This window comes from Sander lucioperca, chromosome 5, assembly GCF_008315115.2.
Source record: "Sander lucioperca isolate FBNREF2018 chromosome 5, SLUC_FBN_1.2, whole genome shotgun sequence".
In the NCBI taxonomy this organism is placed as follows: domain Eukaryota; kingdom Metazoa; phylum Chordata; class Actinopteri; order Perciformes; family Percidae; genus Sander; species Sander lucioperca.
In genome coordinates, this window is record NC_050177.1 from 43935578 (window position 1) to 44062945 (window position 127368).

Genomic DNA, 127368 nt, shown 5'->3' on the forward strand with positions numbered 1-127368 from the left:
TCTGCTGTTGTGATCTGGGACAGAGTTTGTGTTTTACTCTTTAAATTCTTCATGAGGCTTGTGTTTCATTTGGGATCATGCTTTTTGGGGTTCAAAAGCAAGAGGATGTGTCAAATGAAAGTGGGTTCATTTATGTTTGAATACGATGTTTTGTAGGCTGATGCTAATACCAGTAGATTTGTTTTTTGACACTAGTGCTGCACAATAACTTTTCATCGTCATTGTGATATCAACTTGAGCAATAAACACATCGTGAAAGACACTCAGGGATTTTTTGATTTAGTTGAAAGAGAGTATCAGTAGAAAACAGCACTTCAAAATGAAACTATCATTCTTTTTTTAAAGGTGCCTTTTGTGTTCCCTTGAATTTTTAGTTGATCAGTGAAATAATGTTTGAAATAATTTCCTTTCAGTTTTTTTAATTCAACAAGCAAATTGTTGTGTTTAAGCATTGTACTGAAAGCAGCAGAAAGCTATAACTGGGTACACTTATATGTTTTATTTATCGCAAGTAATATCGGTATTGCGATATTTAACAATGTTATCGCATATTGCATATTTTGTTAAGTTAGGTACTTAAGTTAGGTACGTAAGTTATGGAACGTAATTTAGTTACATAAGTTAGGTACGTGATGTAGGTCAATGTCAACGTTGACTTTTGATTTCACACGGGACATAGCTGAAAATCCTAGCTGAAAGTTGTGTTTGTTTGACCCATCTATCTACCACGACTTCATCCCTGTGCTGACTTTCGTGGACTTTGATTTGTCAAACACAAATACGTTTCCCTCGAAACATAATTGAGAATGTAGTTTTGTTGTATGGGAACGAGGAGACAGGGCTGTCCATACCACCTGCTATCACATGACTGAAATTCCATACTTAGATCATGTGATAATAACTGAACCATCTCCATGACAATTGAGCAAACCTCATTCGCTGATGAAGGCTACAACATGTGGCTTTGATTCTGTCTGTGAGCACATGTTTCTACAGTATGGGCTGTATGTGTCTATTGTCATCTACGCCAGCTCCCATCTGCATTCACACTGCGCGCATCTGTGGGTAGATTTAAGACACCCGTGTTGTCACATATCATATTTAGCTCTTAAACACTCTGGTTCTGTGCATCACTACTCTTCCTCCATCCGATTCTGTTCTGGCTATGTTTGGACATGATGAAAGGCAACTAGAACAGCTTTATCTATGGCGGGGACAGAGTCTGTGAAATGTGGCAGTGGTTTTGGACCCACAGGAAGGCTGAATAGATGAGAACTAAAACCAGACATGCTTATGAGAGAAACCGGGGAGGGAACTGGATTCTGCTCTCTGAGAGGAATGCACATTTAAAAAAAAACATCAGCTCTGTTTTGCTTTTGCTGCATTAAGACCTGCTGCTTTGGCATGGCACACAGACACCCACACACACCACACATGCTCCAACTTTCTCCCCGGTGTCTCTGCAGTGCGTATGGTTTGCATTGGTTCTGCTGCTGGCTTTTGTAAACAGCGCTAACTGCTTGTGTATGTCTGAGTCCTGCAAGTTCTCAGACTTCTGAATGAAAGGCTACCTCTATCTCTCTGTGTCTCTCTCTTTTTCTCCCTCTGTCTCTATGTCGCTCTCTGTCTCTTTGTTGGCCTCTGACCTGTTTTACCCTATGGGCTGTCACAAGCGTGTGCTCTTGTCACGCATGTTTAGGTAAGTCTGTGACATGTGATCCCTGCAGGCCAAGGGTTACACACATTCAATACCGTCCACTACTGTTGATTGTAAGTTGGTTGGGGATGTGTGTGTGTGTGTGTGTGTGTGTGTGTATGTGTGTCTGTCTGTGTGTCTGTGTGTGTGTGGTGTTTGTGTGTGTGCCCATTAAGTTTGGCCTTGCTTTCCTGCATTACATGTAAGTCCCTATCTTATAAATGCATCACTTTGTGGAATTTTGTGATTGAAAGCTCAATCTTGTTCTTGAATTGAATCGTGTCCAATGAGACAGAGACATGTATTAATAACAATATGAGCTCCTACTTTTTAAAAAGGAAAACTCAGGTCTTATTCTCATATTTTTGTCCATTCTGACTTTTGGTCATGATAACATTTTATTGACTATCTTACTATTTGGAAAACGCAAACACACGGCATGTGATCTTTCTTCAAATTTCCAAAAAGAACATTTGAACATTGTCTTTAACAGGCCATTATTCACACAGACTCAAACATTGAGAGATCAATGGGGTGCTATTCATTGTAAATGGGACTGGTGCTTAAATGTGGTGCTGCCCACTGAGCTACAAAAATTGAAAAGGCGCCCAACGGCACAGTAACTACCCAATCTGTACTGGAATCCCGATTTGTTCAGGTCCTATCCCCTGACCAATGGTCTATACTGAGCACAGTCAGGTAGGGCAAACAACCAACCATTCAGATATGTTGTGGCCTGTTAGTAGCAGGTACAGCCAAAAGGCTCAGTGGTAATTAAATCCCAGAGACGTAAAAACAAGTGATTTTACTATTAGCCTACTACCGGTGCTGAGACAATAACCAATATTCATGAAGGACAAAAATATATGAATAAGATCCAGGTTGACAAATACTATCCTTCTGTAAATGAGAGACCGATAAACAACACTCACATTTTTTGTTTGTTGCTTCCAAACAACTACTAAACACTTCCAGATTTGCTATTAATATTCAGTGTAGAGTTGGAGTTGGGAGGGAAGGCAGTTATATGATATTTAGAGGGTTTCAGTGTTTCTATTCTTTGATTTTTAGCCCTCTAATTTTGTGAGTTTGTTTTGCTTTGTTTTGATATATGTAGCTGTCACCCAAGTTTCCCTCATAGGGACAGAAAAGATGGAATAACTGGAAGACACACACAAAGAAAAGGGAAAACAGATCCATAAAATGCTGAGGATTTGTTCCAAATTCGTTGAAAGTGCTGTTTTTGATTATGAAAATGAAATGATGTGAATTGAACTGAAGTTTCAAAAGTTGCAGAAGACAGACACTCTCAGACCCCAATGCGGATAGCCTACACAAACACACCCATCTTGTCCACATTAAGACAGAAACTCTACCCAAGTCTACCCCTCATCTCCAGTCACAGGAAGTGAGGTCAGCAGAGAGACTGTGTGTGTGTGTGTGTGTGTGTGTGTGTGTTTTGATGTGTCCCCCCTGGTGTTTCCTTTCTCTGGAAGATTGGGTTGCAGCCATGACTGAGGCTTGCTAATTAATGTCACAACCTGCTAGCCGTGTCAGGACCAATTTACTACACAGACACACTCAGAGACTCAGGTCTATACACACCTTTGCACTTATATACACACACACACACATACTTTCTCCCCTCACCTGTCACAATTAGTTTTGCTTCTGACTTTTGGGCTTTTCCCTCTCTCCATGCCACTCTATCCGCACAGTTTGCTTCCTCCCCTCCAACATATCACCCTCTTTCATTCTGCAGTTTCTCCACCCCTGTCCTTTTTCACCTCGCTGTCACTACCAATTCTCCACCTCTTTCTTTCCCTCCCTATACCTCGTTCCCTCTCTCCTTATCTTTCCTTGTCAGTCCCTTCTACCTTTGCTCTCTTTAGTCCCCCCCCCCATATCCTGTTAGAACTAATGCACTCCATCTCCCTTCCATTACTCTTACCGTCTTCATTACTTCTCTTTACCTTTATTTGTCACCATCACTTGTTGATGCATTCTTATCTCAGCACATGAAACAGGATACAGCCTACAACAATTCTACAATTTAAAGGGGTAGTCCACAGATTTTACACATCAAATGCAGGTCACTTGTCAAAGGGAGTGCAACTAGCCTGGAAAATACAGTTGTGTTATGTCTTGTGCGACTCTGGAGGAACTAAAGTCTTGTGTTGATGTCACAGTGATGTCATCAGGGCTATCTCAGCTTTAAGCGTTTGAAAGACATAGGTGTTTACAAAGCTGAGGACGTCTAAAGAAAGCTGTTGTCAAGTTGCATTATGGAGGGTGGGGGACCCATTGTTGGTTCTTGACACCTTACTAAAGTCACTATAGTCAAGTTTCCATCTAATTTTACCTGCAATGTTTAGCAGAATTCTCTAGAAATTTGGCAAAAGAAAATGTGAATTAATGCTTTTAATTCCAGTCAGATGGCAGTAAACTATCGCAGAAGAAGATGCATAACATAATGAAAAGAGTTCCATTCAAGCCTCAAACTCAGGAAAACGTGATGGAAATATGACGTTTGTTTAAAAATGTGAAGAACATTACACCCTACTCTTCTCTCTACACAGACCCGATGTTTTGGAAACTTGAGTGAAAATAAGTCACATACTTCATAAAGGTCAAGATTTGTTCACTTTTCCACTTCAGCCAAGCTTAAAAAACTTTTTTGTGATATTTCACCTTTTTTTGGGAAAATGTTTAAACAGGCGAAAACACAACTACAGTAATATATCAGCTGTTTTGATTTCGACGATTTATTTTATCAGTACTTAGCAATTGCAATACTAAATCACTGGAATCTGACACATGCATTTATTGAAAGGATAGCCCATTGAGATGTAGCATCTCATTTTTGAGGGGGTCCTATCAATAATCAATACAACCAAGCCAAGGATAACATCAAAATGTATTCAAAATTTCAAATATTCTACCATTGATTACTTTGGTTTTTCATTTACATGAGATTGCCTGGAGTCTATTTTTAGATTAGCTAAGATAAGGTTCATCATGAGAAAATTAGGGATTTGCAGCTGTAAAAGTAATGATTGTGCAGAGAACAATTTAAGAAGGTATAAGTGTGCAAGTGATTGAAAAACACAAGTAAAAATGCATGCAATACTGTATGAATACAGGGTATCCATAATGAGAGATATTTTAATTAAATGTGTGTGTAATGTCTGTGTGTGTACATTTATCTATTTTTAGTATTTATAAATATATAAATATAAAATGTTTCTTTTTACATTGTTCCATCAACTCAATCAATTAAATTATTTAGTTGAAACCAATTGATTGACAATCAAGTCATAAAATGTTTACTTTACAAACACAATTTTTGAAACCAGTTAACAGTTGGATGGAAACATACTGTAGCTCGTGTTAGCTACATGAACCCCCACCCCAGGATGGGATTAGCTTTCCAATACAGTCATGTTTAGATGTGACCTCGGGTTTAACCACATTATTCTCTCCTACTGGCAATCAATAATTTGTCCAGCCAATCGGACAACCTCTGATGTCTGTGTAGGTTATGTCTCATGTGTGTTCATGTCATGATGTAAAAGTATGTTAATGTGTGCCCGTGTCTGTGTGTGCGAGTGTTTGCCCCTATCATTAGCCCTAATGATTGACAATGTCCTCTCATTTCCACCTACCCCTCCCTCCCCCTTCCTTCCCTTATTGACCCTCCTGTCAGCGGCCTGTCACCGGGACTTCCTCATGTCATCAATAGAAGGACTTTATCTAGATGGACAGTCACCCCCTCTCATGTACCTTATGGCTTATCTGGGATACTGTGTCTGACAGGGAGGTAAATTGAGTGTGTGTCTGTGTGAGTGCATTCTTGTTTTTTTCTTAAGGGCTAAATGTCCTCACAGGAGCAGAAAGGAGAGGAAAGTACATTTTGCTTCTCATTTGGATTTCAGGCATGTTGGGGGGTTAGGTTTCAGAGAAAAGTTCACTCACATTCTTTTACAGCTAAACTAACTGATTAAGTTTGTATGCCTTCATAAACCAAGTTGCATAAAGGACAAACAATTACACAATTATATAACAATCAGGTTATCCCAGTCAGCATGCTTGTTTTAAAGATGAAAACTTGCAATGCAGAATTTGAATCCAAAATTCTAGTATCTCCATCTGTTCCTCCTCACATCTTGTTTCTGGTGTTCAACATGATGTATTGAGGCCACCTTTACCCAGATATATCAAAATGACTAACGCTGCTATGTTGCTCACTCTTTCAAGTGTTTGCCTTTCAATGGCAGTAGGAGGAGAGCTTCTTAAGTAATGGTGATAGGCCTATTTTAACATGGTAAGTGGCTCAAAGTTGTCTTATGCCCTTACTGTAAAAGCAGTAAGGGCCCTTGAGCATCAAACCCTCAACTCAGCGTCAGAGCGTCGATTATGTGGCTGCTCTTTTGATCTGACATTTATCCACTCGAGAGAAATAAAAATCCCAATCATGGACATTAAATGTATGCCAGTAGATTATAGTTTCTCCATCAGGTGTCTGGGTGAGTGTTACCTTGGATACAATCTTGCACATGTAAAAGTGCTGTGGTTTTAGTTTATGGTTTGTTTGGAAAAAAATAGGAACTGTTTAGTTTGAGCAGCAATCCACTGTGACTAAAGAGACAAAGAGCAACACCTCCAAAAACTCAGGTTTTGTTTTCGAAAAATGAAACAGAAATAGCCTTGCAGTACTGTCCAGACTTTATTTTAACTACTCATGATGTGCAGTCAGTGCAACAGCAAAATCAAAGGACGCTTTATAGCGATATAGGGCATAATGCAGTTAGTTCCTCACAAGCGCAGTATTCCAACTGAGTGTGTATGAGGGCGTCTATGTGTCTGATGTCAAGGGTGTCAAGATTTGGGGTTTCTTTCCGACAGTAGTTCTGAATCTCATTGTTTGACATGAGCTCTGAGACTCTCTATCGCTCCCCCTCTCTCCCTCTCTCCTCATGTCTCTTTTATCTGAGTTTGGGATTTTTACTTCAGTCAAAGGAGAGCAAGGAAAAAGATGATGATAGAGAAAAAGAAAGAAATAGAAAGGCTATACAAGGAATACAAGGAGAAGGGAGAGCGAAGAAGGGAGAGGGAGAAAGTGAGAAGGAGAGATAGGGGAGAATGACAGATGGGCCCAAAGAAGAGAGGGCTGCTGGGTTCAGCACTGCGGCAGAGCTGAGCATATGACAGCTTTACAGTGGGCTCTGTGTGTGTGTGTGTGTGTGTGTGTGTGTGTGTGTGTGTGTGTGTGTGTGTGTGTGTGTGTGTGTGTGTGTGTGGGTGTGTGTGTGTATCCTGGCTCTCCTATACAAGTGTGTTTGTCTGTGTTGGACTCTGTGTGTGCATGACAGTATGCATCCTGGCCTTTTGCACAAGCATGTGTATTGGGAGTGTGTGTGTTCATGCACGTGCTCATGTTCGTGCCTTGGCATGGTGCCAGTGTTTACCTAGGGCATTTTCTCTGTGTTGAATGTAGCCAGAGGGACCGATCCTCCACCTGTTATCCTTCCATCCTTCTCTTTTTTTCTCACCAGCTCCATGTCATCCATCTGTATATTGACTTAACCAGTGATAAATCAGAACCAATGTGTGTGTGTGTGTGTGTGTGTGTGTGTGTGTGTGTGTGTGTGTGTGTGTGTGTTTGTGTGGGAGTTGTACAGTATGTTTGCTTTAGCTGAGGCACATGTTGGCTTAGGGCTCAGGGAGGATTTCTCACCCATCTTAAATGCATTGAATTTGTTTACAAGTGTTGCTGTACTCATTTGATTATCGCAGCTTGTTTTCCGATACATCACCCCTCTCGGTATGTGGAGGTTTCTAGAAATAGGCCATACTTTGGCAAACATTACACAATAAAGTACAGTGTGTGTGTGTGTGTGTGTGTGTGTGTGTGTGTGTGTGTGTGTGTGTGTGTGTGTGTGTGCGCCGATGTGGTTGACATCGTTTGCAATGTTTTTCTTCTTTATGCTTGCTCTTTTTTATGCTCCGCATCAAACCCACATTCTGCTACTCCCTTCTTCTCGGCAGTCTGATCATCCTTCTCCTGCCAGTTGTAATTTCTGCGCTTCCTGTTCCTCCTCTAGCTTTGGCTGTGATGTCTGGAGCCGAGGTGTAAGGTCACAAGGACCAGGTGTGCTGAAGCTGGCGTTGACTGGTTTCAGCTGCTCCGCTACCTTTGTCCCTCCCTGCTGTTAATCTTGCACGGCGTGAGCACATTTTGTTCTATTGTTCTCTCCATGAATTAGGTGTTATACTGAGCTGCTTTGTCTGGCAGCCACAGATTTATTAAAATTATGTTATGATGGCATTTAGCAGTATTTGGTTTATTACAGATATTATCTATATCCACGACGTTCCTTTTCCGGGATTGCTCTGTTGGTGCCGGAAATTCCGCCGGATTTCACTCATTTAGGCCGGATGTCTGTTAACTTCCGCTTTCTTTGTGTTGGAATTTTATACTCCGGTGGATTTCTGAGGACTATGGTTAACTGCTCTTCAGATCACTGCAGGGTAAATCCAGACAGCTAGCTAGACTATCTGTCCAATCTGAGTTTTCTGTTGCACGACTAAAACAATCTTTGAACGTACACATGTTCCACCAAAACAAGTTCCTTCCTGAGACTATTTTGTACTCCATAAAATAACTAATAGTTTGTAATAATTGTTAACTCGGCCAGTCCAACGTCAAGCATTATCAAACTTTTCTATGCAATTCACCACATCTAAGTTTTTATATTGCACAATGTTTCTATTTTAGGGCAAGGATTTCTGTCAGAAGCATGTGACTGACTTCTATTTACGAATGTGTCCTGCTCGGATAAAGGATAGAACATTATTAACTGTGATAATTCCCTTGATAAAAGGACAGGCATCATTTAAGACTCCTCTGTGAGATATAATATCCCATCCTTTGTGCACGTATCTTCAGTCTTGGCTACAGTCTTTTGTGCCTGAACCTTGCCACATAAAATGTTGGTAACAGAGCCATGGGCGCGCTGTAACAGATGTCAGTGGTGTTTTTTTATTGCTGTAAGGTCAGAACTGTGTCTGTACTTTGGGATGAGCCAGGGAGGGGAGACAGAGGCCCGAGCTGAGGCGTCGCGGTTTGCCTAAAAACGGAAGACGTGAGATCCTGACTGTCACACACCATTGATTGTGAGTCAACGGTGAAGTTTACTTTTAAAAGAATGCGCCGCACAGTGAGCTCATACGCATTCAGGACACACATTCATAAACACGCAAATCATTTGATTGCAACCTTGTTTCCAGGGCAATAACCCAAATATACTTAATCAACAGCTGATTTGGCTATGAAAAAGTACCAGAGCATTTAGGGTCTCTGTCTTGTCTTTACCGTAAGCTGCTGAGGTGGATCACAATGGGGCACAGGGTGTAATGAGAGGCCAAGCAGAAGGGCCCTGTAAAGCCAGCCAGGGATTTAACAAGGGCTGTGGAAACGCTGGGGAAACATTGGATCAATGTCAGAGGAAAGTTGATCTAACGTTACAGGGTGATGTGAGCAGGGGACGTGTTGCTTTTGTATGAAAGGTTTTACAGGGTTTAAAGAGGGTCAGGGAGGTTGAGAAAGAGGTGGAGGAAGATCAGGGAGCAAAGAGGAGGACAGAAACCAAAACAGAACCAGAGACGGATGAAAGCAGACATAAAGAAGAGAGAAATAAAAAGAAAGAAATGAAGAGAGACTGCCAGACATTTGGGAATGGGAAGGGAAGTCTGCATGTGCTAACTTGTGGCTTGTGACATACCATTTGTCATGAGTCAAGAATGACAGAGAGGGAGCAACAGAGGAAACCGCAATGTGATCTCTTTTCTCCTTCATTCACACTGGGCTGTCATTCTGCTTCTCTACCTTCTGCTTTCAGTTTGTCTGTTTAGGCTGTGTGCGTGCATGTTGTGTGCGCATCAGCAGATGTGCATGGGCTCATTTCCCCGGATGTATCGTATGGTAGCATACTTGAATGTGTGTGCTGTGGCAGATGTGGAAGCTTTTATTTCCCTTGATAAATATACTTTGGCATGTTTGCTAGTGTGTGTGTGTGTGTGTGTGTGTGTGTGTGTGTGTGTGTGTATTTCTGTACCTAGGACTGTGTCCCAGAACCCATGCTGAACAGTATGTAAATGCCAGGTCATGCTGAGCCTAAGGACAAACAGGCCACATAGGGGAGAGTAGAGTCTAGAATAACTGTCTAGGCTGACTCTCGAGGTACACACACACTAACATACAAAGCATTTATTCCTCTCCCACAACCCAACCCCCGAACACACACACACATCATGTGACAGGCATCTGACATTTTTACATGACAGATCTCCAATTAGGCCCTATAAACCACCATTGAAGAGGTTGCCCCACTGGACCCCCATTGGTTGTTTTTTATTTTGTTATTGAGTTGTAGTAGCTTACTACACCTAAAGAGTAAGTCTGGTGATATTTTATATATATTTTTTTATTTTCAACAAATCCTATAGAAAAAGCCAAAACCAATAATAAATTGATTCCACTACACATCAATGAGCCACACTGTTGCACTGGGTTATGTGTCCTTTCAGCTCCATGAACATGGCCACTGTAGTTTACTTTCAGTCAGTCCCATATACACCATCCTGCTGCCAAAAAATAGAGGTCTTCATTAGAGGTCAAATTAGTTCTGAGACACGAGCTCCGACCCAGGGCCCAAGTCGGGCCAGATCCCAATAATTAAGTTCAGCTAGGAAGACTATCTAATGTTACACACTGATTCTCATTCACCTAACTCTCCCTCTCCCCTTATCAGCTGATTAGGGGCATTTACTCTTTTAGTTAAACCAACCAGATTTAGCCACAATCTCTATCAGCCAATCACATCATTGCTGTCAATATGTAAATGTTCTCTCCGTTGCTATCAGCTCTCATTTCAGCGTGAATTATCGCAAATGGAAAATGTTCACATTACCTTTTTCCAGTTTCTGTTAGCAGTAGCAAGTCGATATCCGATTCCTCAAGAAGAAGTAAAAAATGTCTTCTCCCACTCGTTCCTGCTCAGGCAGCCTCATCTGCTACTCCAGGACATTCCGTGCAGGGTAGCATGGGAAGCCGGTATGCGGGAATACCCACTTTTGGTCAATTTATTGTTTATTTCAATGCTTTGAGAAGCTTGTGGACATAGTGGTGGTTTGATTTTACAAGTACAGTTTTAAAAACTCCAAGGTTCTACAGTTGGGAGGCAGCCCCCTCCCTTGCCCCCCTGTAGGTCCACCCCTGCCGCTGGCACATAACTCCATACAGATCCCTTACAGCAAGAACCGGCACGGTTCAAATCATCTTAAAAATTAAGTGTGTCACTGCTGTCTAGGCTGAGTTTCGAGGTACACACACACTAACATACAAAGCATTTACTCCTCTCCCACAACCCAACCCCCTAACACACACACATCATGTGACAGGCATCTGACAGTTTTACATGACAGATCCCCAATTAGGCCCTATAAACCACCTTGTGAAGAGGTTGTCCCACTGGACCCCAATTGTTTGTTTTTTATTTCATGCTGAGCTACCTAAAGGCAAACAGGCCACATAGGGGAGAGGAGAGTCTAGAATAACTTTTCCGCACGCTATTTCAGAACACACTCCCCTTCCGCTGCTGCTGCTGTCTAGGCTGACTCTCGAGGTACACACACACTAACATACAAAGCATTGACTCCTCTCCCAAAACCCAACACCCTAACACACACACACACACACACACACACACACACACACATCATGTGACAGGCATTTGACATTTTTACCTGACAGATCTCCAATTATAGGCCCTATAAACCACCATTGAAGAGGTTGCTCCACTGGCCCCCATTAATTGTTTTTGATTTATTATTGATTTATAGTAACTCACTACACTTAAAGGGTAAGTCTTGTGGATGACCCTGTAGTTTACTTTCAGTCAATCCCACATATACCGTCCTGCTGCCACAAATTAGAGGTCTTCAAGGGCCCAACTAGTTCCAACCCAGGGCCCAATTGGTTAGAAAGATTTTTTAAATGAATTAAATAATTAATTATTTTTGGAATTACTTTATATTCGTTCTTAGGACGTTAATATGTAATGGCTGCTTATTAACACCGAGCTAGTGCAGCTGGTGACGCTTTCTCTTTATTACCATAGGGTCTGTTTGGGTAGACCAGGTCTAATTTTCCCAGGGTCCCCTTTGGATCTGGTCTCATAAATCTGCAATTTGAAATAGTCCTCTTTCCTCCTGTTTGAGAAAGCTTTGCTAAAAACTACAGTTCATGGCTGTTTTAGGATATTATTTAGCCTTTAAAAATGTAAGTAGACTACATATTTGTGACTGTGTTTCCTTCTGAAGATTCGTGTCTTCAGAAGGAATGCATACATTTGCTGCTGAGAGCCACCAACAGGCAGTGAAGGTGAAGATAGTGTAAGGGGACCTATTATTACAACAGTTATTTTAGTAATTGAATACCAAAATATAATACTAATTACATTTAAATCAAATCAAAACATATAACAAAACTGTTCCTTGTCCTGGAAGCCCTTCAAGGATTCCTCTGTGAGAACTGCTGAAACATGACATCTCCTTCCCTCTACATAAACCACATGCTCTTGTATCAGCACCATCCTCTAACTCTGCAATCTTCAACTCCCTGCAATGTTTCGCTCACCTGTTCCACTTAACCGGTCTCAATTAATCCAGGAAGTCCCTCTGAGATAAAAGATCTGCCCCATCTGGGCAGCCAATTGTCACTTTCCTGACGAATCCACTCACCTGGTTGGCTAGATTGCAATCAGTGGGGGTTGATTGAAAGGCAAGGACACAAAAGGACAAAGACAAAATCACTTAGGCAGCCTATTAGGCCTGGGACGGTGTGCACATTCGCAACAATACAGTAGACACTGATAATCTACTGCTGATAAGGAGAAGAGTTTGCAGACCTCAAGGGGGCTGTCATGAGGTGTGTGTATGTGTGGTGCTGTGCCATAGATAATATGCATGTGTATAGAAGTATGGAATACCTAATTGTACGACGTCATATTAGGGGCCAATGTTGTTAAAAACAAATGTTAAAGATTCTAGGTAAGGGGGTCGTATTCAGAGAAAAACTCAGAATTTAGGAGAAAAAAAACTTGGATATTCCCTGTGTTAAAAATGTTTAATTTACAGAAAAATTGAGGTTATATAAAAGATTGGGGTTATAAAGTCATAAATTTGCCAGAAAAAAACGGAAGGTTTTTCTTTATTTTAACAAACCGAATTGCTTCACTTTGCAAGGTTGGATCAACTTCATCACACCACAGACATACATACACTCGCGTGTATTAGGCTACAGCATTTAATCAACATTCAGGTAAATAAAGTGTGTGTGTGTGTGTGTGTGTGTGTGTGTGTGTGTGTGTGTGTGTGTGTGTGTGTGTGTGTGTATGTGTATGTGTATGTGTGTGTGTGTGTGTGTGTGTGTGTGTGTGTGTGTGTGTGTGTGTGTGTGTGTGTGTGGGTGTGTGTGTGTGTGTGTGTGTGTGTGCATGCCCACGCTCTTAATTGTGGTCTTGGCCCTTGTCTCATAATCAGTTTTGCACTTGGATTAACATAATACACTTCCCACCACCAGATTCTCATACAGTACAATACAGTCAGTTTAGCCAAAACCTCAGTGAGCTTAAAGCTTAGAGGGCCTGAGTAGAAACCCTGTAGAGGATTATGGTCCAGCCCCGAGGTCCCTTATTTTAGAATAGAGGCCAGGAATGTTCTACATCACTAACGCCCTTCTAATCCTACACTGTACCAAAACAATGTGTGTGTGTGTGTATGTGTGTGTGTGTGTGTGTGTGTGTGTGTGTGTGTGTGTGTGTGTGTGTGTGTGTGTGTGTGTGAGGAAGAGGGCACAGTCAGTGGCTTGAGAATCTCTGTGCTTGTGTATGCATCAACAGTCAGGTGGAGGTCAACAGGGTCTGTTAACAGATTGATTGACACAGGGATCAAAGGGTCGCTGTGTGCATATGTGTCTGAGTGTGTGTGTGTGTGTGTGTGTGTGCATAGAGGAGGGTGTGTGAGATGTCCAGTGGCTTTAAACAAATGCTTTGCGACTAATTTCTGGGTGAAGGTTAGAGAAATAATATCTGTTCCTGTAGCTTCACAGTGCTGAGTGCTGCTTGTTTGTTGAGAATCAAGTATCCACTTTATGATTTGCTTCATAGCTTTTGAAGCAAATTAGATTTTAAACCCAGTTTAAGCACTGCACATATGAGTTTACCCAGTTTCCCAGTGTGGATTTTTGTTTTAAGGGTGACAAGAGGAGACAGCATGTAAGCGGATAGAGGAGGCATCTTTTCCATTACCACAGGTACAAAAGTGTGTGGCATTCACATCTGCTGGCATTGATTTGTGTTTGTGGATATGCCTTTTGTGAGAGGTTAAATCCACCGCTGCCTAATGATGCTTTCATGTTGTCTGTCTCTTCATCTCCCTCCCTGTCTCTGGCTCCATCCCACTCTCATCTAATAAAGAGAATGGGGCAATATGCACCAGGCATCAAACGACATCAAAGCCCAAATACTGTTTACCTCTGATGCTTTCTCTCCTTTATGCTCTCGCTCTCCTTTTTTTAGTGTTTTTCTGCACACACATTACCTGTCTCCAGACGATGTTTGATGTGGAGCATCAGCAAACAGCGTGTGCGTGTGTTTGCGTCTATACACTAAGGCATTGTCCTTGTCTAAAAGGCAAATCAATCCACAAGTCACCATTGTAAGCAGAATTTTCACAATTGTGTGCCTTACTTGAGTTACATTTACAAGAATCAGAGTAGAGGATTGTCATAGGAATGCAAAGTATATGGGAACATGCTTTCATGGCTACATGCTCAACTTGGTAGGCTGAACACCTTGGTATATACTTTAAGGGATTTTATAATATGTTTTTACTGTGTGTCAGCATCAGTGCTACCAAAAAAACAGGGACAGAGGGCTTTCTCCGTGAACCAGTCAACCTGTTGGCAAGCTACACCACATTTATAAAGATGTCTAATGCCATTTGATAGTGCATTAGACTTCCTTTTTTTTAACATGGCAATAGCCATTGCATGGGTTTTATGTCTAAATGTAAGTTTCCTTTTGAATATTTAATACCATGACAGAGCAATTGTAACATGGTATGATGCTTTCATATTGACCAAAATGTTTTGTCAATACCATAGTTTTCTGAAGGCTATGTAAATGTGGACAGAGGTTAACCTGCGGTCAGTCAGTAAACTGAAATGTATGGCCATGGATGGCTTTGGCTGAACAATGAGTGAGTTTTGAGGTGTCTGTGTGGGATCAAAGAGTGCCAAGGGTGTTCTCAGGAGTTCGGCACTGACAGACGTGTGTGTGTGTGTGTGTGTGTGTGTGTGTGTGTGTGTGTGTGTGTGTGTGTGTGTGTGTGTGTGTGTGTGTGCGTGTGCGTGTGATTGTGATGTGGTGTCCTGTCCTTCTCCAAGGCCTTTAACTCAGGTTTTTCATCAATCACTTGCTCCCCTTTCTCTCTTTGCTATCCTCTCACTCCTTTAATTCTCTCTCACCCTGCTTCTGCCACATTCCTCAATCAAACTAGCTGGCCATTGTTTTTTTGTAGGCGTCTCTTCTCCCCTGTATACTCCCTACCACTGTTTTTTATATGTTTCTGACTGTCCTCCATTGTCCTCGTCTTGCTTTTATCTTTGCCCATGTATTTCATTCCTCTCTCTCTTTATCTTTTCCTTCCCTGTCACTGCTGTCACACTTGTCCTCATCACCTTATACTTTAACTCCAAGTGAGTCCCATTGTGCCTTTTTAGTGTGTACAGTGCTTTGCCAAGGCCCACATCACCGTAGACATGATTTATGAGTGCATTTACAGGAGGTATGTTTGCCTAACAGTCACCTATGAAGGATAAATCCCTCCTCCCAGCTCTTCATTTCCTTATGGAATTTTTACAGACCACAACCGTCAACTCCAATGACCCCCTTTTTAAAAGAACAGTCCAAATAAGAGCTTGTACACCACCCACACAAACACTGAGCGCCAAGAGCTTACAAATTCATTTATGTGACTGATATAGGACACTTGGGGTTTTCTTTGGTGTGTTGCCCTGTTTAAAAAGTTCCTGTCAACCTTCCTATTTCTGTTCACCAGGGTGCTGATATTGCCCTCCTATGCACAAATGCCTTGTGATATGTGAGTAATGGCTCGACACATGCACCTTTTTTTATACACAGCTGAGATGATGGCTGCTGATGAACGGTTCTGTGAAGCTGATATAGACGCAAAATCAAACATAAATGTTCTGTGTTCGAGTGCATGACATTATTGTAATTGGCTTTCCTCAGTATGTTATTTGCATTTCTTCCTCAGTTTGAACCGTGCACAAACACAACTACACTTGGCAAAAAAAACAATAAAATAAACTACATTAGTATTCCCCAAACCCTCAGCATGAGCTAACTACTGAGGATTAGTAAGAAAAGTTGTCCTGCTGAGTTCCCGTGCCAGCCTGGAACAAAACGCCGGCAGGGGAGGTTGAAAGAACTTCAGTGTAACGTTAGAACCAATGTCGGGGCGAGAACTGTTTTTCATTTGCATCCCTGAGTAAAGTGCGAGGCATGGGAGAGGATGGAAAAGGAAGGGAAAGAAGGGATGGAGAAGGATGATAAGTTGTTTTGAAGGATGTTATTTGGAGGGAAAGAGATGTGAGGATATGGAGTTATCCTCCAGAGGGGTGTTTGCTAGCTTCGAGGCCTTGGCTCTTGAAGCGCTGACAGACATGCACTATAGCACATTTAGCAGTGTGTTGATACAAGTCCAGCAGCATACACAAGCTCCCAAACAGGTGGGGAGAGAAGGAGAAGGTGATGCTCATATAAGACTGTGAGATTTGTTTAAATATCAGGTTTTGAATCTGGGTCTGATTTGCTATTTGCATGTGCAAATGTATGTTATGTGCATTCTGTCGGTGTGTCCATCCCATGTGTTTTGAAATGTACGCTGAAGCCGTGTTCACACTGCAGGCCTTCATGTTCATTTCCACATGCTGCTCGTATCAGTTTCTGATAACTGTTTGTATCCCATTTCGGTGCAAACTGGCAGTGCGGAAAAGACACGCTTGAGCAACAAGAACAAAAGATGTCACATCTGTTCTTAAGCTATTACTGCTGCTTGTTTCCAACACAATTTAAATGTGGCAAGAGCCTTTGAAATGGAGCTAATCTAATCTTATTGCCATTCTTCCATTTTTTGGTAAAAAAAAAAAAAAGGCAAAAGTCCAATAACTTTTTTTGCTATTCACACTGATTATAAAACATCATCTCTGTGTCACATGTGAGGGAAAATGAGATAGAATCAGATGCAGTCTGAAATAGAGCTGCAACTAACTTTTCGAAATCGATTATTTCCTCATTTAATCATTTTGTGTATAAAAGAAGCTCTTCTTTTCTGACCAAGAGTCTAAAACCCAAAGATGTTTAATTTTTACAATGACATAAAACACATTTAAAAAAAAGAAATACTTAACTCTCCTATTACTGTATGTTGAACAAAATAATACCTTTATTGTTAGGGGTCAACGAACAGGCAAATAATCAATTAAAATCAGTAAAACTTTATCATGGCTTGGAAGAAAATTAACAACATTCAATAAATGTGCTATATTTAACAATGATTTAATAAACATTTGCTTTTTCACATTTATGACATTTTGGTAACACCTAATAAAAGTAATGAAGGGATTTTCACCTTCTGTAAATAGTCCTAAATATAATGTTTATATATTTTGTAAAGGTAGGTCCACATACATACACACTTGATATGATTCCATATTTTTTGTCAGCATATGTTCACCTCACTTTTACATTGTTCTCCACATGATGAGGGCAATGTAAGTGATAGCTTCCCACACATGTATTTCCTGTACTAAACACACATTATGCTGTTTTCTTTGTCTTGTTGAGGAGAGCAGACCTAGCAGCTTTTTTACTTTCTTGCCATCATCTGAATCCAATTGGTCGATTGCTTGCTGGTTGACTGCAGGTCTGGAGTAACCTCACGAGCCAGATGGTTTGTTACTCAGAACCATCTGAGAAGCCATCATTGGAAACTTTGGAAAAGGGCAGGCACTTTCAAAAGATACCTGGCAGGTGATTGGATGATCCATCGGTCCATCACATTTGCCATTGTTATTTTGAACGAACAGTCGTGGGACTCGAGAATTAAGTCTTCCTTGCAAGGTAAGGTCTGGATATTCCAGCTTGAACTTTATGGACAAGCTGGGACATCACCCCCAAACATTATCATTGTAGACATTCCACAACACATTCCACATTTCACATCAAAGGTCACAAACTTAAACCCTCTCAGGTCTAAGCCATTTCTTTTCTTCCAATATTTGGTTTGCCTGGTCTCCTTGTGTAATAATGCTTTTATTACCTCAACCCTGTGATGCACAACCAAGTTATACACATAATTTCTTTCAGGAGAACCTGGGCTATCAGGATATGCATGCTGCAGGGATGTCACATAAATGCATAAATTGTTATATGACTATAAAGACAAAAGAAAAGACTAAAGGGAAATGAAATCTCACAGAAATGTATTGCAATCACATAGAACAATAATAACTATTCCTTTTGGCTTTTGAAAATTGTTCTCCCAAGCCTTGGCAATCAGGGGAAACAAAAATAAACTCTGTAACTAACAAAAATATAAAACTATTTAGGTTTTTCCCCCCCATAAAAGTCCATATGCTTTTATCCAAAAAGGTTAGTTTTCTCATCTCATTTCATTTTGTATCTGCTATTAGACATCAGCAGGCCAAATCACACTCATTTGAGCCCTCAGGCTTTATTCTGGCCTTCGCACACACTCAAAGAACTGGGTTTACATCCAGTAACCACTATTTTCCAATACACATACACACACACTGGATACAAGACCCACCCCGCGGATTTCCTATTGGCTGACTAAACACCCTTTTAATTGACAACACTACATGTGATTGGTCGATGCACCAATCAGTCAGCGCCATCTTGAAACCTGGACGAACCAGGGAGGATTATTATTGTTTTGATACAGAACGATAGCCGTTCAGATGGATTTATCGCTCTGGAATTAGCTGCTCATCAGAGTCACCGAAAAGTCACTGTATGCCCGGTACTATGCTTCTGGAAGGGCTACAAAGACACCAAATATATTCCTGGAAAGCTGGAGCTAATGGCTATCGAAGCTACAAACAGACTTGTTGATTTTTGGATTGATAATTATTTATTTATTGTAAAAAGACACTGTAATTCCACGATGGATTAAAAAGCTTCTGGATGGCCTACAATTGTTAGTGGACCTCGTTAAAACAAAAAAAAAGTATGTCTGTACACTGTATTCATCTGGAGATATTAAATATTACATTATACCACGTTGTTTTATGTCGTATACGACCACGTCGGTTTTAAATGAGGAAGGATATCTGGGAGGAAAGAAAAACAAGGTAACCAGTATTTCAGGCAACTCAAAAGTTGACCGTTCATTGAATTAACTAATCTTCTCAGCGCTACCGTAAACACAGCGTCATTGTCAGCATGTGGAGTGTGTGTGTGTGGGTGTTTATGTGTCTACATGCATGAGTGGACTGAAGTCCGTGAGCATGTGTGACCCCTCATGTGTGGTCGATATCTATAGGACTTAGGGATCTATAGGGATCTTTCTCTCCCACTTCGCAGTGTCACCTGAGATGCTCTTTGTCCCCGCCCACTTGCCCTGAGGCTTCAGGTGTATGAGGCCATTCATTACCTGTCATTAGCTGCCAATCACATCACTCTGCCCCGCCACTATCTCCACCTTTCTCCACCTTTTTGTTTCTCCTTTCTTTGCCTTTCAACAGGCCCCCTTTTGTCATAGCTTTTTATGTTCTCTGATTACTGTTGTTTTTCAATTTCATGGCCATTTCTTCCCCATAATCAATTTGCACAACATGCCCATTACTTATTACTGTTTGCCTCAGTTGCAATTGTCTTGGTATTCAATAATCATTTTCTTTCTTTTCTGCTTGGTAATTGAGGCAGTGAAGTGTGTGAGTGTGTTTTTCTTCTAGGTCTAGTCAACTCTATCTGTCAGTCTCCCATTCTCTCTTTACATTTTGTGTGTATGTGTGTGCGTATTGTGTGACCGCAGTGGCGAAACTGTGCACAGCTTGAGCATGGTAGCCAATAGAACGCCACATTAATTACACAAAAACACACCAAAGAGAACACACATACATGGAAGATGCGCACGTACAGAAACACACAAGGACACACTGTCTCCATCTCCAGCATTTTAATTAAAAGCCAGAACTCCCAAATGTCGTGAAAATGACACACACAGGCAGCTGCAGTATTTACAGTCCGATGAATTTTCATGCTGAAAACATAACACTAATAAATCACACTCTTCACATTTAATGCAGGATCCGGTGACAAAATATGACAAGGTTTTACACTGGGTTTTCATTTCCTAATGGTTTAGGCCTTACCTCTCTCATTCATCCCTTTTTTTTCTTCCTTGTCAGCTTCCATCACTGTCCTCATCTATCCTGGGCTCCTTTCTCCTGCCTCCACCTCCTGACTTTCCTGCCAACATTACTTCTTCTACCTCTTTTCCCTACTCTTTTGTCCTCTGTTTTCTTCTTTCTTTCTTTATTTCTCCTGCACCCCCACACACTACTCTTTCTCCCCTCATTGGGAATAGGAGGTAATTTAGAGCGATGTAGGTTAATGACAGCAGAGACTTGCATCGGCCACAGTGGCCTGCTGTCTGGGAACACGCCTAGAATCCAGACTAGGACATCTGACATCCTCTTACAGTATGCACTGATGAGCTCTGAGCAACTTTATCCTCATATGATCCTGTTTTAAGCTGGACAAACCTGGAAAAAAAGTGCTCCTAAGTGTCCTATTTTCTTTGTGACTTTGAAACGCCATGGCTAATAGAGCTAGATGAAGGCTGTGTGAGTTCACATACCTTTGCCTGCTGCTCACCTGATACCAAAACAGAACACGGTCTCAAGCCTGAAATATTCAGACTTTCTATAGGTGACTTCTATCCAAACCCTTCTCAGCAGGCTACCCGGCCCATCTGTCAGTACTGTATACAAGAAGGCATTAATCAGGCAGCTCTTGACCATGGCAGACCCCGTCTCAGCACCCCCAACCATCCCTCAGTTCTCACACAGTTTGTTATAATGTCCAGCCCGCTCTGGAGATACAACACAAAAACCTCCTTTGTCTAATTGGCTATTTAAGACGCGCCGGCGATTAAAAATCTCCCTGGTGGCAGCAGAGAAGCAGTGTCTATATAGCATATCCCGCTGAGCTGTGACAGGCTACTGTTTACCAAAACTCTCCCTCTGTTCTCCCCTCTCCGTCGTCTTTGCTTTCTTTCTCTGTGACTCTCCTGCACAAAGGGAGGCTGCTCGGAGTAAGGGGGAAGCCCTAAGGCAAACAGAGGCCCCGGCAGGAGGACAGAGGGCCATTGATGGCCAGCATATTGACAGGGATCCTGAAAGACACCTCTGATGGACGGGGAAAAAAAAGAAACAGCGAGAGTAAAGAAATGGATGCTGCATGGGCATTAATTCACTAAACACTAAGCCAAGGCAAATTGCTTGCAGTGGCGTCACCAAAACTTCTGAACACATTTACATACAGACTTAAGTTTATGGGAATAAAGTGATTATCAGTTTAGGGGAACACTTGTGCTAAATTTGGCCTCGCAGAGCAAATCTAAACCTCCTATGCTCAGTTTCCTTGACAAGATATTAGTCTGGGAAAAAAGAAAAACATCCAGAAGAGAGAATGGATTGAAGGTATGGGGAGGAGTTTAGATGGCTCATGTTTTGCCACCTGTATAACACCCAATTCATGTGAATCATTTAAAGAAAATAGAATTAAGCATGGACAGGGCTGCGTTGTTGTAGAGTTGTTGCTACAGTTACAGTGAAAAGATGAAATACAGTACAAACAAAAGAGTAACAAAAGCTTATAAGATGCTACAGTGCAGCAGTGATTTTCTCCATTGTCTTGACTGTGTTTTCACTAGTGCTAATGTTTGTCTGAACACTGCCATATGTCAGAAATTGATGTTGATGGATTGTTAAGACATTTGACGACATTCACAAAGATGCTGCCAGTTTTTGTACATTGAACATAGGGATGCAAAGACCAGTGGGCAACACAGTCATTTCCATGTTTATCCATTCAGGTGTAATGTTGGTGGTTGTTTGAAGGCAAAGGGGTAATCTACAGCAAAAAATCTGGGCATGTTTTTCTTGATAGTTTTCAGAACGTGCATATCTGCTATTTCACTGTTTTTGCCTAAGGCAAATTTGAGGCTTATTATCTGTTCAGCAATTAGCAGGCAATCTGCTCATTATCTAGCCAATTATCCTGGACTAATAGCATGCTTAATCAATCTCATTTCATCAATTATTACCGTTTAAGGAGGTGAATGCTAGATAATGACGCAGTAATTTGAAGTCAGAAAGAGTTGAAGAGATAAGAACTAAGTTGTTTAGACTGTAAAGATGTGTGTGTTCTGTGATAGAGTGCACATGTGCGTTTGTGCATCTGTTGCATTGTGTACTCATAATACTTGTGTACTCATAATACTACTATGTGAATGAGTGTGCACTTTTCTGTGTGTGTGTGTGTGTGTGTGTGTGTGTGTGTGTGTGTGTGTCTGCATGTCTGTGTGAAGTTGAGCATGTGGAGATGAATGGAAGCCTGTGAAGCGGCAGGAGTGTGTGAGGTGGTGTGTGTTGTGCCGGTGGTGGCAGCTGCTCTGAGTGCAACATTGTCCTCTGGAGATAAGAGGACGGGGCCGCGGTCACACTGTAAGACTTATCAAAAGGGACTACGCACCATTACACAGCTATTCTGACAGCCTAAAACCTACCATTACACACACACACACACACACTCGCACACACACACACACACACACACACACACACACACACACACACACACACACACACACACACACACACACACAGCATATAGACTTACACACAGCCCATATGGACGCATGCTTGAAATGATTTGCTTGAGCATACAAAGACAAATTCTATACGCATACACAACTCATATGGATGCATGCATGAATAGACACAAATGCACACACACACACACACACACACACACACACACACACACACACACACACAGTCATTTCTACAATAACCCCTTCATGCAAGTGATCTTTCAGTTTTTTACTTGCACAAACACAACACTAAGTACACACTCATACACACACATACACACATTGTTTCCTCGCCATTGCCCATGGATGCCCAAGCGAGATGCCCTGAAGGGGGCATGGAGGACAGGGTATCATTTTCAGAAGGGACCCACTGGCCCGTGTAGACCTCGCCCTCCAGGGCAGGGTATGTGTGTGTGTCATGATGAGGAGAAGAGGGTGGGGTTGGGGGCATTAATTACCTGTGTGCTTCTCCTGCTGAGGGAGGCACAAAGGTCGCCCCTGCCGTGGGGCTAATTATTAGGATAAGAGCTTTTTAATTTACAGCTGTCTGCTGCCATTCCAGGGAGGAAGAGAACCATGTCATTCAGTGCCGCTGCATGTGCTCGTGTGTGTCGGGGCAAAGCACTAAAATGGCACACCCAGCCTGCACAGGTGGCCCTCGATCTGACCCTGTGACCCCTAAGGACATACACAGTTTATTTGGAGCCCTATCGTTTCCAAGATGCTCACAGCTGTCAATCACCTGAGGTAACAGGTTCTGCTGTCAGGAAGTGATGATGTAATACTACTGTGGAGGAAGGAACTGGTGGAAAGACAAACAAAAACTAGAATTATATGTAAAGAGAGACATCAATACAGCGTAACATATTACATTGTAGCCCATTACAATAATGTGATTATATTTCTCAGTAATGAGTAGGGTAAGGGATTATCATTTAAAATTCAGTAATCACATTACAATTACTAACACTCTGTACATGTTTTGTGCTGTTAGCTGGCTTGCTGGCTAGCTAGGTTTAGTTGCCAGCAGTCACCAGGACTAACGTTAAAGGTCCCATATTGTAAAAAAGTGAGATTTCCATGTATTTTTTTATTATAAAGCAAGACTGTGTTTTTTTTCGGGAGGTGGGCTTAAAGAGACAGGCGCTAAAATGAAGCGTTTCAAACAGGAGAAGGAATACAGGTATATTCAGACAGACTCTATGGGAAAAAAGTGTTTTTGAACATTAAAGCATCAAATCAAATGAAAAGAACTTTATTTTTATCATGAGGAAACTTAATTTGGGGCCAGGCACATTTAGACACAACATTCAACAATACATAGTCAATAATCATACACGAGAATAAATAAATACTTAAAAATACTAACAAATAAAAACCCTGTGGGTAGGAGTAGAGGGGTGGATAGGGAGAATAGGTCGAAGTCTAGAGAGATGGGGGAGGTTATTGTTTGTTCAACAGTCTAATGGATGCTGGCACGAAGCTGGACATGGCTCGTTTGAATCTTAGGGGCAGGGAACGAAATCTCCTCCCTGAAGGTAACAGATGGTACTGGTTTTTGATGACTTTACTTTTCCTAATGGCCTGTTTGTCAAATATGGTTGTGAGAGTTGTCTGGTGGCTGTCCAATGATCTTCCCACTCATCTTTATGTTTCTGTTGAGAGGACATTTGTTCACCTCAGTCAAGGAACCAAACCATGCCAGTAAGCTGAAGGTGAGGGTGGATTAAATTAAGCAGCTTGTTGACCTGCAGTCGTTGTTGCTTTCGAAGAAAGTACAGGTGTTATTGACATTTCTTGAAAATACAAGTATGAAGCGAAAAAATGAGCTCATGGGACCTTTTAAGATAGATTTCATAGTCTTAATTAACTCCAAACTGGTATGTAATTACTTTTTCAACAGTATAAGTAAGTAATATGCAATGAGTAGTTGATCTTGCACAACACTGATTATAACATAGTATAAAGAAGTTAATTCAGCTTATTCCTGACATTTTGGGCCAGAGCTGCAAATGTTTGGTCACCTTTAGTTTGCAGTGTAGTTTAGGGGAAGGCTAAAAGGTTGCTGTCAGTTGACTGGAGACACTTTGAAGTAGAGTAGAAGAACCAGTAAGGGCAGGACTGTATGGTGGGGCACTGCCATGTCAACAGATTCTCACTCCCATCTCGTAAAATACAGACGCTTGGTCAGGTGCCTTTGTTGTTGTTATTGACGCTAAAAGTCTCCTTTAGCGTCATATGACGCACTTTAACTAAACACGCTTGGTTGGGTCTATTGGGGTCCCTTTTGACGCAGTTATGTTAAGGAAAAGGTCGTGGGTGGGCTTACGTTTCCGTGACACGCGGGAATAATGGGACGGTTAAAGAAAAAAGTGACTTTAGGAAACATGCCACCTGGGACACGAATCCCGGTCTCCTGGGTGAAAGTCCTGTGTTTGACCCATCCGCCACCCCAACCAACCTCCCTATTAGGAATTTCAGCCTAACGTACTACTCGCTAAACCCCGTGTAGCTGCTGCTCTCCCCGGTACGTTATACAAACACGCTGAAGGGCGCTTTTTTCGTCGCTTCAGATGCTGACAGCCACTGACAGCCACTGTCCAAACGTCCGTATTTTACGGTTTACAGTGAGAACGGGTTGGCCATGTAGTGCTTTGTGAGTAATTAAAAGTATTTTAAAATCTGTTCTAAACATTGGGTGGGCCTATTTTGTCATATCTTGTTATAAGTGATAATAAAGTCATGTATTGTTTAATATAAACAATATATGGCTACATAAAGGCAATGTTGGAAACCATCAGCAACAGTGTAAACCAGTGATTAAAATGTCATTCCTCTCGCTGTTCCCAGGAAGGACAAATGTTTCTCACACATATGGTATGAATCTAAAACTAATGTAATTTCTGAAAAAAATAATTGTCTGCTGCACTACTTCTTTTTAAAGGAACTGTGAGCTCATGCACACACACACACACACACACACACACACACACACACATTCACACACACACACACACACACACACACACACACACACACACACACACACACACACACACACACACACACTTATCTCACATTCCCTTTGACACCTAAATTCATCCCATCCCACCCCATTCGTCCCCAGTCTTTTAACATGCACCACCACAGCGGTACCCACACAGCAGGGGGGTGGGGGTCTGTGGATTTTTCAATCAGCACCGACTCTATGAGCTTCTCCTCTGTTTGAGCTATTGTGTCAGGTTGCTCCCATCTAGCTCTGTCTTCCTGCAGTCTGTCAGATCCTGCTCCTTCTGTATCCCTGCTCAGTCTGCAAATCAGTGAACCTAACCACTCGCCCGCACCCCAACCCTTAATGCACCCCCTGGCGCGAAAGCCAGCATGGGGTCCCAGTTTCCAGACACAAAATGATCTCTCAATTTGAGGGGAAGTAATCCATTTAGCTTGTGCATGCGGCCTCCATTTTAGTGCTTTTATCACAACGCACCCCTCCTGCTTGCCCTCGTTGCAGTGTCTCATGATTTTGCAGCCGTGGGTTTAAGAGGCGTCAGGGCTGAACTGATCAGCGCACAGCTGGTTTAGCCTTTTCAGTCAGGCTTGTGAATAAGCCAGGTCGATCTCTGTTACATGCTCCGACATCTGCTGGATTGGATTGTTATTCTTGGAATGTGTCTATTATGCTCCAAATATGGTATTCAAATTAGGAGTTGTTGCAGCATGATCACAGTACATATTTTTTTATTTGGTTTCTACTCTCGATGTCTCTGTTTTGAGATATCTGTATGTCTTGTTTTCGACATATGTCTTCGTAATTTTTTTCAGGGTTGTTTATTTTCATTAGATTGACGACAGGAAAAAGAATATTACAGTAGAGCTTTTACATTTGCTTGTTGAACCACTGGGTGTCTTACTGGGTTTAAAATAAATGACATGTTATTCAATTTTCTTTTATTGCAAATGAACAAGTGTGCAACTTCCTAACCTTGTCACACATACATATACACAAACAACTTCATTCAGTATTAATTCCATATACAGTAGTTGATACGTGTTAGTAAATACTTTAAAAAAGTACATCTTTCATCATCCATCCATGTATGATACACATGTGCCTTTGTTCACTGTCTAGCTATCCAGCAGTATTCACACTTGTCAATTCTAACCCGTGGTCTGATACCAGATGAAAATCCCATGTATTTTTCAGGTATAGTAAAAATTGAGAGCAGTATGAACTTTCTCTAACTGCAGTATAGTAAGTACTTGAGAGAAGACCTCAGAGCTCAGCAGAGTAGAAGTAACGTTTAATGTTGGAGAAGAGAGCAACACAAAATCTCCTCTGAAATGAGAGCGACTGGTCGGCCCCAGCCTCAGCAGCGAAACTAACCGGCTAAAGGTGTCAAGCTAAGAGGTCACGACTCACACACACATACAATAAGACCAACACAAGCACACACCACACAATCCGAAGATGGGCTTCTGTTGTCATGGGAACAACCTGCCAAATCCTGTGAGTGAGACGTATTTAAAAAGAAATCTATCTGCACCCCCCCCACACACACACTAATCCAGATTCATTTCAGACACCCCTGTTAGTCTCTCATCACCCCCCTCTCCCTTGTCTTGAAGCATTTGGCTATGGCTGGTCGCACTGCAAAGACAGCACAGCGCAGAGGTTTTTAAGAAGATTATCAAACCCGCGGCAAAACCGGTGGAGGCGGGGGTGTGCGGAAAGTAATAAACACTGAGGAAAAAGCCAACAAAGACATTTGAGGAAAGGGAGTGAGAATGGGAGGAGGTTTGTCGATGATTTAATTCAAATTGTCATGTTCCTGCTTGAAACGGAGACAGACTAATTATAGCTCTAATATGGATTTACAAAATGATATTGAGCCATTAGGGAAGGGAGCTGGGAGTGGACCCAAGTGCAAGGGGAAGAAAAAGTTGAGACTGAGAAGGATTTGGCTGAGGATATGTGACTAAATCTAAATGGCAAATTAAGGCTGACGTTTTTCCTCTCCATTTCTTCTGTTAAAGCCAGTGTGGTATAGAGATGTTGGGTCTGATGTTGAGGAAAAAGAAACCCTGAAGAAAAAAAATGGGACAGCACAGGAAAAAGGAAGAGGAGAGTGAACAAAATGGTTTTCTCCTTCAGGATGTTCTTCCTTGTTGTAAACAGGCACATTGCAGCTTTGCCTACCAAAATTGCATACTGAGATCCAATAATTGCTTATTAATACCAGGTGTTTTCTTGCGGGTTTAACCAGCCCTGCATCTGCTCCAGGGATTTGAACCAACAATGTTCCAGCCCCCTGTCAAAACTCAAGAATCTCACTGCCCCAGAAGTGTGTCACTGGTATGTTGCTGATGTGTACTGTGTGTATGTATTCACTACATGTACAGAAAGGTAATGCATGCCTCTTAACATCCTCAGTAGTAGCAGTGTAATCCTTGAGTAGACACTGATAACTTGGTCCATTAATGTTAGCCTCGACCAAATTCCTCAGGGAGTACATAGTATGGAGGATGATTCTTCTTGTTCTACCAGCCCTGCGGCCCACAACCTCACTCTTTAGTGTTTACCTATATATTTTACTCTGACGGAAGGAACAAATTAATCAGCAAGTGCCCTCTGTAGCACAGTGCAAATGTGCTGTTTGTGACTAATGATAGTTTGAGGTTAATTTGTACACCTCCAAATGTCTCTCTGTGGAATGAGAATGTGTGTGTGTACGTGCTGATGTGGGTGTGCGTACACACACTTGCTTATGTTACATTTACTGCAGTCCCCTGGGTTAACAAAGTGCCCTTCCTATGGAGGTATTAATGAATCACTTAGCTTGCAGTTACAGCTGCTTTAGCCCATATAAATATATACTGCAGCCTGTTTTACATTGTAATATGCATCATTTAGCCTTCTTTTACCTAACCTACAGTGACATGAAAGCACATAAGAACCCTTACCCCCCCTATTAGGTGCAAAGTATTGGGGATCAGACATTGTTTTACCTTTATGACTCAGCATGTGTTTCACAAAAAGTGGCTTGCATGTAGTGTGAATGGATGTGTGGAATTTTCACTCACTTAAATTATTTCACATAAATCAGACAAAGAAAGATGGGTAACACCTTACATGAAGGTATCAACATAAGAGTGACATGACACTGTCATGAACATATGACACTGTCATGACACATGAACCCTAACCATAACCATAACCCTAACCATAGCTTGTCATGACAAAACTGAATGACACTTAGTAAAAGAAGCGTTATGTCATGAACGTTTATGACTTGTTTATGACAGTGTCATGTCACTCTTATGTAGATACCATCAAGTAAAGTGTAACCGAAAGATGAATACAGACAAAATAGTCAAGAAGAGAAATACATGTATTCAATTTTTTGCAGAGAGTTAGATGAGAAGATAGACGCACTCCTATATTTGTACGGTAAATATGAAGCAGCTGGTTAGCTTAGCTAAGCATACAGACTGGAAAAAGCTAGCCTGGCTCTGCCCAAAGTTTACATAATCTGCCTACCAGCATCTCTAAAGCTCAATTATTTACTTACTAACACATATCTCATTTATTTAACCTGTACAAACATGGAATTGTAAAACCAACAATTTACTGTTTTACAGGGGATTATGTGCTACTATTATTTTAGTACTATTTATTGTGTGATGGTAAGCTAACTGGCTGCTAATAGAGTGTTCCATTTACCTCAGAACTCTGAAGCCGATGCTGGGAGTGACATCGGATTTTCATTGATCAACGCATTATGCTGTTTTTTGTGCATACAAACAGCGTAACAACATGTCCACAGATAGAAGATGGACAGCACTACGTGTACGACTGATTTAGTGAGACTCAAATAAGACATAAGTGCTTATAACTGTATGTTACTACAGCTTTCACTACTGTTGATGCATGGATCAGCCATGTTGGATTTTGAGCTCAGGGTACTGCAAGGTTGTCCGAGTTCCGAACTCGGAAATCTGAGGTCAGGGGGCGTTTTTCCGACTTTGATCTCGGAAAATCTGACTTACGAGTACAAATGGAACGCACTATAACTTCAGCTATGTTTACGATACAGACATGAGAGTGCTATCTTCTCATTGCCAAGTAGGCTAAGTGAATAAGGTTATTTCATAAAATGTCAAACAACTCCTTTAAAATTGTTATCTGTATGTGTGTTTGTATTTTAGGATGCCAGGTGGGGTTCATAGCCTAGCATTAGATCATCATCTCTCCTTGAAAGCGACAGTGGTTTGCATTTTAGAGCGGCACTAGATTTACGACAGCAAATTCCGGCACCCAGGATGACGCACCACTGAGCTCATTATGTAGGCAAACCTCCACGTAATAAGCATAAATCTGCATACGAGTTAAAGGAAACTTTACTTGTATGACCTCATCATATATCACCTTTCCAGGAGCATCTGGCTGGATTTAGTCATCTAAATGTCATTATGTGTGCCTCTGTAATTGTCATTGCAACATGGTCATCATTATTTTATATGATCTTGAATGGTACAGTGGGACGGTGTTAAACGTCTGTAGGAGTTTTATTGCAGGCCAATGACGTAGCGCTACTGTACCAAAATGTCATGCTGAGTCCATCTGTTGCAAACTTTAACTGGATCTAGGGGAATGACTGAGAAGGAGAGACAAGTAAACATCTGAGCCATTTATTTTCACAAAGGAAAGACATTTGAGAAATAATACGTTATGAATGATTAGATTTTTTCCCCCTGAACAATTCCATCCCAGATTGCTGAAACTAACCAGAAGAAAATAAAGTGGTCTCGCGCTTGTCTCAGAAACATTTCCCACAGCTTTGTTGTCTTTCCAGACATTTTCCCCCAAAATGATTTTCCCCATTATAATGCACCCCTGGGTTCTGCTGTGGATTCATGTGTCCCCTGCCAAACGCTCGCTCTCCGCTGAGCATGTTAACGACCACCCCAGATGGACCACATCACTTCCTCTGAGAGCCGCCTGCGACTGCTCAAAGTGAGAGAGAAAGACGGAAAAACAGACAGAAAAGCAAGAGAGAGCCGTGCATGCCAAGGGAAGGAAGAGAGAAGATCGCTGGATAGTTTACCATTTTACATCACAACCCTGCAAGATTATGACAAACAGTGACGTGCAGGAGGTGGCCAAGTTCAAAACAAACCCTCAAAAAAGTAGATTTTCACAACATGACATTATGGCATCAACACATAGTTGCCAAACACTGCAAACATCATAAGAAACATTCAAACACAAATTGATATCAGAAGGTGTTGGTTTCTTATAATTAAAATAGGCAGAAGTATACAACAATAATGGACATTATGGTAATTCCAGTTTATTATAACTTGGGTCTTATTTGCATTTCGTGCACCATTCCTAATAACGCTATAGACTATACTTTCAGGGATCATTACTATAGTTTCTAATACCACTTAAAAAAGAGAGAGCTTGGGTTGTCTCCAGGAATTTAACTGGTTTAGAGCGGCGAGGTGTGGGGTTGGTGTTCCCGCTAAAGAACACGGATACAGATGTCCTGTTTTGGTTGATTTATTTGGCTGTGGTCTGTAATAATACAGAGTAACAATCAGTACAGCAAACACCATACATAAACACATATACACAAACATAATAAGGTAACTAAGGTAGCAAAGGACTGTATTCGGTACTCAAGTATATCACAGGAATCATATAACGTACACAAATCACCTCACACGATGTATACAGACAGCGTAACTTAACTTATTAGCTTTAACAATGCCAATAACAACAACAGAGATAGCATTAACTTATGCAAATCTAAACAGTACACAATGTCAGCATCCAGTCAGACAGTATAGTGTCGTTAATCTCACCTTATGTCATTTACACACAGCAATAAACCAGGGAGGTAGAGGTAAAGGTGAAAAGGCAAAGGAGATTACAATATATCCACCGGAGAACTAGCATAACAGCACGGCGTTTTCCACACGTGTGGTGCATTCAATAGCATCGGAATGGCTATGGTACGTTCAAGAGCGTGGGACATATAGAAACTTACAGAGAACTGGCTATTACTGAATGGAACTTAGCTAAATAAACAATTTAACAATACATTAACAATGTGGGCTTTCTAACACAGCCGCCCCCGACTGTCTGCACAGACAGTCGAATCCAAGGTTGAAAGACCACTCAGGTAGGTGGATCTTCAGCAGTGTCTCCAAACTTTGGGAGCTGGACCAGACGAGCTACTGTTCGAATGTATGTCCGTTCCTTGACCTTTATGGCAGCAGTCCGGACGCGTCCATCAGCTCCAGGATAAGTAGCTGTTACCTTCCCAATAGGCCATAAAGCTCGTGGAAGCTGAGGATCCACAATGAGCACCACTTGGTTTGGTTCGAGGCGTTTCCCATCTTTCTGCCACTTTCGTCTCTCCTGTAGGCTGGGCAGGTAGTGACTGATGAATCTGGACCAGAAATGATCAACGAGGACTTGGCTGTGCCGCCATCGACGATTCCAAAGGGTGTTACTAGAGTCATAAATGACCTGAGGAAGTGATGCATCATAGCGTCCCATCAGTAGGATACTAGGTGTGATGGGATCCGGGTCAGCTATGTCTGAAGAGACGTAGCCAAGGGGCTTCGCATTCAGGATGCCCTCCACCTCCACGAGAACTGTGCGGATCACTGTTTCAGGCACTGACTGCTCCTTAAGTATGACCTTGAGAGCAGTCTTCACGGACCTCACTTCTCTCTCCCACGTTCCACCAAAGTGGGGAGCGCTGGGGGGATTAAAACAGAACGCAATCTGCTGTTTGGCCAACTGTTCCTTCAGGTGAGGAGCCATGGCCTCAAAGGCCTCACGTAGCTCTCGGGCTCCACCGACAAAATTTGTTCCATTATCGGACAGGAGCTCAAAGGGTTTGCCTCTTCTGGCTATGAATCGTCGCAGAGACATCAGAAAGGCATCAACGTCGAGGCTCTCCAGGAGATCTAGGTGTACACAGCGAGTTGTCATGCACTTGAAGATAATGCCCCAACGCTTCTCTGTTCGACGTCCGATCTTCACTGTGAAGGGGCCGAAACAATCAACTCCAGTCGAATAGAAGGGTGGCTTATAGAGGCGCAGGCGAGCAGGTGGCAAATCCGCCATTTTAGGGACAGAAGGATTGGCGCGCCATGTCTGGCATTGCATACAACGACTCTGATACCTCTTGACTGCTTCCCTCCCCCGCAGGATCCAAAACCGACGACGCAGCTCACTCAGCACTCTTTCCGGTCCAGGATGCAGGAGGGTCTCGTCAAAATCCTGGATGATAAGGTTGGTCAGCGGATGCCTTTGGTCTAGCAAGATCGGGTGAATGGTGTCCAGTTCGAGCTGCTCCATTCTCCGTAACCTCCCCCCGACTCTGAGGAGTCCTGTATCCTTGTCATACTCGGGAGATAAGGAGCCCAAACGGCTGGAGGTTGGTAGGGGTCGGTCAGAGATGAGAGCTTTTACCTCTTCTGGGAATGACTCCAACTGCGCCTGTTTTAGGAGCAGATTCTCAGCTTTGATGTAGTCAGCTGCTTCACTGAGTGAGGCAGAGTTCGGATTGGCCGCCCCGTGAAGGGACTGTGCCGTTGTCCGCATGAGGTCCTTCCATGTGGAGAACTGGCTGACATCAGGGAGTTCAGGGCAGGTGTCGACAGTCACATGTCCGCAGAAGGAGGATTTCTTCAACTCGCTATCATCTGTCGCTGGATGGGATGATGGGTTAGTCGGCCATTGATCCTCTGCGTGTCTTAGGAAATCAGGGCCTTGATGCCAACGATGTGGCAGGGTCTTGCCCCTCGTGATGTCATCAGCAGGGTTGTTTGCACTATCCACGTACCTCCAGTTATTCACCTCTGTAAGACTCTGGATCTCTGCCACACGTGTACCCACGAAGACCTTGTAGTGACAAGATTCTGACCTGATCCAGTGTAGAACCGTAGTGGAGTCGGACCAGAGTGTGATCTTCCTGATGGGTAAGGTGAGCTCGGTGTGGAGGACACTGGCTAGTTGAGCACCGGTAAGTGCAGCACTCAGTTCTAGCCGTGGCATGGACAGCTGCTTCTTTGGCGCCACACGGGACCTGGCCAGGACGAAGGAGACATGGACTTCCTTCTGAGCGTCTTCTGTCCGTAAGTAGGAACAGACCCGTAAGCCCTCTCCGAAGCGTCGCAGAAGATGTGCAGATCTCTGCTGGATGTCGGTGAGTCTGTAGACGCTGGTGCATAACATCTGGGGATTTCCATCTGGATGAGGTCTGGAATCTCCCGTTCCCAGGCAAGCCATCTGTCACGGAGGCTCTGTGGCTGGATCGGGTCATCCCAGCCGATTTGTTCCCTCCAAAGATCCTGAACCAGAATCTTGGCTCTGGTGGTAAATGGTACGATATAACCTAGCGGGTCATATTGGCAGGCAAGTACCTTGTAGATGTTCCTCAACGTTGGTTCAATTCTCTCCACTGGTCTATGTTTGTACTTCAAGCTGTCACGGAGGCAATCCCATCGTAGCCCAAGAGTTGGCTCCTGAAGGTCCGTGCTGGATTGGGACAGCCATAACTCACTGCTCTCAGATCTGATGTCGGATGGAAGGTGTTCAATGACAGCTGGGACGTTGCTAGCCCACTGGCGTATCTCGAGGCCCCCAGTGTGGAGTTGCTGGCACAGACCATCAACAAGATCCTTTGCTTCCTCCTTTGAGTGGGTGCTGTGGAGACAGTTATCCACGTAGAATGACTGCTCGACGCAATCAACAAGATAGCTGTTGGACTCACTTGTGTCTTGGACGTGTCGCTGCAGGGCATAGATGGCACAGCAAGGGCTGCACTTAGTGCCGAATGGCAGGACTTGCCATCATAGACTTTTGGCTCTTCGGCCCTCTTCATATCCCGCCAGATGAAGCACAGAACTGGTTGGTCGGCTGGCAGAAGACGTATCTGGTGGAACATACCTTTGATATCACCACTCACTGCAACTGGGTACTGCCGAAACCGAATGAGGACTCCTAGCAGGGATGGGCCTAGGGCAGGTCCAGGGAGGAGAAGGTCATTGAGAGACTTTCCTTCAACAATACATTAACAATGTGGGCTTTCTAACACCACTGTTGTCACCAAGTTACGTACTGAAATGTAGAATTACTGTGACATTGTTAAAGAAAAAAGCTGATGGGACAAGGAGCACTAACAAGATCAGTGGTAGAATGGAAAGTAAGTACATTTACTCAAGTACTGCAGTACTTAAGTACAATTTTAAGGTATTTCCATTTTATGCTACTTTATACTACACTACAATTTTACAATACAATATTACAGAGAGTAATATTGTATTTTTTACTGCACTACATTTACCTAAGCGCTAATTGTTACTAGTTACTTTTCAAATAAAGGTTTTACATGCAAAACATATGAGTCATATTTTGGCCTGTCAGACTCCATTCTGATGTATCAGTGTCCCTGATGTCAGCAAATATTTTGGTGAGTAACATTTTATCATATTTAATTGGAATGATGCCTAGAACTACATACATGTATGGAAACAATACCAAAGTTATAATACACCATAAGTATAACTTTCATTTTGGCATTACATAATGTATATTGAACATCAAGAAAATGTGCTGGGAAAGTCCAAATACAAGTGTTCACACACTTGATGCGTGTGCACACACACACACACACACACACACACACACACACACACACACACACACACACACACACACAACCAAACGTCTCACTATCTTTGTGGGGACCTGTGATTGACATAATGCATTCCCTAGCCCCTTACCCTAACCTTAACCATCACAACTAAATGCCTAACCTTAACCCTTACCTTCACCCTAACCATAACCTAATTCCAACCCTAATCCTAAAACCAAGTCTTAACCCTCAAACAGCCCTTTAAAGTTGTGGGGTCCAGCATTTTGGCCCCACAAAGCTGTCCGGACCCCACAAGTATACTGTATTCCAGGTTTTTGGACCCCACAAATGTAGTTAAACAAGAACACACACACACACACACACACACACACACACACACACACACACACACACACACACACCTATACATATGTATGAACACACACTTGCCAATTGTTCTCCCTCCCCAGAAAGTAAAAGTTAACAATGCAAGACATGGACCCTCCACAAACTATCGTCACCTCACCTTATTTACCTCCACCTCCAGACACCCCCATTTTTTTTCCAGCTGTCAGGCCCAGAGGGGCAGACCCAACATTGGCCATGCTTACTTAGGCCTAGTCCTTGCCTGTGGGCCTCCGACCTCACTTTTCACTCTGATCTCCAAGCCAGGATGCAGTTGGATGTATGTCAAGGTGGAGGAAGGCCAGCCTCGAACTCCCTGCTCCTCTCTCCTGTCCCAGGAACTCACTGGATGGATATCAGCTCCCAAACAACTCCCTCTTCCTCATCCTCCCTTTCTCTTCCTCCTTCGCTCTGTCCTCGTATTTCACTTCACACATGTGGGAAATCCCTCCATCTCCCACCCAGAACCCTCATCTTTGTAGGACCTGCTTTCTCCTGTTAGCGTTGTGGTGTTTGTGGTCCATTTTGTCTCAATTTCTATGTGCAAAATGTAGAGGACGTTGGATCATTTTGACATTTGGATCCGTATAATATTTGCGTCTGTTTTTTTCGGATGGCTCTCCAGAAGGTCAGAGAGAGCTGTGGTTTCATGTTTAGTTTGGATCCACTCTGACAGTGATTTTCTCGGCTTCTGCTCAATCTCACATTGTTGTATTGTAATGAGATGTGAGTCACAAGGTCAGTTTGTAAGGGCATGTGTGTGTGTTTTTTTTCTTCTTATCTGTGTATCTTATGTGTTTGTTTTTACATGTTTGCATTGTTTTCCCACTTTGTGTCCCTATCCCTGTGTGTAGGTTTCTGTGTTAGAGCACTTGTGTTTGTGTGTGGTTAGTTGAGGTTGATGAGAAACCCAGTGTTTGGCAGGGGAGCCATTGTGGCCGCTGCTCTGTTTATACAAATTTCTGGCATGGTCTTCGTGTAAAGCATACCGTCCTCCTCTGGCCTTACAAACAGCAGCATACAGTACACATACACACTCCTCTGTAGCTTTCATTTTCACATTGTTCACCATTGTCAGAATCTGCTGTAAACCCTGAGTTAAAAGCTAGTCGGATCAGGGTGAAGGAATTAGAATCAATCAATCTTGTATATAACTGCTTATGCTTCATACAGCTGCAGGCTTTAGTCAGCGATTGAGTCACTCCATTGTTTGTTTGATTCCACGTAAGCTTTACTGAAAGGCTGAAGCTGGAAAACAATACATCTGCTGCATAATAAATTACAGTATTGTGCCTAATTAATTAAGTAATGGTCAAGTTGTTTTTTATTGTCAGTACTAGTCCACGTACTAGTGAACAGCAAAATACTGTTCAGGGCACTCATCACTCACTCACATACATCATAATGCATCTCCATTATTGAGCATGGGGTTGTCCAAACAAGTAGCCTAATTACACACTGTTGCTTTTAGGCAACTAATGGAAAATCACAGTTTAGGAATATATAGGCCTATTGATGCCTTTAAACCATCAATTATGTTTCTTTATAGATTGGAGCACATGCTTGCTTTTTGTGTGTTAAATATGGGCATATTATACTAACACATTATCAACTTTAAATCAAAATATGGATTCAATATTAATTTCACAGAAAAACATGCAGAGGTTGACTAAGTTTTTTTTCAGGACTATGAATACATCAAACTGAAAAAAGTAAGTGTGGGGGACACAGACAAGATTTTCAAAAGTGATTGGGTCGTGTCGCCCCATCCCGTGTGGAAATAACGCCCTTGCTTATAGAACTACACTGTTCCCTGTCTCTATTATGGATCTTAAACTTTAAAACAATGCCTTCATATATGTGTACTGACTGAACTCTAGCTCCTGACTCAAAACACGTTAGGTTCCTTCCTGAGAAGTGGCCCCCTCTCTATCTGGCGTGAACACACATCTTGTACTGTATCTGGACAGTGTCTAGTTAAGCTGCATTACACTTTCACTTGACATTCAAATCTGCCTCCAACATAGTCAAATTTGAGTTTTCCTTCCTTCGCCAAAACACAGATTGCTCTTTATGTCTTTCCCTCTCCTAATATTTACATGCTGTAAAAGTGCCAGTAAACACCTTGTCTTGATTGTTGAATTATCCCAACAATCATTTACTGACTATGATGTTTTGATTACTAAGCTGCCTGTCACCTGGTTGGATCCACATGATAAAAAGCTTATTTCTATTTACATGACACCAAATGCATCAGTGTTCTCTTCAACAGCTGCTTTGGTTGATGATATGTTGGGTGCATCTTGAGTATTTACATCTGGATTTCATGCCATGTTTGTCTTAAAGTCTGCAGTCCAAATCCAAAATAAACAGTTTTTCCATTATTAAGCAGTAAATGTCTCATTGTTTAAAATGAACACACTGTACATCATTTTGGCAGCCTAATGCCACAATTTGTCCATCACAATAAAATAATTCCAGATTAGACAACGATAGTGCTATTTTGGACCGGTTGCAGTGGACATTTTAAAGCACTAATTTTGTCAAGATAATGCAACCAATGAAAATACAGCTTGACAAGGAAAACGTGAAGAGGGAGACATGTTTGTTTTTAAAGATTAGTGTTTTGTTTGGTTGGTGTCTTTATTTTATTGACATTTGAATCCTTATAGAGAATTATCTTCCGACTTGTTTACAGAGGGCCAATTTGTCTTGTATGGAGCACTAAACAGGGAACACATCTTTATGGATAGTGGGATACTTCAACTTACACCTGTTAGTTTGTGTAAGTTTTAAACATTGATGTTGTCAACCCCTGTTTTCGAGCCAAATATTTAGATGCGATCCTTTAAGGACCAATTATTTTGTTAAATTGTCAAATCGTTACTTTGTTATTCAATCTTGATTTTCTTTTTATTGGTAACATTTTTAAATGTCACAAACTACAAGAAAGATATTCTGAAGTGAAATATACTGGATACGCCTTTGTCTTCACAGATCTCTAATTGCATTAGACACAAAAGTTGAAATGTTGAAATGTTTTCATGAATTAAAGAAAAAAAGCATATCTGAAATGCTACTGATTTTATCAGCTGACAGGAGTGATCAGTCAACTGTTGTTGTTTTAAATGATCTTTATAAATACATTTGGATTGGATTGCTCATGTATAATGTTGAGTTACTCAGTCTCGCTCAGCCACCTTAAATCTGTCCCGACCATACTGGAACTGGCGTCCACCCAAACCCGCTTTGTAAAATGGAAATAGGCAGAACTTATTAAAACAATTCAGTTCGCTTCATGAAGCACCCCCTCGTGTGTTCAGTCGTGTAACGGTTCCCCTGCCTCAGAAGCTGCTTCTCCCTTTTGTAGAAAGTCACCTTTCCTGCCTGCGCTGCTGACACACCTGTTTGTAATTGGCTCTTATTAGGGAAGTAATGTTTTGCACCTGTGTTACTCGGCGACACTCACTCATCCAGCCAATAAGGAGCAAACGTTGTAAAAGTCAGCCTATGAGGGAAGGGACTTGTAAAAGTCGATTAGACATGAAAGAGGAACTGGGATTGATGCCGGCCCTTCAGGGTAGGATTTTGGGAAAGGTTCTTAGAGCAGAACAGCTTGGATTTATTCTAGTGGTGAAAAAGATACGCGAGATGGGATAGATAAGTGTTTTGTCAGATGGATGTAGCTGAAAACATGATACTTGGCTGATATAATATTTCATATCAGAAAGTTCATGTTTATTTCTCTCTTTTTCGGCATATAACTTTCAGATACTTCAGTGTCTATCCTTTCTTTTGTGTGTGTGTCATGGTTTTAAGGAATGGCAGCTTGGTGACAACATTCAGTTTGACTCATCTAACTTGCACTGTGATCAGTACAGTATAAAATACATACAGAGATCAGATACTTAATCATCATACTTCAATTGACCTTCACCCACATAGATAAAAAGGGAATGTCTCCCCACACACACACAAACACACACTCCCTCTCTTGATACAAATGAAACAATCTGACCATGCAGAGTTATGGCTCCTTCCCTCCCCCTCTTTTCTTTTCTTTCCTCCCTCTCCCATTCCTCCCTCATTCCCTGTCTTGCCCCCTCAGGACAGGTTCAGGGTAAGGGCAGCTGAAAGAGGGAGAGATGAAGGAAGTGAAGGTATGGAAGGAGGTGCAGCAGCAGCAGCTGTCCACTAATGAAGTGCCTGGCTTCCACTATAAACCACTACGGACAGATATAGCCAGAGGACGGCTGCGCTGTGTGAGTGGGATTGTGTCTTTGTTAGTCGGTTTGCATTGTTGCGTGTTTGCATGTGCATGATACATCGGCAGAAAGGGAGGGAAATAGAAAATTGTACAGTAACAGTATGGTTGAATATTATGAGTTAAAGGAACATATGCGTTGTTATACAAGTATTTCCCCCAAAATATCATTGTTGAGCCTGAAAGTCCATTCTTGACCTTGGCAATAGTAGTCACTTAATAATAGTCACTTATTTGCTTTTCCAGAACTTTCAGCCATGTTTCACAATCTTTATCATCTATGATGTATAAGTCATGACATGCTGTTAACAGACTGATTAACAATAATATTTTAGCGCTAACTGATAATTCAAGGATTACATTTATATGTGACTGTGTTCTTTGGAATTTCTATTTATTTGTGTAAAACCTGCCAATTTCCTAGATAGTTGGATAGGAACAACATTGGCTAAGAATTTTAGCATAAAGCAGAGGAATACTGAAATCATTATCTTCCTAACAGTGAACAGATGCAGAGCAGGAGGATAGAGGATAGAGGGCAGAGAGCAGAGGCACTGTACTTACATTCGTGATTTCACTTCTTATCATATTCTGGCAAAATTGCAGCTAATAAAATATGGCTTGGAACAAAACATTTGGACCACTTGAAGTGCGTTTGATGTGACTTGCCAGATGCCTGAATGGCCTTTAAAGTGGACCCTTAGTTGTTTTTTTTCATTGTGTGGGTTAGAATTAAATAGATTCATGTTCATAGGCATACTCTGATCAGAGAAGATGGGGAAAATGTCTCATTAATACAGAAAGAGAAAATGTAATCTTCTCTTCTTCTTTACATGGATATGTTTTCAAAAGTGGTCCAAAGAAGAAAAGGTCAAAAAGAGAGTCAAAGATTACAAAAAAATAAATAACAAACAAATCTGCTCCTGTGTAAATGAAGAGAAACACAGGAGCTGATTCTGCATATTTCACCCTCTAAAAAGTGAAGGAAAAGACCCAGAAGGGAGGTGATGGAAGGCAGAGCCAGGCAGATGGAGAAAAGGGAGTCGCATAGTAGTGATGGGGTATATCTCACAGCACTAGGTGCATTTTTTTTTTTACAGCGTCTCTTGCTCTAATCGCAGATATTAAAATCATTACCGCTGTGTGTTAGCATAAGCTTTCCTTTCCCAGAGCCAAAGGTCTGTGTTTTATGGCTCTTTTATTTAGTAATCTACAGTGGTTTCTATGAGGCACAGTTTCCCCTCTCAGCCTCTTGTTCTGACTGCGTTTCTCTCATCAAAGAAGGCCATTGTGTACTTATTATTGAGCCTCTAATCCAGTTATCAATCTTGGCACCAGGGGAAAACTTTGTACATACAGTTAGTTCACAGCCTAATTGACTTAGACACAATAGCATACAGAAAGACAAAGATAAAGATAAACATTGAAACACATAATTCCAGAGAAGGAAGCAGAAAGTACAGGCATATACAGTACTATATGTACAGTGCAATAACACTCCCATATGTACACACACATGCTCAGACACCTTGTCCTTAATTTTACAGCCTTGTAAAGATAATAAGTAAAATGTGATGAATTTAAAAGCTCTTATTGCTGTGTGTGTGTGTGTGTGTGTGTGTGTGTGTGTGTGTTGGTGTGAGATGGCAGTCATCCGATATAAGCAGCGGCACAGACTCAGGGAGAGAGCGGCTCCATGTATCTGGCATTTCACTGCAGGGTAAACACTGAGTCAGTGCTATGTTTTATGTCAGGCCAGAGAAATTCATTACGTCTTATCACACATTCAGGTTTCAGGGTCAGTAGCCGAGCATAAACCCACACATGTACTCAATGTTTATTATTGTGCACTTACATTTATTACCCTCCTACATTTTCATAACTCGCGTGCGGGGCAAAGGCCGAGGCTGAAATTCAGTGTTTATTAAATGGGCTGCTATGCAGGAGTCTGCATGGAAAACTCATTGCTAAAATGCTCAGCGCATAAACAGAAGTAAAGCAGAGCAGAGAGAGAAAAGCAGGACAAAAGTAGTAGTAAAAATGAAAAGTGTCTTTTCAACCAAACTACACAAAAAAAAACCCTGCATATTGTCTCTTTCCATTAGTGGTAACTAGGGCTCAGTATCGTAAATATTTGATACCGGTATCGATACCAATTCCGTGACTTTGATAGCGGTTCCTAACTGATACTTTTTTTTAAAAGGCAAAAAGAAACTACAACAATACACATTATGGCACAAATATTTTAATTTATTATTCAGCTCCTACTACGTGAGCCCATGCAGTCTCTGTGTAACATAGCCTGCCTCTGCGACGTGTAACGTTAGACAGCCAATCACAAACATTATTAGATCTTGGTAGAAGCAGGCTGCATGCTTATTAGCTCACTGACGCTGATGAGATTTACTCCTTAGGTATTGAAATTGGGTATTGAATGACGAGGCATTTTTCGCTCTGGCTTGTTTATTTCTTCAAATTTGCAAACTCTTGCAAACTAGATGGCGACGATAGCAGAGAGGGAGGGAGGTCAGGTGCATGAGAGACACCCTGCATGTCAGACTTTGTCCCAGCACTCTGTATCCGGTAAGCCAGACTACTCCCTCATAAAAACATAGCTATGTAGCACTACCATAGACAGTTAAAGAAATGGACAAAGTGACGCTGTTGTTTTCTACAGAGACCAGTGAAGTGTATTAGAAGCACTTTTCTGGTGATGGCTGAGCGTTACTGCGCATCCTCTAACTGAGCCTCCAACTGAGCTTGACTGCATAGATGTGACGTGAGTATTCTGGTAACTGTGCCAAGAGAAATCTCAATCATTCCGAATCTTGCAGAGACGGAGAGCCTATGTAAGGAGATAACATAGGCACAGGCTAATTATTGCTAACTAAAATGCTAGTTAACATTAGTAATTAAACTTAAACAGCTAATGTAAGTCGAAACTGCCTGCGAGCTTCTCCTGTACTGTACGGTAATTCCTCTACTATGCAACAGTAAGTCGCGTGGTTACGACACAATCGTTAGCCTATTTTTACAAAAACGTCTGCTACGGAGCCATAACATGATACAAGGTAATGGAGCCTTTTATACATTGTCATGTTTCTTTAGAAATAAACAATGGACAAATAGAGTCTTTAAACGCTTCAGATGTAAAGTTATTCGCTGTCAAAGTGGCACCAAAATGAATGGCAGTCAATGGGATGCTAACGGCGGGTGATGGCTTGATAGCAACAAAATGGCGCCATAGGAGGTACGCTTTGTGGACACTCGCTTACCCCCTTGAGCACTTCTAGTGGTTGGGTTTAGCTACAAAAACGTTAACAATGTCACGCTACTTTCTGCGTGGTTCCAGACTAACAAGAGTTATAAGTTCTACTGCCGCTAGAGGTCTTTGTCAAGATAAAATGTCTTTTTTGGGGATTTGATGGAACAACTGGTTCCGTGTTTTACTTGGGAGTAACAGTCTCCTGGTACTGCTAATTTGGGAAACAAATCTCACCCAAGACTGGAGGTTTATTTCATCCATTACTGTTCATTAGCTTGCCAGGCTAATGCAACACATTGTCCATGTTCTCTGTTGATTTTCCTCTTCTCACTGGGCATTGTGTATCAACTTGCTACCTTGACAACATGACATAAGATAAAGACAAATTTCTTCATGAATGTTGTTTGAAACTGAATAATCCCACACAAAACATCCCAACTTGAACCAAAACCTGACACTTTGATGTGACCTTTCAGGGCAGAGTTGGAGGTGCTGGGTTTGAAGCTTAAAGTATTTTTTTTTTCAATGCTGTGGACAACACAAGTTAAGTTCCATTCACTCATATTGCACTGCAGTAGATGCAAAACCTCTATCTTAAAACCTGTGGAAGTAAATCCAAAACTATCTGCATGAGTGGACTCCAGTCGAATTAAGTAAAATAATGGTTTTGTAATTTGGGTTACCTGAGCCTGAAGGGGAAGTAAAAGAATTAGGAATGAAGAGATTCCTACTCATGAGGAGATGTTGAGAATGAACAAGGTAGAGACAGTTTACAGAGAGTTTATTTTCCAGAGCATTCCAGACATACCTGTACCATTTACTCTGCTTCTCTTTTGTTATTTTGTTGTCTATTGTTGCCTGTATGGTATGCTTTTTATAGAGTCAGGCATTTAAGGCCACCAAAAGACAAAAAAATCCTCAAATTACATCTCCCCCTTCCACACGGCCTTAGCATTTTTACCTTAATGATCAAAGGATGCCTCCAAGCTCTTTGACCAGTTAGTTCAGCACAGCCTTGAAATAGATTTGAGATATCTTGCACTCATGTAATGGATTCAGGCCTTGGAAGTTTGAAGGCCAAAGAGAAGTATTGTACATTCAGATATAATGCATTATTTGTTTTGACTGTTGCATGAGGTAATTACTCCTCAAACCACATATTACGACCTTCCCACCCTCACATATACACTCACTTTATTGATTTGAAATACCTTATCTCATCCCTCTTGCACGCTAAAGCTTTCTCTGTTTCAATTTCCCTTGCACACACGGATAACATTCTTGGCCTAGAAATTATTTTGCTCTTCTGTGGATAGGCTCCCTTGTGTACAGGATGGCTTTTCATTTGACTGTAGCAGATACCCTTGGCCCAGTTCATATGCAGCTCATCACATGCACGTCAACATGGCAGCCTTGTAGGCCGTTTCACGTTCTGTCGAACATTACTGACTACATCATTAACTCGGTAGCAGGATAATAGCCGAACGTTTCAGACTGTTAAATCACATCGTAGTAGTGCTGGAAGAAAAGGTTTATAACGTGTAGTTCAATGCTAGTGACCTCCTAGATGTATTCGTTAGCTGCTAATTAGTCGTTATGCATTTTACTCTGCTGTGCATCAGTTACTGGAAGAGCTGAGTGTTAGGGGGAGTGGAATTGGCAGAGATCTGAACTGCAGAGAAAGACAGAACAGGAAGGGAGTATTTGTGTGTGAGCGTGCATGTGTGTACATGCTCCTCGAAGTGTGTAACTGTGCGTTCAGAGTTCAGCGTGCTGCATTCTGCGGTTTGCAGCTCCGGTGACTAATGTCCCGTCCTTCCTGTCTGCCGGTGTGGATTGATGTGCCCAAGTGCACCACACTCAAGGCCGTCAATGCTCTGCCCACTCCCCTCCCTGACCCTCCCTTAGCCTGACTCAGCTCTCATTAGCCAGACCTCAACCCTCTCCTACCCTGGTTGACCCTTGCCTGCCTGGCCTGGCCTGGCTTGGCTTGGCTTGGCTGTCCTCAGCCGAACCCGACCCCATCATCCTGGCCTGGCACAACGCAGCTTGTGTTGACCCAGCGGCTCTTACCGGGGGAAGAGGGGAAGACTGAACCTTGGGGCCAGCAGATATACGAGCCCTAACTGCATTTTCATTAAGCTGACTGTCAGTATGAAAAAGGCCTTTCTTTTACCTTGTTTTCCTTCTACTGCCTTCTCTCTCCTCCTCCTCCTCCTCCTTCTCCTTCTCCTCCTGCACCTTGTCTGTCTGCCTAATATTTTTACGTTCAAGGACGGAGCAGTCATTTGGTGCTTTATTGTGGAGAGGAGCCGGGCTGAAAGAAAGGTTTGTACTAGTGTGTGTGTGGTGTGTGTGTGTGTGTGTGTGTGTGTGTGTGAGAGAGAAAGTGCACTTCGTGGCGATGACTCAGTAGTGTGGAGATTTAGAGAAGTGTATAAGGGCAACACGCTCTTTTAACAAATGGAGCGCAGTGCATTTCAAGTCATTAGACAGCACCTATTCCACCACTACATTGGAAAACAGAGTGTGTATTGTGTTGAAAGAAGAGTCCTCGGTTCATACTTTGCTCTTTTCCAAAATGCACAAGCAACCTCACTTTTGAATATCTCCATCCTCTGTGTTCCCTTATCCAGTAAAGTTGTTGATGATTTTCAGAGATTCAGAGTTGTGTGCATGTGCAGCATTTGATTGATTTATTTGTTGATCTAATTGGATGTAATGATGGTTTGATAAAAAAACACACACATGCAACACCATCCACTGCAAACGCACACCACCTCATCCCCGGTCAGTCCCCTCTAAATTCACCACACATGCGAGGCAGACAATCCTCCTTGGCATCTCTGACATGTTGGGGCTGTATAGAATTTTTATTTTTCTTCTGTTCCAAACAAAGCCCATAACTCAGGCACCCTTTCCACTCCAGTCGTAACTTTAGGCGGCGTGGAAGGAATGAAAGGCGAGTGGCTGTTTTACGGCGGGACACAGGATGTAAATCCTTTTGAGTCGTCAAAGCGCGGGCGGCTGGGCTGAATAAAAGCCTTGACTCGAGCCACGACTCTGGGGTCCAACCCTAAACAAAAGAAGTCTAGAAATCATTAAGAACCCCCTGCAGGTATTAAAGGGCAGATCACGTGGTGCATATGGTGCACGAGCACTGAATCTGAATGTATACAAGCTAGTGGAGACAGAGGAAGAATATTATATCATCCTAATCTTTGCTTCAAGTACATCCTCTCTTCCTCTTCATCCCAGCATTTCCCCACTTCCTCTGCTAGCTAGCAGTGTTGGGTGACGGTAAGTGCTGAGAGTGTGCTATGCTGTTGAGCACAGTGACTGTATTTATGGCTCTTTCATAGGTTCAGCATGAATTATGCATGAGGTTTCATTGTGGCGCCCAGAGGAGCGCTGGATGTAAATCGATAGGTGTTCACTTCGACTGACACAAATGATATCTCCCCTAAGCAGCTCTCTCGTCTCTCTCTTTCTTTTCGCTGTCATTTTACACCTCGTCCCGGGATAATATTGTTTACCAATGCAACATCACTCGCGCTTACAAAAACACATGTGAGCAAAACACAGGATTAGGGTGGCTTTGATGAATTCAGTGATGTGTCGCTCGAAACGGATAAACAGAAGAATAACTAAATTCTATTCATTGCCTGAAAGGGAAAAAGAAGGGAACACACATTGACTGGAGCTCTTTTTTTTCCTTCCTCTCAGTATGAAAGTGGAGTATCTCTTTTGAAAGGGGAGAAACTGATGTAATGGCATGTAACAACAGAACAATCTCTGGATGGCAACAAAGGCTGAAAATTGTGCGTTAGAAGCTAATCTAATCATAATCCAAGATAAACTGTAAAAAGCACACACACATAATTTCTAGAATAATATTTAAATAGTAATTTCTTTTAGTTATTGACCTCTGTTATTCTTGATCAGCCTACGGCTCTCAGTGACACTTGAAAGTTCTCTCTGATCCACAGTATTCGCCTCATACATGTTTACACTTGCTTGAATCTCTTAGAACACTTAACGCCATGTGTCAATTGTTGATGTAATTTTATGTGGCATCTTTAAAAGTATTCTGATGGGTTTTGTCTGCCATTGTGTATTTTAGACTATCCACTTTTATATAACAGTTAAATACTGCACTTTTGTGGAACAGTTTACATTGTATTAATTGGCAGACAGGGCTGATGTTACACATACGTCTCTTGAGTAAACTGTGTTAACCTACTGTCTGGTTAGCCACTGAACTAACTAGCTGTGTAAGTGGCAAGCTTGGCTAGTGAGCGTAAATTTCGCCGGATATCTTTCATTTCGGCAGGATGTCCGTTACCTTCCGCGTTCTTTGTGTTGGCATTTTAAACTCTGGCAGATTTATGAGGACTATGGTTCACTGCTCTTCAGATCTCTGCAGGGTAAATCGAGACAGCTAGTTGTCGAATCTGAGTTTTCTGTTGCACGACCAAAACAACCTTTAAACGTACACATGTTCCACCCAAACAAGTTCCTACCCGAGGCTTTTTTGCAGAGGCATAGCGCCGCCCAAGACGATTGTGATTGGTTTAAAGAAATGCCAATAAACCATAGCACGTTTTTTTCTCCCATCCCAGAATGCTGTGTGGACTAGCCAGACCCTCCTCCGCAGCGCTTTGGAGGAAGGTCTGGCAATGCGAGACTAGCTCTTCAGCAACACTAGCTTGCAAACTAGCCCCACAAGTCATTATTTTACCAAGTTTCAAGCACCACCCATATCGAGTGGACATAGGGCTTTTAGCTATATAAGTAATTTGAATGTATCCTTCAAAGATCACAGAAACATTTGCTCAGTCTACTGTATGTGGTTTTGACTTGGACATTGACCCCTATACTCTTTCCTAAATTAGCATGGAATGTATTAAACTAGTGCACTAATTCAATTGCTGAATAAGAATAAGGGTCTGTACAAGGGGCCGGTTGGAATTTAAATGGATATTGTTGGATTTTATCAACCATGTTTGCAGCAAAGAATTTCCGATTTTGACTGAAATTGCAGACACAGTTTTAGATAAGGAGACAACAGGAAATGTTCACTTAGCAAGTCTATATTTCATTGGTTAACATTAAATATCCATCAAAACATTTCAATCTGAAAGTAATGTTCTTCACTCTGCTGAATGTGTCTTCCTCCTGGAATGTTCTGAGGTCAATCTTTCTTCAGTTCAGTCAACAGAAAATTCTTTTCCACTCCACCGCCATAAGACTCCTGTCCCCCTTTTAGAGATTGAAGGAGTGTTTATAAGTATCATTTGTTTCCACCACACAAAGGGACTCTGTAAAGTCTTGCTGACACACCTGTTTTGGAAGTCAGAAGGGTCATGACCTGCAAGTGAAGGGCCAGAGGAAGTGTGCATCTGTGAGTGAAGTGCTTCGAAGCAAGCCTCAGCCCATGCAGCCACTGTTTAGTTTGTCTGGGTCAGATTTTCTCAGTATGATTAAGTCACATTTTATTTTTTTCATGTTTTATTTTCCGCTCAGTGCCGTGGTTTGCCTTCTTTACTTTCCTTTCTTTTGTTTAAGGCGGCGTTTCTATGTCTCTGCTTCTGCTGGCATTTCTGTTCTCTTACACATGCACACACACACACACACACACACACACACACACACACACACACACACACACACACACACACACACACTCCTACTTCCTTAAACCCTTTTTGAGCATTCTCACAGAGGCAAGTTGTCCTAATCCACCTGGCTTTGGCTCTCAACTTTCCAAATGTCGACATGAGAGCTGGTCATAACTCATCTCACATACACACACTCCCTCTCTCTCTCTCTCTCTCACACACACACACACACACACACACATACCCAGAGTCACACAACGGCCGGTACTCAAGAGGCTTTCGTCGGTGAGCCATGGGCGCCGTATTACATTAAAGGTCAGTTACTGAGTTTCCATTTTAGCTTTGCCTTCCGCCGGTAGCACGCTGTGAGCCAAATAAATTGGAGGATTGTCTGTCAGGCCGCCTGTTTGATTTCCTCAGATGGCTGGGAGTCTTTGGCTTGGATGTAGCCATCTCTGCCGCCACCCGCACCCCTCTCATACTGAAGTTACATTTTAACGCCTGACATGGGGAAAGTGTCATTATGTACGGCAGCTTAGCTCTTAAGTGTGATCGTGTCAATGAGTATGTGAGGAGTGAAATCTGATTATCCTGATGTGATAGTTGAATGTGTGTCTACTATGTGTGTGTTTTGTAGACCAGTTTAATAATCAATGCTGGTTACAAACAATATTCATCCACGAGGAATAATGCTTAAAATTGGCTTCCTGTTGATTGTTTCTGCTGATTTCTGTCCTCCCAGGTCCAAAGTGTCTGGTTTGATTGTTTATAAAGCATTTGGTGTATATTATATAGTATACACTTTACAGATAGTGTAGGTCTAGACCACACTCGTGAAATTTTGACCTGATGATGGCACTACATCAAACATTAAGCAGTCAGCAAGTTATTACAGTTAATTCTGTGGGGACCATGAATGTCTGATATTTTAGCAATGCAAGAAATTTGGTACAGTTTCGGGCTGTTGGTCAGACACAAAAAGCAATCTGAAGATGACATTTATTTAATTTTATAGACTACATAATTAACCAATGAATCAAGAAACGCAACAGAATATTCTATAAATAATATTAGGACAAACATTATCAATTGACAGTTTCATTGTTAGGATACAGTACTACTTCTTAAATTACCCTGGCTGTTGTTCCCCTCAACTAAAAATGCTGAGAGAAAAGCCAGAGGTCTATTTTTAAGTGAACTGAATTCCACACTTCCTCTCTTCTTCTCTTTCTCCCTCTTCTCACTGTTGTCCCCCATGGACATGTTAATGTCCACTGTTTCAGGGACTGAGTTACCCCTACATACACTTTATTTAGACGAGAGAGAGAGGGGGGGGAGGGGGGGGGGAGAGGGAGAGAGAAAACAGGCGGATGAGAGCATTGTGGATGGGGGAGGTGAATACAAGGTGGTAAAAAAACAAAAATTCATCCCGTATTCCTGGATGAAGTACATGCTGGTTTTAATTAAGTGTATCCAACGTGCATTTTCTGTGTGTGTGTGTGTGTGTGTGTGTGTGTGTGTGTGTGTGTGTGTGTGTGTGTGTGTGAGAGAGAGAGAGAAAAAGGTATGTGGCTGGGTAAAATTCTAATTTGTACTTTTTCCTCCATGTTTCTTTCATCTCTTGAACTTTAAGAAGTTGACTCTTTTTTTTTAGAATATCACAAATACCCATGAGACAGAGTGTGGCCGTTGTTATTGGACCTCCATGTTTTTTTTGTTAAAACAGGTTATTTGACCTAGTTTAATTGGCAATTAATAAGAGGCAATTCTTTGGTTTCCATGGTGATAGTCTAGCCATAAGTTCCCTAGATAGGTCCATCCAGTAATGATGGTAGGGATACGGCAATAATAGTTATTAATAGGTACAGAGCCCCGGGCTAACGAGGACCGAATAACAGAGCTGAGCTGCAGATAAAGGATTCCCCAATAATCAAACTTTAAGTCTTGAAGAGAATGGTGGACGTTGTGGTATTTCATGAATGCCTCTTGGAATGATTTGTCTTCTTATATTTGCAGGTAAAGCTCTTGTGTAACCCATGCCATGTTTGCTATTGGCCTTTTATAGCTACTTAATGGACTGTACAATTAGTGTCAGGAGTTCAAAAAGCGTTAGCAAGCTGACCGGTGAACCAAAGCACGAATCACTTCATTCAATTAGCCTAACTGTAACCTTATTATGACCAAGCCCTGACTGCATGCTGTGTGGTCCCAATCAATTTAAGTCAACCAGTCAAATGTGTACACACACACACACACACACACACACACACACACACACACACACACACACACACACACACACACACACACACACACACACACACACACACACACACACACACACACACACACACACACACATATTCCCACACCAAAGAGGCTCATGATTGTAATGTACAAGTACTGTCTGGATTTCATAGCAGACATGAAATTGAAAAAGCAACGCTGTGTTAAGCCTTACACAAACACACGCTCACTAGAAACACACACTCCCCCAATATATACAGTACACCTCAACTACTCAAAAGGCTTGCTATTTTAAACTTTTATACCCGCAAGCACATTTTCTCACAAACATACACATTCTGCCTCATTCCTGCACACATATTTTTACTAAGTCTCCTGGGTTGATTATACATGCATACACACACAAATACACACACACATGCTGCAGTCGACTGGCCAGTGAGCCTTAGTTTTTTTGGACTCAGGAGTCTAGTTAGCAAAGGCGAGTATCAATCATTTAGCCAGTGGAGAGCAGCTCAGTCGATGGGGTCGTGTATGGGTGAGGAACCCGGCCCAGCCCCAGAATCCTTCACTCCGAGGGGGGTTGAGGAGCCAAGGCGGTGGGCGGCTGGAGTTCAGAGATTGAATGATGTCTTATATAGCATGTAAGGCGGCAAGCTGAACGAGGCTGGACGAAAGGGCTGCAAATAAATATGCAGGCAAATAAGATAAGATAAGATAAGATAAGATAGACTTTATTAATCCCACACTTGGGAAATACCAGCTCTGCCTATTACACAGTTTTATCACAGTAACTACTCAATTTTCACTATCCAAAGAACTCATTCTGAGCTTTGTTATTGCTGAAAAACACACTACTGCTACACATTGAATTATATCACCCTGTGTGATCACTACTTCACTGTTTTTTGTTGATTGCTAATCAGCAGCAAATGGTCAGAAACATGGCAGGAAATGTCAATTTATTAAGCCCTTCCTTTTCAATCCTTTCTTATGCTTATTTAGAATCAGTAAGGAGCTGGAGCCAATCCCAGCATGCGTCATGCAGCAGGAATGGAAAGACTCCTGAGAGGTCAGCAGTTCATCACTAAGACGGACACTCATGATCTCTAGTTATTGTAACCTGTATTTTGGGATTTCCGGAGGATGCTGGAGTGCATGAAGGAAACCAAACAGCAGCAGAATCCAAACTCCAGTAAAATGGATTGGTACCCATATCTTAAATTAAAATATAGGCTTTATTGGTAATGATTTAACCAAGACGTGGTCTCCCTCAGGCAAAACCTTTGCTTCAGGGTGACCAGCAGTTTCAAAGCCAACACTCAGCATCGCCTAATATAAGGGGAGATAAAATGATTGATCTAAATAAGGCCCCTAATTAACATGTGGGACGGCTCAACCTGATATGGAAAGGCAACACAAGCTTATTAAGTATATAGTACATTTCATACACAGGCAAAAAAAGCTTTATGTGCTTAATCTGCAGTTAAAAACAATGGAAAACATTGTCTTTTTACATTTTAATATCTGATAGAAAATGATAACAACATATATTAATGTGCACTAGTAATGTACAAATATAGCACGTTAGTATAAGTATATATGTATAAATATAAAATAATAAAAGTAAGTGAACGTCTGTAAGTAATAGGCGTGTGTTTATAAGCATGTGTGTCCTGCTGCCTTTAGATGGCTGCAGGGGTTTAATGAACTAAAGAAGAAGCTTTACATACACTATAATAACTGTGAGAATAAATAATATTGATTCATATGTAAATGCAGTGTGATTTACCGGCATTCCTGGATAATCCACATTTTTTGAGGTTGTGTCAGAAAGAGATGTGCTTCTGGACGTATTCTCAGTGCAAAGTCTAAAAAACATTTCCCACCAAAATACCAACGACTCGCTTTAAACTGCCTCATTTGAATGAACTTCCCACCTGTGCACCTTGCACTCTGCAGTGGGCATCAACATACCACAGGCAAAGCAAATTTCAAGTTCAGGAAATTAGCAATCTCGTATCCCTTCGGCTTTCGGTCTTACAACAATTTAGCCTCTGGGGACAACAGCCCATATTGCTGGGGTAGCCAGCGGATATCCAGGCCAAGAGGTCCTCTTCTGCGCGCCCGACATTGTTTACAGTACGACTAGCAACTTGAGACACAAGAATAGAGTTGGAGTTGGAAGACGACTTTTCTAAAACAGTTTTAAAAAACTAAATCGTCCTTAGATGATAGCCCATTGGTTCTGAGATTGTATTTTGGCCAATGCATTCCACCTAGGAAAATACTAAACTGTTGGAGTGCTGCTTCTGCTGGTCGTTGCGCTGCCACAAAATCAGACCCCTTTGTAGGAGTAGGAGTCATAGTAGTAATCTCAGGACCACTATACATTTTCACCTTTTTTAGTGTTTTTATTATTTGTCATGCTTCAAAGTTAGGCATATATTTTGTTTGTTCTATGCTATTTTAGTTTATTTTATTTATTTTATTTTTGTCATCATTTATCAATGATCCATAGTCTATTGAATTAGTTTTTCTTCTTAGAGTTATTTTTATTTATTTATTTTTTTTTAGAAAGTGTGTTATGTGTATATTGTTTTATGACCAAACATAACCAAAAATAGTCTTGGAATTTCTATTAGTATTATTGTTGTAGTTGTAATACATTTTGATTATGAAATGCAAGATCCCATAATCTTGTATCACCCAAACACACATATCCCTTGTTAAGAAAAACGTGCCAGCATGAAAGAAATCCCCCGTTCAGACGAGCCAGGCTGTTTCATACTGTATTTCTGTATTCATGATCTTATCACAAAATGTTGTACCACGATCCCCTGGCATGGGTGCTATTTTAATTCCATTCTCCAACTTGCTGAAAACCGGGGATAAAGGCTATGTGGATAGTGTGTGTGTGTGTGTGTGTGTGTGTACATGTCCACATGTTTTTTTGTGTGTGTGTGTGTGTGTGTGTGTGTGTACGTGTTTGCGTGCTGGCTTTCATGTGTTGGGGCCCAAATGTGAGCAGTGATAGGAATCTTATTGCTGTCAACAGTCCAAAGGCCAACGCTGCGCTGAACAGAGAAAATCCCGAGCCCGACCCTCTCCGCAGCGTTACCGAGCTCTCTGTCTCCTTTAATCTATTCTCCTTTTTCTCACCGTTGGGCTCATACCAGCAGATGATGGATGGCCGTTGTGTCACAGGGTGCCTTTACCTTATTTCTTTCACTCAATCATTCCCTCTTTTTTACTCTTTTGTTCCAACTTTTTAAATAAAATAAGTTTGAAAAAAGGGGTTTGGGGGCAATTGCACTGAGTTTGAATTGAATCACCTAACTTCTTTCATCAGGTTTTTTTTTTCGTTTCTCTTTTCTACTTTTCTCCCTCTGTCTTTCTATATATACATAGCTGTCCGTCCATCTCAGTCCATCGGGCAGTTATCAAGGGGATTTTGAACTTTGCTTTCAGTGTGATAATCAGTTTCTGCTTGAACTGATAGACGGCTGGACCTTCATCAGGCTGCCGTCCAGACACAGAGGGGGAGGCTGAAGAAGAAGGTGGGGGTTGACTTGATTAACCTTCATCTTGCTGGCAGAGATGGAAGCCAAATCCCCATCACCCACTCGCACATGCACTTTCACTCCTTAACCTTCCAGTTTGTGAGCAGAGGAGTCCAAGACCAGAGACCTAGTGGCTAGGGAAAGTGGGTTTGCTCTAGAGATTAGCATTTGTTTGTGTATGTGGATTTGGCTCTGGTGTGCATGTGTGTGTTCAGTGAGGTCAAAGGTCAGCCTATCAGGTGGGGCCAGCAGTGTGGCCAGTGGATCTGGATAAGGAGCGACTGAGTGGTCAAGTAGGTGACCTCCCTTCGCCTTCATTTGGAAATAGGCCACCCGCCGGCACCCTTTGGCCCGGAGGTGAGATTAGTCTGGTGGGGCTGATAAAGCTCCATGTTCTCCCAACAGACCAACAATCACTGAGGATTATGCTCCTGGAGAGGGAAGGTTTCCCACACAAAGCAGGTGGGGAGAGATGCAAAGGCAGCTTACTTAAATGTCTTCTTCTTGTTGGTTTGGTGACTGTAGCCTTGAGCGTAAAACATACCAATTTAGGTTTGCTGCAGTCGTCACTGTCAAACAATGGTTTTCCCAGAAAAGCAGCTGCAGTATGCATTGTGTGTTCAACCAGCACATAGTTTTGCTTTGCCGCAAATGTCATTCAGTTTTGTCCTCCTCGCCTTTATGTTCAGGACCATGGCATGTTTGAAAACAGCCGTGTTTTATGAGGTGCCGAATAGTGAGTTCATAAACAGAGGAAACCTCTCTTTCACTTCATCCAGGTCTCCCACGGAATCTCTTTATCATCCCTTAAATGTCCAACTTCCATTACAAAATAATAGTCTACCATCAGCTATGTAAGTCTGTACCTAGGTTGTGTTTTGAGAAATATGTTCATAATGAAAGTATTGGGCAAATAAAAAATTGGACCTGATGCTGACACTAGACGAAAGGTCAGAGGATCATAACGTTTTTAAAATCCATCCTTTGGGGACCATGCATTTCTGTACCAAATTTCCCAAATCCATCAAATAGTTGATGATCTTTCAATACAAAAATAACCTTCTTGGCACCAGAGGAAAACTCAAGGGATCACCAACATCATTAGCATTTATCTTGTGAGTAAAGTGAATGTCTGTACTAAATTTCATGACAGATCATCCCATAATCGTCGAGATGTTTCACTCAGCACCAAAATGGCAACCTGCTGGTGGCTTATGTGGAAAATCTAGAGGATCACTAAAGTTATTATAGGACACATTGTCTGGGAACCATGAACATCTTTACATATTTTTTTTGATGATGATGAGGAATCATTTTATTTTGGTTAACATACATGAAAGAAACAATTATTTCCCACAATTTGCCACCAAAGCTAACCGAAAAAGGAATAGGCTGAAGCCAAAGCTTATTTTTGCCTATTCTATCCCATATATAAGTACCAGAAAAAAAACTCTAAGGGAACATTTTTTGCTGGTGTCTTTAATTTCTTTAAGCCCTTGCAAAAGAAAGCAGAACACTCCTCTGCATTCTTTGAAAATCTTCACTGAAGATTCTCATATAGACATCTGTTAGGTATGTATTTTTATTACTTTTAAGCATCCTTGAGTAAATGTTCTCAAATCTGCTACCAATTACTTGTAAAGAATCTCGGCTCAAACATATTCTCCGCTTTGTCTTTTGTTCTCTGATGCTCATTCGTCTCCTGTTTATTCCAATTACTCACAGGAGACTCTGGTAGTAAAAAAAAAAAGTTGCCTTTAGGCTGCAAGAGAGGGTGCTTCAGTAGTAAGTGCTTTTTCATGTTGTCAGGTGTTTGTCTGCGATAGTTTCTGCATCTGGTCTTTGCTGAACCAAAGCTGCGTTTGACGGCTACACAGACTGCGTTTGACTGTAAACTGAGAGAATTCAAACAGCTAAATTAAGAGACTTTCTGTCATGCTGCCAGAATTTGCTATTGTTTTGTTACTACTGTACATAGACATTTTATAGGCCCTTTATGGGTATCGCTATGTGTTGTCCATCAAAAGTCCTCAGAAGTAATACCTTGCAGACCAGACACAAGGTCGACTCTCTGCTCGAAGCCTCTCGATCAATATGCTCATGACGTTTGAGAGGCTCTGCCCAGCTATTTTCCCACTGAAGCTTTTAGCTCTCGTTGTTTTCTTCCCCTAGCTTTTCTCTTTTTTTCCTCCGTCCCCATAAGTCATAACAGCACTCTGTTTCCCTCTTAAATCGTCCTTCACCACAAGAAAAATGCTAACCAATCACCTGGAGAGTTAAGAAAATAAAACTCTAGTCTGAGAATTGGTTGAAGCATCTGGGGATTAAGACTGAAGCGTTTGGATTATAGATTATCATATTGTGTGGATTTGAGGACGTACTTAAGAACAACGACACAAAGGACAGAGTAATCATAATGTCAGTGTGAGGGGTGGCGCCCCATTGTGATTGGCTTAGAAGAGGACGGGCGAGGAAGGGTTCTATCTTTCGAATCAGGAAATTGAATTATGAAACAAAGTGACCCAATCAAAAGGGTTGCGGTGACAGTATGGAGCAGCGGGGGTTAAGCCAGTTTGAAAGGCTGGCACTTCATCTGAAGGTTTTCTTTATTAGATTGGTTGACAAAAGCATTGTGGCTGTGTGTGTGTGTGTGTGTGTGTGTGTGTGTGTGTGTGTGTGTGTGTGTGTGTGTGTGTGTGTGTGTGTGTGTGTGTGTGTGTGTGTGTGTGTGTAAAAAGGGTCTAAAGTGGTAGGATTGTTGTCTCTTGACTTGGTCTTCACCTTAGTCCCTTTATGTGAGAGGGTTCACTGAATTAAGTTGTATGGTTAGCTTAAGGAGCCCACAAATCGCAAAGTTTGTTAACTTGTATGAATAATACATGCACAAAACAAAATATTGGATGATTCTGCAAAACACTCATGCCAATCTTTTTCAAATTCACGCTTTCTAGTTATACTTGGCCACTATGGAATAGTTAAGGCTAGGGAAAGATTGTGGCCATGAACTCAATGAACTTTGGTTGAGTTGTGGTTAGTTTGGCAAGGTTTTTTGGTCCTGATCTCGACACGAGTCCTATAATATTATAATATAAAATTGTCTGCCAATACAGAGTCCAATCAATCGATACTAGTATTTACCAAAATTATACAGCTGCCCAATGCACACTCAAGCTACAACCTTAAAATTATCTCTATCTATTATATCTATGCATGGTAAATTGAGACAGCTAGCTAAACTATCTGTCCAATCTGAGGTTTAAACGACTAAAACAACTTTTGAACGTACACGTTTCACCAAAACAAGTTCCTTCCTGAGGCTATTTTGCAGCGGCACCATTGCTCCGTGCGGAGCTTAGTGCCTCCCATGACGATTGTGATTGGTTAAAAGAAATGCCAATAAACAAGAGCACGTTTTTCTCCCATTCCGGAATGCTGTGTGAACTAGCCAGACCCTCCTCCGCAACGCTGTGAAAGAAGGTCTGGCAAAGCGAGACTACTTTCAGCATTGATCCTGAATTGTCCAATATGAATGTAAAACCTACACTGCCATGCTAGCATAAGCCACATTACAAATATTTCTTTGTAATTTATTGTAGATCTGAAAGTTCACATTAGTGCTACATAAACTCAGCAATTATCCAAATATTGGATGGTCTTTTTTTTCCACCAACTATGCTGTATTTCTACCTGTTAAAAGGATCATGGGCTGAAATGCCTGGGAGATATTCTTGCGCCATCTCCCTTCGAAGTCGGAGTTTAAAGAAAGGCTTTACTGACAGAGGTGTTGAATTGTGCTGGTTAAGAGAGAGAGGTAGCATTCCAGCCGAGTCATGGACACTACGTGAACTTTGAACAAGACTCCGCTTACTTTGGTTAGCCAAGTGTAGCAGACAGCCAGCTTTTCCTTATGTGACCTGCACTTTCAATCTCCTCGTCTGGGTTTCCTCTCACTTTGTTTTTTCTGTCCTTTTTGTTTGCAGTCAGGACTGCATTTAGCACTTTTTCTACTACCCATTCTTTTCTTTCAGCAACACTCCATCTTCTTCGTTTTAGCCACGTTAGCAGCGTCCACAGATGATGAATCCTAACAACTTTGATGATCCCCTAACTTTCCTTTTAGAACCACCGTGAGAATGGCATTCGTAATCCAGAGTGAAATATCTTGAAAACCAATTGGTTGTTTCCCAGAACAAGATTGAACATGCATGCTTAAATAACCCTTGCTTTGTAAATGTATTCTTTTTTTCATTTATTTTTCATTCATTTATTTATGACATTCTTTTGAACATTAAAACACCATGCCAAGTTGTCAAAAATCTAAAAAAAACAAATCTTCCCAGTTTGGAGCAGATTTATCAAAGTCAGCCCCACTAATCTTTTTTCATCTTCTGCTCTAAGCTTGCCAACAATCTGCGAAGGGGGCACACTTTCCCTTCGCGGCCGATAAAAATCTCCCACTGCAAACTTCAGAGCTTTAATGCATGCATGCCTTGTGCTGGTGATTTCTCAGGAAATGTGTAAAACACCATTTGGCTGAACGTTGGCTCGAGCCCCGTTTCTAAAACCGTCCTCTCATTCTCCCTTCTCTCCCGGGCCCTTATCAAAGACACAGGATAATCAGTGGTTTATCGCTGCTGGAAGTAAGTCCAGGAAGCAGATGTTGTTCTGATTAAACACACACACAAACGCACCACGCCAAGTGAGTGGCGCTCACTGCTGCTCCAAGGTCTGAGAGGAGTTGAAGGCCAAGTCTTGGAGTCCAGAGTCATGATATCCGCTGAGCATGTGCTGCAGAAGAGACACACTGCCAACAGACTGGCCCTTGTTTTTTAAAATTCTGTGTGTTTAGGTTACAAAGAGTGAAAGTGAAAATTATAAAGCAAAAACAAGGCCAAGAAACTGCTCGATGTGCTACCTTGGCCTCTTCCTTCTGTTACGTAACCCCTCCGTTATGTGTAATCATATGAAGCAGTAATCAATGCATGATAGTTAGGTCATCAGCTACAGAAATAATGACTGCAATCACTGATGACAATGCTGATGGCCTCTGCATCAGACGCTCCTGTGTGTGTGCGCGTGTGTGTGTGTGAATGAATGAGAGGCAGGAAGAGCGTCATATGGTTTCTACTTTATTAAGAATGCACTTTGGCACCCCTTTATTTTCTTCACTTTAGGCTATTATTTTACAAACTAGATATAAAAGGACATAAATAAATGACATAAGTTACATGTACCTAGAGCTCCTTGACAAAAACAAAATAAAACAAACAAGGCCAAAAAAAACAAAAAAACAAACATGATCATGTAAAAAAAAAAGTACAAAAAAGATTGAGAGAATGTTAGATCTACATGGCTAGATCATATGGCATCAGAAGGCATACAATGACAAACATTAACTCTTGCGTTTTGTTAATTTTTTTTTCTTCTTCTTTTCAAATTGTCCAACATTTAGGTAAAGGAAAAAACAATTACAGTACATTCTGGTTTCCTTCTCCTTCCCAACATGTCTTGCATATTTCCAAACAGGTCCTTTTTCAACAGATAAAACCCAAAAGAACAACGCATTGCCAAAAAAAGGAAAGAGCAGTAGAGCTGTATTAAGGACGGAGGTGTTGTTGTATTATATGAAGCGTCATTTACGAGTTCAAAAACATTCGAATAAGTATAGTTTAAAGATATAAAGGATCAAAAAGAATATTGTCCATTGGGTTAAACCTGTAGCTGTATGATGTGCTCTGGAAAAAATTAAAAATAGTCAACAATTTTCCCTTGTTAAACGCCTTTTCCTCACTTATCTGATCCTTTGTTGTGTACAGGTGCCTCGTTTTAAACTGCTACCATTTCCACAGAGGGCGAAGTTTCCGACATTTTCTCCTCATGAATCTTGGAGAGGTTAAATTCTCGTCTGTGTTCGGTGTGTTTCTATGCGAGGGAGGCTTTTAGTCCGTGTCTCTGTGTGTCCATTTGCAAGCCGCTGTTACTGCCAAGCAGAAATGGGTTGCAGTCCAGAAAGCTGTTTAATAAATGCTGTTGCTGAGTTTGCACGACAGGAGCAACACACCTTACATAATCTTTTTTAGATGACACAAAAGCAAAAGAAAATATATTTTCATGTCAAAAACAATACATCTCTGTTATCTTCTCTTCCTCCACAGTGGCATGAAAATTACTGATGGTACTTCAAAGACGACACTCATACGGCTGGACACACAAACACACACACACACACACACACACACACACACACACATCCGTGCACATATGTCATCACATTCGCACGCTCAAATCAAACGTTTGTTACTTTACATGCAAACAGAACAAAACAAAAAAAAAACTATAAAAAAGCAACAGCAACAACAACAACAACAACAAAAAAACCACAAAATAAAATGAAACTTTCAAAATAAAAGTACATTATCCGCTGGAGCAGGGCTTCTCGATTATATTACATTCTTCATATTGTCTCTTTTTTTAAGCTGTTAAATCATTCATAGTAATTTCCAGTACATGGCTGGATGGCCACAAGAGAGTGGTGGCTAGTTTTTAAAGTTGACGGTGGAAGTCCCAGACGCTCGGGGATGGATTTGTCATCTCGGTGTCGGAGGACACTCCAAGGAGAGGAGGGGAAAGCAGGAGAAGGAAGACAAAGAGGAAGAATTATGGTCGGGGCGATCAGGACCGGGATCCTGTCTGTGATGGACGGCAGCAGCTGTGGAGAAAGAAAAGGGGGAGGAAAAGAGAGGCTGCATCAGTCATGGTGGTTTTGAATATAAACAATTTCTGCTTGGCATCCAGTCCTGACCAACAATACTGCTCTCCAGCTCCAGCTCTATGGAACATTCGACTCATCTGCTAAACAAAGTCGAATGCCAAAGCCAGAGCATCCTAAGATTGTGGGCGGCCGCCCCACAGGGGGAAAATATGGATTTTGTGGCAACGATGTATTAACTTGTGTGCACCACATGCTGCTGTGTGTACATAATATATGAAACATGCCCTTGACTTATTGGCACACATCTAACGCATACCAATAGACATTTAACTAACTTGTGTATTAGAGGAATTGTCTATGTATAGATTCAACAGCCATTGCAACCGCAGAATGCTTTTTTGTAAAGCCAACTGAAACAAATCCTTTGTAAAGCCTTCAAAATGTATAGCATTATTTATTACAACTATTGTTTTATGTTCAAAGAAAGCCTTGTGCAGCACTTTTTTGTATACATGGATTTTTTAATACATGAAACATGTACTGCTTTATACTGCTTTTATACTGTTGTTTATACTTTTTAATACTAAACATGTTTAGTATAAATAGGATGGACAAAATATCAGAAACATCTCTCAGTATAATTAAATACTATTCAACTGTAGAGCTCAAACTATTAGTCGATTATTCAATTAGCTGATCGATATAAAATTATTCTGGAACTATTTTTATAATTGATTAATCCTGTCAGTAATTTTTCAAGCAAAGAAAATACCAAACGTTTGCATGTTTTAGCTTCTTAAAATGAGGATTTTATGCTTTTCTTTATCATGTGTGAAGGTTCATTGATTATCTTTTGGTTTGGGATTGCTGGTCAGATAAAACAAGCTATTTGAAAACATCCCCATGGCTCTGCAAAATTATAATTGGGATTTCTCACAGTGTATGGACAAAACAATTAAGTGAGAACGTAATTAATAAGGCAAATTATAATAAGGAAAATTGTTAGTTGCAGTACTATTCAACACCATCCCAAATGACATCCTCCAAAATGACCATAAAATTGAATTTGAAATAAAAACAGAACATTATTTAACTAACATAGTTTTAGCTAGTTTTACAGAACCTAATTAGCTGCGACTACGTGTATTAAATAAATCAAATCAATGCCGCCACATAAATAAAACTAAGTGAGTGAGATCAATCTTCAACTTGCTTAGTAAGTTAAAGTCATGCTTCATTAACTTTTGTGCATGTGATCATTTGTGTGCATCAATTATGATCTTCTACTCAGAAAATCCAAAAATATCCACCTGGCCATGAATTGACCATGAAGAGAGAACAATATGTGGTATCTGATACATTCAAATCAATCAAAATGAGCGTGACTTAAGACCTTCCTGGTACCATGGCAGAAAGTACCTTCTCTTCTTTCCTGGAAATGTGTTCTGGAGCTCTGGTGGGCCCTGTTTGGCTGATTGGGAGTCAGCCGCTGATTAATTCTTCTCATTACCGTGACAGCAGCATCAGGGCCGCAGACTGATCACAGACCAGTGGCTATTGATCTGCTCTGGCTGCCTGAGGTGGCGCGACCCACTTATTAATTAACACCGCTTGAGGAGCTGAGGGGCCAGTGATGAGGGGGGGTCTAATGAATCTTTTAGGCACTCCGTTGCTAGACATAGGAAGCATACTGCAATAATAAAGGGAGGTGTAATCCAATATCTTTGTTTTATTTTAATAGGGATTTTTGAGCTGAGTCTAAGTAAGGGAGAAAAAAAAATTGATCCTCACCTTGATGACGATTTGAGTAATCCTCTGTGTATTTTCTTGTTTATTTTCTTGGCAGCGATGATGATGCTGATGATTCTGATTCATTCTGCATCCATATTGCCTCTGTTGCATTCTTTTGTCTAAAATAAATCTTGCCGATGCTTTCCTTCATTCTCGTGTCCAATTTAGAAAGCCAATTCAACTGGTCCAAACAGCTGTCCATCAAAAGTGGTGAGGAAGAGTTGGTGGGTCCTGCAGAAGCGGGAGGCTGGGGCTTTAAATCAGATCAGGAGATGAATGAAAGAATCCAAATTGTGTGTTTATCTGAGGTGTAGGGGGGCATTTTTGGGAAGACAGGGGAGTGGAAAGGCTCCTCTAGAAGATCAAAGACATTCTCAGCAACGTCCTGAGGGCAACAAAATACAGCGTTCTGGGAGAAAAACAAGGCCAGAACAGAGCAAAAAAACAAAACACAAAAAGCTCTGTAAAATAAGCCCTCCCCTGCACTGCCATCTCCCCTCGGAATCCAACCCTCAACCTCTCAGAGATTCACTGTTTATATATGACGGTCAAGATCCTCCATTTTGTTTGCAAGATATCAAACAGATCCAGCTGAGAGAGAACAATGGCGGCTGGGGCAGCCTGCGAGTCCCACAGAAACAATTCATGTACAATAAACACAGTCACAGGAAATGAAAAAAATCTGCTCGGTGGATTATTCCAGAAAAAAGTTCCAGAAACAACACTCTGCCAAAGAGAAGGAAGAAAGGTACAATTCCTCTCTCCCTTGCTTTTCCTTCCAGACCATTAAAGGCACTCCAGATTGGCCTTTCGGAAGCACTTTTCCAGCCGTCCCTCCATCTATACATAAATGCTGCAGAAAGAAGTGTCCCATTCTCCAAAACAACAAAAAAAGGGCAAGGAAAAGGTCTGATTTAAAAAGAAAAAAGTGCCATTTTCACCACTTTTCTTTTTTCTTCATCAACAGTTTCTTTTCGTTTAAATCCAATTTTAAAGTGCATGGATGAGGTAAACTATTACTTCATAGTTTATTTGTCTCTTTTTTTATATTTCGTCTTTTTTGTTATTTATTTATTTTTTTCATGAGAAACGAAGTCGCTTTGCTTCCTTTTCCTTTTTCTTTGTTTAAACCTCTCAGACGGGAACCATTCTGCCTTGCATCTGTTGCATTTGGGACAGCATTCCCTGGACACTGGTCAGGATCTTGTTCTGGTGTGCTGCCGAGGTGATGCCTATGCGAGCCATGTCCCTGCAAAGGATGGGGAAAAGAACCTTTTAGGACCGGGGGCAACAATAACAAACACACGTAGGCCCGATCCACATGATGAATTTTACAGCCTTCCGGTGGAAACTGGTCTGACAGTTTAACTGCTGTATGAGGAATGTAACTTGCCAACTCAGCAATCCTAGTTCTGTAATCTTATAAGCTGAAAAATGAAAATATTACAGACAGATAGTGACAGAGACTGAGAAACATTTAACACATATAGACTTTGCAATATACTGTATGTCACAGATTGATTCTACTCTAATCACAAAGAAGTGTAATAATAGTTTGGCATTTTGGGAGATACATTTAGTATCTTTCTTACTGAGAGTTAGATGACAACATTGATACAACTCTCATTTATGTACTCTAAATATGAAGCTACAGCTAGCTGGCTAACAGCTTAGTCTGGCAAAAGATTTGAAGCAGACGGCTAGCTACATGCCGAAACTATATAGCACTTTTTTACACAACATAACACAGTTTTTATGCTAAGCTAAGCTAACTGACTGTTGGCTTTATATTTATCGTACAGACATGACAGTGGTATTGATCAGCAAGAAAGTAAGTATTAAGTGTGTTTCCCAAAATATTAAATTATTCCTTTGATAAATTTAACTCTGTTTCAAGAGTGAATTACATTTTTCATGTACTTCGAAATCTGACAGAAAATAAGAAGCTCTTCACAAAAGTCTTAAAGATTTATTTCTTAGTTCACAATTATTTCTTGAAAAAAGCCACAGTCATTTGCCAAGTACTAAGCACAGCTAGTTTTAAATATGTAAGGCAGAGTCATGTTCTTGCAAATTGTTCTTCACTGTTAGAATAACTTTTGAGGCTAACTATTGAGTCTTATTTTTCATCTCTTCTTCTTCAATAACTGAACAATTCAGCCCATAATTTGTGACATATGACTTAAACCTGTAGATACTGTCATTCATGTTCTCATATAGAGAATTAGAGCCTAATTAATTCTTTTACTGACACTTCTAAAAGTGAAGAAAATGTCCTACTCTATTTAAAGCATTCACTTGCTATAACAACAGTTTTTTTTATGTGTGTGACTAGCTTGCACCTTCTTCTCTTTCCTTTTTTCTGTTTACTTCTTCCCTTCCTCTCTCATATTCTCCCCTCCATACTCACTCTTGTGTCATGTGGACCACAGCCTCTGGAGTGGTGTAGCCGGCGGCGGTGAAGTTGTCACTGTATCTCTCCATGCCAATGGCCTGCAGCCAGTCCTCCACTGTGCCCACGGCCGATGACACCTCGGGGCTCCCTGGCTCCAGCAGGGTGGTGTTAGGCCTAGTGGGTGGAGAAGAGAAAAGTAGAGAATTAACTTCATGAACTTAAGTTTCTTAGGATCTACAGACGTTTAGTTCTGTTTTTACAGTCAATGTTCGATGCTTCTGTACTTCGGTCCAGCACGTAAGCTGTATCCCAAAACCATGATATATGCAACTGTCTGTGCAAATAGACAATAAAATTTACATATCAGATTTAAGTGCTTTTGACTCGAAAGGTAATGATCCACTTTCGTACACAGTATGGAACACCATTGATTTATGACAGCAGAAACGGCAGCATTACAGGAAGAGTTTCCTCCTTCCTGACTATGATGCTATACTGTAGTTTTAGAAGCGTGTGACGCATACACCTTCTGCGATGACAGATAGCTACCCACAAGCTGTAAAATGCACCATGCTACATTTTTCTCTAGCTATTCCTCCTTGATGGACTCAGCAGCTCTATCGGGTTAAGCTCTCTTTTGTGTCCCTATTTTGTGGGTCTTACCGGAAGCCGAGCCAAGCCAAACACAGTTCCTCCTGGTTGTGACTGACACAGTTAGTTAATATTTATTTTACAGAAAACACACAACCCAAGCACACCTCTGTGAATGTTACCACACGGCGTTCCTCCTTACGTTCAGATATTCATCGGCAGAGTTACCTCCCACTTTTTTCACTTCTTACTTCCTCTTTTTTCCTATCTTTCCTTTCTGTTGAGCATTGCAACAGAGGCATCGGCCATGAAACATTTACATTGGGCCAGTGAGTCTGAGTCCGTGGCAGTCTCGTCCTGCTCTGGTAACTCTCTCACTCTCACACACACTCTATCTGTCTCTATCGTTCTCTCTTCTTTACGAAGGATGTTGAGTTGAAGTGTGAGAACAGGATGTCGGACTCTTTAATACGTCATCTCTACTCAGTAGGTGGAAAAGATTATGCATAAGGATCCATTTTCACACACACACACACACACGCACGCACACACGCACACACACACACACACACACACACACACACACACACACACACTCTACTTTCCCCTTCCCTCTTGTTACTGTAAAAGCTGCATTTATAGGATTCAGTTCTGCTAATTACTCTACAAGGACTCTCGCTCTCACTGTGTCCCGTTAGGCGAGTGTGTGTGTGTGTGTGTGTGTGTGTGTGTGTATATGTGTGTGTGCGTGTGTGTGTGTGTGGGGATTGCTTGCATGCGCTCACACACTCGTTAAACTCAAACAGACTCCCACTGGCCTGCGTCGAGTCTGTAAACACATGTAGGTCATTCGTAACACATTTAGCCGCTCAAGAGTAATGGTGTCGGAGCTGTAGGGTCATGTTTGTTTTTAACTCAGCGTTACATCGTAATCCCCCCCTGTTAGAGTACCTACATTCCTGAGTGTACAGCACCATTAAAGCTAGTTTGCAGATAAATCCATTATGGAGGGTGTTTGTGCTGAAAAGTGCCACACGTTGCTGGTAGATAATGTTTAATGGGGAATGTAAATACCAGCGAGAGAATAGGAGTGTGTGATTGTGTTGGGGTGAGAGGTAGACCATTGCATACGTAATGCATTGTGCAGTAAACAAGCTGCATATGTGCGTTTATGCACATTAGCTTCATAACACAATATATTCGCTGGCTGCCTCTGTTTAGCTTATTTTTTAATTCTACAACTTTTCTATACATCTATGCAGCTAATTTTTTTGGTTTGAAAGTGTTAATTTTTAGCTTAGTTTACAGTAGTTCAGTCAGGCTAAAATCACACTAATTAATGCAAATAATGTGTGAGATAAACTTATATAATAACCATATTCCTAAATAATGTAACCCCTCTACAAAAGTATGTGACAATTTATCATATTTCAAAAGTTTGTCAGATTTACAACATAACTGTAGTAATATCTTGTAGTATAGCCATGAGGTTAACAGTTTTATAGGGACTATTTATTTCTGTATGGCTAGATGGTAAGAGTTACTGTAAGTGAGAAAATATGTTTCTGTGATTTGTGTGAACTGACCCTTTAACACCACATCTATTTAGCATCTGTCTGTGACCTGTCCTCTCACCTGACAGTGGCCTCTCCCCCAGTCCTCTTCAGAGTGTTTGGGTTGCGTATCAGCTTGTCCAGCATGTTGACGATCTGTCCAAACTTTGGCCGGTCGGCCCTCTCTCGCTGCCAGCAGTCCAGCATGAGCTGATGGAGCGCCACAGGACAGTCCATGGGCGGGGGCAGCCGATAGCCCTCATCAATAGCCTTGATCACCTAGACAGTAGATCAGTGCTGCTGTAAGTCACTTTGTTTCTGAGTTTTTGTGTGGAGTGTTATACTGAAAAAGTCACCTCACTTTAGGCACCTACGCAAGACATTTAATGAGAATATATAGAATATATACTGATGTTTTTATCACCCCTGCAGGTAATTTGATTACATAACCAAGTTAAAATGATGAAGTATCTTTTAAAAATGTTTGACAGTACACATGCAACTGGGAATGATTTGCTCAAGCTCCAATATCCCAAACATATTCAAGCTGTTTATTATTTACGTATGTTTGCCTGCAGGTAAATTACATTTCTCTAGACTTACGTCTTGGTTACTCATGTCCCAGTATGGTCGCTCGCCATATGACATCACCTCCCACATGACAATGCCGTAGCTCCACACGTCGCTGGCCGAGGTGAACTTCCTGTAAGCGATGGCCTCCGGGGCCGTCCAGCGGATGGGGATCTTCCCTCCCTGTAATTGAAAGATGGGCTGATAAATGAAAGCTGAAAAGCTGACAAGCAAGGTGACACGCACACAGACCACTGAGTCACTGGACACATGTTTGCCTACACACACACGCACACATGCACGCACGCACGCACGCACGCACGCACGCACACACACACTCACCCGGGTGGTGTACGCAGCCTCGGGATCGTCCTCCAGCACTCGGGACATGCCAAAGTCGGACACCTTGCACACCAAGTTGCTGTTGACCAGGATGTTGCGAGCTGCTAGATCGCGGTGAACGTAGCTCATGTCTGACAGGTACTTCATGCCCGATGCAATTCCACGCAGGATGCCCACCAGCTGAATCACTGTGAAACGGCCATCGTTCTTCTGCAGAAAAGAAAAGCTAAATGTTTAAACACCGTGTACCATATCATTTTACTGCCATCTTAAATGTTTTGGAATGTGTTCAACATGTAACTGCAAAAAATAATTCTTATTTCAATTTTATTCCAGTCGCAATAAGAATGTTTTTCTGTTAAATTAAGGTGACTAATACTGTTCAGTTATACATGAGTGAATTCTGTCTCAGTTTTAATAAATGGTTTATAACACACAATAAGACACTACAATGTAGCTGTAATGAAATATGGGGACATTTGTTAACTTATATTACAGCTTAGATTGTTTTGTTACGTACGTTTAAGTGCTTATTTATGTATTTTTCAATAGTTACTGCTCCCCCTATATGCATTTATTTAAAAGTAAAAATCCTTAACATTCATAGGCTGTATATAAAATGTAGTAAATAGTATCTTATACACATTATAATGTAGCCTTAAGCAAATGTAGTTATGGTTGTTGACAGAAATATTACTATACAAACGTCCCTATATATTTTTCAACAACCTTAACTCCATTTGCTTACAACTACCATTGTGAATCAGGTTTTCAAGTGCTGCATATTCCTTTTTTAAACACTATGTGTATAATAACTGGATAAAGTAGCTAAGCATCATCTAAAACCCAAAGTGTAGTGAACCCTGGAATCACAGAGGTGAAACCTGCGCAACTTACAATCTAATCGACATTACAGCGATTAGATTGGATCAGCATGCTACAGTCGTATCGCACGCTCACACACATGTACGCAGACAGAAACGCATGACTGACCCTCAGGAATGCATCCAGCGATCCGTTTTCCATGTACTCTGTGATAATCATCACTGGCTTACCTAGAGAGAGAGAGAGAGAGAGAGAGAGAGAGAGAGAGAGAGAGAGAGAGAGAGAGAGAGTGAATGAGAGGCAGATGATTATAGAGGTAAACGATGCACATCACAGCCCAACACAGCAGGGGGGTTCTCGGGGGAATGTGTGTGCGTGTGTGTGTGTGTGTGTGAGTGTGTGTTAGGCCATCCATCTCTGTCCCGTAGTGATTTAATTAGCTCAGTGTTACGGTTGCCCTGACATCCCCGTTCTTTCCCTGCACATGCAGAGGCATCTCCACTGAAACACACCACTACACACACACACACATACACGCACATACACACACACCATCTTGTGTTTATGCAAATATGAACCGACGTTGGACTCCTTATAATAAGTCTCATCACAGTCACCCAGAATCCCTCTGACTCGCTATTTATGTCACTCACTGTCCCTTTGCCCTCTTTCTCCTCTGCCAACTTTTAGCGCATCTGTCACTCCCTCTCTATTGCTTCCTCCACCCCACCCCCCCCACACACACACACACACCAATCCCCGCCACTCCTCTCTGGCCTTTTTCACCTCATCCCTCTGTCTTCCCCTCTCCGTCTCTCTTGGGGGAGCGCCTGTGTCTTTATCTGAGCCGGGGCAGGCGGTGGGGACGGGGGACAATCCCTGGTGGGTCTCTGTCTGTCTTTGTCTCTTAGGATGAGGGGGGATAGCGATCATGAGGAGGAGAGAGAAAGAGATAGGGAAAAAAGGAAAGGAAGAGAGGGTGGCTTGTTTTTGTCCCAAAATGGCAGCAAGCTGGTGCCTAACCAGCCATGCCAACAACACATGCTGAAAAGTGCTGCCACAAATTCCCCCTAGAACAGCGCTGCTCTTTGCGTTCCATTTCAAGTGGCACAGTTAAGGTGGACTAAAAAGCGTATTGTGTTAAAGAGAAGTGCTGACTTAAACCTAATACCTAGAGGGGAGGATGTGTTGAAACTCTCGTGAACTCCAGCAGAATGCCTAAAGCAGCAGAAAGCCAGCCGAGCGGTGGCAGCTGAGGTCTTGAAGGTGAAGTTCCTCCACTCCACAGCAGGCCTCTCGCCATGCCAAGAGGCTGTCAGTCACCGCCTTACCCGCTGCGTGATTGGCACCCCATTAATTACGGGGCGCTCCGGCGATGTCCCAAAAAGAGGAAGTAGAGTTAAAGTTGGGGGAAAGCAGGGGCCCTCTTTGTCAGCCATCTTTGTTCCCTTTGTTGCTCGCCTCTGCCCCGGGGCTGCCGGTGATTGACAGCTCCCCAATCAAGTCTGAGGAGCGTCTGACCTGCGACCTTAAACTCTCGCCTTCCCAGCCCCGCCCTCTTCCTCCCTTCCCATTTGCATGCTAATTCCTTGTTTACTGAATACGCCCTGCTGCCTTTGGCAATGAACTCTGGGCAAGGGCCCCACCAGTGGGCAGATTATCACCTGCCAACAAAACAGGCAAAGGGGAAAAACGCAACAGGGGGACAATACTGGGGGAACGTTGGGCAAACGCTCTCCAGAGGCTCTGGCGTTTGCAGCGAACAAAGATCTGGCTTTTAAATGCAGATCTTTTTTAAATTAGCACACTGTTACTTTATGTAAATCAGCTGTTAAACATATCAAGTCTCATTTCAAGCTCCAACAGAGGCTGGATTTTAATTACACACTAGCATGATAGAAACATTAAGTCTATACAGGCTTCAAGATGCTGGACTACAGCCAGCAGTCCTCGGTGAGAGATTTTTGCAGATTTATGTATTTTAGTGTCTATTTGGAGTTCTTCCATAATTAATAAGGCTTAATTGGCTCTGTTGGACATGCCAGCAAACTGAGACCAGATTGAGAATTCCTTTTAACTTGATTGTAATGGAGAGGGGAGTGCAATTCAAATAATGGATTTTTAATAGATTCCACTGACACACTCAAGTGTAAAGGACTAATTTGCCCAAACCTTGTGTCAAGCTCTAAAAAGTAAGAGTGGATGGAGGTAGAGTGGTAGTTTTCGTGTTGATCTTCTTGCTTTGGCTCACCATCCTTCCATGTCGGCTCCTGTCACTGCTGTGTAGCTCATCTGCTTCTCCTTCATCTCTCTCTCTCCGTCTCGCTCCGTCTCTTTCTTTTTCAGCCTCCGGTTCAGTAGTTCTACCACCCTCTGCTTTCTCTCTCTGTCGTTGCCACTGTTGTTCTCTGTCTTTCCTTTAATCCATCAGCTCCTAACCGCCTTCCTGTCTTTTTCTCTCTGCATCTCTATTTGTACCTTCACTGTCTGCTACTTGTCTCAGATTTATTTTCCTTCCTCCTGTCCATCTGTCCGCCTTTTTTCTGTCTTTTTCACTCCGTCTCTGTGAGGTCTGAGAGGTCATCCCCCCGTGGTGAGAGGTGTGATAGGTGATAAGCAATTCTGCCTGTGCTGCTGTTCACTTTCAGCTCTGGCAGTGTGTGTGTGTGTGTGTGTGTGTGTGTACAGTGTATACAGTGTGTACAACAGTGGGAGAGACGGTGTTATCTAGCACAGATAGGGCCAGGCTGTTGTGTCACGACACATTAAGGCACTTCATCCATCTAACCCGAGCTGAGGCTGGCCATCAGCTATGGTAACACTCACGCTCAGACGCGTGCAATCAAGGGTGCACAGATGCCGACATGTGCTGACAAGAACACACACACACACACACACACACACATACACCTCAAGCCTAACAAAAAGCAATGGGGGAAGGTGTAAAAGGTAGGGAGAAACAGAGAGAGTGCCAAGGGCAGAGGGAGGGAGATTTGGCTGGTGTGTTGTGGCCATGCAGCAGCAGATAGAGAAGGGATAGGGTATCACTCCCTAACCCCAAACACATTTACAGCTGACACCATGATTAATGAGCTTGGTGCAGTGCTACAGGGCCTGTTCCTGGACCCATTACACCCCCTCCCAACTGCCCAGCTACCTCTGACTCCACCTCTCCCTCCCCACCAATGCTGGACCCCTTCAATCTGGACAAAGCCCACCTGGGGATACCCACGGATGAGATGTTCGGACAACACACATATATGTGTGAATACAGATCTTGTAGAACATGTGCAACATTAATGCTTGTATGTCTTTGGATATGCCAGCATTAACACAACACCACACAAACACACACTTTTGGCTAGTCAAGATTGGTTTGTCCCTACACTCACCCTTTTCCAAAGTCACCCAAAACCGCATACGTAGTTTGTAAGGATTTAGTGTTAGGTTATTTTTTAAGGGAGAACAGGGACAGCAAAAATGAATGTCCTTCCTGTGTCATTATAAAAGTCTTTGTGTGCGTAAATGTGTCTGCTGAGTATTATTGCAATTTCCTGTAGCAATTTAATTTCTCCAAAAAAGATTAAGCTTACTCGAAAAGCAATAGAATGATGATCAAATTATGTTCTTCGCATCATTTCGAAATGGAACAATTCTAATGCTACTGTACGTAAAAAGTAAAGAAAATAACATGCTTGACATACATTTGGTGACCACGCCCTCAAGGTGAATGATGTTGGGGTGGTCAAACTGGCCCATGATGCTGGCCTCGGACAGGAAGTCCCTCCTCTGCTTGTCGGTGTAGCCGGCCTTTAGCGTCTTGATGGCCACGCAGATCTCCCTCTTGCCTGGCATCTTCAGGCGGCCGCTGCAGACCTCGCCGAACTCCCCTGAAAACACACGCTCGGGTTAAAAATGTGGAAATGATGATACACAAGCACTTCGATACTACAGTGCGAGGACTATAAATCACATTGAGAAGGGAGTGGGTGATGGTGCGTGCCTATGTGTGTGTTTTTGTGTGTGTGCAGGTTAGAAGGGGTCCACTTTAAACATTGATCAGGGTCTCTAATCCCTTACTCCCCTCCATCCCATCACCCACTGGAGCAGAGAGAGAGAGAGCGAGAGAGAGAGAGAGAGAGAGAGAGAGGGGAAATGGGTATTGATTCTTTATCTTTATTATTTTGTCATTGGTTGACTTTTCTCTGGCCACAGGAATAGAACAGACAACATATTTAGCCTCCTCTGAGTTTTTATTTTTTTACTCATTGAACTCTCTAGAGGCAGACCAAATAATATTGTCTAAGAAAACAATGATTTTTTTATTCACAAGGAGTGCATATGAGACCATACACAGACAAGCAACGACATGAATCACTGAGAAAGATATGCTGGCTACAGAATATTTGCATGAAACGAATACCAAATATACTATTATCACATTAGGTGGATGCTTTTATGCAAAGTGGGTTACAATATTACCGTTACTGCAAAGGCTCTCCATAACAATGCGTTTATAATAATTAATGAAAAATGGCAGAATGTACTGAAGTTGCTGGATTAAAAACAAAACTCCTCACCAATGCCAATAACTTTTTCAATCTTGATACAGGAGGCGTCAATCTCTTTGGCGAACTCGCGGACGGCTTGGTTTGGGTCCTCATAGGTAAAGGGGTCAACGTAGATCCTCACTCCTGAGGAAAGAAGTTTGCAAAGAAAAATAAAGAAGGGAGTGAAAAATGAAGGTTAATTCATTCTGGCAAGTACACTCCATCTGTTCTTTATTTCCATCATGCTGCAGGCTATACACCGCCTTCCTCTCTGGAACCTCCTCCTCCTTTCTTCTCTCCATACCTCGCTTCACACTCTGACTCCCTTGCTTTTCATGTCACTATGGCTGACTCCAATGAAGATGGAGCTCATTAGCTTGAAATGTTAGTTGGATGCAAAAAAACAATGCTGACGACTTGGTAATGAGGTGTTTGGAGCATGTTAGGATGCAAGTACATTAAATTCAAAAATAGTTTGTTTTTTTCCCCCATTTCATGGGCTTCATTTGCGGTTTAGAGTGCATGTACATGAAAACACCTGACAGCGCTAATGTTTTATTTTAATTATAGAGTGTGTAGGTGGAGTGTTAACTCTGATTTACCTTGATGTAAGTGCTTCTCTTCGTCAGAGTCCTGCTTGGCCTTGCTGTACTTACTCCTTCTGGGGGAAAAAACAGCAGGACGGTCAGTCACGGTGACAGCTAAGGTTTCAAATGTCAGGGAGAATGTGTCACAATAAAAAGCAGAGCATCTCACTTAAAAACAAAAAATAATAAAAAAAATAATAATAATAATGGAACACAAGTGTCAATTCGGTAAACACTTAAACCGAGACTCCAAACCCACTTACCCCCCTAACCCACACATACAGTAAATTAAGTGCGACACAATCCCTGATTGCTGATCAGACATTGATATTCTTGTTATTCATTAAAGGGAGCTCATTAGACAGAAAGGCAGAAACTGCTTTTGATTGCTAGCCTAAGTGATTTTTAGAGTTGGTTTGTCTCAGTTAATAATTGCTCTTAGTTATGAGGATGTTGGATGAAAAACCTTTGATACGATTTTATCTCTGTCTGTTAAATATGAAGATACAACCGGGGGAGGGTTAGCTTTGCTTAGCATACAGTAGCTCGGTAAGGATCACATCAGCTAGCTAGCTGTTTCTCTAATTTCAGTTAGTACAAGGCAGGATTAGCCTGGAGACTTCTTCTAAACGAGGGCGCACTTCCAACTTTGCGTGGAATACCTGCAGAATAGGGACATGTAAGTAGTTCTTTTGTAGATTATGGTGAACTCGTGTGTGTTGTAGCAGTGTTTTGCCATTGAGAACGAGGGGGCTAACCGTTTCGGCTAGTGACGTAGAAAGACCTGCAGATTTTGAACATCTCACCTGGAGACTGAAGGCAGGTTACATACAGAAACCCGTATCTCACTCAAAACAGCATGGATGTTTTTTTTTTCCCAAGTTTGTATGTGTGTGGAAGCACCAGAGACACAAAATAACACCCCAAATCCCAGAAAACGTGATTTTTTCATAATATGGGGACTTTAAGCATTTGTTGAACTATTCCCTTAAGATCAAATATACTGTATATAATAAATGTATTAATTTAAATTAGCTCCTCCTTTACCATCATTTCTCTAAAAACAGTCCGCAGTATTCATTTTGCTATATTTTTAGGAATAAAATGGTATATAAATCCAGCTATGAGTGATATATGAACAAACCCCTCAGTACAAACCTTCAGAATATCAGAATAAAACTGGAAGGTTTGGTGTATGTAAGTAGGGCTGTCACGATAACAAAATATTGTCCCAGAAATTATTGCAATAAACGATAATATTGTCGTTCTGAGACCATTTTCATCTAATTTAATGATAATGGCATAATAATGCAGGTACACCTTTTCAAAGATCTATAAACTTTTATTTCTAAAGAATATTTAACACTAGAACTGGAAGACATTTTAAATATCCACAATAAATGAACAAAACAACCAAAAACAATAAATAAAATGGACTCTCAGTCTCTGTTAACAAAAAATGCAGTGGAATGAAAACCAAACACAATCAAAAACAATAAATAAAATGGAAATTTCTAATTTAATTTAATTAATTTCTATTTAAAAATTATCAAGCTCATTTTTATTTATCACGCGATTAATTGATTTATTGCATATTGCGACAGGCCTATATGTAAGTGCTACTGAAGTGGGGGATTCTGGCTCAGGGTGTGAGAAAAGTCTGATAAAAAAATGATTCTGTCTTTCTGCCTGCCGTGTCTGGCTTTAAGTATATTTTGCTAGTAATAATTCAGTACTTACATTAAAGTAAACTTTAAACACATTTTACTCGTAATCGACTATTTTCACATTGTGCTATTGCTACTTTAAATCAAAAGTATCCTGCTGCACTGATGGTTTCTGAAGGGCATTGAGCATATATAGTAGCAAATCAATCCGAGAGAAGATGCACTTAAATCCCTCCGAATCCTCAGGCAGCCTGACACCTGTGCTTATATTGATGTGTTGGGTCAGTGGTGGAAATGACCAGATGTGCGAGACATTGTTCTCCTCTATGGTTGTGTAATGATGGTAAACGGCTACGTGATTACAGTCCCTCCCCACAATCACAGGATGGCCGCAGCAGCACAATGACAGTGGCCGTCACATTGCATATAAAAAAGGCTGAGACAACCACCTGCTTGGCTGGGGAGAGGAGCAATCACATGGAAAGAGAGGACACACACACGCACGCACACACACACACACACACACACACACACACACACAATCAACAGCTCCCTTCACTCCCCATTATTCCCAACACCAATACACACATGCAAACAATGATTTGCTTTCCATATAAAGAGGCACACTCACACAAAAAACTATCAACGAATGCCCATAAAAAGGTACTTACACACACGCGCAGGAATCAACACTCAAACAATTAACGCTCCCCTTTCCACAGCGCTACCACACAAATGAAAACAATGCTTTTTTCACACAAGGATGTGCATATACATACACCCCCAACACATACACACACACACACAGATAGGGGGAGTGTGGTTAACACCCTGAGGTGAGGCAGCCCCATCTGCATGTAATCTGTGTGACGGTGCTTTGTCCTGCTCACTGGTTAACACCCTGAGATTGGGTCACTGCAAATCCACCTGATGCCTTTCTGTCTCACTCTCTCCGTATTCTATCTCCTACTTTTCATTGCCCGCTTATCTCATTGTCCACCCTCCTATCCCTCTCCCTCTATTTATTTCTCCTCTCTCTCTCTCTCTCTCTCTCGTTCTCTTTGCAGCCATCAGCAAGGCACAGCGGGAGAGAATAACTGGTGGCCGGGATTACAGCCGCTAGCTGAGAGATAGAGGGATGGAGGAATGGGAGGAGCGGGGATGGATGCAGAGGACAGGGAGTGAGGGGTCGCTGATTACATCTTTTCAGCTGTCGGAGCTGTCAATCACGTCTCCGGTGTGGCAAGTCATCACTCATCTCATCTGTCTGGCTCAATGTGTGTGTGTGTGTGTGTGTGCGTGTGTATGTGTTTGCGAGTGTGTTTTCGAGTGACATCCATCTTCTGACAACCACTTTTCCCCGGCGCTAAAGCAAGACATCCCTCATCTGGGAGGAAAGAAGGACAGACAGAAAGCAGAAGGGACAGCGGGATGAAGCTCACCTTCGGCTGATGACGAAAGCACTGATGAGGATGATGAGGAGGACCACGCTGCCCACCACTGACACCAGTAACACTGTGGAGTTGGCCCCATCACCGATAATGGGAGCTGGAACTGAGGAAAAATAGAAGAAAGATGGGGGAAAGAAAAGGAGAGGAGCAGAGGGAAGAGAAAGGGAGGGCGGTTGGGCAGAGAGAAAGAGCAAAGTCAATATCATTGCGCTCGATCGAGTCGCCGCACATGAAAGAGCCTGTGTACATTCTGTGTTTGTCAAAGTCATTGACCCCCCCTCACACTTCATGCCAGTGTCTCTCTTCCTATTCCATTGAGACAATGTCGGCCCATTAGCATGTGTGCTTGATCATGTCATTATCATGCGCTGCTGTCTCTATCTGCATTACAAACGGGACACCTGGGCTTACAGTGGAACTCTGTAACCCTCTAGTCTATGCCATAATTTCCCATTAACAGTTAATATCATATAGCATAATATTTACTAGAGGAAATCAGATATTAAAAAAAAAAAAAGTTTAGTAAGCTTAGGTTTGTTTGATGACATGTTATTATTGAACTTGTCTAGGCTCTTCAGTCGAAATAATTCCAACTCCTTAACATTCAGTTTTTTCTTTTATTTCCCCTTCAGTAACTTAAAGTTGTTAAAATAATGTTATTCCACACTGTCTGACAGTATTATATATTTACTTGTATAAATGCATACTTATATTTTGTATCAGCTTCTCCCAAGATTCCAGATGTATTGTGGCTGTTCCATTGCATCAAGTGGAAATATTTGGAAAATTTGGGATCTCCTCTAGAACTTAAAATAAAGTTATTTGGGGTTTAACTATCTTTGGCTACATTGCACGAGTCTGTAATAACTGGAGGGTCAGTGGGGTTTAAGAAGCTAATTGAAAATGTTCAAATCAGAGTCCACTTGCTGCTACTGTTGTTATCTTAGGGTTTTATAAAGTGTTAGTGTCTGGTGGAAACACGGAAAACCAAAATAAATGATAGCATTCATGGCTACTAACGGTAAGCAAAAAGTCCCTTTCAGCAGTTCCAACTACAAATATCAGAAATGGTATCATTCTTCAAAAACCCATAGAAGTTGAACCCTACAGTAGATGGCACATTCACTGAGACTCATTGAAACTTGAATAATGGAACCTACTCAAGTTGCCAGTCAGGTGCTGGAGCACAATATCATTTATCTTTTATAGACGTCAGCTATTTTGATTAATGACTACAATGAAAGAGACAAACTCGTAAAACATGCTATCATTGCGGGATTTTGCAGAGCTGGCATCGAGCCTCTCAGGATCTGCAGTGCACTGATGTCATCAAGGCAGGCTGAGCAGGAGTGGCGTGGCTGAACTCACCCGAGTTGGTCATGAACTCAAACGGGCCACTGAATTCCCCGTAGCCGGCCGCGGTGCGAGCGCGCACATGGAACACATAGGAAGTGAGGGGGGTGAGACCTTTGATGTCGGTGTTCCTTGACGTGGTTTTTATGATTCTGTAGCTTCTTTCATTTTGGTCCTGAGGATGACAGATGGTGAGACAGAGACAGAAACAAAGAGAGAACAATCAGATGTGGTGTGATGTTCTTACAGTCTTTTGAAACGCATTGCTATTCTTTTGGAAATTCTTTCATCGGCAGAAATTACATCTCCCATAGGACCCTCACCTTCTCATAGTACTTGACCTCATACTCCAGGATGACCCCGTTGGCTCTATCCGGTGGCTGCCAGGCCAGTGAGATGGTGTGTCTTGTGATATCCTTCGCCTGGATGGAAGTGACTGGAGAAGGAGCTAGTGAGATGATCAAAGAAAGACAGAAAAAGCTATCTTAGCCCAGTGCTTTCTCCATGTCTGTTTAGTGTTGCTCTCCTAAATCCCCCACTCTTTGCTCCTGCTGGGAAAGTCAAACAGTGGGCCATGCCACAAGGCAATCACTTCCATTTGTCTTTGAATTTGGCTTCCATTCAAAGTCAGAGGCGTTACAGAGCTGTATGGCCACAAAGCTGAATTGCCAACGCTAGAGTGTATGGCAACACACTGAACTAATGGTTGGCATCAATAAAAGTGATCCAATTTCCTCTCGGCTGACGCTAGCATCTCAGCCACTTTTCCTACAAGCTGGCAAAATAATGTCTAACTTCATTTTCTGCAGATACTCAGGTCACCCTGGGAAACCTTGTGCTGCTACAAAGTACGCCTCAGAAAGCTCGAAATGAGCTTAACGCCTTTGCTTTTTTTGTCTTCAAGAGTGCAAATCAATTGGTTTTCATTAAAGCTCCAGTGAGTGATCTTATCTCAAGCCCTTTCTGCTGCAGCTGATAATGAGGCCATATTTCAAGCAGCCGCGCTATCTGCGTTCAGACGCCTTTAACATGTGAAGGTTAAAGCACAGATAATGGCTTACACTCGTCTCCTCCCTCCAGTGTGTCACCGCTGCACAAATCAAACCTATCCTCAGGGAGTGTGACAACGCTAAAATTGGGTCATACACACTCTTGACGCTACAAAGAGAAATCCATAGGCGGAGGAGAGATAGTGTTGTAAACAGCGAAAGACTCTTCCACAGATTGAGTTTTGACCAGAGAAGAACATATATGGTCGGGCAGGTGGAGTTATAGACTAAAGAACAACAGGTTACACGGATGAACACACAACTCAGGTATAAAAAGAGCTCAAACACAAACACGCACACACACACAACTCCAGCACTTCCTGTTGGAGATTAAACCCCCTCTCGCATTAACAACTAGTACCCTCAACAACCAAATAACCTCAGTCATCTATTCTCCACAGAGCCAGAACAAAGAAAAAAATATTCCACTGATGTCCAGGTAGCGTTTTATTGTTGCTTCTGCGCTTACAAGTTCACAAGGAGTGAATCTTTGACCTCTGGTCCTCAGTGATATTGTAACCTTACTCGTTCCAGACCATCTGTCTTTTAAAAAATTACAGTGGGATGATTAATGAGGGGTTCACGGTCCACCGATTATGATTGCATTATCTATGACATTATATGCATTCTCATCACTTTGACCAGGGGCTCCAGGGAGCCAAACCTTTAAGCTAACGCTAACAAAACCCTGCTTTTAGCCGGGGATTGAGTTCAAACAGGCCTGGAATTCAAGCACCAGTCTCGGATTGAATTTCAGCGGGGTGAAGAAGCAGTTGGGGGGGGGGGTTGTGACTGGTAGGGGTTGAGATGGAGAGGGATGGGATTGCAGACATCTCTTGGTAAATAGATTAACCGAAGGTTGTGTAATCCTGTTGGCCTAATGTGTTGCGTCTCCGTTAAACAATTAGATGGCGGCCATTTGTATCCCTCCGATCAATCTTACCCGGCAGCGAGAGCCAATTTGAAGGGCCTCCTGGGGCTGACCGGGGACGCATTGACTCAGAAAGAAAACCACTAAGGGGTCACAGGCCTTTGTGCCCCCGAGGTAATCCACACATCCATCTTTCCTCCAAAGATGACAGATATGGCGATTTAATCGTGTTCGCCTCCTGTTGTTGCATTTTTATTTTTCCCCCGACTAATATGAGGATAAAGATGAGTGATTTTCTGAGTGGTCCCTTCTGATATTCTATAAGCAAGAGGCAAGCCAGACACACGATGGGTGATCCATCAAGGCCGAGTTTTCTTTTCTTTTTTTAAGATAAATTATTACGAGGAATGCCTAAAAAGCAATGTTATGTAAAATGTTGTCAAACCATGCATGCACCAAGTGTACAGAGCTGATGCAAGACTAAACCTGACATGTCTATCTTGAGTAGAGACAAGACTAACCTGAGACTGCAACTTGGGCAGACCATGTTAGGCAAGCTGGCACCTCTGTCGATGAATTTAAATATATGGGACAGATCTGTAATTTCTAACTGCCTCCTGAACGCGTGGGCAAAAAACGCTGGTGGAATAATAAGTGTTAGACGCAATGAATATTCAGATCTCATTTCTGAATTGTGCGCTCCAAAAAAACTCTTTCACAGCCTGCAACACTTGTACACACACAAACACACACACATGCAGTACACACACACACACACACACAAACACACACACACACACACACACACACACACACACACACACACACACATACACACACACACACACACACACACACACACACACACACACACACACACACACACACACACACACACATACCCAGCAACAGGACCTCATTACACAAACAGAAAGATAGAAATTCACATAGAAAAACACCTAGTACCATTATCTCACACAGACAGCAAAAAAATCAATCATTGTGTCACCTATGCATACATTATAATGAGTAAAAACCTGGCAGAACCACATAGAGTTCTGGGTTTAGTCCCACAGGACAAAAGTGGAGGTTGTGCGTCAGTTTTTTTGCAGACATTTGTGAGGTTTTGTCTCTGCATGGAACACAGCTTGTTACAGTTTTTCTTGATTGCTTTGATGCAGCAGTCAACTCAAACTCCACATTTTTCAAAACAGTTAACACACAGGCCGAAACAGTGGCACTCATGGGCAAAATGACACATTTTGTTTGCAAAAGGCTCTAACCATGCCAAAACATTTAAAATATGCAACAAAAGCTAATTTTGCCTTCAAACAACACAACTTGCAAACACGTGTATGAGCTCTTCCAATCAACCATTACACAGTGGACAACAAAATACAAAATACAGCACTCAGTGGGAATCGGTGCACCATTGCTTGTCACTGTAGCCTATTACTCTACTCAGCTTTCATGCCAGTGCCATTTGTTGTCAAATTTGCCTTCTTGCAAAGAATTGGATCCAGAATCAGAAATGCTTTGATGCACATTTTATTGATTCCATTGATTCTTATTTTCAAACTGTGGCTGAAAACTGAAATACTGTAAATATAACACAAAATACATGTAAACCAAAATAAAATATATTAGAGTATAAGAAATTAAGAACATAAAAATAAAATATCTTACAGTAAAGTATAAACATCTATTACTGTAGAGTATAAGAAATAGCCACTATTGATACTGAGTCTCTTCTGTCTTGATGATGGGGCCACATGGCCATGATTAATAACGTGATCAATAACAGTTGCCAAAATTTCATCAGCAACCTGAGCCCTTCCAACTATACCTCCACCTCGCACTCGGACTCCTCTTTCTTGGACCCCTCTACCTCTTCCCCTCACTCTCATCTGCCTTTGACCTCTTCCATCCATGTTGGCAAAGAACAACACAGACGCTGCACCTTTAAGGTCTGCAGACTGATTGAAAATTTGTGTGAAGGAGTGTCAAACAGGTGCTTCAGTGATTTCATACTGATATAGGTAGTTTCTAATAGTGAGGAACAGATGGTATCTGTTTGGTTACCATAGCTAAAACAATGGAGTTTGGACTGCTTGAATGACATCCGTGTTAACTGTTCTGCAAAAGGGTGGGGAAAATGTGTCAATCCAATGAGAAAGGGTTAACACATTTGCAAGCGGTGTCTTCTGCTCTGCTGAGACAGTGATGATGAAAACCGAGTGGATCCCAGTTTCGTTAGGCAGGTCAAAGCAATCAAGAAAAACTGTAAGTGGGCAAGTTTGTCCCTGCGAGTATGTTCATCAGAAATTATTTGTGTTGCGAGGAGCAGCTGTGGTCGGCGCGAGCAGTTGCACGAATATGCGATCGATTACAGTTTGACATTAAAAGAGACAGGGGCCGGGGAGCACATGTGGTTGCCAGACTGGAGCCTGGTTGCCAGATTGGAGTTGTCGTTTTTGCCGCCGCCGAGGAAAAATAGCTGAGGAGGGAGCCGTTTTTCAGGGTGTCGAGAAAACAGCTCCTGCGTACAAGATCCTTTTCCCCGCCTATAAAGCCTGCTTCCACCTCCCAAAACACATTTCCACATGTACGTCTGTCCGATTTGCCAGAGAGATGGAAACTCACACACATGTGCGCTGACAGAAGTGCCCACACACACACTCTCTCATGCACTAATTCACTTTTAGTCACCTAAGCCTGCCAAGTATTTTGTATTGAGACATAAACACCTCTCTTTCTGACTCTCTCTTTCCCTCTTTCTCACACATACACACACGAACAAAGTGCTTTATCCCATGAAGGGGGAAAAAAACATCAATTTACAGCCAGGGGTCAGTTCAAAGCCTGGACATCCCCCCTCTCTCCCCTCCCTTTCCTCATGCAGTCCGGGCGAAAGGGTTACACCCCGGCTGATTTACGACAGTGGAATTGTTCATGGCGAGACACGGAATCTGACCTCTTCGTACACACACGCAAATGTATGCCTGGTCACAGATGCATGCACATGCAATCAGCAACACTCATGTCTTAATTTTTGTCTCCAGGCATATTTCTCGATTTTCCTCACACTCAAAAATACATAAGCGCTCCTCCCTTCCAACCTGCCTACCTCACTTCTTCCTCTCTAGCCGAAATCTGAACTTTTATGGAAAGGTGGTGGCAGGGGTCTCTTTTCCACAGCGCTTATAAATCCTAATAAAGCTATCATAATAAATGTGTAATCCACAGTGTCTGGATGAGGGGAGGCGATACAGAGAGAGGGACAGCCACAGATGACTGGCTGGATTACCAGCGGCTGAAACCAGAGCTTCCAAAGCCCCTACCGAGCATTAGCAGGAAGAATTCCAATCAGTCTGGAGCTATTCTCTTTAACACGCACACACATGCACACAAATTAGAAGAGACACACACACCCAGAGACACATAGGACATTGTTTGAGAGGCAAATGTAGATCATCTCCATCCATAAGCGTACAAACATTCTGTATAACACATTTTCTCACTTTCAGCCAAGCATGCAGTCAGTTCTGCAAATGTGCAAACTCACACACACAAACACACACCATAATAGAGCTTCCAGCTGCAGGCTTCATACAACTAATCCTGGGGAACAGTTGTGAAACATGCACCAGTGACGAGCCAAAGGCAATATCATCTATATCTTACAACTTGAAGTCAGCAGATTACCCTGGAGCTATCTCAGGGGGACATCACTGTGTGTGTTACTATGTCTTTGTTTGAATCCATGTGTGAGAGTGTGCACTTTGGAGTTTTAGCGCAACTCTGCTCCAGTGTGACCATACTGACATGCTATCACGAGCCCTCGGCCTGGACTCCAGGGTGTGCTCCATTACAGCTCCCACACATGCCTGTCTGGCAGGACTCGCAGAGCTGCGACGCAGCTCTCCCACAGGCAGCACATCCATTCATCTCCATCTTCCTGACCCCAGCTGATAAATCAAGTCACTGTGTCCTTAGATTGCCAGTCAGAGCCCCATTCATGATATTCACTTTTCCCAGGAATGGAAATTAGTGATAAAAAAACCGACACAAAAAGGCACTTAGCTTGCCACCCAAGAGCAGAGCAGTAAAGAAGACCATGGTAATGATCGGCTATAAGCGGAGGAGAGCAAGGAGCGATGAAGAGAAAGGGCCAGGGTCGTAAAATCCATTTGCACAACAAGCGGTTACAAAATGGCTAAATGGCAAAACAACGGGAGGCTTTGCACGCACCTCCAAGCTAGAGGGCTCTTCTCTAGCTCTGAAGGAGAGGCTGTATTCATGGGTGTGTTCTACTAGACTATTTACACACACACACACACACACACACACACACACACACACACACACACACACACACACACACACACACACACACAATCCAACAACATTTGTAATGAAGCCTCCACAGATCAATACAACTTATCTAATTCATTAGCTTGAGAGCTAAAAATAGCACATTTCCCCTATCTTCAGCTTAGGCTTCTCATGCCTAATTATGCAAAACTCAAGTGAAATATTGCAGAATATCATTTCCCACTGCAGAGAATCCATCATCCTCCTCGGCAATCATCCAGCCTTAGCCCAAATTGTTAACAGCTTTAATAAACATGTTTTGACACACATATTGCCCCCAAAAAAGTACTTCAAGCGCTCAGTCTAACAAACCTGTGCTACAAAAAACTACAAAGCTTCTCTGACTGCATACACTCTATCCATTGCGTGCTCACACAGACAAGTCAAGTTACTGACCTGGCAAGTAAATCCATGTCTGGGTTTCTTTCACTTATAAGAGTTGACTAGTCTCATTAGCAACAGGTAACTGGTCACTTATGCAAAGCCTTTAACACTAAGCTATTGGATTCTTGCAAAAAAATATTAGCTACCTAAAGCTGCACCTCAGGGCAAAGCTGTCCAAATCAGTATTGTTCCTGATGGCTTCACACATCCACTTTTTCCCAGTCTTTTCAGACCCACTCACTCAAACCACCATTGGTCATCTTACCAGCCTGGTTGGTGGTGACGGTCACGGACACAGCCTGTTCCGGCCCAGGGCTCTGAGGCGATACTCCGTTCACCGCCCAGACCTCAAAGGTGTAGTTGGTGTGGGCCTGCAGCTCGTTGATGGACACCCTGGTTCCCTTCAGGCTCAGCTGCTGGGGGCTGAAGTGAATGCCGTTGCCGCAGGGCTGACAGCGCCGGCCGTCGGGCCCGCAGCGCTTACACACCACGTTGTATGTCAAGTCCTGGCGTCCTCCTGAGCTGAGGGGCGGGCTCCACTCCAGGTTTACCGAGGTCTCGTTCACATTGGAGATGAGGTGGGCGGGTGCCGACGGAGGGCCTATGGAGGAGAGTTGATGTTATTACCAGTAGTGGCAAGAGGCCAAAGCAGGTCCAGAGTTGCACTAATATTTATTATGGTAGTAGAAAGAGACACATTATTTCTGTGATCACATGAAACAATACAAAGAAAGAAATTTGAACAAACTGGTGATAGTAATTTTAACAATAAACTGATTCTTTCCCCACATACATAAGATGGATGTACATGTATAATTGACTGGGTTGTTCCTTTATTGAGAGCTGAGGCTTCTTGAATTCCCTTTTAATGTCCTGTCCATTACAGCGAGGGAGGATCCAATTTCACCTCAGTTAATTCAGCATGTTAACTGAAATCCAATAGGCCAGCAGGTTTCTTTCCCATTCATATGTCGAATCAGCTGGAGGTGGCAGAGCGCCCGAGCCTGCTGCTAACAGTGGGGCTTCATGGCACCCACTCAATAACTTTCGACAAAGTTTGCTTTGGACCCTGTTATTAAGTTCCTGCTTTGATGTACCGCTGTGGTTTTATATGAGGAGCAGCTCTACAGATATGTGACGCAAACTCCCCTGCTCCCCATCAGTTTCAATTAACATGTCAGTACTATTGTAATTAATGTGTTTTTCTGCATTGCTTTCAAACATAAGCGACGGTAATTGACTTAACTCTCCCCCTTTTTCTCTCTCTCTCTCTCTCCCTGTCTCTGTTTTCCCTGTCTCGCCCACTCTCTCTCTGACTAATGAAGCGCACGCGAGCGGGCTGGGGGGATCGATGCAGGGTGAAATATGAAAGCTAGTCAGCCCACAGACGAATCATTTCACAACGGAAATTAATTATCAGTGTTATTTTTGGTGGAGCCGAGTGGCAATGAGTGATTTCACAGAGACACAGAGAGCAGCGGAGGGGACAGTGTGTGGGAGTGTGTGCACACCGTTACCCTAAGGAGGAATAAGTGCGCTTTGTTGCCACATTATTGGAGACATGAAGTACAATTTTACCTGTGATGCACAAAACACTCATGCTGTATGTGTATGGACTGTATGCCAGCATTAGTCTTGCAGATAGTGGTAAATGTTTAGGGGAAGCTAAGGCTGTGAAAAGAGATGGAGAAGGACAGAAGGAGAAGACAAACACCGTCTGTTCATCCAGGAAGCAGAAAGCCCCTGATTAGTATGGAAGGAGCAGGGTCTGGAACGATGGAGGGAGGATGGTGGCGGGTGTGGAGGAGTGTCTGTTTAACTGAAAATGACCTTAAGGGTCACTAACAGCATGAAGATGAGAGGATGAAGAGTACACTGTGTTAATATTAGCATCACTTAACTTCTCCTTACCAACAGCAGCCGATACTATTAATAAATTCTCATTAAAAATGATGATAAAGCTCTGCCTCCCCGCCTTTCCCCCGATTTTTCTCCTCCGCAGCCACTTTTCCTCCCTCACTCTTTCACCTCATTCTCTCCGTTTGCTACTCAGACAATGAGAACAAGTTACAGATGGGGTTTCTAAATTAAGGTGCCTACACCCAACCGTCATTATAATAGTGCCTTTGTCAGTGTGCTAGGTTCAACTAACCTCTATTCCCTTTCAACCCTCAATAGTGCGCCGTCTGAGTTGAACTATAAAGCCATTACTCGGCTGTTATCTAGACTTATAGCATCATAAACTTAGCATTACAAAGGTAATATGAATGTGAATGTTTCCAGTCGATGTCTAAGAAGGCATGTGCTCTTGTTCTTCTGTTCTTGTCCACGAAGGGATAAAAAAAATGGAAATGTCATCCCAATTGAAGAGAATTGAAGATTTGTTATTTCTCACTTACAGACATGAATAAAGGAGGTTTAGGGAATTAAAGGGATAATTTGGATTTTTCCAATTTGGAAATGGGGTTGTATGATGTTCTTATCCATAGTCAGTGTATTACCTACAGTAGATGGCGGTTGGCAAACCCCCAGTTTGTGGATTAGGCAGGAGTACCGGCACGGAAGCTAAGGAACATACTGCTGTGGACGGGGGGAAGCAGCAAAACATATTTAAGCCACCAAAAAAGGCCGACCTAAGAAAATCAATATATATATATATATATATATATATATATATATATATATATATATATATATAAAGTTAAGTGTAGGCTATATTTAAAATATTTTCACCACTTTACCTTGCTACTCTACCTTTCGGATGGGAAACAAAGCCGTTATATCCATCTGCTGTGTGTTTTTGTGAGACTTTGTTAAATTTAACTCTTTAAAAACAGTTATGTGTTAATAAGTGAGTTTTAGAGGAGTTGGTAGGCAGATTTTTATTTCCTTTGGACAGAGCCAGGCTTATGCTAAGCTAATCGTATTGTCTCCTGGCTCTGGCTGCATAGTTAGCATATAAACATAAGAGTGTTTTTTCTCATCTAGCTCTTGACAAGAAAGCAAATAAATATATTTCTAAATATGTAGAAGTAGTTCTTTCATGTGACAGTAATGTCCTTTAAAATGTACAAAGATATGTGTGTCGGCAAGTGTGTGTTTAATCCCCTCAGAAAGATTATTTTGTTTGATTGTTGCTTAGACGAGAGTTGCAACAGCGCTATCTAACTTTATGACTGTATAAAGTATTAAACACATTCCACCATGTGTCAGTATTCCCCACTGCATTCCACACACACACACACACACACACACACACACACACACACACACACACAAAGTACCTTTGGCTGTACCTGTCGCTCTCCCAGAATGCACCGGTGGGAGCAAGGAAGCGTGGGAGAGCCGTCAGCTATGACTGACACCCGGTAATTAATCCTGAGAGAGAGAACGGCGGGGGGAGATGGGAGCAAAACGCTCACACAACCTTCGTACAATGTTAGCTCAACATAGCCTTAAAATCCACACTCATTATTGGTGGATTCCAGAGGGAGACTTAGAAGTTTCTCCTGAAGAAAGTTGGTGATTTCATTTTCCCTCCTCTCTTTTTCTGTTCATTTGTGGCCTTGCAATTCGCTCCGAGCCTTGTTTCTTTATTTCCTGTCGCTCCTTTGCTTCCATCTCTCCCTTCTTTAATCCTTGTCATTTTTACTCCATTCCCATACTCCATCTTTCCTCTCTGCATGCTTCTACCCTCTTCCGCTCCTCTCTTATTTCATCCCTCTTTTCTTCTGTTTCTTTCTATCAGTAATTGTTAGCAAAGTGTTGTGCAGGGCCGAGGTAGAGAGCAGGCTAAATTGGCCAGAACATTGACCCTGCTATTACCATCCGGCTGGGATTCATTCAATGCCCCCCTCGAGTCCTCTCTGACCTGCCTTCATTCCTGACTCCATCCCTCCCTCTTCCTCTACCAAACCACCGCTAAGAAAACTGAGCAAAATCTGAGAAACACATCAAGGGCCAACAGAAACCCCAAAATGGAGAACACTCCCTCCTTATAGCCTGAACGCAGTGGAGCAGCCAGCTCCCACGGGTGTCTGTCCCTGGTCCTCATTACTGCCCTTAGGTGTATGTATTCATAGTCACCCACGTTTATTCATGTACATTGCCTTTTTGCCCTGAACATATTGTAATATTGTATACTAAACTGTACTCTTTTGAGCTGATTGAGCTGTAGGGGATGTATGTTCTACAAATATACTTAGAATCTATGCAGACTATATGCTAAAAGGGTTTTGTACAGTTGCCTATGGATGTCATGGCGTACGTAACAATTGAAAAATTGAAATATCTTTATCTGTATTTTCTTACAGCATGCAAAAGTGGTCTACAAAGAAGTGTAAAGGCACCAACAACAAATATAAGATATAATTGATAGCAAAAGCAATGGACATAAGCCAGGACACACAAAAGCAAGACAAGAAACCTCAAAAAAGTGGTCAAAAAAGATTGTTACAGCAAAAAAGAAATCTGTTTTTAAAAAGTAATAAAACACATTTATCTTGCCAGGTTCCTCAAGCAGATTAGTCCAACGTATGGGAGGTAAGTGTGTCTTGTTTCAAATCTGGAAAGCGAGTGTTTTGATTAAATGTAGCACACAATAATCGCCGATCAAAAGAACAATTATCGCAAACGAGAAAAGATACAAGACAGGCGCTGAAGGATGGAATACAGCAGGAGTAACAGGCCAGCACACAAACAGTCACTGACGAAATCACACAACATCCAGTTTTAATCATCATCTTGCATCGCTAGACTCCGAGCTAAGAGAGAGGAAAAGCGTTTTCAATTACCCCCCTCCCCCCCACAGACTCATATATACACACACACACACACACACATAGACCCAATTACCAGAGATGCTGGCTCTTTCCCAGCCTGACCTTCAGCAAGGCAAACTGGGAAATGACTTTAAGAGTTTTTTTTTCCCTTCATCTGCTCTGTTCGTGACTCTGAGTGGGTTTTGAGCGAAAGAGAGAGAGTGAAAACAAGATGTGGATGAGGAGGGATGTGTGAGTGACAGCTGTAATTACAGAGCTCTAACATGTGGGTGAGAAGTTAAAAAAAAAAACGCATGAGGAAGGAAAACAGCAGACGACAGACAGGGTGAGAGTTCAAAGATCAAATGTTGACCGGCTGACGAGGCGGGAGCAAAGGTCGGTGATGGAGTGTAATGTTCAGTTCCTAACTGTGGAGTTGGGAACGTAGTAGAGACGGCATAGCGCGGTTATGTAAAAAAAGCCAAGTAATGAGCTTTGACAGCTGTTGCTTGCAGCAGCCATATAATGCCACGCTGACTAACAGGACAATAGGGACGAGCTTGAAGATCGTGCATTAAAAGAGGGTTAGTAACTATATTGATTAGTAATGTGTTTCTTTAAAAAAGTTTGTGATGTTTATACTTTTTTGTAAACTCTATGTTTCATGTTCTATGTGCGGTCTCCTGTCAAATAGATTTTTAATCTCAGAAAGGCATTGAAAGATGAATATTAAAAACAGGTAAAAATTGTATAAAAAAATAAACTGGTTAAAATGAGACAAATGACAATTGTCTGCAATGTTGCCGCTCCATCACGTTTCTGGAACAAATTCTCATTTTTCTACTTTCTATTGCCAGTTTATATGACACAAGTCCAATAAGTTGCAACAGATTCATAAAAGCTTTTCTACTTGCTGGTCCAAGTAAACGCTTTTAGTGTTTAGGGACACTTGGAAAAACAGTGCAAAAATAGCTCAGTAATCGGCACCAACGATGTAGCCAAAATGTAACAATCAAGGACCATCTTGTTATAAGTATAACTTATATCCTTAATCATGAAAATATTTAACAATAGAACGTTGTTTATGATGTTGCATAGATGCAATGCAGAAGGGGAATAATTAGAGGCTGCTCAGTTAGACAGTGACGTGTTGGGCAGGAGGAGTTCGCCTGCTCGTCTGATTCCATAAACTGTTTTGCCGAGTGATGAATCCACAGGAACTTGACAGATCATTCGGGCCAAAACACAAGCCAACTATGAGCTAAGCAACTAAACAGATGTTTTGGTTGTTAAAATTGTTTTTATGACACACTCTCAAACACAAACGTCTGTCATAAGTATGAACGCTTTTATTGCCCTGGGAAATGAGAGTGTAGGGCTTTGTGTGTTATGTGGGTTTTCTCTGTTTGTTCTCTGTGGATATTTCTACCAGTATGAACTCCCAGTTTCATGACTCAGAGAGCGAATGAGGTTTAAAAAAGGAAGAGGTATCATTAGGCAGCAGGATTGTTAACAATATTTGTTATCACAGGCATGGGGAGTCTGGTGTAATTCACCAGTGGTTGACTCACACAGCCCGAATGGAGCAAAGTGCAGACACACTGAGAAATTAAAAAGCTCTTCCTTTAGCTTGATGCATTCCTGTATTTAGTCCTCCTTTCTTTCTACTTGGCACCTTACCCTCTTTCTCTTTCACATCTTACTCATTCTCTGCATACATGTCCAGCTTTCCGTCTGCCCCTTGTTTTTTTTCCAACATTTTTGTCACCTCCCTGCGTCTCCGCTAACGTCTTATCACTATTTGTCTTCCTCTATCGTTCTCACCCTCCTCTGTTGTTTTGCTGCCTCTCTGTGAAAGACCGAATCTGGGATGCAGCGGTTTATACCCTCATTAGTTCTCTGTCACTGTGACTGATTACTAAGTACCACCTGGAATCAAAAGACACCTATTAAACCAGCAGCCGCCTGCTTTATGTGTGTGCAGAAAGGCTGTCTCTGTGTGTGTGAGGGGGTGATTCAGGTTGACATTGCAAGAGAGCGAGAGAGAGAGAATCCATGGCGATGTTTAGGCAAAAGCAATCACTCTGTGTGTGTGTGTGTGTGTGTGTGTGTGTGTGTGTGTGTGTGTGTGTTTGTGTGTGTGTGTGTGTGTGTGTGTGTGTGTGTGTGTGTGTGTGTGTGTGTGTGTGTGTGTGTGTGTGTGTGTGTGTGTGTTAGGTGTTCTTTTCCATAACAGCATTTTGTTACTAATACAGTACACAGAAGCAAGCAAAAACAAATATCTGAAACTGTTCACAAATCACTGTAAATCACAGCTCGTCATGGCTTACCAATCAAATAATAACTGTATCCTAGGTATTGCTATGCATTACAACAATGTACATGTTACATGTAGGTGTACTTACGGCTGCAGGGCATGGACGCCGGGTCCGTTTCAGAGCGGAAGTATCCCTTGTCGCAGACACAGGAGGTGGATCCCTCCCTGACAGAGTAGCTGTGGAGTGGACACTTGGCACAGGAGCCATCAGTGGCCAGAGCACGGTAGTAACCAATCTTACAGGCTGAAAGACAAGGACACAGAGGAGGTTTTTAGTTGTGACGTCAAGATGAAATACAAGTATATCATGTACAGTAGAGCTATCTTCAGGCCCGACACCACATTAACCTGCATAGTTACTGTCGAAGCCCGACCCAAGCCCAAACCACGGCAGCAGTTTTTGGCTCGACCCTGATTAAACACCTGAATTTCCACTGTAAAAAAACTATAGGTAATATAGGTATATAAACAAATGCATTACAAGCTAAAGTCAACTACAGTTTTTTCAGTGTGGTAATAGAGATTTGTTACACAATCTCCTACATGCACCTTGTCAAATGTTGAGCACAGCCCAAACACTCATGCCATATAAAATAGTGATTGTATAACATTTCTCCTCATTAATGAGAAGTTGGAGTTTGGGGACTGTTCTGCAACTGCTGTCAGTGACATGATTTTCGAACAGCAGCAAAAAATCAATAAGACGATCAAATGTTGATTCTCAAATTATGCATAACTGTAGGTTATTGATTGTAGCACAACACATTCACTTTCAACTAAAAATAAAATAAAATTATTTTTTTTAAAACACCTGGAAATTTGCATGAACCTGACCCAATTCAAGCCCAGGGAAATTTTGAGAAATCCAAGCCTGGCCCGATGGGTCGGGTTGGCCCCATAGGGTTTGGGCAGAAAATCAAAGCCCTAATGTAGCCTACAGCTCTTTTATACTAGAGAGAAAGGTTCTAGAGACTACTAGCATGTTAAGGGAATAGTCACCAAATCCATTAGGAGACATCTTCTAGGAACTATGAATGTCTGTACAAAATTGCATGGCAAGTTGTTGAGATTATTTTAGTCAAAAGATTGACTGACTGACATTGCCATCTCTAATAAAAATCCCCAGAAATGAATTTGGAACCTACATCCAGGATATGCATCACACACAAAGTTAACATACAGTAAGTGGCTGTCTGAGGTTTTGGTAATAAGGCGATGCTTTCCAATGAAAGACAAGAAGAGATCTTTGTGATCTTGCCCATTTTCACCCAATTAGCAACAAGAAAACAATATGTTGCCCAGAGGCTTCTATCCTCCCTCCCTTTGTCTTCATTTTCCATCTTTTCACCCCTTTCTCCTTTCTCACGAACCTACAGATCTATTATCAAAAGCATCAGAACAGGAGTAAAGGGTGCTATTTCCTCTGACAAAAAGAGAAGATCAAATAACTACCTCTAGTCTTTTTCACAAATTTAAGCTATGCTCAATTGGCAAGATTCGGAGCCACAATGAAACCAGAGCCATTGGCATTTCAGACCATTTAACAAATGAATGCCACCACACTTGGCACACCAGGAGCTCTGTTACTCTCACAGGGCTGTTTTCGCCCAACACGCATACATCTACACACACCTCAGTCTGAAACGGTAACCAAAGTGACACTTTTCCTACTTTTGGCGACAGTGCTCACCTTTCTTTTAAGTGACAGTTTGATTGGAGGGCTCGTGTTTCAAGGAGTTTCTCCCTCGTCTAACGGTTTCTATAATGGCCGGGGAAGCATAGCGGGGTTGTGTTTCACCCTCTGAGCACTGAACCAGAAGAGGACAAAAGAACAATTCTCTGAGAGGTGCGGTTCACACAGTCACAACACCGATTGGACCAAATAACCTGTCAGTCAATGAGGCTGCCATGTGCTCGGCAGTGGGTGGCAAATGGTATTGGGGCCGGATGGTCGGTGGTTTGAGTTTTGGTAGAGTGGGCGGTGTGTGTGAATGTGTACGTATGTGTGTCTGTCTGTCTTGTTATAATGTAAAGACCCATTGGAGACAGATGGGTATATTCATACCCAATATAAATCAGATATAGTCTACAGGGGTAAAGCAACCCCCATCCCTGCACACACACACACACACACACCCAAAGTCTTACTGTCTTCACAAGCATATACAAAACCCAGATTTAAAAGTGCATTTGAAAGACATGGATTCCAATGCCACAGTCATAAGTACATCAGGGGACCCTACATACAAAAGAACAGTCACATAAACAAACTCCTATGTGTTCACCACGCTAAAAATCAAATCAATGCCTATCCACACACACCGTAGTGAGGAGGAAGTCCGTCCTCCAACAAAAACACACATTCTACCAACCACCCGACACACTCGCAAGTACAAACAAGAAAATGAAATTCACAAACCCCCTAAAATATCGGGAAATCCCTCTCTTGGAGGTGTAATAAAGTCAGGCTCTTTGCCCCGCAGCCGCTCTTCTCCAGCAGCTGGATTAGGGTAGCGCGGCTTTAACCGGGCTAGCTGCTACCTGCGGAGCCATTCTTTGCCCGTTCGCACTCAGTCAATCAGGGCTAAATCCCTGCCGCTTCACTCGCCGACGCTAAGCTAAGGGTCTCTTTGATTGTAACCTGCAGGGGTGCGTGAAGCCTCCATTTCTTTTCTTCATGGTTGCAAAAAAATAAAAAGGAGGGATTAGTTGGGAGGTGCTTTGTGTTATCTCTCTATCTTTAAAGCAAGCTTTTAACGGCCAGTCTCATCACTCGAGACAGAAGGACACTGGGATTTGTGGGTATTGTTTAAGAGGTCGTGAACGCTTCAGGTGACAAAACAAAAAGTTGCTGTTCGGGTTTGTACATGTGCGCTGACCAGGAAAGTGTCCAGAGTTGAAAGTGGGGTCAACCAGCTGTTTTAGGACGATGCCCCCTTGCTAAAAGCTGAAGGGAGAGTTAATTGAGTCCCATGCTTCACAGCCTTTGGGCCTGAGCCTCTTTAAAGTCACACAATCTAAGAGCGGGCTACCTCAAACTGTGAACGATTGATGAGTTTTTCGCTCGTCAATTATTAAGCTGTCCCAGACTGACCCCAGAGTCCCCACAGGATGTCCCAGAATTCTTTGCCCAAACTCCAAATCCCCGTTTGCCATAGACAAGCTCTAGCATCTTCATCTGTGGTTTAAAACTCTGCATTTCAGAAATTGAGTTTGAAAATGTGATGTCAACATATAAGGGCTTGTTTATAGCAGTCACTGCCCTGCAGAAAGGAACAGTCGAGGGAAAAGAGAGGTTGATATCCAAGTAAAGCTGGAGAATTTGCTTCCTATTAGCAGTGCGAGTGTGTGTGTGAAGGAAGAGACCACAATAGTGGGTGGTCTGAGGGACCGTGGCTTCAGAGAGGAATCTCCCTTAAGACTTGCTGGATTTATCACTGTCCGGGCCAGCCCTGGCAAACCCACACACAGACGCAAAAACAGACTCACATGAACACACATGTATTTAGTTTTTATGGGATGTGAGCTGAGAAGCCCTCATCATATCATCTCATATAGCTCTCAAACCCAATTTTTCCGCACCATCTTTTTTATACTGTCTCCTTTTTTGCCCCGTCGCTCTCTAACTCTCCTGCATTATTTTTTTCTCGCTCTCATTCACCCTCTATCTCTCTCTCCCACTCTCATAGGCTTTCTCTCGGCAGGCCTCCTTTCAGACAGAGAGGGGTTTGTCAGGTGCCAAATCCCTGAGCTGAGAGATCAAAGGCAGACAAAGAGACTGGTGACTTACTGTTCTATTCTGGAGAGGCAAAAAATGGAATTCCTTATAGACCGGGACATCGCATTCTTCCGCCTTTTCTCCCTCAGCAGCTCTTTCACTCATTCAATCCTCCTCTCTGGCTTTAGTCTTTTTTCCCTTTTGTCAGTCTTTCCCCCGCCCCTTCCCCATCCCTGTTGACGTTTGGAGGAAAGGGGGTAACGAGGGTGGAGGGAGAGGGTTGTGGGAGTTAATGAGTAGTTTTGTCCGTGTGGTGGGGATTCTGCTGGCTGAATTGGATGCACCCCGTGAGGGGAGGGGAAAATGGGAACTTCTGTTCAAGACAAAATCGCCGACGCAGCCATCTGCAAAAAATAGGAGTGCACAAAAGCTAATGATACAATGATAGCTACCCACACGCGAGCTAACTAAAGCCCAGCTAAGTTTTCCACTGAGTGGCAACAACCTACACACAAGGCTTTAAACAGCCGTGGATGCTCCCTACACTGCTGCCAAATAAAACCACATCTACCCACACACCCACCCGCTGTAGCCCACCTTAAGTGACCTGCATGCAAAGCCTGATAGGCAAGCTATTCTGCAGCCTACACAACAAAGTATCCAATACACCGGGGATTGAATGCATGAGAGCAAACTTGGGCTACAATAGCCGTCCAAAAAACCCCAGGAATATAACACCCAGCACACGGCACACAATAACTAGGCCTGCCCAGGCAGAACAATTGCCTCTCTTAAAATGAAAAAAAAGAATTAAGTTCAAACTACATCATTTTCCCTCCTTTCAAGCCTGCGCTTTATCTTCTTTGGGTGATGAAAACTCGGCCACTCTTTTTTAGTCATAACAAACAGTGAGCACTCTTCAGAAGAGCAGTCAGAGGCATCCTTACAAAGGCACTCTTTCAAAAAACGAAGCGATCAGCTTTCAGGACCTGAGGGCAAGGAAAGTCTCTCCTTCTCCTGCACCTTGAAGAGCCAGCGATCTCTATTCAACCTGCCTTTCTGACATATCCCTCTGCCTTTGTGTCTCTTCTATCTCCTTTTTCTCCCTGTAGAAGGCAGTGTGTTGCTCAGGTGAGACTCCTGCTAGAAAGGATTACTACGGTAGTCCAAGAGTGCTTTGTTTACCCCCCAGCTGCAGTCCCTCAGCTGGATTTAGTCTTAGATGTATAGACTGTCTATTCCTACCCATACACACATATAGATAATAAAAGACCAGCCACATCAATACACCTGAGCCACTGGAATATTAGCAGGGATAACTAGCTGCTGGCCGTTAGCATCTGTCACTGGAACAGCAGGAGAGTGGAGCAGGTTAACTCATTAATTCCGTCACTGGGGATTGTTAATTACTTCCAGCCCTGACGGCGACACGAAGCCACACGGCCAGCGAAACCCATCAGCATGATGGATGAGGGACACACGGCCACCGAAACTGATCACGATGATTGATGACATACACTCGTCACACATCTTGACCTTGACCTAGAGAGAAAAGGTCTCTATCTTAGTGGTACCGTCCTTTAAAATGTAAAACCAAAAAGGGTCGGGTAGTGACATCTGGGTTGACATCCTTACTAGTGTTAATGAAGGCCAAGAACAAAAGCCAGCGAGGCTAACAATGTTAATACCACACAAGCCAACCTTGCTGACAATCACCGCAGCTTTGCTAACGATGGCCAGTGCCAGGGGGTGCAGGAGTTGCCAGCAGTTTGTCTGTCAAATGATTTATAACTGTATTTTCAGCAGCACCGATCCATCACACAAGAACCACCCACGACACTGCCCTAATTAAAATGTCTGTACCTGACACATAGGAGCACCAGTCAAAGAAGCAAATGAGCAAAGCATGTTGTAAAAATGAAAATTACAGCAAAAGTAGACCCTGAGAGCAGACAATTGTTATATTCAGTATCATTATAAAGCCATCAAAACGTTTGAGCAACCAACTTTTCTTGTATGCTGATTTCTTGCTATTTTGATACAAATTTAACAATTTTAACAATTTCCTGCTCCAATTTTTTAAGAGTGAACTGTGTTACCACCAATATTGCCACTGTTTGGATTGCATAACTAATACAATTGTCATATTGTTCTGAAGACTTCCTGCAGACTAAGGTCTCCACGTTCTTATTGACACGTAGGCCTCAACTTCCTCCCTAATTCCTCTAGCTTGGCCTTAAGAAGGAATATTAGTACAATGGTTATATCGCAGAAATCTAAAGTATTCCACCCAGCCACTCCTTAAAAAAACGAGGCCAGGGTACTGAAGGTGATTGTAGTGAAAAGAACGAGACAGTAAAAGAAAGCTAAAGAAATGGACAGAACAGGGGGAGGTACAGGCAGCAAACACATCCATCTTTGTTTGGTAAAACTGTTTAATTTGGCGAAGTTGGGTGGGGGCCACTCAGATTCCACCTTTGCACCCATGCCAGGTCCTCAAAGGTGGCACCATCTAAAGCCGGGCATGGCACCAACCCACTATAAGGACCTTTTGTGAGTTAAGATTTGCACAGCAGGTGGATAATGGACTATAATTCAAGGCAAACAAGACAGAGATATATACACAAAGACAGACTCACAAACCTCTGCACACCTGCACACTCTTATGTATGCACACAAAGCCCTTCAATGGCCCTCTGGACTATACAGATGCACTTTGCAATGACATGCATGCATGCAAACTTACACAAAGACACACAAACACACACACCAAACGTGGTTTGTGTTAGCAGGGTAAGCACAGGGACATGAGCACAGCAGCAGCGACAATGGGAGGTAAACAAACTCAGTCAAGGTATTGTCTTGGTCCATTTTCCCCAAGGTCTCCAGGGGCTCGAGTCTCATGTTGGACATGTGGGTGCGTCTGCATGTGTGCGCGTGAGCAGGCAGTGTATCTAGCTTGTTTTCCTGACATTGTTTACAATGAAAAGAGCTGCATTTCAATTCAATTATGGAAAAAGAGGCAGAGAGGTGGGAGGTGGGGGATTATGCTAATGTTGTGCAAGGGGACACTCACATCGGCACACACCGCTAAACAAGTGGGAGAGCTGAACTATTCTACTTGCGGCGAGTCAAGGAGAATGGGGCAGGAAAAGGGAGAATGTGTGAGGAAAACACACACACTAAGAATAGGTGAGGAAGAGGAAGCGATAGGGAAGCATGGAGCCTCATATCCAATTTTGTAAACAACTGTAAACCACATGTCCCACTGTAGAACATAACAAATCACTGAAATCCCCCACAATGCAACACAAAATAGTTTACAAAAGTTAACGTGGTAATTTAATTGTAAAGTAGGTCTGGACAATATGATTTAAAATCTGCATCAAGATTAGGGCAACAACTAACGTCATATCAAATATTGAAAAATTAAGAAAAAAAACAGTTTTTTGATATTTTTACTAACAATAATACTGTATGTTAAAAACAAGTATTTATTCATTTAAAAATAATTATTGATTATTTTAAGTGATTAATCGACTTATCAGTTTTTATCATGATAAGCAACCAACTAGGGCTGGGTGATAATGATGATACATATCGTCCAAACAATATACAAATGTCTCCTGTATATTTTTCTATATCATTTCCATCGTGATGCCGAAAAGCCAGCGGCCGAACTGCGCTACATCAAAATATACGTCATTTGGACAACATTACAATTACAATACATTCTGATCCTTGCACCTTTTGTTTATTTTGTGCTGAAGCTTAATACAGTGAGAAAATACTCTACTAAATACTACCTTTCATTTTAATTTACACAGGAGCATTATTTGGTTATTTCAGAACTATTTATTTATTGAATAACCACAAAAAAAGTGATATATATATATATCGCTATCCAGATATGTAAAGACCTACAGGTATATTTGGATTGAAGATTTTGGCCATATAGCCCAGCCCCATGACCAACTAAACAGTTCCGGCAACCTAATATTTATACATACATTTTTATGCTTCATTTCTATTTTCATGTTGCCTCACTTAATTGTAGAATGACCTGTTAATGATATTGGGATGTTTGGCTGATCAGTGTCAGTTTATTGATATGTATTTAAAATTTAGATGAGTAATAATAAATACATTTTAATGTTGGTTGATTCATAATTTTTTCAATTGAATAAATAGTGTAATTTATTATCCAGCTCTATAACGCCTTTACTGTTTCTATAACGCGTTTAGTGTTTCTACCCTTTCTGGCCGGCTTGCCACAGGTGTGTGACCTCAGGTGGCTACGATTGTATGATGTCATTACCACAAAGCCATATCACATTATGGGAAATTAAAACTTTACTTTCATATCACATAGCCTGGTATCCAGAAAAATGGAAATAAAATGGGTAAACCATTGCCTGCAGATGAGGACTTTCAAAAGACAAACAACCAGTTTGGAGAGCATGCCTGCTGGTCAAAGTGAGTTTTGGTGTATCTGCTACATCCCTGTAGTCAATGAAATAATAAATGCAAAACACTTTCAAACAGAACTCACATACAAGTGAGATACGGCACGTCAAATTGCAGTGCACACAGTCAACATTCAAGTGTGTAGAAACACACATACAAAAACTTTAATTACTATTAGTTGTCTGTAGTCTCGGGGGCAAGTTTAATATCAACCTTGCCGGTTTCTTAGAAGTTGCTTAGTGGGTTATGAGGAGGGGTTGGAAAGGGTTGACTTACGGGTGAAAAGGAAGGTATTTTTAGGTTGTTTGTTTAGGTAATCTACTTGTAGCTCCCAGTCGACAGCCTGTCTGGGGATTCAAAGCACCTTCTATTGTGCATGTCTGTGTGCGTGAGGGTGTGTGTACCAAGGAACACTGCACAACACCATCGTGTCTCTGCATTGTGTGTGAATGCATGCAGTTATATGCACTGTGTGTGTGTGTGTGTGTGTGTGTGTGTGTGTGTGTGTGTGTGTGTGTGTGTGTGTGTGTGTGTGTGTGTGTGTGTGTGTGAATACATGCAGCTATATGCACTGTTTATGTGTGTGTGTGCTCAGTCAGGGAACATAAAAACTTTCCTGGGTCACTAGCTTTTCAACAGCTCATGTCAGCCCAATTACGGTCTGCTGGTCTCCACTGTGGCTGTCACTGCTTTAACCTTTGACCTCTCCTGGTGTCACTCAGGCCTCACTCTCTCCAGACCACTTTCCCCTCCTCTCTCTTGATCTCTCGCTCTCTCTCAAAACAGAATTGAGGACATTGCTGTCGTGGAAGTGATACCCCCTCCGACTTGAAACTGCGTCAGCTTCTGTTCGCACGGTATGGCTTTCATTGGCGTTCGTATGGATGGCATTCCAAAGTTAGTAGCATATATGTGTGTCCACAAATGTTGCAGTTGGGTGTATGCTTTGCCCTCCCTAACCCCAGGCTAGTTGAACCTGGCCTTGCATAGGGGGGCTACAGGGAGTGTAACAGGAGCCTGGGGTTAATGGCTGCTGCTTAGACAGGGTTACTCTGCTAATGTGTAACGTTTTAGCCATTAGCTTTGATGTGAGGACAGACACACAGGCACAGCGATGATAGGAAGAGGCAACTAGAGGGAACAGAGATTCAAATGCAAAGCAAGCTTTGAAGTAAGTGTGTGGGCACCACCAGAGTCGAGTTTCTGGGTTATGTTTTGTATTTCTTGGACTCCTCGCCTTCTTTCACTCCAAGTATGTCTACTGCTCTCTTCCTGACTTATCTGTTATCTCTCCTTATCTTTATGGTTTCCTTCACCATTTAGGGTGATGCTCCATACTTGGCAGCAGCTTTGTCAGTGATTCAAGCAGCATACGATGCCCTGCAGAGCTGCCAAAAACAGGTTTCTGACTTCCTTTATTCTCTTGCTTAACACTGCCAATAATGTATCTTTACACACTAAGGGTCGACATTACACCGACACTCTTTTTGACATTTAAATTGCTCATTCATAGGGACTATATCTTCAGTAGAAAGTAGTTCCGATGTAAACAGTTCAAATTCAGGTGGAACAACCCTACAATACAAACAGGTAATGATATTGAAGGTAACATCAACCGCAGCTGCCAGAGGTCGCAACAGTACCACGCTAGGCTTGTTCAAAGAGCGATCACCGTCTGTACCCATAACCCCCCACTTCACCTTTCACATCTCCAGCCATTTATCAGGGCCACTAGACAGGAGTCAATTCATCTTCCTCTCTGCTTTACTCTACACACACATTTCCTCTGTCACACACATTCACCCTCTACTTGGATATCTACACGCCTTCTCTTCATTTCAATCACTCTCTTTTCTCTCAATCTCTATCATATCTGTCTTTCTGTTTTGTCTCTCCTCCTGTTTCTTCATCCCCTCACATTCCTCGGTGGTGTGAGCCTTCAAGGGATTGCTCCCTTCTCTTTTTTTTTCTTCCTCTCCTAGCAGTATTTGACAGCTCACCACGGATAAGGGGAGATCAAGGTTTCTAATCCCAGAGACGTGCCCGAGCATGGACACACCTCCGCCTTTGGCTTTAGATCTGCAGCTTCAGATCCCTGGTGCTGCGAGACCTCCACATGCCCAAATTACATTTTAGCTCTCCCACAGAGAGGTTACACCTCCCAGGCAACCCCATGGTGTGCTTGATACATATGTAGTTTGCATGCCAGTGTGCATACACATGTCTTCACAGCAAGAGGTCAGCTACCTGATCTTAAAGTTCTGAAACCAAGTATAGGTACATGTATGTTAGAGTTTATGTAAAATGAAAAATAGAGTTGCCAAGCATTTCCACTGTAAATTCCCATTTCAAAGATGTCTTTTAAGGGAATATTTCAAACTCATGCCTGGATGCTAAATGGAGAGGTTTTTGGCCATTTAATCCACGGACGTGCTCCAAACTCATCTAACATTGTCATGCAGGTAATGAACAGGACGTTTCTTCTAGAACCCTGGATGCCCAAAATATCTCCTCCTACTTCACAACTCTATTGAACTGACAGATGTTGTCCACAAAACTATGAGTCTTTGCAACAACCTGCCTGTATTTGCAATCTTCTTCCTGCATACAATTCACACATTCTCAATGTGTGTGTGTGTGTGTGTGTGTGTGTGTGTGTGTGTGTGTTTTTTTCCAGGAAGAATGAGCCTGTGTGCCATTTCCTCCACCACCGTGATTAGAAAAGGGGGATCTCAGCTCATTAAAATGGGCACTGTGTCCAGTCTCAGGGCACATCAGATTACATAGTGGCCCTTTATTGCAAGGCTTTTTTGTCATAACCCCTAACTGATTGCCACGGAGCACCCTTTGATTTGGACACTGAACTCTGTGCCCCCTGAGAAAAAGGATGACGAGAAAAGAGAAGAGAAGACCACCTACTATGGACCTGGCAGGATAGAGAGAGCTTAAGATAGAAATCAGCAGGAGAGAGAGAATGGGAGAGATAAAACATTTGCAAGGTGTTTGCAATCACCATCTCCCATTGTCGGATACCGAGAGAGAGTTGGCCGTTCATCTGTAGAGCTGCTGGGCTGCTTCGTCTCTGGGCGCAGATCGTGCAACGCGATAGGAACGTTAATAGAAGTTTATGATACAGCATGTGATATGTCTGTCACGACAGATGCACAGAATAAATATAGGACAGATAATGGTTTAGACAAACACTCACACACGCCCTGTCTGTCTACACACACACACACACACACACAAACACACTCTCTCTGTCTGTCCACACACACACACAATCCTCGCGATCAGTAACACATTGCCCAAGATCAAAGAGATTTCCGTGCAATGGTGAACTGACCGATGAAGTGTAGAAAAAGCATGGTTGCCAGACTGGAACTAAATCTCTTTCCACTTCACTTCCCCCCATGTTTTTTGTCTCTTTTTCTCTCTCTACCTCCCTCCCTGCCTCCTCATCTCCATCACCTCCTCTCTTCTTGGCGAGAGAGGTCTGTTCTCCCTCTCTGTCAGCACAAAGACGGTGGCAGAGGCCCTCTTTCTCTTTCATATCCTCTCTCTCTGAAACAGTCCACCCATGCCCACTTGATCGCTGTCCACTTCTCCCTCTGCCTTTCTTTCTCTGCCTATACATCCGTCCATCTCTCTTTACAAACTCTGCCTCTTCTCCAGGTCTGTCAGCTGAGGGAGAAAACAAGGAGTTTTTTAGGAAGAGGGGGAAGAAAAATTTAAAGTGAGCGGAAGAGAAAGAGAGGGGCAAGAGAGCAAGAGGGAGAGTGTGCAGGAGTGAAGGAGAAAAAGGAGGGAGAAGAAGGGAAACAGCCGGCAGAATGGGGGAACGTCAGGGATGGATAGAAGGAAGGGGGGGCGGGGGGGTAGGGGGGGGTGAAAGGACTACAGGGTTGTATTGGTAGAGAGCTGGGGTATTGATTCAGGGCCTTTTGACATGCTAATTTGCTTGCTGACTGCTTTAATCGCTCCCTCTTCCCATCGCAGGCTTCAAAGAGAGGATGCTATTTCAAAAAGATGAGAGAGGAGAGGAGAGGAGAGGAGAGGAGGGGAGAGGAGAGGAGAGGAGAGGAGAGGAGAGGAGAGGAGAGGAGAGGAGAGGAGAGGAGAGGAGAGGGACATTTTACACTGACACTTCCACAGCTATACAGTATGTTCATTTAGTTTTGTATGGTTGATTTAGTGTTCATGTTTATCTAAATTTATTGTTGTACAATGACTGAGACCCGGGTGGGGACTGATGGCCTCTAGGCAGCGAGAAAAAATGTACACAGATTGGAAATTAATAACTCTGTCTCCTGAGTTAAACTTTCCACAATAATTTATTGGAAAACTTCAATGTTTAGTGATTGTTGTTGTCCTTTCTGTGTTTTTGGAACAAATGTATTGAATATGTTGTTCTTGAAGTCATACTGTCATAAAGGAAAATGACACATTTTTATATTTACAAATTGTTACTTTAATAGTGATAAGTAGCCTAATGTTTTATATTTGTTGTGTTTCATTGTTTATCTTAACGTGCTTGTTTTAGACAACATAACTCCAAAAAAAAATTTGACTAATGATTTTTAGTAATGACTATTAATGTAAACTTGATTTGTCTGCTGCATCAACTTACCGCTCTGTGTTAATACAACTTAACCTGTTAACTTTCACCATGTGTAAAAACTGAAATGGTTTAAGGCAACGGGTTTCGACGCAAATTTCTAGTAAAGTCAACTAATTCGGGATAACTCCACTTGCACAACAGGGTCCATCAAGAGGAAAGTCTAAAAATGTATACATTTTGTAAGCATACTGACATCTTTGAGTATGTTTCATTTTGTCATTTTTCCAATAACCTATATAAACTAAAAAGTGGTTTTGTAAAAAGGGGCAGTAGAAGCTGGATTTGTATTCTCATTTAAAAAAATGAAAGCCAGCTTTAATTAAGACATTTCATTTAAGATCATTCACAATCTATTTCAAGAATTGAAATAACATTTGTTGCCATTTAACTCCATATACAACCAGCGAAATGGTCTCACGCTACTCACAGTTCGGTCATTTAGTTGGCAGTTTATAAAAAGTTGCAAAACATTAAAACTCAATAAGAGATAAATGACTGTTTTTGGATATTCGTGACAGCGTATCCCTACACACTGGCGCTGTGGGAGCGCTGTGGCCGTCAGCCCCCGGGTCATGCGCGATCACCGGTGGCTTCCTGCCCGCGAGGGGAAAGAGAATTGGGTGATGAGTGTCAGGAACTGTGAAAGGAGCAAACACTGAGGCGGGATGGCAGCCCAAGCAGGAAAATCATTTCAGCACCTCAGCTAATGATGGCTGAATTACCACTACCCCCCCCCCCCACACACACACACACACACACACACACACACACACACGCACACCTCCCTCCTCCATTCGGTCAAGGGAGGATTCGTGTGTGTTGAGAGCACTTTCTTCATCATTTGAGGAGCTAAACAGGAACAGAATATTAAAAAAAATGCTTTAAGCTATTATTTCAGCAGGAAAAGAGGGTGGCGGAGGATTGCTCATGAGACATTTTGAGACATTGAGTCCTTTCGTTCTCTTTCTATCTGTTGTTCTTTCCTGCTCTCCGTTGGTAATAGATTCCTTGTCTCTATTCAGCAGTACAAAATGAACCTCTCTGGTGGCAGGGAGAGTGATGAGTGCATTCACCTCTATTCTGCTACGCTCTGCTCAGCTCTGAGTGTGTGTGTGTGTGTGTGTGTGTGTGTGTGTGTGTGTGTGTGTGTGTGTGTGTGTGTGTGTGCGCCTCTGCTATACATATTTATGAATGTGTCTGTGTACTTGAGTCTATTACTTAACATGTCCTTTTTTACATGAGTGTGTGCCTGGATTGCCTGGTTAGTTTGTATAAGTGTGAGCATGCGTGCACGGCTGTACATGTGGGGTGCACTCATGCAAATATTGGTTCCTGTCACCTAAGACATCCTTCCACGCATATGTCTGGATTTTTATTATTCAGGTTTGTGTTCACACTCACACACTTGTGCATGCGAATGAGTGTGCGTGTGTGTTTGTGGGAACAAAGGTGATGATGTTCTGTGTGCTGCTCCTAGCTGCCTTCCTTCCCCAACAGTGAAGGTAATCTCATTATTCAGCCCACTTCCTGCTGCTGCCACCAGAGACAGGCTGAGGAACACTAACCACCTCGACGGACGAGCAGAGGGAGGGAGAAATAAAGAGAGGAGGATATAAAAGACAGTGTGAAGACAGGTGAAAATTGCTAACAGAAACACAGTGGGAAAATAGAGGGAAAGAGATACATGACAAGAGAAAAAAGATGTAGTCATAAAGAAGCAACAGGAAGTGTGAAGAGACAGAAGACATGGACAGAAAAAACAAGCAAACGACCGAGTCGGCCAAGAAGAAGATGCAAACACTTAATTTGTGTGTATGCAGAAGTGAGGGAGGAGAAGGAGGAGGAGGAGGGCGAGGAGGAGTAAGGGACCGAGTCTGTGTATTTAAAGCCATCGGGGACCAGCGGGCTAAATAGAATTATGTGGTGAATTTAGAATGATGCTCCCAAGCGCATATTCAACACTGTCAACAGAGGGAGAGAAAGAGAATGGAAGACCCAGATACACACACACACACACACACAGAAAATGAGTGACGCACAGGAGAGAAACTTCATCTCTAAAACCTCTTAATCCAATATGAATAAGAGTTTCCAGCTCAGCAAAGACTTCTGGGAATAGAGAGGATGGTGGGGGGGTCTCAGGTGAGAAAATGCTCCGATCACACATTGACATCGCAACCGGGACCCTAAGCCCTTATACACACACACACACACACACACACACACACACACACACACACACACACATATATATATATATACACACACACACACACACACACACACACACACAAACACACACACACACACACACACACACACACACACACACACACATATGCACAACAAATGCAACAAATTTGGGGAACACACAAAGTGGTGAAAATGAAGTTTAAGATAATGTAAGTCAATTTTAGATCTTGCACTTCTCAGTGTTGCCTTAATGCAGGATTTATCGAAAAGAAGAGATGCATTTTGTCTTTGTAATAAAGTAATAGGAGCAGAACAAAAATGAAAAAAGATAAAATGTGCAAAAGCCCATAAGCAATTCATTTGAATTTAAAAAGTGATTAAAAATGTGAAGGTGTTAACCTAATTCCTGTTTTTGAGACAATGTTAGCTACCATTAAGGAGTGTGTGTGTGTGTGTGTGTGTGTGTGTGTGTGTGTGTGTGTGTGTGTGTGTGTGTGTGTGTGTGTGTGTGTGTGTGTGTGTGTTGACTGCCGGTAGTGATGATAGGTTGCAAGGTGCCGGTTAACAGCTCAACTGTGAACTTGCATTCGTCAGTGTGAAAAGTGTCTGTCACCTTCACGCCTTAAACAAGCTATATCCTCAACAACCACGCAAGCCAACAAATATAACTTTGGAAACAGACACACAACTTGAGATTTGCTGATTTTCCTGAAAACACACATCATTGCTCTGCAGAAGAAAAACTGCTGTCAGAGCACACCGTCGTTCAAAGTTTCAAAGCTCACTCGACAAAAAAAAAACAGTTACGGTAATTATCATTTACCCATAATGACATACGTAGTTCTCACTAATCTCTCCCTCCCACCACCTGATCAACACCCCCCCCTCCTCTAACAGTAGGGACCCCCTCACCAGATGAGGAGCGAGGGGACTCCCTGACCCCCACCCTTCATCAACAGAGTGTGTTGGGGGGGAGGTGGTTAACAGGGAAAGAGATCCCAAATGCAAACAGACAGAGTCCTCTCTCCTTAGATCAGGGGGCCCTTTGGCCCTCAGTGCCCTGCTTGGCCCTTGGTTTACACCCTGGCCGCCCTTGGCCCACATCGAGAACAGACACACATACACACACACACACTGCCACAGCTGTCAAAATCCTGACGTCTTAATCAATCCTAAATCCACGACCCTGTCAGACGCAGCAGTAAGATGGATGCAGAAGGGGATGACCCCTGACCTTTGACAGGGGTGGAGAATACAATTCCTACGTGCCCCATCAGCCCCCCCTCTACCACTTTTTCCCCCCAAACATTGCCAGCCTCAGTCGGCTCCGCTGCTGCCCCAAACAATAATGGAGGAGAGCCCATTCATCCTGGGCTGGGAACCAGGGGCCAAGGTGCCCTTGTAACCCTGCACGTACTCAAGACAAGCACAGACACACAAGTATGCGAACACACACACACACACACACACACACACACACACTCACACTCACACACACCCTTACAATTGGGCTTGTGTGCACCATAGAACAGCTTTAAAAAGAAAGGTTTTAAACCAAATCAAGCCATATAGTGTGACCAAAGGGTGACATACTTACATAGACTTGTTTAAACTTTTTAATATGTCTGAAAAAAAAAACAACAACACACGCACCTTACCCCACGACTCTACCTCGATATCCACCCTCCCTCCCCCAAAACCAGCTCCTGTCTAAGTCCCTTGGTCAACATGGTCATATAGGAGAGGAGCCTCTCTCCCACAGAGCCTGTCACATTGGGGAATATTAACCAGCTCATCAGTGCACTTGAAGACTGACAGTGGCCAGCACCTTTTAACCCTTCAGTCTCTGGATCTGACCAACAATGACACTTCAGCCAATGCATGTTATCCAGTTTCCAGAAAAAACCTTTTCAAACAGTGTAATTGAAGCTTGACGGTGTTTTAAGCCCCCAACGTTGACTTCAAGGCAGCGCTGCGACCGTCGACTTCAAGGCACCTAACCCTAACCCTAACCATTGCCTAACCCTAGTACCTTCCAGGCAGCGCTGCCTGGAAGACGACGTTGGGGGCTTAAAACACCAAACACTGTAATTGAAGCTTAAAGTGAAAAGAGTGGATGTATTGGCACTGTAAACTTAAACAAACTAAAGCAGATGCAATGATATGTGAACTAAATGGATTTATTGGCTTGAAAAGCAATACTGCCAGCTCAGAGGCTGGCAGACACTACAAGACTGCATTAGTCATATAAAATCAAAGTTTCAAAATCCTTTATTGCATTCTTTAGAGAGTAACAGCTATTTATTTAAACTGAAATTAAAGAGAAGAGATAATTAGTCCATTTCAATGTTGCAGGAAAACGAAAGTTATGATATACAGTATGAGATTAGGGTCTCATTCTGATTTGAATCAAGAGTTTACTATAGTAAATTGCATGATAGAAAGAAAATCCAAGGCAGATTTACATAAGGCCTGTAACTAACTACTTTCTGGTCTCCTTCCCTCAACCCTTCTGCTCACATGTACCCCTTAGCCTTCACACCCAAGCAGCCAACAGTACTCCTAAATCACCAGACCTGTTTGCCATGCAATTAGTCCTCCAAGATAAAGGCTCCCTCATAAATTAGGAGAGGTGTATTGGTCCGTCCCCTTGTTAATCACCCATGCCCAGCCTTTGACCCCTCACTGCTGTGACTCGCTGCTTTTTTTGTGTAATGGTGGTGGGTGGCGGGTGGGGTATACCAATATTTTGTCCGGCCAGCTGATAACTGCACCTCGGCTTGGCAAAATGCTGCATATGGTCCAAAAAACAGCTGCTGAATACTACTAGATGCTAACCACAGTACACTGTATACCATGAACTACAATCTATTGTGTGCAATGAAACAAGCAAGTTAAATAAGTGAAGAGTCAAAAATGCCATTTCTCGTAAGAGCTAAATTCAAAGTTCTATTGGCAATGTTAAATGGGCATTTCTAGGCCATGGTCAGAATTCAGCAACATGCTAAAAGCTCTATCATGCTTCTGATTTATTTTTTTTAATCTGAAAGGATGTACTCTACACTGACCTTAAAACCTCATCAAACAACCTGGTAGAGGATCACTGCAAGCTAAGACTACAATAATCCCCCACGAAGGGCTATTCGCCCCCTACCAAATAGCACTATTTCAACCCCATCTCACTGCTGTTTATTTTCACTCTTCTCAAACCTGCTCAGAATGATAAACTCTTTCTCTCTACTTCCCTCCCTCTAAATCTGTCTATCTCTTTTTCCCAGCTTCGAGCTCCATTGGGAATAAAAGAACGAACAGGTGGGGGTGAAAGACACAGCGGTAGTGCGAACCAGTCGGAGCTCTACTCTCCTTTCCCGGTGTCACCAATTCTCCTGGGATGCATCCCATTGCACAACACCTCCCAGTGGGTCTGCTAATTACTCCATTTCTAATTATCATTGTTTCTATCACCCAACCAGGCACTGGAAAGAAGACTGTAGAGAGCGGGGGAGCGAGGAGTCAAAAATATCCAACAGAGTGCAAGGTGGGTGAAGTGAGGGAAGGACAAAGAGAACGAACACTGGGGATAAAGACAAAGAGGCAGAGCAAGAGGATGGGGAGAAATTGTAGAGGTGGGATACTGTAGGGACTGGCAGAGTTAGAAGGAAGAATAGAGAGAAAAAACAGTCAGCCCCAAAACACAAAAGACAAATGTCAGTTCTTTACCTTGGCATTCTGCATTGCGGTCCTCGTATCCAGGGTTACACAGGCAATTCCCGATGGGCACCAGCCACTCTCCATCCGCCCCGCAGTACATCTTTGGAACCTCTTTCTCCTCTGAATTATCCACGCATGATCCACGAACTTCCACGAGTGAGGAGGTATCGGCTCCAGTGATGGTATCAGGAAACTGGGCCAAGTTACGCACTGCTAAAGGACATTTCTTGTAGAAGACCCTGACGGACACAAGCGCAATGCACGCTCCAACATCCTGGAAGGCCAAATAGAAGCCCTTCCGGGTCAAGGCGCCCACATCACGGACCTCTGTGTTCAGCTTCATGATGCGATCGCCGATGTCCACCTGAGTGAAGCTCTCGTCCGCAGCGATGGTATCGATCTTCCCAAACTGGTTCTCGCGGATGTAGCGCTCCTTGTCATTGTTGGACTCGTAGTAGTAAAGATTGAAGGTTTCCTTGCAGGTTCCCATGACACCCGGGAGGCTGTTGCAGTCCCGGAGGGTGAACTTGATCTCAATGTAGACACGCTGGGCACCGCCTCTGGGGATCCAGTCAGTGCGGAGCCAGTTGTTCTGGTTTGGCTCCATGACGTTACACACCTGATACGTCCGGATGGGAATGTTCTTTTCATCCATAATGCTCACTTCCTCCCACTGGGGAGAGAACACAACAATAACATTTTTACAAAGGTGTTCTTAAAACTCTTAGTTTCAATCTGCAAATTAATTACTCATGATGAGTTCCAAACCATAGTTTAAGACAATTAAAAAACAGTAGTAAAATGCTATAACATTATCATGGCAGAATTGTTAAAGATTAAGAACATCAGAGAAATATAAAAACTAAATGCTCTCCTAATTAAAATGGACTATGTAGGTAACACACATGACTGGAGCCAGTCTATGCCAAGAATGAGAGATACTGTGCAAAAGAGCATGCAAGAAAGATTAGTCAATATTTGAGTCTCAGCAGAGCAATTAATTGATGGCTAAACTTAATGCATATTTTATGAATGGCACCTAATAGACTTGTTAGGTCCTAATATAGAATCATACAGATATTAATATTCATGGCTTCCCCTCAACTGTGAGAAAGGAAATTTGTTATTAGTTATATGCCTTTGTAATGCCTACACTTCAATAACTTGAAGTGGAGTGGTATACAAAATTGTCTTCACACACACACACACACACACACACTGAGAGACCTGCATGACTCAGGCTATCAGAAAAAAAGGAAAATGGGATTATGTGAATTCAAAAACTAAGGGTCTGGAATCAATGCTAATGATCTAATGTGCGCCTGCTTTACATCAGCATACATTATAGGGACTAGGAGACAGAGGCACACATGTTCACCATGTTGTTAGTATGAACTCATAGAATAGAGAGAGACGCTGACGTGGGGCACATGGATTACGTTATCCAAGCTTTTTTTTGCCAGGAGGGAATGTTTGTTTTATTTATGATAAAGTTTCCCTCTTGACAGATCACTGTTGAGCAAATACGAGCATGTCTTGAGTGGCTCAAAGCGGTGTGTTCCCTTTGGTTTTTCACCGTGTGTTTTAAATAGAGTCTTTGACTGAGCTGGGCTGTAAACAAGAGCAGACAGGCCTTTGGCTGCCGTAGCTTCAACCATTTTGAAAAATTTATAAAAAAAGTCATAATGGAACAATGGAAGATATGGGTTATGCTGCCAGATTTGATTTGACGCCTTATCATAAACAATCTGGTTTAAAGCCTTATTACCCTGGAGGAGGGTGGGATAATGCTAAACATAGCTGTGGCTGTATGATTTGAGAAAATGTCTATCATTTCCTGCTGTTCCATTCCACACTGCTCTCTTCCTTTAGCCCCCTTTTGTTGTGGAAATTAAGCGGCACTGAGATAAGGGCGCACCTTTCCCTGATAGCAGGGAAGAGGGAGAATAAGGCCAATTGGTCATAATGAGAGGGTGAATGCAGGCTTGCCGGGGGCTGCCAGGACCCTGTCAATCACTTGTTTGTGATAAACTGGCTGAGGGGAGGATCTGAGCGCAGCAAGTTTATTGAGAAAAGCTTGCGAGCAGAGCATGCAACAGCTGCAGTAGGTGAAATTCTGTTCCCGTGGGTGGCTATTCATTAGTTAACATGATTGTTGCTAATGTGTATTCATTTTCATAAAACATTCTAGCATGTGCTCATTATCATATTTCTAAGTAGAACAAATGGAGGAGTTACTACGGACTCAAAAAACATTGTTATTTGTTTAATGTGAACAATTAGGTCATCACTGATATTCAAAGATATGGCAATCAAATACATTTTTGGCCATTTCTGTATAATGAAATTGAGACTTGGTTAAGTTATGGTATACCCTTAGCTTTCCTTAACCATCTAATGCCCTTGGCACGCCGTGGCCACTGTGGGGCCCCTATTCTTTCTCTTATCAGTTATCAGAGCCACTGTAGATATCCCAATTAGACTGAGGGATCACGCATTTGGTCGACCCTATTCCCCGTTGCTCTATAGTGAGATCCAGTCATCCTGCGGCAAGAGCTAAACCCCTCTGCACTTTCCCCCTTATTCATCCATTCCAGAGGGCCCTCTCTCAGCTGCCAAGTTCATCTCTCTCTCTCTCTCTCTCTCTCTCTCTCTCTCTCTTCGACTCAATGGTGGAAAGGGATATAAAGTTTCCCCACAAAGACCGATTCAATCCACCGTCTATTCAGGAAACCTGACGCCCGCTGCAGTATCGGCCCCTGCATCTGACCATTACAGAGTGGTTAGAGAGAAGGGAAGCGAGGAGAAAGGGGAGCAGGGGATGGGGGGGGGGGGGGGGGGGCCTATAGACCGGTAGTTCTCAAAGTGGATTCCGGGGACCCCATGGCAAAATGGCAAATTCTAATTTACCAATATTTTAGTGTAAGATACTGAAAATGATGCCTTGATCTCACCCTGAGCCTAATATCACTACAGCACAGATAGCTGCACAATAAATCATCAACAATGATATTTCCATAAAGGGCTCACCAGGACTGAATCTTATCAAAGAGGGCTGTGTATCTGTTTGGCGGTCCACTCCAGAGCTCCTGCCAATAATGGATATTATCTCTCCATTTTTGCTCAATAGGGGACCATGCGCCTAACAAGGGACACTTCTTTGCAGTACTTACCCCTCCTTCTGTCGGGTTGGCGACCCATCCCAGCTCCCCCTGTACAGATCTGGAGTCCAATAACGTGACTGGAAAACAAGAATAGGAGAAGTGATCTTAAAGTCTCAGTCCGTCCATACAGCATCAGCATAATCCACTAAGGTCTGAAGAACGAAAATGGGTATTTAAAAAAGGCTTAATGAATAGAAATAACTGTTGAAGCGAAGTGATATTTTCATGATGAATGTCAGTACACAGAGAGAATAAAAACTGTAGACCAACGAGTCTTGTAAATGTTTTGTTATGCGTAAGTCCCTTCTGTGCTTACCGCATGTCGTTTTGATTGATTTTCTTTAAGATAAAGCTTTTCTACAAAAGACAAATGTATTTCCCCAGTGTCTTTAAAGTAATAATATTTAATTCTGCTCATGCAGCGTCGGCCCGAAGCATGTTTGATGATTGGAATCAATTAAGGAGCCGTGTGCATAAACTTAGTCGTTGAAGAACAAAACGCATTAAAAAATGCCTCCAACAGACAGTCTTTCTTGCGCGACATTTTCTCGAGAAAAAGTACAACAGTATGTCTGTGAAGCATTCATTTAAAAAAAATATGTTCGATTGAATTAAATGGCATAGAGTAGAACTATTTATTTGATGTGAGTAAAATTCTTAATCAGCTGCTCAGTATACATTAATAAATAAGCCCGTTATATAAGTTCACGGTGTAAATTATTAGGTACAATACAGACTGATCAATTAAAAAAAAAATAATAATTATGAAGACATGGAAGGAGAGAGAGAGGGGGAACGACATGCAGCAAAGGGTCGCAGGTCGGAGTCGAACCCGAACCCAGGCCCGCTGCGTCGAGGAGTAAACCCTATATGGGCGCCCGGCTCTACCATCTGAGCCATCCGGGTGCCTGATACATTTTTAATTTTAAATTTTAAACATTTTGTTTCATATTTAACTTTCCGGAGCCCGTGATGCATCGCTGTGGACTTGTGTCAAACAGATCTGCTCTGCCGAGCAGGTCTGGTATGGAAACATAATTCTGCAGGACAGACTCGATCCGATGGGATGGTTTAAAATAAAACAAAGTAGGCTTATATTATTTATTAGTGTTTGGAGTGGAAAGTAGGGTATAACCTGTATTGGGCCATACATTTTGAAACACTGCGCACCGGAACGCCGAGCAGGCAATAGCCCCGAAACCTTCCGAGCTCTTGTTTTGTGTCGGATACACCATGCTCAATTCTTGCACTTCAATGTTTAGTAAACCTAAACCTGTAAGAGCCGAATAAGCGAATACCTCTTATTAATCGCTGGGAACTATTCGACGTGTAGGTTATAATAAACCGATGAGCACCACAACTTTTATAATTGGTTTTCTTGTCATTGCCATGTTCACCTTCCACCGTTCCACCACTATTACAGCAGGAGCAATCACTGTGAGCGATTCTGAAATGGATAAATAAGGAGCTGCCTGGCCGGTCGGATGTGTGCCGGATTTTGCGAGTCTCCCACTGACTCGTTAATAGTCTACTTCGTTTATGTTCTACAAGACATGTCGGTTCACGAGATGCTTCGCTAAATTAAACTTCGTTTTAAGCAGAGAGCGGTTTGACCTTCTCTTTTAACAGAGAACAGCACGTATCGGGGCTGCAAGTGTTCCTGCTCACAGGCTTTCAGCAGCTGGCACGACCAAAGACCGAGCGGAGACAGCCGATGCGCATTTGGACAGCAACTCCTCATTCCAGTTGCGTTCTCACAAAACCCAGCAAAAGTCGCTGCGTAAAGGTGACCGTCGGTGTTTCCCACCATTAAACTCATCGCGGCTTCACGCACTCGCAAATAGGGGCCACGAAGTAAGGGCTCCGCAGCGCAAACACAGGGAGACGGAGCGCGGATGAAGTCAGAAGTCCGCGGCAGTTATTTTCTCCCAACAACCTTACCTTCATTTGGGGGGTATATCCGTGCAGGCGAAACAAATGTAGAAATCCCAAAAACAAGAAAGACGGCCGTGAACAAAATCCCTGCCATGAGTGCCATTTGTGTCGTTGTTCCGTTTTTCTCTCCTGTTTTTCTTTCGTTGCTCTTCTCCCAGGTCCTTCTCTCTCTCTCTCTCTCTCTCTCTCTCTCTCTCTCTCTCTCTCTCTCTCTCTCTCTCTCTCTCTCTCTCTCTCTCTCTCTCTCTATGTGTCTCTCTCTCCCAGTGGAATATGGGTTTGAAGCGGACAGGGGGAAAGAGACGCAACGAGCGCACCAAAGCCAGGAGGCGGGTCTACTCTGTGCGGTCTGACGCGGACCCCGTCAATCCGTGCAGGAAACTTAGTGGACTGTGGGGGGGGGTGTTATGGGGAGAATAATCGTTAACCACCCCCCCTGCACACCCCAAACAACTCACTCTCTCATTTGCCAGTGGGCAGAGATACGAGGAGATGGTGATAGTATTAGTCTGAGGTGGCATTTCTCCACGACATTTGCCATGCAGGTACAAAGGCCCCTTCAAGGTCCTTATGACTCTGTAAGTCACCGATTGACATTACACGAATAAACTGCGGGGGAAATGTCCTTTTGGCCAACAGTTAAAACGAATGATAAGTGTGTCTGTGTGTGAGCGCTGCCTTGATTTCAGACATAGCATTGAGTTTGTTTAGGAAATGAAGTTGAAGTCTGCTTCAATCCCTGCTTCCTTAACTTTAAATGAAAACGAGAAACTGCTCCTCATTTATATATTAATATAAGTAAAATGCGATGCGTCAGTTTTTGTCCTCAGTGTTCCTCAGCACTCACACTGTGCTGCTGCTGATCCTGCATGTAGTCTGGCTCCAGTCAAGCGCAGCGCTGTCCGAGGTGAGCCGCATCAGACCAAGGTCGCCACCTAGCGGACATAGTGACGCCTGTTCTGCCTCCAAAATTGGATTAAAGAACAAGCATGAGCATGACCTCCCTACCATTACATGGTATTGCACTTTGTGATATTGACAATGCCTGTTTTGTGATCAGTGGCAAGCTTGTATTGGATTATTGTTGCCATTATTCTAATATTACCAAGGCTGTGTGGGTAATTATGATGAAATGTGCACAGGGATTCATCCATCAGTACAGGGTACAGAGCAAACATGGTGTTGTGGTGCTACAAAGGTAAATGTGCAAGAATTGATGTATCTTCTGCAGTTTTTTCTTCAAACAAAGGCTGCATTGTTCATGTTTGAGAAAAAGCCAACTGTGTCCAGGTTTGGGGTTTTGCCTAGGGTGCTCTCACTCTTTTATGTCCTCCTACACAGGTCTTCTATTGCTCCCATGAGATGTGCCCGATGTAGCGGCAGGCAGGCAACCTTTTAATGATCAGCAGAGAAGATTGTCATCGTGTGGGCAGGTTAGGGCGTTCTGCATCACCACACACTGCAGCCAGTGAATACATAACTTTCCACAATCACAACCAGCACCTTTATAATATTATCTTCTTTATAGTCCCATAGGGCACTGCTTCCTGCTCCTTTCTAAATGGTTGCAAGTCAAAACATTTTTCTTCTCATCTCATTACAGTCATACATATACTGTATACAAAGACAAACATGAATGTGTCTTTGTGTGGAAATATTGTCTGTAGCCTCTAGTATCCACGTTTGGCAGATCCCAAGTGCTGTAGTTCCCATGCCTTTTGTAGCTGTCAAACCAACCTTCCAAGACTTGGCTACTATATATTTGTTTCTGCCCATACAAAGAAGCATCTAGGAGTTTTCTCATAGGGGTGATCTCACTGCAAATAGACCTGCCATTGTCTGAAATGCTTCTACAGACATAGTGTGGCTTTGTTTGTGTATTCTTGCAGATGCCATTCAAAGAAAGAGAGTATAGTGTTTTTATGGAGGCTCTAACTAGTCTGAGAGGGCAGCTACAAAGTCTGGATCTTGGATTGCTCAAAGAAATTATGTTAGATCAAGAAGAATGAGACTGATTTGGGAATAGATGGAGATGTGTGTGTGGGTTTATGAGAGTCTCCTGGGGATGGGATACTGTGCCTTTCTGGGGGTCTCTCCTGCAGAAGTATCTCACCCAGCGTAATGAAGCAGATAAAGCATCTGGTGCACCACCAAAATTGGCTAATTAACCACTGAACATTGATTGTGCAATACTACATCCCCAGATGAAGGGCACTTTCCCCTGTTTTCTCCCCTGACAACAAGCCTGGCAACCTTAACAAGCCAGAGAGGCACCTGGAGGGCTGCTTTTGATCTTTTCAAGCAATGGCAAAAAAAAGTTTTGCAGACCAACAATGGCGGACTGTGAAGGTGGTCGGGACAGGGTGCGAGTGGGCGGATTGTGTCTCTTGTCTTCCTCAATTTGTGTCACAGTGTTTTTGATTGATTACACTCCCATCGTTTCCTTTATCTTCCTGTCAAACCATCAGCTTTTTTTCCAAGGGGGAAGTAGTGGAACACCCCCCCCACCACCCCCATTCCCTTCCTCTACCAGCCCACTCTGCTTTCTCCAGATGGCATCTGCTGCCCACACATCTGCATTGTGTGCCAATCATGCACACCGACTCCAAAGCTTTTGCTTGTGCATGCAAACACACACACAAGCTCACTAGGATAAACTCACAAAACCTTCTGTTATAAACCGATTTGCTGATATTTGCTGACTCCTATTGCCTTTGATAAAAACTGGATATCAATCAGTTATGTCCTGCTCTGACATGGCGGACGTTCTAACTTTTCAACTCATAGTGTCAGTCTGTGAAGTATTGCTGCTTTTGATCACCTTTCGTTTGCGCTTTAGCAAGTATTTGACCAATTTTATCATGTTTAGCGTTGAGGACTGCTAGCTGAAGGAAAGTGAGAGTCTTTCTTTCCACAGCAGCCCTACAATCATCCACTGCTATTAGAAGTCGTTGCTGCACTAATTAGATCAGTTCTCTTGATCAGAAAGTCCAGTTATTATAGTTAATAGTCATGGTGACTAGTCATAATGTGCTAGCATTTGTGTTTTTCTGTGTGTATACTGTGTATTCGCTCCCAGGACCAGCGTAGCCCAGTGGCAATGCATTTCAGGGAGGTCCTGGGGAGTCCTCCCTGAGGAACACTGGTGTTGAGCATTTTAGAACTCCAAGAACAGGAGGTGACATTAATACCCTTCTTCTCCAAAAGGGAGAGTTATTACACCTTTACACTTCAGACTATGACACTAAGAGGAATAATTCAAGAATATCAAATAAAAATGATTGTAAACTGAGATTTTGCAAATGTAGACATATTTAGTGTTGACAATAGCATTCATGTGTGTTATGTTAATAGAAACGTATTGGTTTAAATATGTATGCAATGCATTCCATCAATATAACTTGATTTAGCCTATTTGAAAAAAAATGTAATATATTTGCAGCATTATTGATCTGCACGTCCACATTCCTGGGATTGATGTAATTGTATACTCAGTGAATTGTTAATTGTATATACAGTGATGAAATGTAACTAAGTATCTTATACAAGTATAAGTATATTTACTCAAGTACTGATCTTAAGTACAAATTTGAGGTACTTGAACTTTGTTTGAGTATTTCCATTGTATGCAACATAAGTTAAGCGTCAGTGCTCTTGATGACAGAACCATCAAGCTAAAGATTGTTTGTTTACTCCCATGTCTGAGGTGGTAGTGCTGCAGGTGTCGGCCATATGGCCTCCTCACATGTTTTCCCAACTTTGATACATTTATACTGGGCTATTGGAACCAATCAGGGCAGAGACTTTTGGCTTGTGTTTACAGTACCTTGCGATGGCGACTGGAAGTTAAGAGACAAACGTTGTCATTTGAATATCAGCACACTTTATTGTCAAAATCCCATCAGACAGATCCGGCAACCATGCTCAATCTGTCACATCTCTTCAGGAAGTGCAGCACTCATTTATTGTCAACAAAGCAAAAAACCTCTGACCCCTGTCCCCATCTCATCTTCTCCCACCTCCCTGACTACAGTTTGGGCCATTGTTTCAACTAAAGCCCCTAAAGTCCCTCCTGCTGGCCTGTGACCCCCAGGCTACAGGCCCTGCCCACCACCTTCGGATCCCCAGCTTCATGCAGTGTTCCTCAGGCCTGCAGTCAGGAAGACAGTCCCCGGAGGTCAGAATGAGTGGGAGTCGGAGGAGACCAGAGCAGAAAGGGAAGAGGAGATCAAAGGAGCAGCAGGAGAGCAGCTCTGAACAGGAATGTCAGAGATGAGATAAAATCCACTGGACTGGAAATATTGCTCACACAAACACACGGATGCACTCATGCACACAAGCAATATACACTTATTTTGTGTGTTGCAACATGATGGGACTTGTTTTTATCTTTGCCTATGATCTTCCGAATCTCCTGAGGACATTTTGCAGTCACAGAAATCACCTGTTAATTCTGCCACCTAATTCAAAGTCCATAAATGACAACGGGAATTGCGGATATTCAATTTAAAACCTTTAAATCTGTCATCAGTGTAACTATATTATCTCCAGAATTCTCTATCAATTGCATGCCATTCTATATCCTCATTTTCTCGGCAATACATACCATTTTAATACGCTCTGTCAACTATTTTACAGTTACAGCACTCATAACCTTAGTCCACTGTCTACTCTTTATATCCACGGGACAGCCTTTGGAAATGGTCCCGAAACATAAAGTCTGACTCTCATCATGTCTGTGTAGCTACTGAACTGCATCACTTTCTTTTTCTATTTACATTTACATTTAAATGTAAGGCATTTGGCGGACACTGTCACCCACAGTGATTTACAAACCTGCTCATGATTAAGACACCATCAGTTCAACTAAAGGTAGACATTTGGTGGCAATCAGATGTACTGCTCTCTGAGTATACCCTGTGGTGTTTGGACTTGAAGATAAAGAAATATGTCTAATATGTTTCTTCTTCCACTTCAGTCTCTTCCTGTGACATTTCTAATCAAACTAATACAGTAGGCATGGCTGTCTGAGCAGGTGGACCACAACTGACCGCTCGATAAGCTCCGTCCCTCTTAGTTACTGTTGCTGTAGCTGTTGAGCTTTCCCTTCTCACACGGCACATAATGATACAATAATAACGGTGGCAAATTTATCCCTCAAGATTTACGTCCTGTTTCTTGTTGATGTTTGCAGTTTAAATCAAATAATCACACAGTTTAAGCCATTCCTTACAAATATGCTCTTCTGTTTTTGCCTTTCAAATGGTGATAAAGAAAAGACACCACCCTTTAAACTCTCTGTACCAAGTATCACTCTTACTAGAGCACTGTGTACACCGCCTCAACATAATCCAAAGCTTGACAGGCCTACTCTGTAGTTATAGTTGCTAAGCTATGATTCGGAGCAAGGATTAGTAATTGGTCAGTTGACACTAATTTAGCCATTTACAGATATAGTGAAGACAATTTACATGAAGCACCACACGAGCAAGGTTTCTGCCACTGTGATACAACTGAATAAAAAGTCAAAAGAATACCACCACTCAAAAGGAAAAGCATTCTTCAGCATAGCCATGTTAACTCTGAAACCCTCCACCTTCCGTCCACCATGCAGACTCTATCCCTATCCCCCGCACCACGTCGCTGACCTATTTGTGCCCCTGCCACCCAGCTCTTTACCCCCTGATGCTAGTGTGTCAGTCAATAAGCATCATGGCAGGTCCGGCAGTGGAGCCCAGCAGGCGCTCTCTCTCTCTGTGGTAGTAGAAAAGGAACCAAGCTGCAAGAGACCCTTTGTCTCATTTCAGAATTACCTGTGGGTTTTCAAAGCGGACCGTTGTTGTGTCTACCCTGTTGTTTACCACCCTTCATTTTCCAGTCCTGAGTTGTTATTCTGGGAAATGCCACTGGTTTGAGACTTGACAGCAGGAGGTATGTGCTCACACAGAGAGAGTTTCTCTAATGCCACACTGTAATATTACTTCCCTGATCAAGACATATCGAGATTGCATGGCTTTCTCTGGCAAGTCTAAAAGAAATGAATAGAAAGGGCAACTAAAATGTGCATTTTATGGAAACCTTTATTTCGCAGGCTGTGACTAAGGTGTATGATTTACAAGTTACTGTTTTTTTTTTTATGAGGCGTAAAGGTAGTGAAGTTATATCAAAGTCACAAATTACACTTTGTAACCACATGAAAACCTGCTTATCCCACTGTTTTTTTGTAGAAGCATCATTTTCGGTTGTTACAGGGCTGGGTAACGATCCAGCAAACTCTCATCTGGCTGCCAGATTAAGCTGCTGCCGTTAGATGCATTTACTGTAGATGTCTGTGGCGGCACAGTCACTCAACGCTTAAAGCATCAACACAAGCTACAAATCAGCTCCAACTTTAGGCAGCTTTAGAATTTGTTATGTAAAAGATTACACACGAAAGACATTTGGCAGCAGCAAAAGGGAATAAGCACTCGAGGGGAGATGATTTAAGGCGTCTCGAAGTTAATTTATGGTGTGGTGTCAAGCACTTCGGAATGCCTCCTAATCATCATACTTAGAGGAAGACAACTGAGGTGGTGCAGTGACGACAAGTGTACGTACTGTATATGCAGGGCAAGTATCCTTCCATGAGGGACATTACCTTAAACCTTGGTGTGTTACTAATGGCGTATGTGTACAAATGCAGTGGTGGAGGAAGTACTGAATCTCAGTACTTAACTAAAAGTACAAATAACCAGAGACATATTTACTTTAGTAAAAGTAGAAGTACCACAATGACAACCCTACTTAAGTAAAAGTAAAAAGTACCTGATTTTAAATGTACTTTAAGTATTAAAAGTAAAAGTAAAAGTACTTGCATAATAATTTATTCTCTTAATCGTATTTGCATATTACCATTTTAAGTGGTATTTGCACACATGGATTATTTATGCACTTAAACATGCATACATTTAGGTCACATTGCATTAAACAAAGCTGTGCACAGACATTCCCTCTCTGATTCTGAGATACCGTTTTAATTGTGAGTTTATGACTCAGAGCACAGATGTAGACCCAAGCATCACAGTCACACACAAGCTAACACTTGGCTGAACTATCAAACTTGTGAGTTGAGGATGGAGTTTGTTTTCCAACTGATCTCATCTCCTAACTTAGTGAGAATCAAGAGAAGGTACACAAGAGAGTGGGAGTTTATCAGCAGCCAATGAACATTTAGCCCTTTAGCTGTTATTACTTTCAGACAAACTGTGGTTTCTTAATGTGATTATCATAAACAAATCAAATCATGGTCAGTTAGTCAATTTATCTCATACCTATGGCACTGTTGATATTAAATAGTGGTTTACAAAAGTAAGACCACATTTTTCAGTGGTGTACAGACATTGTTGCTAACCAAAAACCTAACTTTACTGCCAAATAGAACCCAGTGTTACAACAAGTAGCGAGCAAAACTGGCAAGAGGCCAGCAAATGAATCAGGTAATGATTTATCGGTGTTAAATGGTGACACATACTGTGCTGTCTTTAACTGATTGAATTCATAAATCTGCTTATTCATTACATAGATTGATGCCAATGATGGAAAAAAAATAAAGGTGACACAAATGTGAGGAATGGAAAGACATCTCATCCACAACCTGAGACAACAACAGCAACACTGTAGTATGTTTGGATGTATGGATTAACACAACTGATTTGTTTGATGTTTTTTTTATATGACTCCCACTCCATTTAGTCTTTAAGCAAACCAATAAATGACAAAAAAAGGAAATAAATATGTACTTCCAGTGTGGATAGTTATGTTATCACTGATAAAGATCATGCTTTATCATTAATTAATAAATCACACATATCTATCTTTGTGGTGGACTATATTGAAAACTTTACTATTGTTAGAGAACACAACTTAAAGCATCTCTGTACTTTGCTATTACTGGGAGAAAAGTAGATCTTTGAATGGCTTTGTCAGGTCCTGGTTGACAGTGAAGACAGAGGTAGCATGTCGGAAGGATCCATTTCACACCATGTCTATATTTTAAGGCAACAATATCAAGTATAAGACAAGGAGTATCACATTCGGCTAGCTGGGGCATTTGTTTTGCAAAGGATGATTCAGATGGACGAACTTTGCTATAAACCTGCTGCTGCTGCTGCACAGAGTGACACCTGGAACGTTTGGACATTCAATAGCTGCACCAAGCTTCTTATAATCACCCAGAGGATTGGATATCAGATAGATGTGACTGATCCACATTAATCACAGTTTCTTTATCAATGTAATTATAAAAATATGTGTTTCTGCTATCTGTAACATTCATTGAGTCATGGTGAGCCTCTGGTCTCCTGGTACCTTATTCCAAAATGATCCCAGTCAGTTCTATGCCGTGAGGTATACCGATTTAAAATGTGAGGATGGTTAGCATGTTTCAACAGATACCCTGAAATTTGGTATATCAGAATCAGTATCAGGATAGTAAAACTCCTAGTCCCTAGATAAAGTGGGTCTGATTTTCAATAAATAGTAAAAATGGAGATCCTTTGGACAGTCTCTCCTTTAAGGCTCATGGTGTTGCACTCGGTGATACACAGAAAAAGTGACAGCATTTGTTGTGTGACATAAAAAAGAGAGCTTGAGAGAGAAGTTCAAACCCTGCTTACTTTTACACCTCTGGACACCAGGTCAATCGTTGCATAAAGAGGACATGATTGTGGGATTGTCCTTTCAGATAGTTTCAAATATTATTGGACGCACCCTATGTGTTTGCATTTGGTAGTGTTTGTTGTGCTTAGAGCATCACATTATACTAAATATAGCTACCTCTGGGCTCATGTTCAATAAAATGTTATGCTCTGTTTTGGGTAACACCCTCCCTACAGCTTTTAATAACTCCTTTTTACAACTGTGCCATATGATTAGAATGTATTTATTGTCAAATGTGCATAACATCCTTTAACTGAGATGTTACCTGCAACAGTGAGTCAATGGTACAACCTCTGTCTGCTATTTACCAAGATAAGGCAATTAATGTTCTCTATTAGTTCACTCCAATGGGATTCATGCACTTTGCAGACTTACAGATTTACGCTCACTATTTTCCAGTGAAAGCAGAAGAATCATTCAATCTTACAAGGTATCAGCCACATTGCAGGAGCCTCTCTAATCTTGTACAGAGATGGAGCAATGCTAAAGTAAAATCTATTTGTTTAGACCAGCTATTCTTTTCCTCTCCTCACTCCCCCTCCTCCTCCTCTTTCGCCTCCTGGGGTCGGGCTGTATTTGCACCATGGGTGTTGATGGAGGTGGTGGGTGAGGTAGGGCTGAGCATGGTAATCACCTAAAGGTGGGCTGGTTGCTATGGCGTCCTGCCGCTGAACAGTGACAGCAGCAAGAGCTTATTGAGTTGCACAGAGGAGGCCAGAGCTGTCGAGCTGTCGAGACCACTGAGGATTACGCACACACGTATTCACACACATACACACAACACAGTTTACTATAGCAGTGAAGACCTTCTACTAGTTGGAATACTACTAGTTGGAATACTCCTCCGACATGACTTCTAACCCTAAACCTAATAATTAGTCCCTGAAAACAATAGAACAGGATAGAAACAATTACTTCACAATATGTATTTTTTCTTAAAAATGTCTATTAGTGTTTAAATTAAAATGGTTCTCATAAGGATAGAAGCACAATAATGACACATACACACACTTGCATACACACACTGAGCATGTGCACACTAATAGCGAAGTAGACACGCAAGGCACACAGTCCAAAAAACACATGCAAAGACAAAAACAAACTTATTCAAAATAAACATATTCACCGCGAAACAGAGTCATCCAGAGCAACTGACAGCTGCTCACATATTTGCTTGTAATAAGCATATTCAAACACACAGATGGGTAGAGGGAGAGAATGAACCAGCGAGGGAGGAAGCCAGATCCAGTCACACCAACCATCTAAAACACACAGCAGCACACTTGCAGCATGGGACAATATGTGCTGATAACAAACTGCGCCAGCCCAACACCAAATATCAAGCTGAGGAGGAGCTGTGGGCTGCTGATGCAGCCTGCTGTCTCCCACTGGACCCAAACTAACACAAACAGTCATCCATACATGTGCTGCAAATAAAAAGAGAAGAAGAAGAGGTTTATTCTGTCAGGATCCAAATATGCATGCATGCAAACATTCACACAGAAATCCCTAATAAATTCACCACTCTAACTTTGATTCTTATTCAGATGATCCCTCCTTGCAAACACACGCACGCACACACACACACACACACACACACACACACACACACTTAAGCACACACACAGGTAGCACCTCAGTGCCAAAATAGCAATTACCCATCCTGTGCTGTGAGATAGGAGCTGCAGGCCCCCGGAGCAGCCGCCTGTTATTACTTATGTAAATATCGCATGGTAGTGTCTCTATCCAATTTGGAAAAGAATGACATTACGTATGTGTGTGCCAGGGTGGTTTATCTGCATAAGGATGTATGCGCATTTGTGAAGACAGAAGGTATTTCAAGTAATTTCAGTATAGTGGAATTGGGAGGCAGAAAGACAAGATGTGATGAAGGAGATCATGGAGGGGAGAACCATACATTTAGTAGAGAAATGAGGGTATTGCTT

The 127368-nt window shown here is 42.3% G+C and overlaps 1 protein-coding gene across 4 annotated transcripts; it reads right to left on the reverse strand.

The window, feature by feature from the left end:
• Positions 1-59885: 59885 nt before the first annotated feature.
• Positions 59886-117068, reverse strand: epha4l (eph receptor A4, like). 4 transcript variants are annotated; one of them, XM_031283601.2, is made up of 18 exons: positions 116732-117068; positions 114800-114867; positions 111636-112299; positions 93005-93160; positions 86105-86440; positions 79485-79609; positions 79177-79336; positions 77800-77905; positions 74706-74761; positions 74134-74247; positions 73258-73443; positions 69722-69783; positions 68729-68938; positions 68420-68569; positions 67899-68095; positions 65688-65846; positions 63278-64526; positions 59886-61483 (listed from the first exon to the last, which is right to left on the reverse strand). In XM_031283601.2, exons 1-17 carry the CDS (start codon positions 116826-116828, stop codon positions 64412-64414), a joined length of 2961 nt encoding a protein of 986 aa, XP_031139461.1. In that variant the 5' UTR covers positions 116829-117068; the 3' UTR covers positions 59886-61483; positions 63278-64411. The 4 variants fall into 4 exon arrangements, with proteins under 4 accessions (XP_031139461.1, XP_031139459.1, XP_031139460.1 ...); XM_031283599.2 differs by having other exon boundaries at positions 77800-77911; XM_031283600.2 differs by having other exon boundaries at positions 74706-74764; positions 116732-117067.
• Between the last annotated feature and the right edge of the window lie 10300 nt (positions 117069-127368).

Excerpts from the sequence above, each read along its gene's own strand:
- epha4l (XM_031283598.2), bottom strand. The coding sequence starts at position 116,828 with ATGGCACTCATGGCAGGGATTTTGTTCACGGCCGTCTTTCTTGTTTTT. Across the intron at positions 79,610-86,104 it reads CGTCACCACCAACCAGGCTG|CTCCTTCTCCAGTCACTTCC; the intron begins GTAAGATGACCA and ends TCATCTCACTAG. Across the intron at positions 65,847-67,898 it reads GGGGGAGAGGCCACTGTCAG|GCCTAACACCACCCTGCTGG; the intron begins GTGAGAGGACAG and ends TCCACCCACTAG.